The following is a 110,427-nucleotide window of genomic DNA, read 5'->3' as shown; positions in this document are numbered from 1 at the left end:
TACCAAATGAAAAAAAAGTTAATTTAACTAAAATATTTGTGAACATTCATAGAAAAAAAATAGGCAAAGTCATACACTGATAATGAGAGTAAATACTGAACTTGACTGTATTAATGTGTGTTTGCACAAGAGAGATCGTTTAGTTTAATGTAGTTTGGTTGTTCACCATTGTGCTGGAGAGTAGAGCCGGTGCTTCAGTCAATGATGAGCCACAAATTCTGATTTTCTGCTGCTTTATATAAAGACAGTAAATGTGGAGTCGCTGATACAGTGATGATCTCTGTGTTGAGTACTTCAGCACATACATGTGTAATACAGCTGACAATGAGCCGCAGTGATTTGAGTAAAAGTCATGTATTTAGTTACTTTATTACTGCACATTAAGTGTAAGAAATATTCCTTCTCAGTGGACTCAAATGAAATATGTTCATAGTACTAACATCGTAGGAATGCTAGTTTTAAAAACTCGAACTGTTTGAAGCAGTGGGAGTGGAGTTAATTTCCATGGTAGAATTTACGGTAAAATACTGTTAAAAAATAAGAGTGGTAAATTAATGGTTAAGAGCTGTAAATTAACAGTACTTTACTGGCACCCCTGCTGCCAGAAAATTACTGTTATTTAACGGCAAATTTTTTTACAGTGTATATATATATATATATATATATATATATATATATATATATATATATATATATATATATATATATATATATAAACACATAATATATTTAAATATAGTTAATATAGTAACTTGATATAGTTACCTTCTTGTGATGATATAAACAATCAGACAATTGAGATTCACTGTATATATCACTTTACACACTGTATTTCAACTTTATATAAAGTGATCAATGCAAATTAATATGCTGTCTAGTGTAATTTTACATAATGTGATTAAATACAGTTACATTTTGTTTAAACTGAATTAGTTTTCAAAAAGAAAAAGAAAAAAATTAATTCCTTTTAAGAGTAATTCCTGTCTTTCTGTACCTTTACCATTTTGTATATTTGTTTCAATATATGTTTTCTGGTGCATACTCTTTACAATCTGAAATGAATCAGTTCCTTTAAACTGCTGACTGAATTATGCTTGCAAACTTTTGTACATTAGCTTCATTCTTTATTTCGGAGGGTGAAGTAAATAGTTTCTAAGCCATATGTACTTTTATTTATTTACATACGGCACAAAGAGACCCACAAGTTTCCTTTTCTTTTTTAACTTCATCTATACAGAATCTTAGATCTATCATTTTCTGGTCTAACAAGATTCTCGTCATACTCCATTTACTCTCAGAGGACTGGCAAGCTGGGATTTGTCAAGAGCAGTGTAAACTAAAATGACAGTAATGTGTGATGTATTTACAGTATAGTTCTTTAGCTGTTGTCTAGGCTCTAAGGGACCAGACAGGGGCGCTATAAACCTGTGCTTCTTCATCAGTGTCTCGAGGATGTTTCAGATGCAGCTGGAGATCTGTGTTTGAGCTACAGACAGGGAGAAGTGAGAGGACACACTTTGGCTGGATCTCAGTACATTTGACATTTTAGAATAGCTCATATTAGGTCATATCTTTCTTCTAAACTCTTTAAAACATTTGGATGTGGATGTAAAATGCATAATAATAAACATTAATGCATTAATATCGTTGAATAAGTAGGTTGGAGATTTATATCTTCCACTAGATTCAGTAAGAATGTAATCGGTGTTGTGAAGATGGCATAAACTGTGATGGATTTACAGCAGGCTATTAAAAGTGTAAAAACTACGGGTATTTATTGTCAACCCTATACATGTTTTTCATTAATAAAAGCAATAATAATAATAATAATAATAATAATAATAATAATAATAATAATAATAAAACGTGTACTTAACATTGCATGAGATAAAATCTTTTAGTTGCTGCATTCGCTCCAACACGCTTTTTTTTTTTTTTTTTTTTTGCACCAAGTGTTTGGTTGAATAGGTCTACATTCACCACATAATGTCCTCGCAGTTCAGTGCGCGTGAGTGGGCGAGTGGGGAAGCGCGAGAGGAGGGGTGAGGGAAGGAGGGGGTTCACACACACACACACACACACACACACACACACACACACTTACACAGCCGCACTGCTCTTCTCTGCTCGCGCCGCGTCGCTGGATTTCTTTCCTCACATCACTCCGTCTCGCATCTCGCCGTGTTTCATTCTCGCGCCAAAGAACAAAAAGAGCGGGAAAAGGTGACGCTGGACCGCCGGAGACGCACAGAAAGAGAAGGAAACTCCACATCAACACCATCTCTCCAAGATGAGCGAGGTGAGTGAATGAATCACGGTGTTGTCAATGCAGCAGACGCATCGGTGACTGCAGGTAAGTCTCCTGTAGAGCTCTCCACTGCCTGTCTCTTACTGCTGTCGGGAAAATACCTCGAAAAGTGCCACGAAATGCACGATCTGCACTAAAAACAGAATGTTTAATTTAAAAAAGTCGTCTTTACCACACGATATAGCAGCTGTCTTGTACTTTCCATCCATTTGCTCCTCCCCACCCCCATCCACCGCATCTCTGAAGAGAAGTACCGCATCTGACCAGAGCGACTCTTCTTCCTTACCTGTTATTTACCGTAGTAACAGGGCCAACACTCTCTCACTTGTGTTATTATTAACATTAAAACACAAGAAACTCTCAGATTGAACATTTAGTAGGAGTTTAAGTTATTTTTCATTAGCCCATACTGGTATACCCCTAGAAATATTTTATGAGAGTAGGCATATTTATTTCTTCTTTTTAAGGTATCTTGCATTGGTTGTGCATTGGTTTTATTGCCCCAATGTGGGAATTTTATATTTTATATATAATTTGACATGGTATATTGTGTAGTTATACTGAGTCAACATTACTCTGTTAGGTTAGACCAACATACACTGTATCTAAACTCTCATTCCTTACGTATCAAACATAATTCTACTTTCCATGACTGAATTTAGAAGTATTTTGTAGAATGTGGTTTATAGACTCTGTTCATGAGATCAGTTCTCACGAAGAAAAGATGGAAATATAACAGATTGCAGTGATTACTCTTCACTTTGAAATACTGTTGGAGGCGATGTTGGTATTTTGACAACACAATCTGATCAGATCAACTAACCCTGACTCATAACCCCTTGGCGTTTCGTTTCATGAGATCCCAACATGGCCATAAGACAACAAAGCTGTAAGATGACATTCTGACACCGGCTCAGAGCTATTTCTGATGGTCAGGTCAGGCACATGTGACATTGTGTAGGTGTATATGACCCAGAATGCTTTTGTCATCTCAGGAACACATTCTCATGGATGGATGCATGTTGTAAGATACTCCATGTTATGGAAAATAAGCAGAGTGGAAAAGTAGAAGAGGACATCTAGATGACAGCGAGCACAAATCACTCCCACAGATTCACTGGTCTACAGTTTATTTGAGGTTGAACCATACAAATAATAATAATAATAAATAACTTATTTTATTGACAAATGCTAATGCTGATATCTACATGTGATACCACAGTTTACATTCTGCAATGCTAAAAGCAAGCACACAGCTGAGATTGGATATATATATATATATATATATATATATATATATATATATATATATATATATATATATATATATATATATATATGTATGTATGTATGTATGTATGTATGTATGTATGTATAGTACATTGTGCTTAATGTAAGTGTATTGTTTGCAGGAAAAGTAGGATGTCCTATGTTTACAACTTTCAATAGATCGCTATGTAATAATGTGTTTTACATTTTTCACACTCAAAACTAGCAATGTCCCGATCAGGTTTTGTTGTATGCCTGGTCCGACCCGAGTCATTGCATATTGAGTATCTGCTTATACTGAGTCCCAATCCGACACTTGTACTTTCCCAGTGCTTGGTGCATATTACAAGTGCATTAAATATATTCAAATCAATCCAATCTACTAAGGGATTTGCAGAGACTTTCACTGGGGCAGGGGCTCAAATGTAAAAAAAGGGCATCTATCATCTCTAATATCCATATACTGTATTTATCTATTATCTATTTATGCACACACTTTATAAAGACATTGTTAGACGTAAACCTTTTACAAGGATAGATATTGCGAACTAACTGTGTGGTCACAATCATTAAAACGTGACGTATTTTACATGTACAATAAGCAAATTAAATGTATCATAAAGGAAAAGTTAAGATAAGATATTGCATGAAGTTTGCAAAATGCCAATCTATTCGTCAGGTCCAAATCAAAATGCATAGCAATGCATTATAAAAATGACGTCTCGGATATAAAAGTAAATCATAAATAAATGACTGCAGAGTGATTCTTTCCACAAATTGCACATCAAAACGCTACACATGGAATGTTAAACGCGCTAGAACAGACTTTATTTTCCTTTCCTTTTAATGGCCATGGACTGTTGAAAGTGCATAACGCCACCTATTGCACAACACTGGCATGACAGCTGACAAATCAAGAGTGGATCAGGCTTAGGAGAGCTCGGGACATCCCTAGTAAAAACATATAACAATACATTTAGATCAGTTGAGTCCTATCTGAAACTGTTGTAATATATATAAATCATACAATGATTGTTGGAGAACCAAACTCTGTTCTGTGCTGTGTGGAAGTTCCTTGCACTATTTGCGCTGGAGTGGGTAGCGTCCCAAACAAGTCAAAACAGTCCTGCCAACCACCGCGGTATAAACGGTAGCCTCATACAGCACAATCTCGTAAACAGCCCACCACACGCTCAGCCCAAAGAGAGCAATTCAGAGAAAGTGCGAATGTGGCGCAGAAACGTAAAGGGCATGGAGAATGAGCCACACACACAGAAACACTCGAGTAGCGTTTGCATCAATGGCAACTTCAACTTCTGCAGGTTTCCCTGATCTCTCTCTTTCTTCCTCCCCGCTCAACCTACAGCAGCTCCCTGGGGCGGCACTTAAATGCTGCAATCTGTCTCTGTCTCACAGCCGTCTCTCTCTCTCTCGAAGGCATGCTTTCTCTCCCACTCCCTCCCTCCCTCCATCATTTTACCTGTTCTCCAACTGCAGTTCTTACAGAAGGAAACACGACAGATCTTTATTGCCGAATCAGCCAAGAGACACAGAAAGAGAATAAAGGGCAGGATGTGAAGAGATAGTCAGTGAATGGACGCGTGGCAGGGTGCGAAGGCGTTAATTGCGTGGGCTGCTTTTCCGCTCCCGTCTTTCTCTCCTGCTGTCTGTGACCTTCCTTTTCCCTTCTCCATCCCCTGAGATTTCTCCCTCCCTCTTCATTTTATTCATCTCGTCTTTCAGCCGCATTTCACCCCAAACGCAGATGTCGGTTTCCTCTCTTTCTGCCTTGTGCAGTGCAGCCACTCCATAGATGTCTCTTCCGCTGTCTTGCTTTTAAATGGGATGGGAAAAGTGCCGAATAAACCCCTACCGCTCCAGGAAGAGGATGGGGGAAAGATAGAGGAGATAAATAGAAACAAATGCATGAGAGGGCTTCACTCCTCCACTGCAAATCTTCATCCTAGGGTGAATGGCTGCAGTCACGTGATGCGACGTTGTGGCAATGTTGCTGAGACGTTGATGGGGATGAGCAACTACAACACTGACTCAGTCTCTGAGTTCTGGCTCCTTTTCTTGGCACATTTTGTTCCTGCCATGTTTTTCTTCTGCGGAATTGACAATGATGGTGTGAGAGTTCAGCTGCGCAACTAGATAATATCACCTTGAGAAATGTATTGGTACTTTTCAGCCTTTTGATGACATTTGACATCTCAATGCTTATTTTATTATTATTATTATTGTTATTATTATTATTTTGATTATTATTATTTTGAAATCAGATAAACCTAGGGTTGCTCAGTATGATATATCATTTATATATCAGAAAACTATATTCTATAGTTCTAACACTAATTCTCCAGCATAATAAAAATGTATTCTAGGCATGCTTCAATCTGACCGGCTGATGAACATTCAAAGGTGTGCAGTTATTTTCAGGGAAACTCACGGCGAACGAAGTTCCAGGCAGCTCATTACATGTCCATATCACTTCGCCAAATGATTTCAGTCATTTCAAAGGTCTTACAGCAGCACCACAATGACTCTGGCTAAACAGATAAACACAGTAAACAATAGGATAAAAATGACTGATCATTTCCATGTTTTGCCACAAAATTATGTTTTATTATGCACAGAAAGCATATACTTTATTTCTCCCGCTCTCTCCCTTACAGATGCACACACACTGGGCCCTATCACACACAGTGCTACGCGGTGCAAGGTGCGACCATAGACACATGTTAGTAGAAGTACGTCTATGCATAAAAACATGTATGTAGAGTCTGTGACGTCATCCGTAGACTCCTGAAGTGTGTTTTTGAAGCTTACAGTGTGCAGAGTGGGCCGTGCCACCTTTGCAGCACGTCAACACGTGACTATCTTGGACAATCGAAGATGGGGAAAAAGGCGGGAGCTAGTTTCTGAAGCCACGCCCACCTAGCGCGATGGCAGTGACTTCAGAGGCAAACCACCTGTCACTCAAGTGGCCACACCCTTAATTATGCAGAACTTTAAGTCTTAATATAATTTAAACGGAATAGTTATAAAAAATTTCGGTAGCACTTTATTTTACAGTCTTGTTCCTCATGTACATACTATGTACGTATTATAGAAATTACAATAACTATGTAATAACTAGGTACTAACCCTGAACCTACCCTAAACCTAACCCTACCCCACGTAGTTACCTTGTATTACCAGAACTTTCTTAGATAAATACACTGTTAAGTAAACTACAAGTACATGTAAGTACACGTACTGTAAAATAAAGTGCAATCAAAAATCCCCCCCCCCCCCTCACAGTTGTCATGAAGGGGAAAATTAGCTATACAGACCAAAGTAAGTTGCACCAGGCTGTAAACATGTTTTTTTCTGCTGTAAAGTTGAGCATTTTAACATGGGGATTCTATGGGATTGACTCCCTTCTGCAGCCAGCCTCAAGCGGCCAGTCGATGAATTACAGTTTAAGTCACTTCCTTATTAGCCTCACGAGAGAGAGCGGGAGGTTGGCGCTCGGGTGCGACGCAAGTGTTTTTTGCTAGTTTCAGCCCAACACAGTTATCATTTTCACTTCAGCAGCACACAAATATGCCAAATATATTGAAATTGAACGTATCAGAATTAGGCTACCTGGCGCACAACCAGCTGTTTCCGTTTCTGTTTCTGTCTTTGCGCTTGCAAATTTCACCGTGTAAATATTGAATCCTCCATGGCACAAGCGCAACTGCTGCTTAAAGGAAATGGGAGACGAGGTTCTGATTGGTTTATTTGACACACCCTAAGTGCACCTGTCTCTTGTGCTTTAAGACCATACACTTGGATCCTTAAAATAGGGCCCAAACAGTTGCAGAAGTGCCAATGCTGTTATTGCTATTGCAATGATTTTTTTTTCAGTAAGATAATTTAGAACAGGGGTTTTCAACCTGTGGGGCATGAGCATTTGTTATTTCAGAGACATAACCTTGTGTGCCCTGCCTTGCCCTTCCCAAAAAGGTTGAAAACCCCTGTTTAAGAAACTTGACATGACGTGTCTCACAAGCGTGGTAACAACAGCAATGTTCATGGAGAAAATGAACTTAAAGCTTGACTGTTAGTAGAGACGTTAGCTGAATACACACAGAGACACAAGCTCAGAGAGGAAATTCACACGCTCTCTCTGATAATTTAGTTTTTAGGTGCATTAGTCTGCTATCAAAAAAGCCTCCGTTACTAGGTCTAAAAATACAGTTTGGAATTAGCAACAGAGGCGTTGGATGAGATGTGGAAGAAATGAATCCAACTCACAATAGTATTTTAGGTACTGGCACAAATGCTGAAATATATCATCTGATCAGTGTCTTGAGGTGTGGAATAGTAGGACACTCTTAAAAAATAAAGGTGCTTCACGATGCCATTGAAGGACCTTGGACTGAATGGTTCCTTATGGAACCAAAACTGGTTCTTCTATGGCATCGGTTTGAAGAGCTTTCAGACAAACGTAATTTTATTTTTAATTGTATAAGCGAAATAAATGCCATATTTATTTTTATTTTTTTTAAACAATGCACACTCAGTTTGCATCATGTTCGCACCCCAGCTGTGCATTATTATTTTAATAATCCAATAGCCCATCCTCAGATATTCCTTACATAAGTCATTTTACACAACAGTATTTTTTTGTTTTTTTTTAAATATACACCATAATGTTATCCTTTATCCTTTATCCTAGCACTTGACTATTAATAAAATAATAGTTTACGGTTATCATTTACACACATTCATGTCATTCCAAATTGTGAGACTTTTTCTTCCATGAAACACAAAAGAGAACAATCCAAGTACCATACTTGTGCAAGTCTGCAGACATACTGCACACAAATGACCAGACTAGCACTGAAAAGTATTTTATTTAACACATTCCAATCACTGTGATAAATGGCTGGATGCACTGCAAATTTTATGTAAACCTTATACACACACACACACACACACACACACTTACAACTCTGGAACATGTGGACTAACCATTAACTGGAGGATATTAGAGAGGCTGCAAATAAATAATGTATATGTGGGAAAGAGTTGCACACAGTTGCTGCCCAGAATAACATAGCTGCAGTTTTAACTGTACAACAGCACTTAAGTGCAATTTGAAAACTGGCATATTTATCAGTAACTGCACTGCAGATAAGAAAACCTGCTGTAATATTGTATTTGTTCTGCATTTGAGAGTTAGACTTCATAAGTTCATTATACTGAACATTGTTTGTGAATACTGCCATAAACTGCTAATGTAGTACACCGTCATACATGTGCCACACATCCTACAGTATTAGCAGTGTGTAGTGAACTGCAGTTATATTATGGGGGAGGCAAATGACTGCACTGCAGTTACACAGCAGACGGTAGGATTTAAAAGCCTTGGAAGTACTGCAGTAACGTTTAATATCGAGCAGTGAGGCATCAGTGGACAATGCAAATCTGCACTTTTACCGTATTGATTGCATTAGGACAGCAGTACATTTTGTAAGAGGATGTTTAACGTTAACGCATATATATATAAAATACATACATACATATTTATTTCTATACATACATATATTTGTTTATAATCTATAGAGTGAAGGCAAACAGTGACCAGGGCTAGGGCTATCGTCCAACTCTTCTGAAGCAGACAATCATTTTGTGTAATAAACAGACTGAAATGTAAATGAATCCTCACGCAAAGCTATAATGTATTCTTAAATATCTGTCACATTGCCTACAGTGCAGAAGTGGTGGTGGTCGGTGGTCTTTTAAAGATATCAAGGGGGTACACGTGTTGTGTTCTGTTAATTAAGAATAGCCATAAAGTTTACCCGAAACACTACTCGTTTAGCTGGTTTATGCTGCAAAGCAATTTATTTCCCCATGAAAATGATAACGTACAAGTCAAGTCAAATAATGCTTTTCACAATACACATCGTTTCAAAGCAGAAATGCATGTTAATGTTTATAATATCTTCATGCTTTATAGTTGCATTTATTGCAGATTGTTGCTAGAGAAAAAACACACAGAAGTATTCTCAATAAAACACCAAATGTGCATCGTTTAGTTGCATTAGTGGTAAAAAAAAAAATAAGAAAGGATAGAAAAAATGTGCCTTACTCTATTGGTCAGGAGGTGAAAATAAAATATGGAAGTCTGAGTTCATTTCATTATGGACCAAATCACTTTACACATGTCATAATTATGTCAAACTCATAAGTAGAAGCCTCTCAGGAGGACTGAGCAGCATCACGCTGTCAGTGAAGCACAGCTTTATAGGACTGTGTGTTCACTAAATCCTAATAATATGCTGCTTTTTAAAGTTTGACATCCTCTAGTCACTGCATGCTTTTGTTATGGAAAGAGCAGCTTCAGTCACATGGGTTTAAAGTTACATGAGGGCGAATTAATAATGATAGAGGGTGAACTATCACTTTAAACATCCTCTGAAGGCCTGGTTTGCAATCAAGTTATTGATTTTATGTAAAAATATTTCGCAGAACCTTCAGTACTGTTGAGCAAAGGGCAACACTTGAGAGCATTGTCAGTTTTGATCTCAAACAAGCGTGTGTTGCCCAAGGCAGACAGTAAATGTCCGGCGTGTGTCTGACCTTCTCTCTCTCTGTCTCTCTGTCTCTCTGCCCTCCAGCGTGGACACACAGGGGAGGCCAACAGCAGCCAAACGTCCGCCGCAGGCAACAAAGGTCTGTCTGCCTCTCCACGTCTCTCTCATTCACAGAGAAACACTGGGACGCTGTGTCACACTCACTGTCACTGTGCATTCAGCTGTAATTACCTGCTGGTTATTAGTGCGGTTCAGAACGTATCACCATCTCCACAGCATCATTACAGACAGTTTTACATGGGCACTTGTGTTAAAATACATAATAGTGATGTTTGTGCCCTTGGGAAAAATAATCTTCCTTAACTGATCTGAATGTGCACGTCAACTATTTATAAAAAAAAAAAAAAAAATAAATACTCTACTTACAGGTAATATAAAGTTACTGTAATGGAGACATTTTCATGACTTTCTTTAAACACACGTTTAAAAAGTGCACTTTGTAATAATGTTAGATTAAAAACTTTATCTCAAATTATAAATGTTATGTTGTAATCTTTTCTTGTGTGTTAAAGAAGTAAACTAATTGTTGTGTTGAAGTATAAATGAATTTGTAGCATACGTCTAATCATATTAAGGAGTATTACATTATTAGAGTATTAGATTTAGAAATCGAATATGTTTGAAATATACTAAATTGCAACTTTCTTTATTGCAAATGTGTGATTAGAAATATATTTAAATGCAGGACAAGTTTCAACAGAAAAAGTAATTAAAGTGTTTTTAGTTGATCATAGATGCTTGTCAATACATTCAGCAGTATTTTAACCATATTTCATTGACAAATTATACAATTATGTATAAAATGTTCTTAAATGTGATTTTGATGTTTTTATAGACATAATTTTATGTTAATGGTAAGTTTATTGTTGTTTAAATGTGCATTGAACACTCTTGTGTAGAACCTCAGTACTGAATATTAGTACACAGTACTCTGAAAGTATGCTAAAGTGTACTTCTCGTTCGCAAGGGTTTTTGATGAGTGCGTTCACGCGATGGTTTGGTCCTTGTGTTGTAGAAAAGCCATCTGACTCTGCAGGAAAACCTGAGCAGGAGGAAGAGGTCGATATCGACCTGGAAGCCCCGGAGACAGAGAAAGCAGCCCTCGCCATCCAGAACCAGTTCAGACGCTTTCAAAAGAAGAAGAAGTAGACATACTTGAACAATTAGGACATCTGGCACATGCTTTAGGAAGAAAATGTGAGGAGGGGTAGAAAGCAAGCGAAAGAGAGAGAAACATAACTTAATCGAGCATGAAACGTATCTAGTCTCCCCTCTGCTGCTCCTAAAGCCACATATCTACCCCCCGAACACCCACCCCAGCCCGAAAAAATGAAACCCCTCTTTAACTTCCCCGCCTTATCTTTGTCCCACATGAGAAGCCATTCTGAGAAAACAATCTTCTTCTTTCACACATAGAGTAAGCACAGCACATGACAGTCGCTTCACGTCCTCCTCACATCTTCTCTGGTCTCTTCTTTCCATCTCTCTCTGTGGTTTTGACTGTAGCATGGGACTAAATCTCAGGTTTGGTTCGGTGTCAGTCGATGGAAACCGTGCGTCAGCCGGGACTTGACTCCTGGGGTTATGTCAAAACGGTGACAACTTACAAACATTAGCACAATTGAGTAGTCCAGACAAGCGCCTACCACCTGTCCTAGTCTAAATAACCTTTACCTAAAAGATATGCGATTTCCTTAACAACCTGAATTATTGACGCACCTGTGGTCGGCACAAGGAATCGAGAGACAACAAGAGCCAAGAGGACCTGGAAGAAAACAGGACGCACTGCTGCAAAAGTGTCCACACAGAAGGATAAATGCTGCAGCCAATGGAAGAGATGCCTCCTTGCAATCGATCCGGTTCTCCCTGTGACATCTGATCAGAGTAGTACGTAGAGTGAGTGCCTCTGGCCTCTGAAATGAAATCATCGATCAGTTAAGCCAGTCATCGGACCGGATCAGGATACGCTATCGTGTTGCAGCAGTGGTAACGTGAGTCGAGGCACATACGCGGTATTGACTGACTGCGCTTCCCAACACACAACCACAGATTTAAAGTCACTGGAGAGATCAGACAAGACGAACACATGTAAGATGTGAGGAGGAAACAAAAATGCACAAGATTGTTCACCACGAATAGTAACTCCAAATCCCCAGTGCACAACTTCCGGGCATTCACACTTTTCCTCACATTTAAATCTGCATGTGGCACACTGACCCGCTCTGAAAAGCCAGGCCTCTATCTACGCCTCAGTCTCTTGTCTCAAACTAATTAATGCTCTATTAATTATTATTGGAATGTAACCTCTTTTTCTATTTAAAGGAGTAAATCTCTTTGCTAAGACAAGCTTTGTATGAAAGTAACCTTCATAACCCAGTGGGCCAATTTACATAGTAAAAATTCTGCTGCGCCATTTTTGGTAAAAGGCAAAAAGAGTAACCCCCCCCACAACCCCTTTGGTTTTTCCTTTCATTTCTACCTCTCATTAACTCTTTGTACCCACAAGACCTCTTTCATTTGTCCCTCTTTCATTTTTTATGGCCCATTTTAAGCATGGCCTCATTCTGCTTCCCCTGAAGGCTTTTCAATCTTCAATCTCTCTTGTATGGCATGTCAACTACGCTGGGATTTCAAAGCTGTTTTAGAGTTTGATGGAATATGTGACGGAGCAGCTGTGGTCCATACTGATGTCATAGATACTATATTACAACTAGAACATAATATTATTCGACATAGAGACAAAATGAATAGGGTACTGTATATTGAAAGCATGCATCTGTATATCTAAAACACAAAATTTCCTGGTTCCATTCAATAGCCTTGATTCTATCCTGCACTTAAGTGATTGACATCAGTCTTGTTCCAATTTTTCAGCCGTCTGCTTTCTCCTTCTCACCCTTCATTGGAAGCTAATCCGGTTAAGGGCTCAGAAATGAGGCGTGATAGAATTTGGCTCACCGAGAACAGAACCTCGCCATTCATTGAGTGTGTAGTACTACAGCCACATTTCACATTTGTCTAAACTTTTCCAGCCAGCTGAGGCTTAGAGAAGGGATTGTAGGGGAGACGTTTTCTTGAAATCTGCTGGAAACTTTAGCAATAACGGCGATGCTATGAGAGACTGCAGCATCTCCATGCGCCGGAGACACTGACAGACCTCCGCATCCACTGCAGGGAATCCAGGGAAGTCAAGAATCAGCATCAAGCCTTGCTTATCTGCTAACCTCTTTAAACAAACCAGGTTGCATCATTCTCTGTCGTATGGCTTGTATTGTGCACTCACTGGGCTGAACATCAGATTGAACAAGATAGACGTCAGTCACACTGTAATCTGCCCTCATTAGTCCTGTTTGAATTCGACTGAGAATCCATCATTTTGTTCCTTTATAACTGGTTCACAGTGAGGTGCTGCAAGGGTGTAGATTGCAAATGTTGGGGTTTACAGTATGTTACTGCTTTTTCTGTGAGTCCTAGAGAAGAAATGTGGAAATGCTTGTGACAAATCATCTTTTTGAGGTGCAGAACCCTGTATTTTCTGTTTTAAACTACTGTACTCTATGTGTGGAGGAGTGGGAGATACAGCACTCTGTTCTTTTAACTCTGCACAATTAAAACTTGCTGCAACTTGCTTAAGAAAAACCTCAACCATGGTTGTTTTGTGTGATTCTTGCATGACCATTTGTCCGTTTTAACTCTACTCTTAAAATACTTGCAGCTATTGGAACTTTCCACGATCAAATGTCGTACAATAACTTTGTTGAATGCATTAAGTATCCCCTGTTAAACATGGAACAGTCCTTAAGATTGGGAAACTTTGAAAGACACCTCATTGGATCCTTTCTACAGATTAAAGACGGTCACACTTTATTTTAAGGTCCAATTCTCACTATTAACTAACCATTAACTATGACTTTTGCCTTAATTAACTCCTAATTTGCTGCTTTTTAATAGTTTATAAGGTGGTTGTTACAGTAAGTTTAGGGTATTGGGTAGGATTATGGATGTTATGCATTATATGTACTTTATAAGCACTAATAAACAGCCAATATGTTAATAATAGGCATGCTAATAAGCAGCTAGTTATTAGTGAGAATTGGACCCTATATTAAAGTGTTACCGTAAAGACAAGTTCATCTTTTTATTGCTTCTTTATCATTTCTCTAAACCGCTTGTCCAATGTAAGGTAACTTGCCCAATCAAACAAAGGGATTGTGATGAAAAAATGAGCAAACTTAAGACAAAAATCAGGGACCCACTTGTTCTGAGGCTTTGACATGGCAACCCATTGGCCCACTCCTTCCCAGTTTCCCACTTTTTACATTAAATTGTCAGCTTCCTAGTAAGGTGTATAAACAACATATTCTGAAGGTGAAACAGCTTTTGCTGACTCAATGAACAAAAATATGACTTTTGAAGACCTTGTGTAAAGTGCCAACTATGGATAATTAAGGTGGCTGTAAAAAAGTATGCAGGTCAAAAAATAATACATTTATTACCCATGGCTCTCACATGTTGGAACGCTGACCTCATTAATCCTTGTTATGATGTCCTTGTGCTAAAATGTTCCCCTCTGTGATCTCCCATCTGTGCATTTAGTTTCCTACTGATCCGAGGACAGCGCTGTGTTCCCTATATCAGTTACCTGTGCGATCCAAACAGGGGAAGCTGGTCCGAGATCAGTGTTGAAGGAAGACATCCTCCCAGTATGTGTAGTTATCCCCCGAGGAGGGTTGTTTCCGTCTCTTTGTCCCATGAGTCAGTCTGTTTGGCTTCATGGATGATGACTATAGACTTCAGCTTCATTAGCCACTGTCTCTAGAGTGCAGGAGCCCATCAGCAACCGCCTCGGGTCTCTGTGTAATCTCCCAAAAGAAGCACGTGGGAAGAGACTGAACACTGCTGGGGAACAGTATGGAAACTGATGCGCAACACCCAGGAAGCTGGGGATAAACAGAGCAGTTACACTTTCCTGGATGCTGACAGCTGTAAACACACGAAACCGGTGATTCTCCAGAATTTAAACACAATTTATTTAAAAACTAGATTTAAACCATTTGAAAACATTCTTAAGTTGATATGGGTGGAGTGCAGTATAGTAATGCACTAAAGGGAAACACATTCATTAAAAAGATGATGCAATAACATGATCCCCTCCAGACAGTCGTAACACCATATCACGCTCAGAAACATCCCCAGAGCTGCTCTCGTACAACGTGCACCGGTGGTGTGAAGAGAGAGCACGGTGTCAACAGACTGAGATAAGCTGTTTGGAAGGTAAAATATGGTAAGATTAGCACATCAATCTGTGCTGGAGGACTGCCAAGTGATCAGTGCCAGTGAGAAAAATGGAAACAGACGAATTAATAACCTTAAGCTTTTATAATAAAGCCTGAGAACAGCTTTTCCATCTCAATAGCTGGGTTTCCATCCAATGTTATCACATAAAACATTTGCGAATAAGCACTGATGCCATCCAATGTTTCATTGCATTTCAGAATGACCATAACAACATTTAAGATGCTGTGCAACAAGATCAGTCTGGTTAGTCATGTTATGCCAAGTCTTGCATAGCCAGACCCATTTCATCGTCCTGTTTCAGGGTGTGTAAATGTTGCCACAATAACAGGCTGGTGTGTAAAACACTTGGATGTATTTGAAAGATTCTATGCTGCAGCCTTTAAATATTTCAGATATTTTGTGAGGGGGCTTGGCGTCATGGTTTCTTTGTTTCTGGGCAGAACATTAAAGAACACAGCACACATGTTTCCCAGAAATCCTGTATAATTCAACCAATCTGATGATACTTTGAAACTCCTGAATTGTTTCCAGTTTGGTGTGTTGTGTGCATCAGATGTTCACCCAACGGTCCGTGAGGATGCCATCTGAGGCTGATGCTAGTTTATGCCATACGGTTGCACAAATCACACTTTTTTTTATTTTATTTTTTATTTTTTTTATGTGCATGGAGGAATCTATTTGGCAAATGGGTTCCAATCTCCAATTATTTGCACTGTTTTTCACACAGGTCAAAAACCTGAAAATGATGGGATTTTGTTTTGAAATTTGCTCTTTTCTTATGCTATACTTTAAAATGCACATACAAGCAGAGCTAGGCGATGGAGTTTCTCAGCTTGTGGGTGACATCTATACAGAGCTGGGTAGATTACTTACAAAGTGTAGTCCATTTAGTTTTCCAAACTGGGCTTAATGTAAGAACTGCGGTGGGTTCGTGAGCTGATAAAAAGCCTGAAATTAATTCAATCATGAATTTATTTACACAACCATGATGTATTGTGAATACAGACGAAGCTAAATGGAATGAAACACAGTAGGAAGTTAAGAAAATAAAAATAAGAATTAGGGAGAATAAATTAGGAATTATTTACTGCCATTGAGTTAATAATATGTAATCATGCAATCCATGGAAAAGCAGCGTGAGCATTTGTGCTTGCATAAGATCACTTGATCTGGAAAACATCTGCAGTGTTTAAACATCTGACAGATGTCTGTAAAATTTCAGTTTTACATACATCTAAATCATAAACATCTCAAAACACTTTTAATAAACCTCTATCTGACGTCTGACAGGGAATGTCCTATAGACGTATTTCAGATAAGCAGAAGACTCTAAAACATGGATGTGTAATCATTCATGTGAACGCGTGCAGATCATTCGTGCGATCAGCTGCATCTTACTGAGCGTAATGTTCACGGTTGGACTTTCATGCTTGTGCTTTTCTAAAATCAGACGTACTGTAAAATCACCATCTTGAGAAACACTTCAGTTTGCTCATAAGATTGGGTTGAAAAGAAAACTGACTGAGCCTTGAGCTTTTGCAATAAAACAGAAGACAGCTTTAGTCTGTATTATGTTAGGAATCGCTCTGCAGGTTTTCTGTACTGTTAAAAGCATCTGTGTGATTCAACGTGATGTCATGTGAAATCTGGGCAGTATGTTCTGTTCTGGGCTCATAGAGAGAGAGAGGGGGGGGGGGGGGGGAGGGAGAGAGAGAGGGAGGGGAGAGGGGGAGAGAGAGAGAGAGAGGAGGAGAAGTGAGGGGACATAATGGGTTGTGTGTGTAAGTGTACACCTAAAGAATACATCGACATAGGATCTGAGGGGAAGAAAGTGTGTGTGTGTGTGTGTGTGTGTGTGTGTGTGTGTGTGTGTGTGTGTGTGTGTGTGTGCTATAGCAGATGTGGCGTAAAGTGCTGTTACGCGGGGGTGGAGAGACAGAGGGAGAAACTAAGAGAGAGAACAGAGCTTCTAATAATAACTCTGAGAGGGAACACAGTGATTGAGGCTCTGAACACATGGACAGAAGAGAAAAAGACCGAAAATGAAACGTAGGCTGCAGCGAGAAAGACTTCAGGGGAAATGGAGATTGGAGTAAAACATGGCTGATGAGGTGAAAAGAGGCTCAGATGTGGAATAATGTGTAGGAAACATCTGTCAGACATGTATTTCAGAGCTCTTCTGATGTTCACTGTATCTTTCACTCCTGTCCATCAGCAGTGAACACGTCTGAAGACCACCTCCAGGACTCCAGATGAGGATGTGTGTGTGTGTGTGTGCGTGTGTGCACTGTCAGGTGTGTGTGTATGTGTGTGTGTGCACTGTCAGGTGTGTGTGTGCACTGTCAGGCGTGTGTGTGTGTGTGTATGTGTGCTCTGTGTGTGTGTGTCAGGTGTGTGTGTGCACTGTCAGGCGTGTGTGTGTGTGTGTGTGTGTGCTCTGTCTGTGTGTGTGTGTGTGTGTGTGTGTGTGCACTGGTCAGGTGTGTGTGTGTGTGTGTGTGTGTGTGTGTGCACGGTCAGGTGTGTGTGTGTCAGTATGTGTGTGTGTCAGTGTGTGTGTGTGTGTGTGTGTGTGTGTGTGTGTGTGTGTGCGTGCACTGTCAGGTGTGTGTGTGTGTGTGTGTGTGCTCTGTCAGGTGTGTGTGCTCTGTCAGGTGTGTGTGTGTGTGTGTGTGTGTGTGTGTGTGTGTGCTCTGTCAGGTGTGTGTGTGTGTGCTCTGTCAGGTGTGTGTGTGTGTGTGTGTGTGTGTGTGTGTCAGGAGGACTGCAGCACTGCTGTGACCCGAGCAGACACGGCCGAGTGCTGCTCTCTTCTGGTGTTATGAAGATAAATCATCCTCCTCTCCCTCTGTCAGGAACATCTGGAGAAAACACAAACTAAACCATCTCACTGTCTCTGATATACACTAAAGTAACATTCTGTACAGTACATTTACAGTACAATACTGTTCAAAAGTCTGGGCTCAAGAAATAAGTACTTTTATTCTGTGATGATGTATTAAATTGACAAAAAGTGTCAGTAAATACCTTAATAATGTTATAAAAAAATTCCATTTCAAATATATTTTATTAATTTGTATATATTTCTATACATTTCTATATAATCATGTATAAGCACAGTAACCTATGGGGTTTAACTTCAGTAATAGAGTTCTAGTGTATTTTAATAAGTGCATATGGTGATGGTGATAGTATATACTGTATATATATATATGTGTGTATAAATACAACACAATATGATGTAAAGTGATCATAGCACACTTTTAAGAAATGCAATTCTAAAACTCTTCTGGTACTTTATTTGACGACACTTTAAATCAATTTAAGTTTTAGTGCTAATTAGTGTATTTATAGTAAGTGTACTTGAGTAGCAAAGTTAGGGAAATGTACTTATAACTATTACATTGACATATTTAAAAAAAATCAATTTAATTAAAAATTGCGATAACTGTATAATAGTTTACTAACATTGAACTAATTTTTAAATAATTCAAAGCACACTTTTTCAAGAAATACATTAAAAGAAAATCTGAATATGTTTGCAGTCTCCACTAATGAGCTGATGAGCTGAATCAGGTGTGATAGATGAGAGAGACATGCTAAATGTGCCGGGCTGGGGAACTCCAGGACAGATTTGGGAACTTGATTTGGTCATCATCAACATAACTGACATGGGCCTGAAGTTACTGTACCATAGAAACTGTAGTTAAGTAATTGTAAAAAATACAACAACAAACAAATAAACAACAATCTAATGTTAGCACATCAGCATTTGTCATTTAATTAGTAAATGCCTCTGATAATTATGATTTCCACACATTCTATGAATTCATTATATTTACTTTAAAAAAAATATCCAAAAGTGGCAAGAAAACACATTTATTATCTCATTATATGAGAAATTATCTCAGTATGTTAATGGAGAAATAACAAGAGCTGTGTCATATTCATAGCTACGAATGATCAGAAGTTTATATTTCTCAGCAAACTGTACATTCTGACTCCAGAAATTGATGATCTGAAAACATTAGCATAGATTTTCTACTTTTACCGTAAAGTGACAAATCAACCGTTTGTTTGAGCACGTTTTTGAAAAATTAATAAAATCATACTAAAGTTTTTCAAGTAACATCATTTTGTAAAGTCAGGGCTTTTTCTGTGGTTTGACTGACAGTTACAGGCTTGGTGAGCAGAACAGACTTCTTTCTCCAAAATTAATAAGAGAAAAAAACCGCTCTCTCAAGAAATCCTTTTATACATTTATTCGTCCCATGTCTTACACAGCCGCGTTTCGGCCTCAGCCATCATCAGTGTGTACCAAGAAGCACAAACAGGAACATTTAAAAACAATGCATCACAGGTGAACCCCATTCCTCAAATCATTAGCACCATCAGGTGCATCAAGTTACAAACGTTATAGAAGCACACAAGAAATGACACAGATTGATTGCAACCCAAATGGTTTTACTAGAAACTATTTAAAGGAAATTCTTCATTTAAACCATTGGGGTATACTGTTTGATGTGTGTAAATCCAAAAAGCCTCTCGATGAAGAAGATAGCGCTCCCTATCACCTCCCCGTTGAAGCGGCTTGACCAACTCAATGCCTAGAAATTTCAAAGTACAAATATCATGCCCAAATTCATTCAAATGTCTGGCTACGGGTGACTTCATATCATGACTGTGGATATTTCTTTTGTAAAAACATGCCAATGTTTATTAACTATTGATTTAATCTTACCCTCAAGGGGAGAGAATGTCGTAGATGAGACGACTCGATTTTCCGAAGAGGCTGTTTTTTTTCTTAAAAGGTGATTCTCGTTCAATGCCACGTACCCTATCCAAACTCGAGTCAAGATTTATATGGTCATAACCTTTAGAAAGGAAACGGTCATACACTATTCTGACCTGGTTTTCAAATTCTTCATCGGTACAACAAATCCTCCTTATACGCAAAAACTGACTATACGGGAGGCTTTTTTTTTTAATAGATGAAGGATGGTAACTTTTAGCATGTAAAAAATTGCTCTTATCTGTGGATTTACAAAATACTGTCGTCTGTAAAATCTGTCCAGTAGGTCTAAAAACCTTAACGTCAAGAAAAGATATAGAAGACATGTTATATTCCAAGGAAAATCGTATAGAATCAAGAATTTAGAAGTTCTTCAACTGTTCCGCTAAAAATGAAAAACACATCTTCAATGTAACGAAACCAACATTTCAAACAGTGATGGAAAATGTTATATTTGGGAAATATACAAAATATGCTTCAAAATATCCATGAACAAGTTTGCATAATGAGGGGCAAATGGAGATCCCATCGTCGTACCCTTCACCTGATGAAAAAACTATTCTCAAATTTGAAATAGTTCATAGTCAGTACAGCATGTGCCAAATCCCACAAAATCTTGGTTGGAGGCTTATCAACATCTCTAGATTTCAGATAATGTTCCAGAGCACATGAACCTAAATCGTGTGGAATATTACAGGCTAGTTACATCCATAATACATAACAAATCATCATCTGATATATGGACATTCTCCAGTTTACTCAGAAAATCAGTCGTGTCCCTTAAATATGAGGGTAAAGTCCAGACGATAGGCTTGATGTAACAATCATAGTGAGAAATAGGTTCAGTTAAAGATTGGCAAGGTGTAAAATACCTGTTGTACTGGGTGAGTTTGTAACAGAAAATCAAATTCCTCTTTAGTGATAGTGCGGATTTATTCTCTTTTATTTCTGGATAACTTTATTACTCGCACCGACTAAACGACGTGCGAGTTGAGCGCGCCTTCTCTACTACAATTATATATACGACTGACCATTTAAATCAATGATTCAAGCAGTAAATGGGATTTCTGAACACTGCTGTGGTCTTATATACCACACAAACACACATGTGCGCTGGTTCTCTGGTCAGCAGGGGACTGTTTTCACACTGTTTACCACAGTATGAGTTCTGTAGGATTTCTAATTAGACATTGAAAAGAGCAGCCATGAACATATCTTTCATCCAACAGAACTGCTTTGGGTCCGAGTGGGATTCTAGTAAGGTTCAATAAAAGAGAAACATGTTGCTTTTGCTACCAGTTTACTCCTCTGTGGGCAAATACACAAACCACATGTACTCTGCATGAACTTCAGCCTTTAACAATAAAATAATATTGCATGATTACACAACACATGCTTTTATCACTATAACCACACAGGGACAATGATCAGTCATCATATAGTGACTCTGACTAGAACAGAGATAAGAATATTTTCTGTGATTATAGAGTTCAAAAGCTGACTTTATAAATCTGAATGTGTGTTTAAACCAGGCATTAATTCAGCGACACACACTGAAGCTCCGGTCACAGGTGTGTGAAGACACACCCACAGCGAACAGAGACAGGTTTATTCAGGCTTCACACACACTTCACCGGCCAGCAAACTACGAGAAGATCCTTCATCATGCAGTGTAAGTCATCTTTACTCACCCAACTCAATCTCTCTCGGTTTATCATTCTGTAATGAACGACTGAATGGGTTTCATTCTGACAAACATTAGGCAAATCCCAGCAATGATTCTGCTCTTAGTGTTTGTTTCTTACTTGCAGTCATGAAGCCACACGTACTGCCCTTGTGAAAGACTATTGAGTGTGTACTCACAGACTTATAAAAAAAATGTATTGGCAGATAATGTTTGTGAAATAAAAGGCTACTTAAGTGTACTTTGACACACTTTGCTATGAAAAAAAAAAAAAAAAAATTCCCTTTCCCATTTTGATGTTCTGACTAACATATAAAGTGCTTTATTATAATTGTAACTGTAGTGTTATGTAGTATAAAGTTAATATTCTAAATGTATTTCATTGCAACATTGTTGCACAACTTGCAATTAAATATATATATATATAAAATACATGACACAAGTTTCAACAAAAACAGCATTACATTTTAGTTTATAAAGATATAAAGCTGTACTTAAGTGCTACTTGACTGTGTCAAAAGTTTGAGTAAAGTTGTGTTTATCTGGACACCAGTACGAGAGCAGAGAGGAAGAGACGGACAGTTGTTTGGATTTGAAGAAAAGCCTGTAGAGCAGCATTCCTGCGACACACGGTGACGTCAGCGCTGTGTCTGCTCGTCCTTCACACATCTGATAAAACACTGGGACTCTGAGCTTATATAAGCTTGAGATCTGACACTCTCTGCTGCTAGTAACCACCACAACCACTGGTCATCATCCTCTTACAGTTTTGTTTATTATATAACCTTCATATAATTCTTTTTTGAATAGCTTTAATATTTAGACTCCTCAAATGTTGTATTTTCCCTTCCAATCTGGACTATAACTCTCCAGTGAACCTCCTTTGATTCAGTCTCTATTCCAACACTGCAATTTACATAAAAACTCTTCTCCCAATCTGAAGTGATTTGCTGAAGGACACTAAAGCGCCCGCGATCTGGAGTAACTCTTCAGATAATGGGCCACCTTCACCTGAAACTAAACATGTGACCTTTGTGTTAACAGCCCACGCGCTCAACGCCTCCGCTAACACTTCATTATGCTCCGATACCGCCACCTTCTCCTGGAGAGACTGTGTTCACTGTTCAGTGTTGTTTGTGTTTGTGTATGCTGTATTCTCAGTATCTGTCATTGTTTTGTCTTGGATTCTTGTTCAGTGATGGGTGTTCACCAAAGTCTTCTGAATAGCACTCTGCACAAGTAAATATTTTGTAATTTCTCTTGAACACTCTGTATGGAAACATATATTATTTTTGCCCCACAAGCTGCGTTTGGAAGGAAACATAACTGATTATTTGTGGAGATGTTGGTACGTAATGAAAAGTAGCCTGAATTTATTTTGCTTGCAAGTTTCAAAATCCAAGGCAAGGCCTGAATTTGCATATGTATGCAATCAACTACAAGTGTGCATTTCTAGTGATGGGAAAGCACACACATCTGAGAAGCTGTTAGCATACACTCAAGGAACCGTTAGGAATCAGATTATAACTCAAATAGGCTGAAAAGCTTTGTAAACACCTCATCGATTGGACAAATTAATGAAAGGGATGAGATATAGACCTGCGATAATTCAGTCAATAGGAAAAAATAAGCATGTACACACTTGAATCCTGTTATCCTCTCAATTGCAATTACATGTGCAGTGCTGTAATGCACATTTAAATACATTTTAATTAAATCTAAAAACAAAACTGAGACATCAATTATACAGTGCTTCAAAACTGGATTTAATATCATCATTCCATCTGATGAAAATGTGTGCATGCTAACAAGCCTTGTGTGTAGTAAGACAGAAGTGCACAAGCTGTTTCTTGAAACACAACCTTCCTTCTTCCCGCTCTTTTGTCTTCTTCTTTCACCTCCTCTAATCTTATCACATGTCTTCCTCTCTCAACCGTTCGCAGGCCCTCAGTCTCCGGGCCGAATCCTGTCGGAGGAGCAGTTCTCCTGCTCCATCTGTCTGGAGGTCTTCGTCGAGCCCGTCTCCACTCCCTGCGGACACACTTTCTGTAAGGCCTGTCTGCAGGGCTTCTGGAATCACAGCAAGAAGTTCCTGTGTCCCATGTGCAAGAAAACCTTCTCCAGAAAACCAGAGCTCAGCGTCAACTGTGTGCTGGCCGAGATCGCAGAGCAGTTCCAGGGTCTGTCCACGATGTCCTCGCTCGACCGCGCCAGGGTCGAGTTTACCAATGCCCCACAGAAAGAGGACGACTGGGGAGACTTCGCTAAAGCGGGAGAGGTGCCCTGCGACGCCTGCATCGGCCGGAAGATGAAGGCCATGAAGTCGTGTCTGAGCTGCCCGGGATCGTTCTGCGAAGCTCACCTCCAGCATCACAAGAAGGGGAAGGCGATGAACTCACACAAGCTGGTGGAGCCCATACACAACCTGGAGGACAAGATGTGCAAGACACACAAGCGCCTCCTGGACGCCTACTGCCGAAACGAACATGTGTGCGTGTGTAAGGAGTGCGCAGGGTCCTCGCATAAAGGCCACGAGCTTGTCTCCACCGAACGAGAGTGGAAGAAGAAAACGGTGCGTTTTAATGCTTGCATTACATTAAAAAAAATGTTTCTTTATTGTTCTGAGAATGATTGGATTCAATACAACTCTCCAAAAGTCAGACTCAGACTCTGTTTGATAGATAAAAGTGTATTAGGGTCAATCAGGTCATATAATCCTGTCGTCAGTTGATATGCTGATATTATTGTGCTAATTTATTGAATTATGTATTTATTACGTTTCATTGCCAGAAAAATGAACCAACTCCAGTATAAGGCTAAAAGCGGCCTGATGTTTTAACATGATTGAGTTTATGTTTAACATGATATCAGCTTAATGTAAACATTGTAAGCTAGTAATTATAATTTCCCTCGGTTATTCAAACAGCAGCTGCAGAAAACAAGCAGAGAACGTGTTCATTATCAAGGAACATCATCACTGAGTTTATTCACTGTAAAGAACACACCCGTGTTAATCAGTGCAGTCGTGTACACTGTGTGATGAACACACTTCTCACACTCACAGTACACAATCATCTGCAGTGTGTTGTGTTTGTGATGAGATGATTCCAGAGAGAGCTGAATTCAGTCAGTGAGCATGCACACTGAACCACAAAACACTACACTAAAGTGCATTTCCTTCCCTTTTTTTTCACAAAGTCTATATATAAATTTAGTCTTGTAGCTCAAACAGTAGAGCAAGGCACTAGCAACGCCAATGTTTTGGGTTTGATTCCCTTGCAATGCACGAAATGCTAAAAAAAAAAAAAAAGTTGCATGAATGTAAATGTAAACACCCTCGTAGCAAAGTTAAGACTTTAAGCATAAAAGTATGTCAAATTGACCCAAACATTATAATCGTAATGGATTAGGTTTGCACTTTCCACAGCAGTAAAATATCCACACCTCACAGATTTGTTCACTACCCTAAGTGAAGATAAGTCACAACATTTTAAGGAAAACATCATAGGGTCCAGACAACTAAAATACCAAAAAGGGTTCAACTAACCTGGGAACTTGGAAATGCAGTAAATGTGATTTGTAAATCTTATTGTTTGTTCACAGAGTCAGCTGGGGAAGAAAAGGTCAGAACTGAAACATCTGATCAAGGAGCGAGAAAAGAAACTAGAGGAGATCAAGCAGTCCATCAAAGTGCTCAAAGTGAGTCCATTTATACTGTGTAATGCTTCTTTTCTCTGGTCTTTAATCATCTTTCTTTGCTCAGCTCTATTAGGAATGACATGTTTTTGAATGCATTTTGTATATTACTTTTTGGTCTAAATTTCTGCCATTTGAATATATGCTAAAAAGCTACTTTTACATTTTTATAATGCTAATCAAAAGTAACTAAATGTTTTAAATCTGTAACGCATCAGCAAACCATAATGGATGATAAATTACAAACTGTAATTGCTGCTTCCAGCTATATTTATTATGCATGACAAAACAACACATACACAATGTGTCTTAAACAATTTGATAGTTATTAATAATCATAAATAATCATTATATGGCATCTAAGTGTACATAACTTAGGCAGAATCAGGGACAAACAGGTATCAAAGTGCTCTTTGTGATCTCAGTTATGTTCAAATCAGTTATAAACATATCCAGTAATAAATAACAACTGAAAAAAGTCCCAGTACAGACCCAGGGTGAACGCTGTTCACCTTTTATTTAATCACCTGACAAAACCAGTAAGAGCACTGCAAATATTTGGCCATGCTGTCACACCCCTCTTTACATGAGAACATGTCCCTTCAAATGCTGAACAACACAAGTAATGCAGGATTACAGGAAACAGAAAAACCTTTGTTTTGGACTGGACATAAATATATACGCGTAACTTGAGTTACAGGAAGTGAATCTGTCTTAAAGTGGAAAGAGGCAGAGCTGACATTTGTGACAAATATGACATTAGCACTGGCAGATACCTCCAAAAATGGATCATTTCCATCGGTGATATTTTATCCTTCCTGTGAGATCGGATTCAGGTTTGTGTCAAAGGCATGCAAGGTTTTTCCTGTTCAATAGCTGTAAATAGAGCACACGGCCATCTCGAGTCACGTTTAAAGATACAAAGAGGATCCAGTTCCATAGAGGATACAGGCAGAAATAACTCATATTAGACTCCTTAATGCTTCATGATCACAGTAATACTGTAGACAGAGATGAAGATGTCGGAGCAGGTATAGATGAGATGAGATGACCTGGAGCTAAAATGATTGAATCAGCACAGTTCTTCAGCGAGTTTAAGTGGTTCAACCGGTCTGTCCTGTCCAAACACTCGCGCTGATATTCTGCATGCTCATGTTAACATGCGATCTCATGAGTTACTCTGCATGTGTTTGTCACAACCCTCTCTGGTCTCTGTCCTGGAAATGTTCTGTGCATTTTCACAAAAAAATCTGATCCATGTTGGTCTCAAATTGTGATGATGCTGTGTGGGACGTTTAGGATCAGAGTGAACAGTTTCCCTGTGCATGTTAATTTATTTTGAGGTATATACAATCTGCATTGGGAGTAAACAAAAAATGGGAAAAAAATGTCTGTGTGCTTTGACAGTAAATGTGCGGTCAACGTGATTTTGCCAAGTAAGACATGTTCCTGGATCAACATTATTGTCCAAAGATATAGACTTGACCCAATCCCTACCCCTAAACCTATCCCTACCCATAACTCATGCCTAAAATCAAAGGGAAATGATTAACAATAGTGTAAACTCTGATAATAAGTCTAAACAGATCCTTCCTAAAAAGTTATCTCTCTATTCTGATTGGTTGATTGGAATGTTGTTCCAGGAACATTTAATACCTTTCACCAAGAAATATCAGTTTGTAAATGAGATATGTGTTTCCCAAGTGTTGGGGAAAGTTACTTTTAAAAGTAATGCATTACAATATTGTGTTTTGAGTTACTTTTTAAATCTGGGCAGGGCTTGCTTGTTTGTTTTTAATATTAAAAAAGTTCTTCTTTTACAAATGTAAAAGAGCTTTCACATGTGAAATGAATATGCGTCAGACTGAAGGAAATGTAAATCCATGTCTGTACAGTAGATATATTTAATTATTGCAGGATTGCATTGCACGTTGACATTTAATCTAGATCTACAGTAGCACAGTGCTTCTGCACTCACTCATGATTTCTCTCAACATGGCAACACCAGAGCTGTCATAACATGAGAAAACAGAGTAGCTGTTGCTTATATGAAAAAGTAACCTATGAGAGCAGCATCTCGTCAGTCGGAGGCGAGCTGTATTAGTGTCTGTGTGATCGACGGAGGAGTGTGTGAAGCCTGGCGCCCTCTCTGTGTTCAGGACAGCGGTCAGAGAGAGGTGGAGGAGAGCTGGACGGTATATGCGGAGCTGCAGCGGCTGCTGGAACAGTCTCAGGCCGAGCTGCTGGAGCTCATCTCCACGCGGCAGAAACAAGCGGAGCAGCAGGCCAAAGACCTGGCCATCAGCCTGGAGCACGAGCTCAACACCCTGAGGAAGAGGAGCAGCGAGCTGGACGCTCTCGCTCAGACACAGGACAGGGTGCTCTTTCTACAGGTCAGCATCCAACGCTTCCACTGAACTGGTGTCTGTATCTGAGCTTCATTAAACGAGTATTTCCCTGCAGTTCCTGCCATCTCTTCCTCCTCCAGCGGAGCCGTCTGATTGGTCCTCTGTGTCCGTGAACACGGATCTGTATCTCAGCACCATCAGGAAGTCCGTCTGCTCTCTGGTCGACAAGTTCCAACACGAGGTCAAACGGCTTTATGGGAAAGGTGAAGAACCGTGCCCACCCTTTCCCTAATCTTTCCTTAAATCAAGCTGCTGATTTACACGTTCTCTTCTTTTCCTTTCAGAACTCAGGAAGCTGCAAAACTATGCAAGTAAGTGCTATTGATATAAGCATTAGTGATTAACACAGCCATCTGAACACTGCCACGGAGCATTATAATGTTTCCATCTTTTCCAGCTGAAGGAATATTTGATCATATTGATGAAGATATGGGAGGCACAAAGTTATTTTAAGTCAGTCTGTTCCTCTAGAGTTCACTGCCGCTGCATTATCAAGTATTACACTGATTTATGACAAAAGCATTAACTGTAGGAACTGTAGTGATTAAGGGATTGTACTTGATTTCTACACTTCACTGTTATTTTGAGGAACACTGAGCCATACCTACAAACCAGAATATCAAACTAGGAGACAGCAGACAGCAACAAAAACACCCCAATAACTACAAAATAATATCAAAACCCCTTATCAACCACATAACAACATGACAGGAACCACGCATTAACAAGCAGGTCTCACAATATCTTTACAAAATGGCCAACATATTTTGTTTTATTTTTTGAGTTCACCAATGAGGAACATAACTGATTTGGGCGTCCTCTCTAGGTGAGGTGATCTTGGATCCTGCCACAGCTCAGCGTGATCTCTGTCTGTCCGAGGACGGCCGGCAGGTACGCTATGATGAGCAGCGGAAGAGCTCCACACACTCAGACACGCCGCGCCGCTTCAGCCCAGCGCTGTTTGTCCTGGCGCGAGAGGGTCTTTCCTCCGGCAGACACTACTGGGAGGTGGACGTGGGACACAAGACCGCTTGGACAGTAGGAGTGGCCCGGGGGTCAGCGCGACGCAAAGGAGAGATCCGCCTCAGTCCAGAAGGAGGCTTCTGGTGTTTATGGCTGAAGAGTGGAGAAGTGAAAGCTCTCAGTGGTAACAGAGTTCCTCTGCATCTCGCCACACTGCCTCAGAAGCTGGGCATCTTCCTGGACTACGAAGCTGGACAGGTGTCCTTCTACGACGTGAAGACACGCTCTCATCTCTACACGTTCACAGATGCCTTCACTGAGAGCGTCTATCCCATCTTCAGCCCTTGCATCAATCAAGACGGAAGGAACCCCGGAGCGCTGGTCATCACCGCCGTCAAACACAGCTGAGACGCCAAACTCACACCAGTGCTGAAAACTGAAGACTTAAATTGTATAATGAGATCACGTGACACTGAAGACTGGAGGAATGATGCTGAAAATACAGCTTTGAGCACAGGAATATATGACATTTTACAGTATATTAACACAGAAAACAGATATTTGAAATTAATTTCATTATATTACTGTATTAGCCTTTACTGTATTTTTTATCAAATAAATGCAGTGAGCATATAAACGTATTGACAACTACTTTTTGATCTGATTTTTCTGCTGATGTCCTTCCCTCTATTTGTTCCTTTTATATTTGCATTTTACATTTTGTTATTGTTTTGAAATGCAATGAAAACTTTATTGGCACCAAACTTTTGAACAGTTGTGCACTTTGGTTCACTTTAGCTCTGTTACTGTTAGCATGATGCTAAATTACAGTTCCACAATAATGTTTAACTTGTGAATTAAAGTATAGAATTGAAACATTTGCTAAAAGCCACACTGTAACTCAATCAGTCATTTAATTGTGTTTGACCCATTGAAGAAATGTATGATGTGAGCTGAATGTTTATGTGTGATATGCCAATATGTATAAACAAAAAGGATAATTAATGAACTGTATACTGTAGATCAGTCTCCTATATATTTTCTGTATTCATTTTTATTATCATAAATACATGTCATATTATCATTATAATATTTGGATAAAGGTTTCTCATAAGTTTCTTTTCAGACCTTTTTAATAAAATTCATAATATTAACTTGTCATTCATGCCTTGAATCGATATATAATAGTTGAGCATAACTGCTAAAGAAAAGCAACTTGAGTGAGTGAACGGTTAATATATCCTGAGACTAAAAGAGCCTGTATGTAGTCAGGGGTGTAAAAGTGAAACCAGGCTATGGGGGAGGGCTGAGGGGGGATATTTCAGGCTAACGGGGGGGCATCAGCTGTCCCGCATGTCACTGCTGTCCAGACCAGGACGGTCATTGTGGTCAGTGGCTTTCGACTACAACAGACTGCTGGTGAGTCTTCTTGTAAAACACTGTAACTCAGTCAAAAATGTTAGGTTCAGTGAAGATGTTTGAAGAAACTGCATGTTCTGAATGTCATTTCAGCAAATACATAGCTAAGATGTGTGTAAAATGACGTATGTGCTAATTTAAGCATGCTCAAAACATCTTGAAGGTCTTCTGTTGCCAAATATAATTAATGAATAATTATTGCCAAGTCAGCAAACATGTGTTTAATAACCAGCATTTAAAAACGTATAGACTAAATGGTGCTATGGATCCAAAAAGGAGCAGGAGTCTGGGAGGCCTTGTATTTTTGGACTGATGTTAATCTTTGGTCCTATGAATAGCCAGGCTTTACATATTCCTGAAGTCTTTCTGTTTCAAAGACTGCTGCATGTTGCTAAGAGCACAAGGCCCTGAGCCAGCAGGATTGCTAATTAAATCCAAATGACTTTGTATATTTAGCACACTGCAAAGCTGGCAATAATGCCACCATGTATGCTTGAAAAGGACTGGATAATTCATCTGTTGTTGTTTTCTAGGATTTTGTTCTAGTTTTGTTCTAGTTTTGTTCTAGTGTTATGGGATAAAGTCAACATGAGTTTAAAACTTTATACTTTCTTAAAACACATTCCTGGTCTTAATGTGCACCATTTATCACCCATACTACTCCATTTTAATGTTCTGAAAGGACCCTAATTTATAGGGTACTGCTATAGCTAAATCTTAGCAAATAATGAATTGTAATAAACTAAATGTGCAATGTGTCGATCATCTAGAGTGTGAACACTGTATTTAAGCCCTGCTCCATTCTAACATCCTCCCATTATAACCAATTACTGATGGATAATCTCAAATACCACCCTACTTGATTCCATTTTTGTCATAACATCAATATGTTTTGCTCTTAGATACAACGCATTATGGAAGTAAAATTGGCTGTGAATGCAGGTTTGTGTTGACTTCTATAATCTATAAGTGTATATCATCCCTGTTGTTTATAAACCAAATCTCTCCACATTTCATTTTGGTTTTTATTTGATCTTTTGTGATAAATGAACACTACTGGCCCCCCTCTATGTCTGTCTGCAGGGTTTACAACTATTAAACTAATGAAATGTATTAAACAGGTTGTGAGTAAACTTCATAATTGTACTGGATCCTCAAACTGCAAAACATTACAGTAGCACCCCACATCAATCTTAAATGCAATGAATGGGTAAAAAAAGATTCCACTGAAGAAACACTATGTCCATTTAGGTTAATGCTTTATCTTGGGACATGCTTGAGTAAGACACTCTTCTATCTATAGACTTTATAGATTAAAATAGCCTGTGCATAGCACTTCATCTTTTATAACATGAGATTATGACCATTAAATGAAAGTCAATTGACAGGATATATTATATTTATATAGTTGGAAGTCTACATCTATTTGCAGGGCACATGTTTGTCCCTCTGTTTCTACAGGAATGGCATCTCCCACCAGAATGTTAGCAGAGGAGCAGGTGCACTGTTCCATCTGTCTGGATGTGTTTACAAACCCTGTCTCGATCCCTTGTGGACATAACTTCTGCATGGCCTGCATTGGCAGCTACTGGAAGTCCAGTGCCCTCTTCATGTGTCCGATGTGCAAAAAGACTTTCTTCAAACAGCCAGACATCAGCATCAACACAGTGCTGAGGGAAATCGCTGAGAAGTTTAAGGAAATGAAAACCAACCCAGTTGCAAACATTCAGAGGACAACACAACCGGACCCAAGACAGAGCCCTGTGGAACTCCCCACAGAAATTCCTGAACTGATTCCTCCTAATGGACCATGGGTTCAGGTGGTGTCCTGTGATGTGTGCACTGGCCCTCAGCGACAGGCAGTAAAGTCCTGCTTGGTGTGTTTGACATCTTACTGTGACGAGCACTTAAAGACCCACACTTCCCGCTTCACCAAACACAAGCTGATCGAACCTGTGCAGAACCTGGAGGACCGTATGTGTAAGAAACATGAGAGGTTACTGGAGCTGTTCTGTAAGAAGGATCAAACCATAGTGTGTGTGCTGTGCACAGAGATGGACCACAGGGCTCATTACACTGTTCCTGTTGAACGAGAGTGGACCGAGAAAAAGGTAAATGTACCACCTATTATGACAACAGCTGTTTTTATGGTGGCCAATTGTCTTCTTTTGTCCACTATATATAATGACCAAATTGATGACACTGAAGTGCTTGGATTTATTGCAAATCTCAGGGTGGGCTGTCTGCCACTAATAAGCATAACACAAAAAGTATGCAATTCCTATAATGCTCACATATCAGTTCACAATTGTGCCCCTATTTCTCTCAATAATAGCAAGACTGAGGTTTTAAAGTAAATTATAAACAAATAAAGTAACAAAATGTAACAGGCTACTTATTAAAAAAAAAAATTGCATTACTTACTACTTGAAATTTGTTAAAAAGTTCCATTATTCAGTTATTGTCAAAAATTAAATTAAAACAAACAAACAAACAAACAAATAAATAAAATATATTGATTTAAAAGGACTAAATGGCTAAAGGCATATACCCCTTTCCCCTCCACTGAGTATTGTGCATCACTGTGGAGCACAACAGCCAAGTTCCAGATCGCATAATGGCATTTAACCTTAGAAAATGTAAGAACATTAAAATCATGGCAATTTCAGCTAATATGTACATTTTCAGATGGTGTATAAAATACATAATTTTTTAATTTGCTACTCACACAAATTAATTCAGTTGTTGTAAATAAAGTTTGTTATTCTAGATGATATTTTCATTGTTTAAACAATACATTGTGATTGACAGGCCTTGTTGAGGAAAACTGAAGCTGAAGTTCAGCAGATGATCCAGGAGCGACTGAAGAAAGTGGATGATATCAAACACTCCATAGATTTGAACAAGGTATGTTTAATGTTTTATGTATGTCTATGAAAAAACATTAAGATTATATATATATATATAATTTTTTTTTTTTTTTTTGACTGCATTGATAAGTGTGCATCTCTTCCTGATCACAGAGCAGTGCTCAGAGAGAGATCGAGGACAGCATGCAGGTGTTCTCAGACCTGATCCGAGCGGTCCAGAAGGCCCAGGCCGAACTGGTGCTGGACATTGAGGAGAAACAGAGGAAGACCGAGAGCTGGGCCAACGGACAAATACAAGAACTAGAGCAAGAAATAGACGTTCTGAAACTGAGGAACACAGAGTTAGAGTATCTCTCACAAACTGAAGACCACATTCATTTCCTGCAGGTGGAGTATTTTTACCTCATGCTTGTTATGTTGAACAATTGACACAATCATTTTAAGAGTTATGTTCAGGCGTAAATGTATCAATGATGATACATCGATCAATAAGAGCCACCACATTCAGGGGATGTTTTATAGAATGTTTTATTCAAGGTCTGCCAATATGCTATTTTAATGTCCATTGTCTTCTCCTGCAGAACTTCCCATCGTTGGTGTCTCATCCACACACTAAAGACTGGTCTGAGACCTGTGTGTACGCGGATCCATGTGTGGGCTCCACCAGGAGAGCTGTGCTCAAACTAGTGGAGACTCTTACTGAAGAAGTAGAAAAACTTGCAGAAATAGGTACGAACTTTCACATCATTCTATTTCTGCACAGATACTTTCTGTTCACCACAGCATGAGGCACAGTTATAGGTCAGGTTGGTTGTAACCATGAAGAATTATGAAAAGAATAAGTGTGCTTATTTGCTATGAATGTGCACTTGTTGTGTCTTTAATATCTTAAAAGTATATACAAAATATAAAATTAAATAAATAAAAAAAAAACACTGTAATTGCAGATAATGTCATATGAATGTAATAAAAGGCCTTTTAAATACACTTAAATAGAGACACTTTCATAACTTTCTTAACACTTAAGTACACTTTTAAAGTGCCCCTTTGTAACATAAAATGAAATGTTTTAATTTAAAGTACAGTTTATATAATGTTGTGCTTAAAAAAATAATAATATATATGGTTATTTTATTGATTTATCCATTTATTTTGTCATCATAAACAGAGCTGAAGAGGGTTCAGAAGTACTCAGGTAATGTTTTCTTCTATGTTTGATCTGTCATACATCACTAGTCCAGTGTGTTTATCTAGTCCTGGTCTGTTTGGTTTTTTGTTCACGTGTCTGCTGTGTGTTCCCTATGAAGTGGACATCACCTTTGACCCGGACACAGCGAACCCCTGGCTGCAGCTGTCCGAGGACGGCCATCAGATGCGTCACCTGGGTGCATGGCAGGACCTGGCCGACACACCTGAGCGCTTCGATACGGTGGTGATCGCTCTCGGCCGTGAGGGACTGTCCTCGGGACGCTGGTACTGGGAGGTCCAGGTGGGCGAGAAGGACGACTGGTACATTGGTGTGGCCCGGGCATCTGTCAACAGAAAAGGACGGATTTCGGTGAGCACGGCTCAAGGCTACTGGGCTCTAGCCATGAAGAAAGGCCAGGAATATCGCATTTCTTCCTCTCCACCTCTCTTGCTCTCCATCGAGCCCAAGCTGAAGAGAGTGGGAGTCTATGTGGACTACGAAGAAGGACAGGTATCGTTCTACGATGTACAAAACAAAAGTCACATCTACACCTTTATGGACTCATTCAAGGAGAAACTGTTCCCGTTTTTCTACCTCTACTGCAGCGATAAGTCCTCAGACACCATGATGATCTGTCCTGTGCAGGAGCACACTAAACAGTGCTGAACAGTGACTCTATACCGTTATTAAATGTGCTTGAGAACTGCTTTCTTTAACTTTTTTCCTACTTACTAGGTGTGACCCTGGGGTACAAAAGCAGTCACTGGGGTATACATGTAGCAATAGCTAAAAATACATTGTAAGGGTCAAAATTATAGATTTTTCTTTAATGCCAAAAATCATTAGCAAAATTCATGTTCCATGAAGATATTTTGTTAATTTCCTACCATGAATATATCCAAACTTCATTTTTGATTATTAATATTCATTGCTAAGAACTTTTTTCTAACTTTTTTTTGCACCCTCAGATTCCCGTTTTTCAAATAGTTGCACCTTGGGCAAAAATTGTCTTCCTAACAAGCTATACATCAATGGAAATCTGATTTAATCAGCTTTCAGGATTATATATACATCTCAATTAAAAAAATATATATATTATTAATAATTGACCCTTAGGATTGTTTTTGGGGTCCTGGGTCCCATATGGATATTTCTACAAAGCAAATGTAGTCAGTTTTTTTGCATGACCACATGAGAGGAATACAGTGAAATTTCTCCAAAATAATTTAAATAAATAAATAAATAAATGTATGTATGTTGTATTGCAAAGCCATGTAAGCAATTATGACAAGCAAACAGAGCATACAAAACAAATTAATTAGTATAATCCATGTTTACACATTTGTACTTGATTGTGAATAACTGAAATGGAAATAAACACGTCAGTGCTAGCATTTTATTTATACGATTTTTCGTACCCTACACCGTACCCTGACACGCACCTCCTCAAAAATTTTACTACGCATCGCGACGATGCGGACCGCAAGATCTGTGATTTGTCGGCTTGGTAGTATCACATTTCCTCCTACGCATTTCCGGAATGATCTTCTGCACTCTGGACCGCCCGCCCGCCATTTTTAAATTCTGAAATTCAGTGAAGAGCCAACATGGAAATGGACCAAGTGACCGAGCGATTAATTGAAGAAGTGAGGAAATACAGCCATCTGTATGACTCCTCTTTGGGAGATTACAAAGACTGCCAGATGGCAGTGAATTCGAGGAGGGAGATTTCCTCCAACGTCGGTTTAGATGTAGCGGAGTGCATGAAGATGGAAGGACTCTCGAGACAGGTATGTTCGTCTCCGTAAAAAAAGAGCGGGAGTCCAGGAGGAAAAAACATCCCAGCGGTTTATTTATTTCTATCTTGGCTTGCACCTCATGTCAAACATCGGCTTACGGAGTCAAACTTTGACGATAAGGTAAATAATGCACGTCCTTTTATGTACCTCTATTGTGTTTCGGTTAGCTAACATAACTAGCAATGCTATTGATTTTTTGCAAAAATAATATACCTGTGAGTCAAAAAGCGTGTGTAATAGGTTGTAATTAAATGTAATGGGTTGTATTTACATAATATAATAGATTGTAATTTTATTTGGCTTACAGAAAATACAAATGCAACAATTTAGCATTTGCAATGTATTAATATACAGTTATTATAGCTCTATCTATCTATGAATTAACAATGAACGCATCATCTTTTATATATAACTTATACTATTTGCTATTTCTTTCATAATCACAGGATGGAACTGATACCAGCTCAAACTCCACTGGTTTATCGGATGTGAGACCTCGAGCCAACAGCGATGATGACCAATTACCAAGTGGTAGCCCCCATCACCAGCCATCTCTTCCGTCCCCCAGTCCAAGAATGGCACAAAAAAGGAAGAGAAAAGAAAAAGATGACTGGGTCCAAGTGCAGGTTGCTCGGTTGGAGGCTTAGTTGGAGGAATGGTGGATGGAGCTTCAACAGAGACTGTGTCAAGGCAATGATGAGAGCGACCGGTTAGGACAAACTGTTGCAGATATGCTACATATCATGCTATATGCAGACTCTTTCTGTCTCAACTGGTTCACGAGTCGCATGTACCATCTCCTCCGACACCATCTCTTGTTTCTGCCTTTTAGTTTTAGTAACTTAACAAAAATTAACAGTTTTTGGACCTCGATAAGCTGTAGCTCCAACATGATCCGCTCTCTGTCAGTCACCATTGGTCGTAGAAGCCCGCGAGGATCGAGGAATGTAAACACAGTGGAACCCACTTGCGTCAAGTAGCGTTTCGGCAGTTTAGAACAGACATATGCAGAAGTATAAATGCTCATGACGGCGTCACCTACGTGCGTAGCCTACGGCGTACACTCGACACAGAAGTATAAATCGGCCTTTAGCCATCTTCAAGAATCGGCTTAAAACACATCTCTTCCATCTTTATTTGACCCTCTAACTTTATCACTCACTATTCTAATTCTATGATTAAAAAAATCTACCTTTCTAATCTTTTTGTATTCTATCTATTTTCTTTTTATTTATTATATTATTTAAAAGCCCTTGCTATGAATAATGCTAACTGAGACTTGTTATAGCACTTATATATCATTGCTGTTGACATTGTTGATTTTGATTGCTTCCATTGTCCTCATTTGTAAGTCGCTTTAGATAAAACCGTCTGCTAAATGGCTAAATGTAAATGTAAATAGGCACTGGGAGAATGTCATTCATTTCTTCATCTGAAGCTTGCATCCGAAGCATGGCAGGAAAGCTAGGGGACGCAGTGTCTTGGTCCTTACTCAGGGAACCATGATTACATTCTTAACCTGAGTCACTCCCTTTCAAGGGAACTTCAAACTGCGTCCTCTAGTGGTCACTTTGGGGAATAGTATACCCACCCCACCATGCTGAGGGGAGTGCAGGCCAGAACCCTGGCAAGCACTAAGTACCAACTCTACAATTTCCATGGGAGTTGCCCCTGGGACATTAGACGGCTATCTGTGACATTATCCCTTACGGCCAAATGCCTAGGCTACATACCCAAACTTACCTGTTAGGGCCAGTTTCCTGGTCCCGGTGTAGAGCTCAAGGCTTATGTGCATGACCAAGAGCGTGAAAGTCATGACATTTGCCAAGTATGGTAACCCATACTTGCTCAAGGGCACTTCAGCCATGGGTGTTGAGGATGGAAGATAGCTCTGTTCATTAACTCCCCCCACCAACAACTCCTACCAGCACCAAGACTCGAACCTGCAACTTTTGTGTTTCTAGTCCCACTCTCTAGCCATTAGTCATTTTGTGGTCGACCTACAGCCTGATCATGAAAATCAGAAGGGTATGCATACTGCAAACTAGCCAAAGCCCAGCACATCAGATAAGTGAAGGTTATAAATCACCAGATGCTGCTGGTTGCCAGGTGCTCTGGGGAAAAACAGAGAACTCAATTCTCACATGAGAGAACTCTGAATTCAGGAGGAGAGTAGCACGCTCATTGTATAACCTACCACGAGAACAGCCCATGGAGTGAAGAATTCCACTCCTCAGAAGGAGAGAAAACTCGGGCGCTTAAGGGGAAGTAACATGCTCACAATAGCCCTGCATCTTAAGGGAAGTGATGCTTGAAGTGTATTAATAAAGACACACTGGTTGAGTGGACCCCAAAGAACCAAGGTTTAACCAATTTGAAGAAAGGGAACAAAGATGACCCTTACCGTACAGGATTTCAGAAAGTGTGCAAAGTCTTTTGTTCATCACACAATACCATTTTCAGAAATGCCTCCTACACTTCCTGATCAATGCCTCAGCAAGAAGGGATATCCAGGTGACCAGGAAGCCGCTAAGAGAAACCTAACCAGACATCCAAGAAATTATTGCAGTGCCATGTCGGGGGCCTGATGATCAAGAATGATCCCACAGAAGCAACAGAATAATAGTACTCACCCACCCTGGTTCCTGCACTGGAGCCCCACTCAAGGGGCGACTCCCTAACCTCGGTCAGATAAAAATAAACAGCTCAATAATGGTCACAATGGGTATTGGATAAGATACCAATGTAATATAGTTATTTAATATAAATAGATGATACATTATAATTTATCTCAATATTTGGCCGCAGCGGTTGTGCAACGTGATCTCATGAGAATACGTGTGTATTTTTATGTTAAATGTGGTTCTACCACACGTACATTTACTTACGTTTTCATGCACATAAAAACGTACAACTAGGACGTATTTATAGCAGTAAAACGTACAAATACTTACGTGTTAGCAGCTAAAAAAAAATTAAATAATCTAAAGTAAAGTGTGAATGTAAATGAATTCCCATGTATTAATATAAAAATCGTGGCTTTAATGATTTAAATCTGTTGTATTTAATGGTCAAATCAATACATGTTTTTATTGAATTTATTGAAAGCATTTTACTCATCTACTTAATAGGAAATAACATTTCTGTACATGCTGCAAACTCGTTTCGGGGGATTACATAATGTTAAACGAGACTACACTTTGAAACCTTAAAATTAATACAGTTTATGTAATTGTTTAACCATTTTGTTATATTTTGCTGTGTGATTGTCTCCTATCAAATAACTGACAATACAACCATAGATACACAAAAGCACAGCATAAAATTACAAATCACATCCATTTTATTTGTTTGCTGTACTCCATATCTATAGAATCCAGATGTTTGCAAGGAACATATCCAAATTCAGCCCTTTATCAATCGATCTTCATCTTCATTCTCAGCAACAGCGACCGTCACAGTCAAAGCCTACGCTCGTTATGTTTCGAATTTGAAAATAGCGCCAGTGTGCCACACTCGAGAAATGTTACGACATTGTTTACGGCACTGATATCGAACGCTCATTGGTTCTCACCTAATTAACATTCTGTATAAAATGGTTCGGTTTAGGTTCGGGTAGGGTTTTGGGATCTTACATTCATCAAAAAAGTATATAAAAAGGGAAAATATACATAAAAAAAAAAAAAAAAAAAATCAGATATGCATTGAAAAGCAGCTTCATGAGCATATTTCTATGGATAACTGACTGTTCAGAGAACACGTTCTATCTGTACGTATTTGAGGTTGTTTTTACGTAAATTTTGATACGTATCAAACCTGTAATTACGTCCAGATAATACATAAACAGCACTGTAAATATGTAAAGGCACATACATATTGGACAGTTTTAATGTGTGTCTAAATATGTATGCTTTGATTGTGAGATCAGGCTGGGCTGTGAGACTAATGCAATAAAATAAGAGCATGATGCGCATGAAATTGCATTTGTTTCTATATAAGTCTATGCTTGACAATGTTGTAAAGAAAATTTAAATTGTCATTTATCAACTGCATTACAGATAATTATATGTAACAATAATTGTCTTGTCATGCTATATAAATTAAAACAATAGTGATACATCCTCTTCATTTCCTTTCTCATACTCTGATGATATGAAATAATCAAATTCATAATTCATTCTTCTGAAGACCTGATCCTCCCACTGTGGATAATCAACCCAATTCATTTATTAAATGTTGTGGGTTGTTCGTCTGTTAGCCTAAAGATCAGCTTAATTTAGCAAAGCAATCATTTCAGGGACATGGCGAGTTACAGGCTAATGTTTTTTTTTTTTTCTTGTGTGCATTATAATAAAGTCTTTTTTAAAACTGCACAGCATCTTTAGCTCTTTAAACAACATACTCCTTCCTACACCATTCCCTATCACGTACGTCTATGAGAGATGATCGAACCAATCAGAGTAGGATCTGAAGCCAGGTGCTTCTCTTGACACCTGCCATCTTTAGGCTCAATACACCATATATTGAAACAAAATACAGCATTATCATCATACTTAGCTCTTGTGTTTATATTTATGATACATTTTCTATTTATCAAACTACTGTGTTTGATATTTTTACCAGTAGATGGTGTTGTCATCAAACCTATCAAGTTGTTTCTGTGATTCAGACTCTTTTCTTGCTCTGCCTTGACAAATGCAACTTCATTTGTTCTTCATTTTTAAAAACACATTGTTTCAGAAGAACTTGATCATTAATCCTTGAACACAAGCAGAAAATATTTTGCATTCATTTTGTGAGATACAACTGGGATGGAAATGAAAAAGCAAATAACGTTTTTCACTGTTAAAAGGGAGTCTGCACCAGGCTTATACTTTCAGCTAATTTGAATTGTAATTAATTTTTAGCAACACAACATACTGCCAGCATCTGATTGGGAATAATCCTCACTGGTGACATACTTAGGCATTTGTTTTTCATTAAAGCAGTGTTAACAGCTCAACACAGTTCAGTTGAAGAGCAAAGGAAAGCCGTCAACGATAGATACTCAATGGGTTCATTACAAAAGCAGATGAATATATACAGTATATGTGTGTGTTTGTGTGTGTGTGTGTGTGTGTGTGTGTGTGTGTATTCTGTGTGAAGTGATTTTAGTAATAGTTTATGCTTACTTCTGAGGTGACAGAAGGTTTCTTTGATAACACTGTTGTTCCAGGATCAACAAAACACATTGGTCTGTGAACTTTCAGCTGAACTGACAAAGTGAATGTAATATTTTTTTATCATGATGTTGCAAGATCAAACCTGACCTGACCCTGAGGCAGGTTTACCCAGAATCCATCATTCCTTTCCTGCGGCTGCCACACAATAACTGTGTGAGGAGTGTCAAGGCCTGGCTGACTCATCTTTCTCTTGAACTCTTTAATTACACTCAAATGCTGACATTTCAAATGCCTTCGTCTTATGAACAACTGTCTTTTTTTTCTCAGTTTTATCAAACCTCTCCCCATTCAGATATTAAACTCAAGCCCACATTTCAGAAAGTGACTAATGCAGGCAGTTATAAATAAAAGTCATTGTTTTTCTGAGAGCGCTCAGCACTGTTTTCTCTTGAACGAGCAAACTCTTCGCTGTGGATTTGCGTGTGTAAGTCACTCATCTGTCCTGCTCTCGGAGAGACTATAAGTTCAATCAGACAACTGAATTAGTAAAATTTAAGCCATAGGCGACTGTCTACAATTGTAATTTGCAAATCATACAATTTAAATACAATTTAGTTATTTACTTTTATATTTTATTAAAGTTCTATTTTGACCCATATAGCAGGTGATTTATTTATTTATTTACTTCCATAATAATTTGGGGAGGGGGCAGAACAATATAATTCTGCTCAGGACACCTTCAGCCCAGAGACCCTCTCACGGGACACTGCACTGCGCTCACAAAAGCACATGTTTGCATTTGCTTTAAAGCCCTACTGGTTCTTTACATGTTTTATTTGTGTGCTGTTCTGATGTGACGTCACACTCAAAGCATGCGCACAAAAACCCTTCAAACTGTGCCTGATTCCTGAACTAAGATATGTTTTGTCAAAAACACAAGGTTTATGTACAGCATCAGTTGGTTATGTTTAATATGAAAGTAAACAACTGAAAGAAACAGATGCATGTCTGTATATCAGGTGTGTGTAGGTCTTAAAGGGACAGTACTGCACATGCTGCCGACTGTAATTAAAGGGACAGTTCAATACTCTTGACTGAAAAACTTTAAAACAGTTGCTTTAGTAGGATCAACGTATATTGTGTTTTATCTTTAGTTGTTCACTCAACTTTTTGAATGCTTCTGCTAAATACTATTGTACCTGAAAATAAAACACAGTTTATTTTTATTTGTGTATTATGTGTATTTGTAATGTGTATCTTTGTTCTATTTTTTTTTAATACCAAAAATAAAATAATGACAAAAAAAATATTTATCTTCTCCCACTTAGGCCTAAATATCCGCCATACTTTTTAATTTTTTCATATTTTGTTACCTTAATATAACAAGCTTTGTCTCTATAGGGATATTCGTTTGGCTGTAATGCTCAAACACTAACATGACAATCAATCATGATAAAATCATGAGATTTAAAAAATAAATAAATAAAGAATAGACATTTTTGCAGTATCGCCCAGCCGTTTCATGTCATGGGACCTTTACAGTATATCACAGTAGAATACAGATTTTAATTTGTAATACTATTTCCCAATATGACTATTTATTTTTTGTCTTATCAAAAAACACAATCCATTTTTTCCCTGTACTTTATTAAATAATTGCATAAATGCTACATTTCACATTCATATACAATTGCCTAGTTTAATAATTGCATTGCCGTTTCACAGATAGATAGATAGATAGATAGATAGATAGATAGATAGATAGATAGATAGATAGATAGATAGATAGATAGATAGATAGATAGATAGAACGTTTAATAAAATAGAAACATCATATTATTATAAAAATAAAAATAAATGCATTTAGAAGGACAGCACCCTGTTCATTAAAATATTCTTAAAAAAATACAAATTCTAAATACCACACTAAAGAAGAAAACAAAGACAGAAACAAAAGGGAATCATGTCGTTCTCACTGAACGCTAACATCCTCACACCTCATGAGCTCTTGAGATTTCGGTTTGACTGAGAGGAGAAATGACCAACGGGCTCGAGTTGGTTCCGTCAGCGTTGGGATGAGGATTGAAGTACGGACGGATGGCTCCGTCAAACTTGCAGTGTTTGAACGAGTAAATGTGTGACTTAGCCTCAATATCATAGAAGGAGACCAGAGCCTCCTCACAGTCCACAAACACTCCCAGCTTCCGGGGTTTGGAGGAGAGCTGAAACTGGATCGGAGGGTCTTCAAAAGCTCCGTACATGCTTTGAGCACAGAGCATGATGGCCCAGTAACCCTCGCTGGGTTTGTAGGACACTTTACCTCTCCGGTTCGCTGTATCGCTCACAACCCCCAGCTCCCAGCCCACTTTATTCCCCACCTCCACCACCCAGAAAGCTCTTCCCGAAGTGATGAGAGGTTTCCCCAGGACTCCTCCGACCAGGTCGAACCGCTGCGGGCCGCCCGGGATGTCGTGCCTTGCTCCGCTGTCACGCACCGCTTTGCCGTCTTCAGACACCTCTAAGTGCGGATGCGCCGTTTCAGCGTCCAGAGTCACGTTTACTGCACAAAGACCAGAGATTCTCAGTTACTGCATGTGTGAGATTCTGCAAAGAACGAGAGATCTGTAAACATGCAACGACAAGAACTAGCTCAAAAACTGTTTCACACATACCTGAGAAGCTGTGAATCCTTCTAATTTCTGTAAAAATAAATAAATAGTGAACAAATTTATAAATTTAATTTACAGTTATGAGACCATAATACACCTTGACACTGTTCACTTAATTGTTTTGAATTTGCACTTTAAAAGTATATTTTAAAACTGTACTTGCAGATAATATGATATTAATAGATTAAAATGCTACTTAAGTGACTTAAAAAGAACTTGAAAAACACTCATGTACACTTTTAAAAAGTTACCTTTGTAAAAATGTCACATTAAAATGTTTTACTTTAAAATGCATTTTAAAATGTCAAAATAAATTGCATTAAAGTATATTTTAGTGTATTATAAATGCTTCAGGACATTCAGCGGTACTTATTTCAAAGACAGTAAATGTAATTATGAGATTACATATGAAGATTTAAACTCTGTAAGTTCAACAAAATTGCATTAAATGTATACTGCAATGCATTTTAATTTAATCACATTTAAAATGCAGTAAAGCATCTGAAAACAGCACTGAAAAAAGTAAAAATAAAAAATAATCGGCTCAAATTTTTATATTGACTGATCCCATCTAATTTTCAATTGGCCAAAGTGTGTAACCAGTCACAAACAAAATGAAGAGTTAGACAGGAGTTAAAAAACTAATTTTTATTTTTACATCGAGTGTAGTATGAGTTTGGATAAGTCTATACAAATGCTATTTCTGAGCGATTGCATCACCACGTTCAGATATAATCTCTCACCAGCAGTGCAGAGTTTCTTTAGATGTGTGTCGATCTCATCCATTAACTCTGCATTTATGTTGCTCATTGTGCCAAAGTTTAAATCGGTGTCAATGGAAAGCGTCCAGTCATCTGAGAACTCAGCTGGCACGGCCGGATAGGACTGAGAAAGCCCAAAACACACATTAAACATTTAGTAAATATACTATAAGTTTTACGTCAGTTGTTAGTCAAGTTTGACTAACCTGGATGAAGAGGATGTCATCTTCCTCATTCTTGGTGCGATTCAGAGTCTCGATGGATTCCTTGTACTTAAGAATGTCTTTTTGTATTTGTTGTGTCTTCTCGTCCATCTCTTTCTTCAAGCACCTCCTTCCTTCCTCCAGAGGAGCGAGCAGCTTCTTCTCTGTGCTCCTCAGCGCCTCCATCAGTGCAGCAAACACCTGCTGTATCTCCTGCTGCTCCTCCTCTAGCAGAGCCTGTCAAGAGTGAACGCATGGTGGACACAATTACATGCATTTTCTAGGTCTGGAAAACTCTAATAGGATTGACTGGCTTTACATCATTTCGCTGAGTCTGGATCAGTGTTGTTATTAAATCTAAATCTGAAGAAAAAATTATCTTTGAAAATTAGGTCAAGCCAAATGATATGAAAAAAATAATATGAAAAAAATCTAAAATGTAATATATAATTCATTTATATGTACATACATTTTAATATACACTATGATTACATAAATGTGTCAGGCTGTGTTGTTTGCTGAATGTGCCAGGGTTTGCATTGTAAATCAGCTCATTGTCTTTTCCTTGTCTTTTTTGGAAAGCTAGTTCCCTTTCAAGGGAACTTTGAACTGCATCCTCTAGGGGTCGCTATGGGGAACACCTCGTCGTGACCCGTGTCTGAAGCATACATTGAAAAAACAGCTACAGCCTCTGACGTCACTCCCGCCGTGACTATAAACAGGCACCGGGAGAACACGTCATCCTCTTATTCGTCTTCACTGACTGTTCTGTTTGAAGCGTGCATCTGAAAGAACTGGTAAAAGCGATCTTTCTCTCTATATCATGGCGACTACTAGCAAGCGTTTAGACAATGTGTGCATTAATGTCGGCGTTAGTCAGAAAAAAAGGCAGCCATCTGCTTCCCGCGGTTCAGGACCTGTCCCTGCTCAGGCATGGAGGAGAATGAGCTCGTGAGAATACAGGTGGATCTGTCTGAATGGTTTAAAGAGGGATTTTCCCTTTCGCACCATAATGGCGGTTCTGGTAAATGGTAAATGGTAAAGTTCTCCTGTCCTGTGTATGTAGAGCTGTTAGAGGTTATGGATCGCGCCACGGCAAAGTTGGACTTGCCATGAAAATGCGCTAACAAGGTGACGATGTAAGGACATTAAAAAAGAAAATATGAGACTGAGTTCTCTGTTTTTTTCTTCCCCAGAGTGCTTCAGTATTGTTTCCACTGATCGAGCAGATGACTCTCAAACATATTGTTTTGAGATGCACCATTCCATCTATGAGCTGCTCTGTCAGAGTGCCACGAGACGCCCTCCTTAGAACAGTATTTGGAAATCCATGCTATGGTAAGTGTGCACGTGAAGTCTTTGCCCACTTTCTGTAATCTACACTATGGTTAGTTTGCACGCTAGTTGTCTGCGTTCTTTCTAAAATCCTATAAGGTGAGGGCTTGGCGCGATTGCTTCGTGCCCTTTCTTGAGTTGGTAAAAGCCCCGTTCATCTTGGGCACCACTCCACCTATGTATCCTCGGATACCTATCTAAACAGGTTGTTGCTTCTAGAGAACTGTTGAGACAACTCTTTCAGCAGGATTTTGCTTAAGCTAGCGGTAACTCCTGTGTGACAGGAAAGACAGGGTTCTTAGCCGTATCCCTTTAAAGGAAGCTTTCCTGATTCTAAGCCTTCAGCTCTACCCCGGGCCGAGGCCCTAACAATTAAGTTTGGTATGTAGCTTAGGTCTTTGGCCGTAAGGGGTAAACTTCCCAGGGATAACTGCCGTGGAAATGGTACAGTAGGTACTTAGTGCTCCCTTCGAAGGGAATGTCTCAGGTTACGAATGTAACCATAGTTCCCTTTGTAGGGAAGGAGACACTGTGTCCTCTAGCTCCCTGCCATGCTTCGGACGCAAGCTTCAGACGAAGAAGTGAATGACGTGTTCTCCCGGTGCCTGTTTATAGTCACGCTGGTAGTCACATCAGAGGCTGTCGTCGGCCAACTCGTTGATGTTTTTTCAAAGTATGCTTCAGACACGGGTCACGATGAGGTGTTCCCCATAGCACCCCCTAGAGGACGCAGTGTCTCGTTCCATACTCAGGGAACCATAGTTATATTCGTAACCTGATATGATTTTTCTTATCACTTCATATTCATGCATTTTCCAAACTGCTTGTCTAATTTTAATACATATTTGCATATTTTGTTCCGTATGTACCTGGTGTTTTGCAGCTGATTCCTTAAGCTCCTCAAGTTTGTCTTCCCTCTGATTGATCATCCTTTCCATCACTTCAATAGTGTTTTGCTGTATGGCCTGTACAAACACACACACCAAGCTTTCTGAGTACACAATTCATTTAAAATCAGAAGGTTACAGAATTTATATTTTAAATCAGTGTTATTAAAGTATTATGGATATAGCATTATAGTTTTTGCAAAAAAAAAAAAAAGTACTATATCATTGTTATTTTCTTTTTTTATTCTTTGGATAAAAGCATCTGACTAATTTAAATGCTGATGTTTTTTTCACACTTAATAGAATTTGTATTTGTTCTTTTTTAAGGAACGTTTGGAACACCCGCTCAGGTGAGAAAACTGATCTGTGTTGTTTCCTGACAGCTGTGTGTTCTCACCTGTCTCCTGCCTCGCTCGGCCTCCACAGGTATCACGTCTCCATCCGTCTTCACACACAAGGTGCAGATGCAGCGCTCCTCACATCTGCTGTAGAGCTCCAGAGGTCTGCCGTGTGTATTGCATGCTCTCTGATCCAGCTTCTCTACAGGCTTCACCAGCTTGTGGCCCTTGAACCTCGGCATAGACTGGTGAGGCTTCAGGTGCTCGTCGCAGAAGGAGAGTGAACAGATCAGACAGGACTTCACGGCTTTAAACGTGAGGTGTTCGTCACAGACGTCACATGGAATCGCATCTCTTTCTCCACAGAAGAGGTCTAGGTTGGGGAGCTGAGTCTGGTGAAACTCTTGCAGCAGGGCTTCGATCGCTTCGTTCACGGAGGGTTTGGTGGTCACCAGCTCCTGGCAGAGAGGGCACTGTGCGTCGGACCTGCTGATGTGCTTGTCCAGACAGCCCTTGCAGAAGGTGTGTCCACAGCTGGTTGAGACCGGATCTGTCAGCAGGTTCTTGCAGATGGGGCACTGAAGATGGCGAGAGATGTCCACGGGTGTAATCATTGTGGTTGTGTTGACTGGTAAACTCAAGGATAGACCGAAGAGCTGCAGCAACATCAACAACAATAACAATAACTACAGCTGAAACAGCAATTATGGGCCAAGCACAAAAGAAGCGAAGTGAAAAGCTAATCAAACATGATCGAGAGCATCAGAACATGGTCCTGATTTGATATATCATGTGTCAGTGCAATAGAAGTGTTACCAAGATGCTGCATGAAACACTGCAGCTCCATTATAGAACAGTTGTCTATGAGTTACAGTAAAACAAATGATCACAAACACTCTAGGAGTATGTTTTTATTTTATTTTTTTGAGCTGATTCGAGATGACAGACAGCAAAATGTACAACTTTTAAAAAAATGTTTACTGCTGGATTCTGTAAGATCCAATGAAATCAGATTTATTGGACAAACAGATTTATTGGCTGCAAGCCAGCAGTGTTGGGGTTTACAAATAATGTGAGTTATGTAATCAGATTACTCTTTTTTTAACTACTAAAGTAACTCATTATTTTTAATTGACAAGAAAATACCTGAGTTACTTTTTTTTTAATACGTAACACGAGTTACTTTGTACTTTGGGTTGAGTAAATCTCCACATTCATTTACTCATCATACTTGCACAAACACAGATTCAGCATTCCTCAAAATGAATAAAAACTGTGAAAAGCAAATTCAGAATATGACACAAACCTGCAATAATTCAATATGTTAAATAGCACAGATATCTTATATGTATTTAATCCCATTTTATTAACCAGTGCCTTTGCTGCTGACCTTTGATGATCTAATTCAACCATAGTAATAAGCAAAAATTACTTTAAATAAACATAAGATGTGTGTGTGTGTGTGTGTGTGTGTGTGTGTGTGTGTGTGTGTGTGTGTGTATATATATATATATATATATTTTATTTTATTTTTATTTTTTTTAACCCATCACCTTCAGTCTGAGGAAATTAAAGGGTTTTTACATTTTCCAAAAATATAACTTATATAACCCTGGCCCAAATGAGTAAAAGTAATGAAAAATAACATAACACATTGTTGGATAAAAACTAAGCAATGCAATAAGTTATTTTTAGAGAGTTATGCAACAATGTAATGCATTACTTCTAAAAGTAACTTTCCCCGAAACTGCGAACCAGGATCCCCCCTCCCTTGTCTATGATATTCTGGTCTGTAGATCCCGTCGCTCGAGTGATTTATGTCGATTATTGTCTGACAGGTAGGCTACATGAAAAAAAAAGAAAAAAGAAAAATAATTTCTTACCGCAGCACCCATGGCACGAGAGACTGAAAAAACAGCAAGACGAATCATAAAGATGCGTCTCAAAGACATTTGAAGCACACAAAACAACTAGTACTTAACCCTTAAACCTCTGGTGGCATTAGTTCTGCTTTTTGACAATCAAATGAAACACAATATCATGTCAGAATAACATTTCCTTTTCATTTTGAGGAAGTAGAGGTTTTCCAAAAATAAACCTGACAGATGAATAATGGGTGTTCCATAATTTTCTAGCTTTAAATAAAAAAAAAAATAAAAAAAATAAAACTTTTATGATTTTGTAGTAATAATATATTTATTTCCCTTGTGTTATCCAACAGTCTTATCTTGCTGATTGCTTGTGTGATGGATTAGAAAAGTCCGATTGGACGAATCATGTTCATCACTGAAGTTTGATACTTTTTAATACAATAGTACACACAATAGCATGAGCAACAGTAAGAGTGACCCTAGGCTTTGCAAACACCAGTAATGATCAGGAGAGTCAGACTTACCTTGACGGGGTATCAGCTATGGATTCTCTTTAATTTCTGCTTCTCTCTCCTCCTATTTATGTACAGTACAGTTTCGTTTCTTCACAATCTCTCTCCATTGGCATCAACTGTAATTCCAGGAAAAAGAAACCCCTCCTAGAAGTTACAACACTCCAGTTTTACATTAATTTGCATAATTTGCTCAGGGTGTGTGCATCACAGCTTTTCATATACATGCATTTAGTAAATCAGAAGCATCACATAACCAGCATCCAACATATTTTTGACATTCTTGTTTGTCATCAACCTGACACTCCGCAAGTCCTCGTTCACTTTTTTTTTTATTTCACTCTTCTCTTTATTTTATAAAAGCACACATTTACGTTGTTATTATTTGTGTATACAAATAAAAGTAGACAATTTACAGATTCGATTGATGTATTGTTCTTATCTGTATAATTAAAACTGACGGAGTAATTTAAGCTCCTTTGCTTTGGACAACATTATAAAGGCTGAGAACAACACAAGTGCTACAGCTGTGGTGTCAAACTAGACATGTTGCAACCTTTTAACAATCCATGACGTTTCAAAGCAGTTTTCCAGGACATTAACAATGTAAATGCAAGTGAAAGTGAAACCTATGAGCATTTCACCATGAAATGAAAGCTTCTGGGGAAATAAAACTAATATGCAGAATGTGAAACTGATGAGTGATGAAAATATATGTGTGAGCCTTGACCACAAAACCAGTCTTAAGGGTCTTTTTTATTGAAATTTATACATCATCTGAAAGGTTTAAGGTTATGATCTGACAATATTTGGCTGAAGTACAACTATTTAATAAATCTGGAATCTGAGGGTGCAAAAACAAATCTAAATATTGAGAAAATCACCTTTTAAGTTCTTAGCAATGAGCCAGAGCAATGCCATCTGTCACACTGGTTATAATAGATCGGACTACATAGGAATAATAATCACATTTTCACCAAACACTCAAATCAGTGTAATGTTAAATACTGCCTGAGCTCTAGTAAAGACTGGGATGGAGGTGTCCCCTTAGTTTTATTTGGCCTCCGTGAGACTGTTCATGGGTTTAGTCCGGCAGATTTAGTGTCTGCTCAACATTTTAAAAGAAGGAATGCGGAGTGAAGATGAGTCACCAAAAGAAAACACACTAGATTATGTGAGCCATTTTAGGGAGCAGTTACACAGTCCCAGACAGTTACCCCCTGCATAGGATGGAGGGGTATATAGACAATTTAGGTTTTGCTAAATTTGTAACCAAGTTAGACTTACTGCAGGTAACTGGATAGGGTAACAGCGGATGATTTTGTCCAATATAAGGTCATGGCATTCGGATTACGAAACGCTCCGGAGTACCGAACTGTAATGCTTACCTTCCTGATCCAGTGCCTTATTCCTCTGGTTGGCAAGAACATCTGGCCCTGCTTAGGCCAGTGTTTGAATGATTAGCCAATGCCTCTTTACTGATTAATCTTGCAAAATGTGAGTTTGGAAAGGCCACCCTAACATACCTGGGCAAGAGAGTCGGTCAGGGTCAAGTCCGGCCTGTCAGTCCAAAAGTCTCCATTATTGTTGAGTTTACAGTGCTCATGACTTTTTAGCGTAATTTTTGCCTACATTGTTCAACCATTGTACATACTCTTACTAGTCTGTTGAGTCCTGCCATAGATTTTGGCCCAATCCCAAATCTACTCCTTAGCCCTTCCCCTTTCCCCTCCGTTTCGCGCGTTCACGTGAAGGGGTAGGGGTGTCTCGATTCTCTTTTGGTTGGAGGGGTAGGGGTAAGGGGAAGGGCCAGATAGCCCTTAAAACTAAGACTTTTCGGGACCACACTTCAAACGAAGGGGTATGAATTATCTCGGCAACATGGCTGCTACAGCGAACAAAAAGACACATAAATGTAAGCTTTGTTGGCATAAATATAGATTTTAACGAAAAGTAATCATTTGTTTTATGTTACATTCAATTGTGAGTTCATATTAATGGTCATGTTACTCAAAGAAATGTTTGCAAAAAATCGCTAATATTCGTCATATCATTAAAGACTGCATGATAGTGCAACAGCATATGTCTGATCGGGGTGATAACTTCCGTAGACACTGATGGGGGCTAATCCCCCAATAATCAGAAATCGCTAAACCGTTTTCTCAAATATTGCCCATTCGAGAGAGAGAGAGAGAGAGAGAGAGAGAGAGAGAGAGAGATGGAGGTTGTGTGTATTGGCGTCTGTGTGTTTATCTTTTTAGAGTGAGTTTACTCAAAAACAGCGATTGTATCCTCTCGTCGCTGGAAAATATAATGTAGCAATTCAGTATTTAAACTGTATTTAATAAAAGTCATGGGGCAGCGTTGACAAGTTTATATTCTCCTGGATGTGTGAGCTGCGCGATTTCCGATATGTGTGTGTGTGTGTGTCAGTAAGCAGCTCATTAATACAGAACGATAATTAAAGGCTCTAATGCACAATAGCACACCAGTATATGTGTGCATTATAAGAGCTAGACGACGAATGATGGCGTGTGACGTCATGGTAGTGGTGTCACAATCCTTAGGGGAATATTTTCTCCCCTACCCTTGACACTCTGGGGAAGGGGAAGGGGTATAAATAGAATTGGGATCGTGCCTTTGTGTGTCTTGACAGCAAGCTTTTGACAATGTGAATAATTTACAGAACCTGTACTCAAAGAGCTGAATTTTTCGATATTTTTCACGGAAACTCAACAAACATCAGATCAATTACTCAACCATTGAAAAAGAAACTGTAGGACTTCTTTTAGTGTTACAATGTTTGTAAGTTTATGCTGGCTCGCCTCCGTTACCCATGACTGTATTTACAGATCACAACCCATTGGTTTTCCTGTCAAGAATGTGATGGTCCTTGACTGTTCAACATTATAACTTAAATATAAAATGTTAAAAAGGTTCTGCAAATGTTGTTGCAGACACATCGTCTAGAGCTTAAATCTGTGTGATTCTTCTTTGCTCATGATTTATAGTTAAGTCTTTAGGAGGGGAGTGTTACGTGTGTAAGTTGTGTAATGTTTGTGTGTAGTTTGTGTGTATGTGCTCCGTCGGTCTGTCAGTCATCGTTCTGGAGGATGACACTCTGCTCCATGTTGTCCAGTCATCAGTTTAAAGGTCTGATACTGTCCCGCGTGTCTCAGCTTCTGCTCACTTTGCTTGTACACTCACTGTTGTGTTGTCTTTCATCTTAATTGTGAAAGTTTTATGTTATGTGTGTGAATACTTCTGGAAAGTGCTTTGCTGAATACAGTGTGTAGAGTGTACAGGTTATGTTGACCGTTCAGTCTTCACCAGATCTGATGTGTGTGAAACGGTGTGAAGGTCACGTGACACACACTGACCTCATGTGGGGTCATTCTGATGAATCACACACACTCAGGAGAGATGGCCACCCGCTGTACGGGTTTGGTTTTGTCTTAATGTAGTTAGTGAAGTTTAGGGCATTATTTTTCGTTCTGTAATTTTCTTTTGGTAGTTATTTTACAAAAAGCTAGCTGTTTGTTTTATTAATTTCTTTTATTTGGCAGCTCTCGTTCTCTCCCATCCTACCGTTATTTTAGTTTTGTCATTGTTATGTTATTTTCCCGTAAATATTGTAAATACTTTCACCTCACTTTCACAGCAGTGCAGTTAATAGCTCGAGAATAATTTCTGGAAATATCTTTCTCTTTATTTTGCCGGCCAGCATTCTTGTAGATGTACTGTATACACACATATATGATATTTTCCCATTCTCCCCCAGATACACATAGCTCAAGCAAAGAAAAATACAATAATAATAATAATAATACAACTAAATAAATAAAAGCTGTCCTTGAATAAGCCTGAATTCTGCCTCTGTCTCCATCTGCTGGTAATACATATGATGATCAACTGGAAAAAGATCTCAAAACTGATCTGAAACTGTGCCCCCAAATCATGCATCAAAGACTAGCTTTGTTTATTTTATACATGCATTGTATGTGTGTGTGTGTGTGTGTGTGTGTGTGTGTTTATTTCTGTATTTACAACTTTGATTTGAAGAAGATGTATATTATGAAATTTATGTATATATTGAAGAAATGTACAGTATATTAAAGTTTGAGAACCCACTCAACCCAGTTAGTTATGATTGTTAAAGCAAAAAGTGGTACAGCACTCCCAAATCTCGAAATCTGAGCTGTGAGGAAAATATGAATTTAAACATATTTCTTAAGTAATTTAAGGCTTTATAAAAATGCTAGTGCTGAAATCTGCGGTGTCAGTCTCTGTCTCCATCTGCTGGTCTGAAATCAGATAATCAAGCAGAGATGGATGTGTACAGTCATGTCTGCTGTTTCAGACTCACACAAGGCCACGAGTCCGTCTGGACAAAGAGGATGGGGAACTGGAAATGTGGCCTAATTTACACATTTCTATGATCTATCTATGGAGTTTCAAACACATAATTCAAGGGCAAATATGAAAGAAGAACACAAGAGTTACACAAGAGGAACATATAAACTGTGTCAATGAACTGCATCACAGGGTTATTGCCGCCCACATTTTCTATTCGGTTTTTGGTGATTTCTGCCTGGAAAAATTGAGATGGGATTTTTAACATTGTATAATTTTTGGAGCTTTTTGTTAAGTTCTGCTTTTGTTAAAGTCTTCACTTTGCCTTTCTCGTCCGGTCCATAGTAGCCCAACCCTGTGTACTGACCATCCTTCAGACAGCAGGTGGCTCTCCAGAAATACTTTGACACATAGACTCTATTCTTCAGTTTAGGGACGTCCATGTCAGGAACTACACCAGTCACCACATACGCCTCCTTATCACAGGAGTTCAGGTCCGTCATTACAGCTTCCTCATGTCTCAGCCATGTGTTACGATTGAAAGTCAACTTCTGTGGAGCTGCGTTGGTCGGTGTGGCAGATGATTGTTGGTGTGGAGCACAGGATAGAGATGACCTCTGTCATACTTAGATTTATGATAGTCGCTGTTCGGAGCCTGATTAGTGCCAATATTGTTACCATTACCTTGGGACAACATACATTTATCATTGATAGAAGGTACATCCAGCTAAAGGGATTGAGGAAAAATAATGTTAAATAAAACTGACTTTTTAATACATCAAACACTTAAATACACCAGTTGTAATATCTCAAAATGACAAACTTCACCTTTAATCTTACTCTGGTAATATAGATGTGGACAGCATTTACCTGAGGTTCAATGTACCAGGCGTCACATCTCCCAATGGTTCTGCTGCGGTTATACACATTCGCCGAGAAGACGGGGATCTTCAGACTCGTGCTGTACAAAGTTGCATAAAGATAAATTGGCTGAGATTTGTCATCCAGAAGACACTGACAGATGGGTTTGAGAGAGACGTCCTCTGGTGTGAAGACAGGAGCGGTATTGTCCAAGAAAAACTGTTTGCATTTGTCAAATTTATCTACAACTTCACTCATAGTGAAGAAACATACAGAAGAAAGTAACAGAAGAAGAATGAAATGTCTCATGGTGAATCTCTGAAATTGTCTGTTTGCCTGAAAACAGAAGAGAGTCTACAGAAAGGTCCTTTATATAGTCGAAGGGAAGGGACGGGAATCACATGATCATATGATTATATTATGTGTACATTTTGTGAATGCAAAGTTCAAATTCATATTTTCCTGAAATTCTAATATTTAAGGTTCAAGAAAAGAAATGCAAGCCAGACCTTTGCTTGCTTTGCTCCAATTAAAGGATGGATTAAATGAAAAGATAAAATGAATAATAGTAATACTTATAATAAAATAAAGGGACAATCATTCTTTTTAAATTATTTATGCTTTTATTTTACTTAATTTTTCATAATTTCATAATTAAAAACTATTATTAAAATAATAAGAGTCAATTAATGAAATAAATAATAATAATGATAGTAATGATAAAGTCAAAGTAGTCAAAATATTGAAAATCATGAAACCAAGAATAATGTAATATTGGATTTGTGGAAATGATTATTAATCTGACTGAGAACTGTTTAAAGTATTTCATACACAAAGACGAGACAAAGCTTCTTTAGATGGATCATTTGGCTAAACACACAGAAACCATCTGTATCAACACACCTCAAATGTATATTTGAACAGGATGCAGTAATTATTCTCTTTATTTCATACTACAGGGAAATGAAGTCCAAACAGAGGCGTATACTGATGCTCATCATGTGACCGGGGACCAGAGCCCATCTGCAGCTTATTTTAATCTAAGAGTTTCATTATATAAGGTGATAAACTATTATCACATACAAACACTATCTGGATATCTGAAGATCTGAGTTCACAACATTTATTAAACACCCATAATAACGTGCAACACACTGTATGGTATGTCTTTAATAAACCTACACTGTTAGGAATTGATGTAATTTTTACAATAAATGTTACAACAATGCACTGTATTCATGTTTTTGTTGTAAATTCAAATGCATGATGGGAAATTAACGAACAGTCCTGTAATATTATTGTAACTACACTGTAGAAGCATTTTTTTACAGCCACCGCATAGCATTGTGGGATCGCTGCTGTTTGACTTTTGAAATTACGCGGCCAACGGACGGTAGCAGAAGTATTTTAACATTTTTGGAGGAAAGAACATGTCTCAGGTATGTAACATAAAATCTGTTTTATAAGTCTTTATATATTAATACTGGTGATCTGAGTGAGTGCTGATTGTTTAGTTTGGTATAATTCAGTGGAATAGGGTGAAGTTAGTTAAAATCGCATCTTCATACTCTATCCAAATTTCCATCGCAAGAACTTTACCCAGAAACTATGGACTTTGGGCTGGTACTCGGTGTGCTTCCACCGCAGCTACCATGATCTAAATAAAGTTATGGGTAAATAAAATGTCCCTCAGAAAGTCCCTGCTCGCGAGGTACTTGTTCAAAGGTAACGTTACTGAGCTTTCGGGAGTGGCAATGCAGCAATGTAATTTCAACCGCCATTTCTTTTGATAATTTTTGAAATATTACTGTCATCGTGTCATAAAAGGTATAGTGTTTTAACTATTTCAGGCGAGAATGTAGTTGTTTAAAACTCAAATATGCGGTTTATTTATAAAGACTGCGTCTATTAAAAAATGTGTTTCGCTGATGTCGGAGACGGTGAGCTCCATGCGATCAGCTGGGTCTCTTTAGTGGTTAAGAATACAATATATTTTGTTTTGGGTAAACCTAACAGGTAATCTTTGGTCTTTATTCAGTTAATCTATTAATATGTTAAAATGAAAAAAAAAAAAGACAATAGGCTACTGTTTGATTAATATTTCGTTTTATAGAATGTAGGCTTACACATTTCCCTGAACTTCATTTCTGCGGCTATTAATATGTTTAACGAATGAAAATGAAAATGAAAGGAGGCAGTGGTGTTTGATATCATATTTCATCTTATTAAATGTCTTTGGAAGGGACAACTGTGATCCGGCCCCACAACAGCCTTCTGAATGAAGACCTTCGCTGTCTACGTGTCTAACTAACAGTATCCTAAAGAGGCCTCAAGCACTAAAGGTTAAACGGTTTAAACACTTAGAAAGAAAATAGATCATTCTCATATCACAACATCCCATGAATCACTTTCTTTTTGTTCAGTATTGTTAGGATCTATGATACTCTATGCATTGATGTCAAAAGACAGGTTTCCATCCAATTCCTTTGCACCTTTTAAGCGCATTCGTAGAAATTTGGCAAATAAACCCTATCAAACAGCTCTGTTATGTAAATCAGAAATGGACAGGAGAGTAGTCATGAAACGCTGTGGGATCAAAACTTTAGGGACAACTTAAAACAGCTGATAGAGTTGCAACAAATGTGCATTTATGTTGCATTTATTAGCGAGTCAATCCACGTAAAAAGTTTTATTCACATTAGAATATTTTATGTGAATTTGAACCGTTTCCATTCAGGATTTTTGTTTTGCTTTCAAAAGGTTAAAATGTGCATTAAAAAGCTGGATGGAGACAAAGCTATTGCTATTTAGTGTCTAACACAGAGTTGGTATTGCCCTGCAAGACATTTATGTAAACACAGAGAAGTCTGACAGACAGCAGTTTAACATTACAATTTTCATTAATTAAGTCAATTTTTGGGTTAAAGGGGTCATATGATGCAATTTTAATTTTTCCTTTCTCTTTGGAGTGTTACAAGCTCTTGGTGAATGAAGAAGATCTGTACAGGGAGGACATATGTGCCGTTCATACGGGACACGTCCCCACTAGGATTTTAATATTGCCTAAAACATCCAGGTCGATCGATGTGTGAAATTCATGAGATCTAAAGAGAGCAGAACAGACAGCTCCTTAAGCTTTTGAAATCGCTCTCATGTGTTTGTTCGTTCGTTTGAATTGAAGCGTTTCTTTCTCTAAAAAGGGAAACGACTTTGTTTGGCCTTCCAAAAGAGAACAGGACTAGAAATCATGTTTATATCACGTTTATAATGGGTTTTGACATTATAATAAAATAAACATTATAATTAAATAATTATGTCTCGTCGCTTCGGCCGGACAGTATGTTAAGGGGCATAACATTTCAGTCACACGATAGATAGATAGATAGATAGATAGATAGATAGATAGATAGATAGATAGATAGATAGATAGATAGATAGATAGATAGATAGATAGATAGATTGCAGTATTTTATTATATTTTGAAATAACAATATAACAATATAACAATATAACAATATATATATATATATATATATATATATATATATATATATATATATATATATATATATATATATATATATTATTTTTTTATTTTATTTTTATTACAATATTCAACTGTAATTGTCTCCTGTGAAATTACAGGGAATTCCTGGCAACTGAGTTGCAGTAAATATACAGTAAAATAAAATAAATCACAGCATTTTACTGTAATAATGCTACTATAATCACAGTAGCACTGCTGTATAAATATATTACTATATTGTATTTAAAAAACATATATATATGTATATATGTATATTACCTGTATATTACTTGCTGTAAATTCACGGCAATTAGTTCCCAGGAATTTCCTGTAAAATTACAATAAATGTTTAACAGTGTTAATATTTATTATCAATTATTGTCCGGTTGTTCATTACTGCACAATAATTATTTTGTTATTTAAATTAGAATATAGTTATTTCAGATGTCATAATTTAATAAATATATTCATTTGAAATTTTAATGAATACAAATTAATATGCACGTTTTTTAGAGAGTTATACAGTATATAGTCAAGTGATTTTTTCTGTATAGACTTGGAAACAATATGTTATTATATTAAATATTGTGTAAGATTAATCTGTTTATGTTGTGGAGCTCAGCACTTATGAATCACGCAGCGTTTCAGTGTTTGCTTTACGTGCCGAGGAACTGCTGATTACCATCTACAAGAAAATGAAACTGTGCACGCAATCTTGAGAAAACACACACACATACACTCACACACGCACGCACACACAAATATTACAGCAATGAAGATACTTAATAGATGACTACTTTTTTATCCTTAACTTCTTGTTGCATCTATGTTGGAACAAAAAAGAAAACTTAAAAAAAAAAGATTTTTTTTGTTTACTTTTAACTTTTATTTAAGACCTTCCAGTGCGCATCATTTACTCTGCTGTAAAAGTCAATACAAATATCAAAATGTTCTCAGTAGATGTATTTCATTGGCAGAGAAACAGGTGAAGAGAAATTATGTTTATTTTCGTGAAGAATGAGAGGTGAAGAGCTAAACCACGAGACGAGACACAATCACAGGACCGCTCAGATTGTGAGGATGTGAACTCTGAGATCATTTATTCATCCTCCTCATCCTCATCATTATCATCCTGATCGTCATCATCATCATCGTTGTAGTCGTCATCACCCTCATCATCTTCGTCATCCTCCTCTTCATCATCATCATGGTGGTAGTCAGTTTCGTCTCCAGGGTTGATTCTTCCAGACATCACGTCTTCGATCCAGGTGTCGAGCTCGTCTGCGGTCGGCATGTTCTCTTCATCATCCATCTCCATCCACACACTGTCAGCCTGAGAATCACACATACACACACACACACACACACACACACACACACACAAGATTTCACTAATTCATATCAATCTACCGCGAGATTGTGCTGGACACACGCTTAATAATCACAAACATCCAACACCTCCGTCCAGCAGAAAAGAAGCTGTGCTTATGAAGTACATGACACATGACTGAGTCGCTTTACTGAAGAGAATGACTCGATTTGAACTGCATGAGTTAACAATTACTTTATAACAACTATAATTCAATTATGATTAAATCGATCAACACAAGTAGATAAAATGCATGCGCTCACTGGTCAGAGTTTCATTCCTGTTTTGTATATGTGTATAACATATATTTAAAAAATATTTCCAGAATATCAACACGATTGCACATGAATATACTGATTCTATACAATAATAAGTTAATACATTTATATTTTAGATGTAATATTGCCTTTTTTTGCTCTGAATCCGAAAAAGTTGGGACACTGTACAAATAGTGAATAAGAGCAGAATGCAATGATGTGGAAGTTTCACATTTCAGTATTTCATTCAGAATACAACATAGATGAGATATCAAGTGTTTACAGGTTTTTGGATTAGTTACACACTAAAATTAAAAGTAGTACAGCAAAACCCTTATACTCAAGTAGCTAAACATCAGCCCATGTTTGCACAACTATAAGCACACTGTCAACCTCACATTTGTTGCAAAACTCTACACACTTAACATACATTACACACAAAAATCTATCATGTAGTCACTTCCTTGCAATACCAAAGCACTGACTGTTAAATTACCGCTGGTTCAACTGGGTTAACACAGTCATCAGGTGTGGAAACACTGGTTTGCTTAATTGTAGACACACCAATCAGGTGTATAAGCAAATAAACAGTAGTTCTGAGGCACTCACAATGAATACATGTTTAAAAAGCCTTTATTTAAACTTTTGGCATGTTTCAGCCTCTGTGGCCTTCTTCAGGGCAAATTCTACATGGCAGTCTCTAGACTGCGTGCTATACATCTGTATGTGGTCACATGACCTGGAAGCACAGGTGTTCATCCGCACAGGTATCACCTGACAAGAAGCAATTACAACTAGTTACTTTGGATAAGACAAGTCAAACAGTCAATATTTAACCAGTTCCCACATCAAGCTAATTTAAAATAATCAATATAAATAGATACATCTAGAAGAGGTTGCTTTGTATAAGACAATTCACAGAAAGAAGTTACATTGTGAAAAAGATATAATCTCATTTTATGCTCTAATAAATATGTGCTTTAATATAATGTGTTTAATATCTATGTTTTACCACTTTCCATATCTAGATACAATTTGAAATGTCAATGTAGATAGATACATATAGCAAAAACATTGACATGTGCATATAGTCAGATACAAAACAGGAGAAAAATCCAATTCCAAGTTTAGACCAGGGTATTGATCAGCTTTTAAAGTATACATTTTTACGTCTATCTCGCCCTCTTGGTGATAATTTAACATGTTCTATCCGAAAAACATTTTTTGGAGTATCACTACTTCCATTGATTCGCCTCTTTATGATGTACAGCAATAGGATATTGATGGTTACTTGTTCTTATAGCATATTTGTGCTCTGCTAATCTTTCTTGGTTCTTCCAATATAAAAACAGACACAAGGACATTCTAGTCTATAGACAACAAATGAGGTATTACAGTTAATAAATGAGTATATGCTGTATTCACGATTTGATGTCACATCTATAAAAGTATTGGACTTGACGTATTGTTACAGTGATTACAGTTTCCACACTTACGGTTACCTCTTTTTGTGCTTAACCAAGTTTTATTCTGTACAGGAGGCATGTAGCTTTTCACAAGACTATCTTTTAAAGTCGTAGCTCGTTTAAAGGTGATAGTAGGTACTTCCGGCAGTGCATCTCTTAAGATGGTATCACCTTTTATTATGTCCCAATTCTTCTTGATTATATGCTTTATCTTATTGGCTTAACTACTGTATTGTGTAGCAAAATAAACTTGGTTTGGCTCTTGTTGTCGCCTCTGTTTCTGAACCAAAAGCTGTTCTCTACTAATTTCTTTAGCTTTTCTAAGGTCTTGTGTTTATATCCTCTTTTCTTAAACCTTTGAATCATTTCTTGAGCATTTTTATCAAAAAGGTCTTCAGAGTCACAAATGCGTTTAATCCTTTGAAATCGGCCAAAAGTGATATTCTCTATTAACCGAGGTGGCTTTCTGCCCTCAGTATAGTATACCGATCAGTGGGTTTTCTAAACACGGACGTGTGCAATTCACCTGTCATCTTTTGATATCTCCAGATCTAAGGAATGGATATTTGTTAGGGAGAACTCTAGACTCGGCTTCAAATTAGAATTTGTGTTATTAAGATATGCATGAAACTTTAAAAAGCAGCAGGTGAGTTCATCGGTCTTCAAGCTCAATGGAAAGAGTCAGAGAAAGAGTAAGACGAGGAGGAGGAGGAGGAAGAGGAGTCAACAGAGGAAGAGATGGAGGCCATGCTGGAGGAAGAGGAAGACAAGAAGGTGCTCAAAGAGGACCGAATCTGACAAATGAGATCCGCACAAAGGTCAGGACAAGGGGAAGGCCTCCAATGTTCACAGAACAGCAAGAGAGAGATAGTAAACATGGTTTTGGCCAACAATGCTATAACACTCAATCAGCTCCAAGCTAACACCGTCAATAACCACGCCAGTTTCAACAATATCCATCAGGTCTCAACATCAACACTGGCATGTTTCCTAAAAAAAAAAACATATTCAAATGAAGCAAATTTATTGAGTGCCTTTTGAGTGCAATTCTGAAAGGGTGAAATGACTGCGGCATGATTACACAGAGGTATGTACTCACTTTAGCAGTGTGATCTTGCAGACTGTCTCATAATCTCTACTGTACTGTAATATGTATACTAGATCTACACTGAACTACACGATTCTGCCTGACACTGTTCTTCAGAGAGTTTTACGAATGGATGGAGAGGAGATCCAGCATGAGTTCATTTACTTAGATGAGGCTGGGTTCCACCTGACGAGAAAACTAAGGAGGGGAAGAAACATCATTGGGCACAGGGTATAGTCAATGTCCCAGGGCAACGAGGGGGTAATATAAGACTAGATAGGGTCCTCCACCACCATGGCCCTATGGGCACTCATACTTACATTCTTGGACCAACTGCACAACATAACCGCAGCAAATCAAATCGATCATATGCAATACATTGTTGTCTGGGACAATGTGTCTTTCCACCGCTCTGCTCTGGTTCAGAACTGGTTTCAGCAACATCCACACTTCACCATCCTATATCTTCCACCATACTCTCCATTCCTCAACCCTATTTTCTTGGCATGGCGGTGGAAGGTATATGATCTCTGTCTCCAGGCTGAGGTTCCCCTCATCCAAGCCATGGAGGAGGCCGGGGACCAGATGGAGGTAGCAGCCAATGCAAGGATGGATTCGTCGTTGTGTAAGCTGGCCATGCCACACACACTCATGCAACCCCATACCATCAGAGATGCAGCTTCTGAACTGAGCGCTGATAATAACTTGGGTTGTCCTTGTCCTCTTTAGTCCGGATGACATGGCGTCTCAGTTTTCCAAAATGAACTTCAAATTTTGATTCTTCTGAGCACAGAACAGTTTTCCACTTTGCCACAATCCATTTTAAATGAGCCTTGGCCCAGAGAAAACACCTGCGCTTCTGGATCATGTTTAGATATGGCTTCTTCATGACTTATAGAGTTTTAGCCAGCAACGGCGAATGGCACGGTGGATTGTGTTCACCGACAATGTTTTCTGGAAGTATTCCTGAGCCCGTGTTGTGATTTCCATTACAGTATAATTCCTGTATGTGATGCAGTGCTGTCTAAGAGCTGAAGATCACAGGCATCCAGTATGGTGGTTCCACTTTATATTAGGTGGCCTTAACTACTATGTACTTACATAAAAAAAATAAGTACAATGTACTTGTTGTGTTCATATTGTATTGTAAAACACTTTTGCTGCTATTGAGGTGGGATAGGGTAAGGTTAGGGAGAGGGTTGGAGGTATGGGTAAGTTTAAGGGTGGGTTAAGGTGTAAAGTATGGGTCAACAGTGTAATTATAAATGTAATTACAGAAATTAAATACAGATGTAATTACATGTTGTTTTTTTTAATATAAGGACAATGTAAAAACATGTATGTACACAATAAGTACATTGTACTAAATTATTAATTAAAATGCAAGTACATAGTAGTTAAGGCCACTTAATATAAAGTGGGTCCAGTATGGTTTTCTGGCCTTGACCCTTATACAAAGAGATTGTTCCAGATTCTCTGAATCTTTGGATGATATAATGCACTGTAGATGATGATAACTTCAAACTCTTTGCAATTATTCTCTGAGAAACTCCTTTCTGATACTGCTCCACTATATTTCGCTGTTGCATTGGGGGAATTGGTGATCCTCTGCCCATCTTGACTTCTGAGAGACACTGTCACTCTGAGAGGCTCTTTTTATACCCAATCATGTTCCCAATTGAAGTAATAAGTTGCAAATTGGTCCTCCAGCTGTCCAGCTGTATATGTACATTTATCTTTTCCGGTCTCTTATTGCTACCTGTACCAACTTTTTTGGAATGTGTAGCTCTCATGAAATCCAAAATGAGCCAATAGGTGACTTGACATTTCAAAATATATCACTTTCTACATTTGATATGTTATCTATATTCTATTATGAAATAAATATAAGTTTATGAGATTGGTAATTATTACATTTTTTTACTCACAATTTGTACAGTGTCTCAACATTTTTGGAATCAGGTTTGTTGTTCCAGACAAAGCAAAAATTTTGCATCTTGCAGCAATACATAGCAGTGTTAGGTTTCTAAGAGTTTGAACGAATCAGTTCAGAGATTCAGCATCCTTTTTCACAATCACAGTCAGTTGCTTTGTTCCTGAATGAATCACTGGTTTGAACAAATCACTTGAATTAAAGAATCAGTGACACTGATTTGCCAACAAGTATTCAACCTTAATGCTAAAGATATCTGGATTTAAGAACTGTTCTTGGATCTTTGGGGAACCAGAAAGAGTTCTTCTATGACACTGCTGTGAAACCCCCTGGAGATGGATGTGTGGTCAGTGGCATGAAAGATAAATGATGTGCTTACGTCCTCGACGTCCACCACACCGATCTGAGGAGACGAGAGATCGATGCCGAAGGTCTTCTCCCAGTACGGCACCATCTGAGGGGTCAAAGGTCAAACTGAGGTTCACATACATGTAAGTGATGCATTGTGAGAAGCTGCATTTGTAAATGAGAATCCACTCAAACAAACAAAAAAATAATAATCCTTCGAGGCTTTTAGAGCCGATGTGCCCCACATACTCATTAAACTCATTCAGTGGTCAATTATCTCCAGTAGAGGGCAGCAGAATCAAACAGACATGATCATTATGTTGATTGTAGGTATTATGAAAATATGTAACCACTTTATCAACAACAGCTTAATGGCAAATGTAAAAATGACATTGATCATCTATAAAGACACAATGCTATAGATGCATTGTTCAAAAACATGTTCTTGGAGAAATCAAAGGTGTATTTAATGTATACATTATTCTAGAGGTTCGTCATACCAGAGGAAAGTCGTCAGGATCGATCCAGATGATGCTTAAGTCTGGGTTCTCTGTGTTTTCTTGAGCCACTTCCTTCAGGATCTCCAGGAACTCATAACCGTCTGGTAAAAGTCAACATTCAGTCATTTGGAGTCACACACAAACCCCTCAGAGACTCTCAATCTGTGTTTACCAGGGTCAGACTCCTCAGCGAAGGCCACGATGTGCTGTCCATTAATATCATCTTCCTGAAACAGACACAAATCATCAAGTCACGACAACTGCTCAATATTCCTGTTTCTCTAGTTTTAGATACTGGACAGCGTTTGTTTGTACCCAGATCTCATACATGCTGTGGGGCTCCAGCTTTCTTAGAGTTGGCCTAAAATGAGAAAAGATGTTACACAAGCATCCTTCTGAGAGGACTTCTGAGGAAAGGTTGTGATGTTGTATTGCTCTCCAGCTGTTGAGCAGAGGTCAGAGTTCACCTGTCGTGCTCCTCGATGAAGCTGACGATCTCGTCCTCCGTGTAGGGTTTCCCAGGGATGGTGACAGGTTTGATCATGAAGGGCTCGTAGAAATCCACTTCATTCATCTTCAGGTTTAATTTCTTAGCGATCTGGAAACATTCAGACATAAGCAAGACCAGACACAATGAGTACAGAGATCATTAAAGGATTATAGTCATTACAAAGTATACAATAAACCTATTTTTCTACCTAACTGTACATTTTATGTGTAGAGAGACAGAGTGTCTTTTTACATTTACATTTATCAGACACTTTTATACAAAGTGACTTACAGTCCATTCAGACTAAACAATTCATTTTTATTGATTGTTTACCAGTATGTGTTCCCTGGGAATCGAACCCACAACCTTGTGCGGCTGCAAAGCCTCTACCACTGAGCCACAGGACCATCTCACTGTATTTTGTTCTTGCTTTAAAAGGCTATTTTCAACATCATTCAGTAACCACATATCCATTTGTGAATGAATGAATGAATCTACCTTTGGCTCAAATGTGGCAAAGAACTTGATGAAGGGATGAAACTCTTCAGCTGCGTCATCGTACTCAATGAAGTCTGAGAAATAACAATGTCGTTATTATGGAAGCTGCTTTTTACAAGTTTATGATTAATCAGAATTAGGTTCATGTGTAACGGCATGCTAACGTGAAGATTTGTGGCTCTTGAAGTAGCCCATGAGTTTGATGTCCTCCTGGATGTGATGGAAGCCCTTGAGCTCTCGGTCATTACTGATGATCTCCACAGGCTCCTCGATCACCTGACAGAAGAAGAAGCGCTCAGTCAGGAATCAATGAGCTTTAGATGATGATGATCACTCACGTCATAGAGGAACTCCAGCAGCGTGTCGGCCGCCAGCTCTCCGTCGTACTCGATGATCTCCTCATCTGCAAAGATGTAGATGCTCTCCAGCTCCAGCAGACCTGACAAAAACACACCATTCAGAGTGGATCAGGAGATTGAAGACAGATACTATATCAACATGGTTTACACAAGAACAACAGTTTTATCAGCCAATCATAATCCCAACTCTTAACTTCAAAAGACAACGCTTTGATAATAATAATGTTGTTCTAGTATCAAAAAATACAGATCAAGAACACGTCTTATTTATGCAAACGACATAAAACAACAGATCAAGAGCACAATCATTTGCTTATTCATGACGTCAACCTCTTAAAGATCAGTCTGCTCCTCAAACCACAAATATAGTTGTCAAGATATAAATAAAGATGATTTGAATACTGTTTATTTGTTATCATTTGTGAAATTTACCACCAGTTTCTAAGTAAAAATCATTTCAAAGTAGATCAGTTAATGAATTAACTAACACCATGAGCAATACATGTGTTAAAGTGTTTATTTATATTTGTTAAATTTAAGCCCATGTTTAAATTTAAGCATATTCAAATACGATGTTCAAGAAAATAAAATAAAACCTGGGGAAAATAAATGCAGACCATGTTCACACAGGACACTATTAACATGACTATATGCATGAAACCATTCAGAAAAAATGGGCACAAATGGGTTAACAGTAGTCAATAAAATTAAAGCTATTCATATCTAGTTCATAGTTATATTGTCCTTTTAATGCTTTTTTAGAGCTGGTCTTTCATTGTATGGAAAAGAGCAGCATGGATATTCTACTGAATACTGATAGTTTTGTGTGTGTGTGTGTGTGTGTGTGTGTGTGTGTGTGTGTGTGTGTGTGTGTGTGTGTGTGTGTGTGTGTGTGTGTGTGTGTGTGTGTGCGTGTGTGTGTGTGTGTTCCATGGAAGAAATAAAATGATTTAGGTTTGGAACAAATGAATAAATTGAGGAATAAATGATGACTGAAAGAGTGATTATTGTAGTAAGCTTGAGGCTAATACATTATAAGTTGCCTGTGTTCATCTTTCTTTCTTTTTTTTTTTTTTTGCACATTCTAATAATAAATAAAGACTATTGCTGTTTTACTTTCACATTTTCTCATTTAATTCAATGTGTCACTTGTTTGTTTGTGAATATTTCTGATTGACTACAATTAGAGCAGAAGTCAGACAACAGAAGATAACGGTTCATATTACCCAGCTTCTTAGCGACAGCTCGGTCTTTCTTTGAGTCCACCAGACCGAATCCAATGTCCTCGTCATCGAGATCATCGAGCACCTGCGCAGCAAGCTGCAGGAATCAGAAAGAGTTAATGTACTGTATACAAGTGTAAATCAGAGTCTGTCAGAGCTGAACAAACAGTGCATCAATGCAGAGCACTCAGTCATTTACTAGCAGTGTTCAGTAAAACAGCCATAATGCAGCCATTAAACACACGACCCAATGAGGTGAAGACACCCCTCTCTCAGACTCCGTACTCGAAGCCACACGAGACTCAAGGATGTCACAGCTAACAGCAGAAGTGCTGCCTCTGCACTTTCTAAATCAGTGTGAAACCGGAGCTGAAGAGAGACAAGGGATCTGACCACGGGCTCGTCAAAGACTGGACGTATGGACACAGGTGTGATGTGTGGTTACTGTCCTGTGTGCTGTCGCTTGGGTCAAACACACACATAAACACACACATGTGACCGATCTGCAGTTTCTCTCGTATACACACACGCTTGAACTATCAGAATATATAACATAACAGACACATTCAACACATTAAAAACATGAGGAATATCATACATCTCTCATTTACCTTCAAGAGTCAAATGTACTGCAGCTTCCTTTAAATTCCACCTTAACAAACTCATTTGACCCTTTATAGGACTCCTCTTTGACTTGTTTTTGACTTCACATATCACAAAACCATTGCAACCCATTACATATCACAAAATCTAAATCGATTTACTCACAATCATGACATGCATAACCCATATTACATTTGAGTGAAATAAAAGAATAACAGAGTGAGAAAGACGTGTGCTTAACTGTATTTTATGTGCACATCAAATTTGTATATATATATATAATATATATATAAAACCTGTACTTCCAGATTATATAATATTTAATATTTAAAAGGCTACTTCAGTGACTTAAAGAGTGACACTTTCATGAGTGAACACTTAACACACTTAAGTGAACTTTGAAATAGTTTTACTTTAAATCCTTGTTTCACATACACATTTCAATGTGCTGACTCATGCGTTATTCAATATTACATTATATATATACAGCTAATATATTTTAAATGCACTACATTGCAATTTCATTGGAAATGTATTTAAACACAAGATATACTCATTTCAACTGAAATGTCATTAAAGTGTAATCATCTTAAACTACATTAAGAAATTACACTTTAACCATATTTCAAAGATGATATATGTAATGCTGAAATGATAAAGACGTACTTAAGTTGTACTTAAAATCTACTTAAGTTGGTCAAAAACAGTCTAAAGTACATATAATTGCATTTTTATAATTGAAATAATATTCATGCATTTTCAATTAATTGTAGTAAACGTGCAGTTAAGAGTGTGAAAACATTACATTCAGAACATATTTATATATTATTAAACTATGATACTCGTTTTAAAATGATGCTAAAGTGTGCTTCTTTCTGACAGAAGGGACAGTGTGTGATCGATGTGGTGTGACTCAAGTCTTCTCTAGTCACACGATAACAAGCTGAAATCCTCACATCATGCACATATTTCAACTTGATGCTTGAAAATAATGTTATCAATGCTGACAGATGTCGCTGGCTTCGACTAGCATGAGGGTGAGTGTATGGTGAACGTTTTCATGATCAGAGCGTTTTCATCCCTGACTGTAATAAATCAGCACACAAGCGTCAAACACACCACATTCACAACCAGACACTTCAGCTTCATTCCTCCACTCCTCCGTCAGAGTTTGTCCCCATCTATCTGAGCGCTGTAGACGCCGGGACAAGCTCTGCTCCTCTCCGGGTGAGCGTCACATTCACAGTAAGCGGACAGATGTGTTAATGGCGGCTGGTCACTCGTTGTCTCGGCCTCACAGGAAGTGCTATCCTGTGGAAACTCACTGTGACAGCTCTCACAGGCCACATCCAACACGTCTGAAGGAGCATCATTCATTCTCTCCATGGGTCTTACAGACCGCTCATAAAGGGCTTTAGGGTGGACAGCCCTAGCGAGGGGGAAGGATGCTGTTCAGATATTTTGGATGAAGCTTTAGTGACAAGCCAGACTTGAGAAACACAGAAGAAGAACAGATGAAAACACAAGTCACCTGAGGACCTAAACATACCTGGTACGTCAGGGCCGCGGGACTCGTTAGCAGCTGCAGAGAAAGGTCAGGGGACTTTAGAGAGGAGCATGAAATTACAATTACTCTGCTTGCTGCTATCACAGTTATGTCAAATAGTGAAGCACAATAAAGCCCAAACTGCTGGTGATCTGAAAACTAATTTTGTTTGAAATGTTGTGAAATTGCTTTGTGCATGCTCCTGCAATAAAGGTGCAGGAGTTACTTTATAACAATTGCTAGTGACTAAATAATTACACTCAAAAAGGGTAATAAACATTTAATTAACTATGACATTATTAATCAGAAAGAATGAAATAGTATTTTCTTGCAAAATGTATTAATTTCTCTATAATTGCAACTTCCAAAAGTAATTTATTTACAGTGTAATACCATCAACTCTGTTCATGTTTCACACAAAGCATGATTACAGTGGCAGATTGTCAATTAATAATGTTTATTTTTGGGCAGATCCTTGCACATTACTATGTGATGAGCTGAAAACACTTTTACTATAGTGCATGATCTGTAACCGAACACATGTAGATGTTTGCAGCACATAAACTTGCTCAGGAGCGCACCCGGTGTAGCATTGCTCCTGTGATGTGAAGGGCTTGAGAATCACAGGAAGTTAAACACGAAGTTAAAACCACACGGTCTTCAGCATTTATCTGATGCTTGCTACCATTCAGGATTTGGATTGGGTTTAGTGTGGATGGGACATTATTTTTAAACATGTAGATTCACTTCCAAACTGCATGCAATAACTAAAAAACCTTGCCAGTTTGACCTGTATCTCTTTTAGATAAAACTGTGAAAAAGACCAAACTGTTCACTATTCACAATTAATATAACCCCCACCACCCCAATCCTTCAAAGGTGTCTAGACAATTAAATAATAAAACCATTTACACATTTTTGTTAGATTCGGAGATTATTATTATTATTATTATTGTAAAATAAGCATCGCTCTGAAGTATGCTGAAGTATGTCTATCTGTGAGAAGCTGACAGCTGAAATGATGTGTTCAGACAGAGAGAGAGAAGCGTAGAAACCGAGAAAAAGGGGCATTTCTTTAAACATCTGAATCATTTTTGACACAGTCGTGGATGTTTTGTGTCGAAGGACTGAAAGGTCGAATTCAAACGACTGTGCTTTAGATGGTAAAGAGAAACTGAATTGCCCAGTGGACACATTTCCCATCAAAATGTTTTATTCCTTTTATTCTGTGATGTTGAACATGACCGGAGAGGTCTGACCTTCACTTCAGAAGTTAATGGGTTCCGGAGAAAAATATAAAAATCTTTAAATATCTAAATATGTACCAGAGAAGGTCAGCTCCATCTAACCTTAGAGACATTTTCAGTTCGGCAGCTCAATGTTAATGTGTTCTTCTGTCTCTCGCTCTCTCGGTGTGTAAGGACTTTAAACATTCAAGGTTTCTGAAACATCTTCAAAACTTCCAAACAAGACTTCACCAATCCAACACTGAAAAATAGCTAAAGGTATGCACATTTCTTTGAATTCCAGTTAAATCCTTACATTCTCACTTGAATTGCAGTGTTGCATCTTCAATTTAAATTCAGTTCAATTTCAAGAACTGCAGAGAGAGGACGCTGTAAAGCAGCTCAACACGAACACAGAGTGATGACAGACGCCAAAGAGCCAACCAGAAAGAAGGATGCTTTTAATCTGATGAACCAAAATTTAGGATCAACACTTCAGTGAACATTTGCCGTATGAGTCCACTTGGGAAATATGAAACGGCTAGGACCACAGAGCAAGACATATTAAAATCATAACTACTTCCTGAAGGCACTGAGATGATATCTACTGAAGCTGGAAACATTCAGCGCTCAATCACTTTCACATTCACTTTATTCTCCTCTGCCGGTCAGCAATGCCCTTGTTTTACATGATTATTATATTATCATATACCTGATGATCATATTCATGTGTTTCCTGCCAGGGATTCACTGTTTTAAATTCAGTTCTGGTTCATGTGTGAAGAAGGCTAGGGAAGACGAGGCTATTCTGCACACTTCACACACAGTGGAAATACAAGAAGCTTCAATAAATGCACGAAAGACTTCATAGTTAATATACAAATATACAAGTTATTTTATTATGGAAACAAGACTAAAATTGCAATTAAATGTGTAAATTAAAATTAGTTTCTGCATCAAATTGAGTATGAAGGACATTACAAGACATAAAAAATGAAGGCAATTAAAAAAGAATATCAGAGCAACATGATTGGTTAGAAAAACTACAATTCTGACATTTTTTCTAATGATTGTGAATTTATATTTCACAATTTGGACTTTATTACTAAAAATTGTGATATTATGTCTTTAATGCAGACTGTTTTCCCATCTCAGAAGTTTATATATGCAGTCGATAGCTCACCATTGTGAGACATAAATCCAACGTGCAAAATCGTTTGAGACACTTTGTAAATGAGACTTTGCTTTCAGTCAGTTCTTGTTTTATTAAACTGCATCTGTTTTCTCTTATACTGTGCCTCCAGCTGTCACACGTGATGTCGTCGCGTCGTACTTTAAAGCCCTGACAGCAGTGGATCTCGGGTTTCTGTGCGGCCTGAGATCCTCGCAGTCGATGCTGGAGAGATGCAAGTGCTCTTCAGAGAGTGATTCAGCTGAATATGAAGTCATGAAGAGCACACTCTCCACAGCAGTGATGGAAACACACAGAGAAAGATAATGAAGCGTCTGATTACTCCTTCATGAAGCCTCGACGGAGGCCAGATGCACCCTGTCCGTCGGGTTTACAGCTGTATGAAGACTCACGTGCAGATGTGAACGTGATTATACCGACGGGTTAACAGAAAACCTGTCACATCATTGACAGGGGAATTATGAAACTGTGTAAAAACATACTCTTAAAGTGTGTCTATAATGAAATCTATCATTTAGATCGTATTGTAGATTATTTATTTATATTTTACTTCTGGCATTAAACTTCTTTCATGTCATGACTGCATCTGACTGAAAACAATCATCCTTTGAAGCTGTTTCAGAGTCCTTCATTAATATCAAGATGAAGGCCTATATTTAATATCACTAAAAGATAACAATCCTGTTATCGACGCATGGATCTGCTTGTGCCAGAACAAACTGAACAAAGCAGCCGTGACTGTGTGATAATAACGGTGAAAGGCAGTATTTGTGTCGGGGAAACAGCTTGTGTCTCCTGCATTAATAACTCATATGTGCCCTGAAGCACTCAGAGATCATCACGTAAGTCTCCACCATGAAAGATGCACACGGCTGATCTGTATGTGAAGAGAACAACACGACGGGTCCAGACCGTGAAGGATGGAGGATTTATATGGAGCCAGAAGAGTCTCAATAAAGATAAATGCACACACATCCTGTGTGGCATATGTGAATGTAGTGTGTGCATTTATCCTTATTGAGACTCTTCTGGCTCCATAGATTTATCACGTTCAAGGAAAACGTATAGTACAACCTGGATTGATCTGATCTGATCTAAACCAAGTTAAACAAAGGCAGCTTAACCAAAGAGGTCTAACATGGAAATGATGAGATGTTCTCTGTCTTTACTGGCCACCTTACAGTGATGCCAGAAGAACCACAGCAAGAGTGTTTTATTTGAGCTGTAAAGTTACTTATCTTGACAAGTGCCTTTTCAGTTTCTCAAAAACTATGACATGAAGATGTGTAGTGGGTTTTTACCTTCTCATAGAAATCTAAGATATATTAAAATCATGGCGGAGAGCAAAGCACTCTGGGAACTTTGAAGGTTAGTATGTTTCTTCAAGAGAATTCAGTTTTGTGAAGGAAGTGCAGGAGGTAGAAAACAGGTCTGATAGCTTTCGATTACAAAAACTGAGCTTGTTTCCCAAAACTAACTGAGAATTGACTTTTTCCATCAGAATGAATGCTTGTTTATAAGCATCCTCTGCTTGTTCTGAACTCAACCTGATGAAGCGTATAATGTCCATAAAGATTAGTCTCTGTGTATCAGAAGGAATACATTTGTGCTTCTAGCAGATGCTTCTAGTGACTTAGAAAAGAGCAAGGAGCAACTCTTACTGTACATGACCAGCTGATAATGTCCAGAATTTGTGCTGATTTATGGCTGAACTGGCGATGATGGTTTGTAATGTGAGACACTGAAACGACTGAAATAATGATTCGACTGTGGTTTGGCTGAACTTCTCTGCATTAACTCAGACCAGTCACTGAATCTTTAAATTCACTAAATGTGAAAGTCATTTTCTGACATGAATAAGAGATATGAATACATCCCAGCATTATTCATCATTAATAATAAAAGTCACACACTGAGGCCAATCAAAACAATGAGAAAGTTTATTGGTTTTCTTCCATAAAAGAGTAGTTTTTGTGTTGTAACTTCATGATATGCGAGTGTTGCCATGCTGTGCTGAATATTTCAGATGCTCTTAATCTGCCGCACCATTTTGCTGATTATGTAACAAGAACAACAAGTTTTGTTATTGGCAGACTCAAATAAAGTCTGTCTAACATGAGAAATGATGCATTTGTGAATCAGCTCACAGTGCTGCTCTTGGCTACAAACGGAGAAAAGAAACCACAGTGCACTTACAGCTCTCTTCCACAGCTCGATTTGAGAAACGAACACTGTGTAGTTCACAGTGAGATTGAGACGAGGTGTTGGTTTATTGTTTCCAGCAGCTCTATCAATGGCCAGATCCACTAGATGGCACACTTTCAGCTTAAACTCAAACAAAGTTTGTCTTGGATTGACAGCATATGGACAAAGACAAGGAAAATGAAGCAGAAACTTGGTAAGTGAGGACTAGAAGAAACAATCCAGAACTTGCAAGAGCAGAACGAGCAACAGAAGGACAGAGCGCCTCAATGTGAGGACATTGGTCATACACGCTAAAATTAGCCGCTAGCAGACAGAGCCCAAGATAGCAGCAGTTATTCTGGTGGTGGCTTAAGAAGATCTGGATGTCACGGATTCATCTCAGTTTCTTCATTGCCAAAGCCACCCATGTGTTGCACTAGGGTTTGGTAGGGTGCTAACCAGATATTGTCATATTCCATCACCGCAACACTTCTTACTATTTACATGAAGAGCATGAACATATGCTGAAAGCAGCAGCTTGGACTCATATACTGTAGGAGTTTATTCTCCATGGCATCTGTGAGTTGGGGATTTTAAAGATGCAGATGCGGTCCAGTCAGAATGGACCGAGCATCATGTTGAGACTCTCTAGAAACCTAGTATAGCTTGATTTAGAACAGGACAGAAAACATCCCCGCTTTACCCTCTTTTCCCCCACTTTTAAATGTGTCTGAGAGTCAGATGAGGAACGCACTCGCCCTTACAGTCGTCTCCTGATGTGGCAGCTCATAGGAAACATCCAGAAATCACCACACCACACCAGCTGCGCTAGTTTAAGAGATTAAACACACGGTGTCTTCAAACACTGCATTCTGATGAAGACGAACACCAGGAATAACACACAGCCAAGCTCAATGAACGGGAATAAGACGCTGTACAATGAGTGCCGTAATGTACAACTTTATAAGAACTAAGGACAGAAATTTGAGGTAAATTCTCAAAAAAGCATTAAATATATCTTTAATTTCTCAGTCTAAATGGCGAGTCCATGTCAAATACTTCAACTAATAGACCGTACTCAACTCTTTTGGATCTGAGTCGTCACATTTTCACTCACAATATGTTTAATTCGATCATGAGTAGCATGCACTCAAGCTAAAGTCAATGACTGATGATTATGCACATAAGCAAGCAGCATATTTGTTTATTGCTAATTGTAATCCAAATTTATGATTCATCATATCTTCATATCAAGAAACGTCTCCCAGGAAAATCTGTAGCTAATATAAGCTCAGTTTATGATCTATGTGGGAACCTAGCACAACTATTACTAGCATTTGCTGTGAAAATCACATCTGCATCATTAGTGACGTGGCACTCATCTGAACACAGAGACTTCAGTACTTGATACACAGAGACTGTGACGGTCTCGTTTTTAGTATGAATGTGTCACTTCAAGTAGAAAATTAACTCAGATATAAAATAAAATAAATAAATAAATACATTTGAAAGATACTAAACCTAACAACAAAAGCAGTGGGAAAACGCTGGAAAAATACAGCTGGAAAAATCATCCTTATTAATTACACAAGCCCCAACGCACAACGAGAACAGTGTCAGGACAGTTGAGTAGGGTTTACTTCATTTTATATTTACACTTTAACTCCAACAAATTGAAGTGAGTACCAGTTTAGAATTGACTTCTTTGTTTGCCTGAACTAATTTTGGTAACACTTTAGAATAAGGATCCATTAGTTAATGTTAGTTAACTACTTTCGTTAACATGAACTAAGCAAGAACAATCCTTCTACAGCTTTTATAAGTCTTAGTTCATGTTAATTTCAACATTTACTAATGCATTATTTAAATCAAAAGTTGTGCTTGTTAACATTAGTTAATGCACTGTGAATAAGCATGAACTAACAATGAATAACTGTATTTTCATTAACTAACATTAACGAAGATGAATAAATACAGTAATAAATGTATTATTCATTGTTTGTTCATGTTAATTAATACATTAACTAACATTATTTAATGGAACCTTATTCTAAAGTGTTACCCTAATTTTTAATGTAGAATTGTTTTATGAGTTTGGGATTGAGAATGTCTTAAATAACCAATGCTGCATTATGGCTTTACCTTTGGGGATTTAACTTGATTTGTTAGTTTTGTTGCTTCAATCACTGTAAGTTTACTTTTGTAAATCACTTTGGATAAAAACATCAGCTAGATGCCTTGTCATGTTGAAACCTATTGGTTTTCTTAGCTTTCTTGAGGTAGATTAGAGAAGTAATATGGATATACTGTATCAACATATTTTGTTGCATTAACAGCCTCAGCTTCTGGTTTCATAATGTTTGACCTCTATCACAACTGTAAAGGACATGTGAAAGCCAGTGTAAGAGAGCCTGAATCCTGACAGAGAGAGTGGGATGAGAGACCTTGAAGATCTGTGGCCTGAAAACTGCTGATGGTGAAATAACAGACAGAAAGAGAGTCAGAAAGCACTGGAGACTTGCTAGATTGGTGACTCTGAGAGAGACTGACAGCAGCTCAGCTGACCTGAAAGAGGACACTGCAGCACGCTGAAAACACCAGCCCCTGCACGCTTAAAAATACAGATCTTTACTGACCTCTGTGGTGCACTGAACCTTTCACACGCATGGAGACTTTCAGTGCATAAACGCTTCTTTGTAGATGAAAAGCATTGTTAAAATCTTCTGCACACAAAGAAAGAAATGTTTCTTTTGTGGCTCCTCAATGGGATCACATCAAGGGAGCCTTGACTAGTGTACAACAGCTGCGACTTTATTTGGAAAACTACTTGTGCACGGTGCACATTTCTTAATATGAAGCCTAAAAGGTGTTTTAATGTCACTTTTGATGAGGATTGTATCCGGTCTTTCCGTGCAAGATGACACTGAAGTACACTTGCATTAGTTCCACTTCAGCTTAATACGTTATACTTCATTATATCTGTAGTTGGACTACTTTCACACAATTCAAGTGCATTAAGTGCAGCTGTTCCAATTCATCATGCTTGAAGTATAAGTATATCAAGACTGGACTGAAATTCAAGCCCATCATCTAAAGCCCAGTCCATGCATCCACCCGGACGTCCCACTCATTCTCTCTCACGCTTTCCACGCACCTCCAGAGCTAGCTCCTCCACTTCAAACTGCTTCCTGGACATGCGGTCCTCTCCCACAGGCTTGTGAAGGTAGATGACCATGACATCGTATCTCTTCATCACAGACTTGTAGTTCTTGATGGTCAGCTGATGGACGCGGTCCTTGCCGTCATATTCGGGGAACTCCAGGCCCTTCTCGCTCCAGCACAGATAGCCAAACGTTAGCAGAACCCCCAGCAGCACCCAGCCCCACTTCATGACACTGTTCTGAGTCAGTTGAAAGGTTTACAATTGACTTGATCTTTACTTTGTTCCTAACTAAAGCCAAACTATTAGGAACAAGGTCCAATTCGTGCGTGCACCACCCTCTCTTGCTCCCTTTTAAAAAGACACATGTGCAGATTGACTGGTGTATGCCTCTCGGGGGTCGGAGGTTTGGGATGACGCCAGTCCAACAAGAGACATGCTGACCGTGGGAGGAGCCGTGACCGTTTCACCTGCTGGGAGCAACAGGATCAAACCGAGCGACATGTGCACTGAAGACAGGTACTGGGCTGGAGACCGGATTCCAGTGCAGTATTGAGTTTAGCTTTGACCCTTGCTAAAAATAAGTTCCTGTTTGGAGGCTGAGAAGAAGATGGCGGCTCTGTGTACTGTGTGTTGTGTCGCTGCGCGGTCGAGCTGGCACAGATGAAGTGTCCAGTTTCACTCTGATTCTGCTGGCCAAAGCAAACACACCCAAAGCATTGTGCTCCGCTGGGATTTATCAAGAGAGGAGTGATCTCACAATGCCAGTCATTGCTAATTATGATTTCAGAACAGTGCATTCTCAGTTCAGGGTCATATGCTGGATTTACAGGGAATAATGCATACTGAACAATACAAGTAATGAGGTATCCATGAGCCGTAATCATGCATGTTTGAGTTTTGTGCATAGATGCATTCATGAGAAGCAGCAGGACATGAAGCAGCGAAACAGTCCCTCAAATATTCGTTTACAGAGTCATAGCATTGAGCTGGGATATTAATAAAGTTTGACACCTGACCCCAGCTCTTATATTTCATGTGCTGCAGGCTGAAACTCTTGAGTTATGTGTGGGCTGCTGAAGTGGATGCATGGACTGGAACAATATATTCATATATATTTCTGTTCTTAGGCACATGTCCTTTGACACTAACAGAACATTAATAGAAATATGAAATCTGTGCCAGTGATGATGTCATTATGCATTTATAGCTTAACAACAGCAAGATTAGTGCATGTGTGTGTGTGTGTTTGTGTGTGTGGGTGTGTGTTTGTGTGTGTGTGTGTGTGCGTGCGTGCGTGTGTGTGTCCGTGTGCGTGTGTGTGTGCGTGTGTGTGTGTGCGTGCGTGCGTGTGTGCGCGTGCGTGTGTGTGTGCGTGCGTGCGTGCGTGCGTGTGTTTGTGTGTGTGTGTGAGAGAGTAACAGTAGAAAGTACAGTGATACCTCACACATCCAAATGTTTTGACAGTGCCCTCTTGTGGCAGGGTCTTTAATAAGCATCAGTGGATTATTTTACATTTATGCATTGTCTGTCAACTTTATCTAAATCCTCTTGGATTGCATTCACATACTTTGAATCACTTGAAACACATTAAGAGCACATTTTTTATTTGATTTGGACCACAATGACTGCATCATATATTATTGTATTATAATATATTATAATTAAATATCGGGAAACTGATTGTGTGCCACCAGAAATAAGGAGCCAGAAACAGCACTGTGAATATTAATACAGAATATATTTAATATACTTCAGCTTCTGCCTGTGTGCATATGCTCTCAGAAGAGCACTCATCTTTCTCAGCAGTGACAAAGTGTTTATCACGTAATGCATCGCATGCAAACACAACATTTGCCCAAGACTACACTACTGACACAGTGTCAGGAACATATGCAGACATTATACATAAGAAAACCTGACGTGTTTACTGATGGTCAGACAGTCGATGGGTTAGACACAGATGTCCGTCTGCTGCAGGTCAGTGACAGTAAGATACACCGGTCACTAATGTGCACAAAGACACAAAAGGGCTGCAATGCTCTGTTCATATTCTCTCAGAAATCTTTTAGTGGTGAACCTCGTTGCTTGGAGACTGCAAGCGTGACGGACTGCTCGCTGAAGCTGGAGTGTGCTGATGGTTATTGGTTTGAGTCTCTCTGGCTGTTTGAGGTGAGGGTCATCTGAAGCACCAGAGGCAGTAGTTTGACAACTGACCATCTAAAGACCCGGTTGACCCTCTATGCATTTATAGAAAAATGTAAAAAGCAAAGCAATGAAACACAACTAATACCAGTCCTAAACCACGCTCACTTTATACTGGAGCAGACATCTGCGCTCACATTAGCAGCTGCTTGCTCCCGAGTCTCTGACGAGGAACGGTTAAACTGTGGCTCGGCTCTAGTCTAATTGGGAGGGTAATTATGGTTTGACACGAGCAGAGAGCCGAGTTAATTAACCACAGTCATGCAAACGACATTGAGAGCATACTGGGAATAACACCGCCTTCAAGTCTGATCGCATTATAAGAGGCAATAAACATCATTTCACTGGGACACTCTGGAATTACAACTTTCTGAGCTTGGTTTTGATCGTAATAAATAAAGCTGTCATTTTGAATGTTTATTTATAATAATGATTTTTTTATTATGATTTTATTTTACATTTAATTTAATTAAATTGTGTATGGTTGTCCAGTTACATGAAAAGTCAAAAAAAAACAAAAAAAAAAAAAACAAAGTAAACTCTACTAAAGAAGAACAAAACAGTTTTTCAGATTACTGTATTTTTTGGACTATAAGTCGCACCTGAGTATAAGTCGCATCAGTCCAAAAATATGTCATGATGAGGAAAAAAAAAACATATATAAGTAGCACTGGACTATAAATCACATTTATTTAGAACCATGAACTAAGAGAAAACATTACCGTCTCCAGCCACGAGAGGGCGCTCTGTGTCCTCAGTGTAGACTACAGGAGAACTGAGCAGCACAGAGCGCCCTCCGGCGGCTGGAGACGGTAATGTTTTCTCTTGGTTCATTTCTCTTGGTTCATGTCAAATTAATTTTGATAAATAAGTCGAACCTGACTATAAGTCGCAGGACCAGCCAAACTATGAAAAAAAATTGTGACTTATAGTCCGGAAAATCCGGTATATTCCATTTCATTACAGAATATTTATTAAGACGGATTTACATCGTCAAGCAAATCGTGGACAAAACTGAGCATTAAGCAAATGCTTGACACATTCATTTTTTTCCAAACAACATCATCTACATCAATATACACACACAGAAGGAATATTGTCTGTGCACTGAAGAAATAAAAGGGTTTTCACTTCACAAATAACTACAAAAATGACAAGAATTAAATGTGTGTTTTTAAGAGTAGAAAGACTGAAATAAGGCATTCTTGTAAAATTCACACACATATTTGTTTTATTTAAATCTTAAATCCTTTCAACATATTTTTTACAGTACAAAATTGCATTCAATTGTGTGAACTAAAGTTTTCAACAGAGTTTGCTAAAGTAAAAGATTGGCTGTGAATCCTATATTGTTTTGTGTCTGTGGTCAGTTTTCAGCTCAAATCTAATTCAGCGAGCACAGATCCAGCTGCTGTTTTATTAAAAGAAGAAGCGAGAGTGCAATAGCGAGAGAGGTACGCTGTTAAATGACTCTGCATTTTCTTTGTTTCTCTGTTGACTCACCCCCATTCACACACACACTCACACACACACACACACACACACACACACAGTGACATCACAGGATGAATCCAGCGGAACAGATCTTTCCAGAACATCAGATGACACACGAGCATGTGCTCTCTCTGTCTGTGAATGGCACTTTCCACAAATAGAGCACAACATAGGGTCTAAAACTCTTTAGAAGAGAGGAAGATGTTTTCTACATCGTTACAGGGATGTGGATTTAGAAACTCTATTATTAGTGTGAAACTGTGTATAGAAATACATTTCATTGACACTGCATGAAAACAGTGTAACATGATTCAAGTAAAATACAGATTTTTGAATGAGCTACTTTTCATTCTAAGGTTCATTTATGTTACATAACAAGAATATCTAATGAGATGCGTTTCTGAGAAGAGTCCAGAAAGTGTTGTTTCCCTCTCGGCCTTCCTCAGGATGTTTTCTGAAGTCTCTTTCTTCTCTGTTCGGTCTTGTGATGGGGAGAGAGCACTTCCCCATCAGTGTTTCCTGAGGCGCTGCTTTCATCTGGCAGGGTCTCGCTCTCGTTTGCATGGACCTGTGGTCTTCTCTTGCTGTTTGCATGTGTTTGTGCATGCTCACACGAGCCCGAGGCGAGCTGAGCACACATGCATATACGCCCTGTGGCTGTGATAATTAATTAATCAGCACATGAGGAGTATATGACAGGACACCTATCATACGAGGATCAGACTATCAGACAGACTCGCTCAGTATCAGACGCACGCGTGTAAACTGGGTCACGGCTGCACGGGTCTGCCACCGTCAGCACCGCGGCTAAATCCTCTTCACTGCGCACACGAATCCCTCTCAAAGAGCAGATGAAAAACCTTGCTGTTGACTTCACTCTCACAGGAGACAATTTGCATTTCCATGACATTTCCATAAAACTCAAATGTAATATGCAAATGTTACGATACGAATGGCCTGATTAAGTGTCTCTCATGCAATCACTTTACTAAAGCCTGCAATGCTTTCACACGCTCTGCTCTTTGGATTTGTGATGTATTAATCATTCATGAACGTACAGTCGATATGGGCTCTTTTGTGTTAGGTTTATAGTCTCGAGAGAACCATGCAGTTTAATCTGTCTATAAAACATCACGAGATCCGGTTAACATGTGGAGGAAAACATCAATAAACAGACAAGATAGATAGATAGATAGATAGATAGATAGATAGATAGACAGACAGACAGACAGACAGACAGACAGACAGACAGACAGACAGACAGACAGACAGACAGACAGATAGATAGATAGATAGATAGATAGACAGACAGACAGACAGACAGACAGACAGACAGACAGACAGACAGACAGACAGACAGACAGACAGACAGACAGACAGACAGACAGACAGACAGACAGACAGACAGACAGACAGACAGATAGATAGATAGATAGATAGATAGATAGATAGATTTGCTGCCCCCTGTGGTCAGATGCAGAACTGCACGACACTCTCCTCCCAAAAGTAAACCAATGGAATTCTCTTTAAATGATCTCGAAAATTCCTGTCATAATATAACTATTTATTTTAAAGATCGACGGTGATTGTGTGTGTGTGTGTGTGTGTGTGTGAGAGAGAGATAGAGAGAGAGAGAGAGAGGATGAGGATGTGGGATTGTGTGGAATAAAGGAGGAGGGATTATCTGACCGGATAGCAAAGTGACATCAGGCCCCAAAAATGTGTGTGTGTGTGTGTGTGTGTGTGAGGCTGCAGATTCAGAGAGAGAGAGAGAGAGAGGGAGAGAGGGAGAGAGAGAGAGGGAGGAGGGGGTTAAAGGGAGGAAAGGCGTGTCCATTCTCAGACCGGCGAGACGCTCAGAGGCGCGCGAGCACGAGCACGAGCACGAGCCGGAGAAGAGACGCGCAAAGTTTCCTCGCCTTCGCGCAGAATAACCCCGACTTCTGCGAAGATATTCACGCTCTTTGATGCTGAAGTGTGTGTGCTGAACTGGACTTTGTATCAGATCCGATCTATCACCGCCGGGAACATCTTCATCATCTTCATCTTCATCATCGCCGGATCACCGGGCGCGCGCAGTAAGTCACATCTGTCCGTGAAATCTCTGCTTCATCGAAGGAGCTTAGAGCACCACTAACATTCATACAATAATATCTATCTATCTATCTATCTATCTATCTATCTATCTATCTATCTATCTATCTATCTATCTATCTATCTATCTATCTATCTATCTATCTATCTATCTGTCTGTCTGTCTGTCTGTCTATCTATCTATCTATCTATCTATCTATCTATCTATCTATCTATCTATCTATCTATCTATCTATCCGGCGGAATGTGCGCTTTATTAAATGATAACTGAATTATAGTTGTGTCTCAACCACACCGGAACAGATATTTGTTCTGTGATATATGACACTATGTTTCATTATTTTCAGCAGCTGTAGAATAATAACTGCTGGAGTCAGATTCCTGATTTTAACTATCGTCATGATCTGTAGTTCCGTTTTGTGTGTGTGTGTGTGTGTGTGTGTGTGTGTTCTAGCTGAACCTAGTTCTTGCACAATGCGGGGTGAATGATGATGATGCGTGGAGTGAATTCCTCTACACTGTCTGCTTTCACATCCAACCCTTTTTATTTTCACCAATAAAGTCTGGCACCCATCGGTCCTTCTGTGTTTATCAGCTACAGGAGCTCATCCTCATCCTCATCCTCACGAGTCACGACTCAAACCTGTAGAGATCCCCTCTTCCTCTCACAGACGCTCCTCGTCCAGAACCAAGCAAAACAGATCCCAGAGAGGAATGAGCAGACGCAGGTGTGTGTGTGTGTGTGTGTGTGTGCACCTGGCCGGTCTCTCTCATACACTGATTGGTGTTTTGTGGTAAGGGCTCAGAGGAAACACACCTCCCTCTTTGTCCTGGTGTGTAAGAGTGTTTCAGGCTGGCATTGTTTGCTGGAGCTGGAAGCTCAGTTTAACAGAAACTTTAGACCATTAACAGCCAAACCCTGAGCACACTGTTTTCTCCCAGAAGACTCATCAGATTACAAGCAAACATTAACAGACACATCATCTAAAGCAGCTTGACTGTGATTCAAACATGAGTTGCATGTCTGTTCTGGAAGAAAATACCAAATGCACATAGTACAATCCAACTAACCGTGCGATCTTCACACACCAGGATCTTTATCAGGATACAAAACACTGAAGCAAGATGCCTTCTGCACCTTACACTTTTTCTTTCTTTTTCTTGATGCACATTCGTTTGTTTTTCTGGTTAAATCTGACCAAACTAAGCAGGTTTCTCTGGTACGATGACTGATTTGAGGAGCATGTCTCTAAAGCACGTTCACTTCTGCAGGTGTTTCTGCAGTTCTTCTGAGGTTTGTTATCTTCTCTGGTTGTTTTCTGCTCGTCTGTGGTATCTAACAGGAGTTCCTGAGGCGTCTGTGCTCGTCTGCTCTTTTAAAAGTCTGTCACTGCTGCTGTTGTCCCGGAGGTTTAGGATGTGTGTTATATTCCGGCCTAATGCTGAACGACACGCTGCAAACAGAAGAGTTTGATGAGGAGTGCTGTAGCTCCTAGAGTCTCTTACATAAAGTCCATCTGGGGTTTCAGGTTTGCTGTGTGTGTGTGTGTGTGTGTGTGTGTGTGTGGTCCTCTCTTTTCAATCTTCCTCGTGCTGTTCAGTCATCTCCGGAGTAATATAATGACCAAGCAGTTTTCTCTCTCACAAGGAGGAGCTGAATCTGTGTTCAGACAGAGGTTCACATCATCTCTGGTCTGTAATGCTTCTGAAACCTGATGAAAACAAGCCTTCTTGTACTTGTTCTGAATAGTGTTCATTCCTGTTTGGATGGGGTTCGTTTCGTGAGGTGCTGGGGTAATGCAGTAATTACCAAAACCCTGTCTATGATTTTAATCCCAATTCAGTCGGCCATGACAGTAATTTGACCGGCTTTTTCACAGACTGGACATTCCTACAGATCACAGCATCCTTTAACTGTAAATGTCCTGAAGAAATAACCATGACACTCTCTATATAGCTTTTGATCGGTTGATCTGGACTTCATCAGACACATCTTAATGGTCTAATTATCGAGCTCGATTGTAAAAATGAACTGTGAAGCTTGATTTCCAAACAGGAAATGCCATATAACTTCCTCAGTTCACGATTAGTCTCGAATGCACAGCAGAAAATGAAAATCTGCACTTCATAACTTCTCAGAGGGTCAATACTGGCTGTTGCATAATTAAGTTTTATGAGTTTTAGTATATATTGCTAAATACAATATTTAAAGTGAATCAGTATTATTATTAAGTGTGAGACATTTGTTACTCACGTCGAAGAGAAATCATGAATTTTCCGCTCTGGCTATGTGTGTGTGTGTGTGTGTGTGTGTGTGTGTGTATGTGTGTGTATGTGTGTGTATGTGTGTGTGTGTGTGTGTGTGTGTGTGTGTGTGTGTGTATGTGTGTGTATGTGTGTGTATGTGTGTGTGTGTGTGTGTGTGTGTGTGTGTGTAATTTGTGGACCAACGGCTGCTGAGTGGTCAAGCAAGCTGCCCTCTGCAGTTTCTCTCACATACACATACTAAGACACTCACAGGTACTCTCTCTCTCACACACACATACACACACACACACACAGCACCTCTCATAATTCACTCCCATCTTCAGCCAAATGAAATGTCTCGCTGAGAATAATTGGATTTGATAAGACCTGATTCACTTCAGACTTCTGCTCTCAAATTGTGGTGTTACTGAGAGCATCTGTGGCGAAGCGACGTGTGTGTGTGTGTGTGTGTGTGTGATGGTGGGTGTTGCAGTGGGAGTTATTAAGTAAAGGCTACATGATGCACCGTCCTCTGTTTTATTTGGAAACAAGGGTCTGTTTATCAGTTTAAAGAAGAGTGTGCGCTGATCGCTCTGTTGATTTGTTTACAGCACAATCTTTCCTTTTGGTTCTTTACAGAATACCGTGAAGTGATCTTTCACTTGTCTGTTTATGAAATACGGTGCTGGGATGTTACCGTTGGCCTGTGGAAGCGTGTTCTGGTGTTTGTGTCTGCTGGTTCTGTTGTAGTTATTCTAGATGAGAGTAACATCGAAGCATGAGAGCTTCAGCTCACTAAACCCGTTCATCGCTCAGCTTCAGCTAATTCTCTTCTCGAGCTGATACTGGAAAATTTTACAGGACTATTATAGCTAACAAAAATATTTTAAGAAGTACTTAAAATAAGATAAAGGTTATGTGAAATAAGCCCACACTCGCTGTAAAGCAGCATGACATCTCACCCGCTGATATCTCAGCTTGAACCCTGAGGTGTGTGAAACCATCAGCCTACAGACCATCTGAGCAGCACACCACTCCCACATGAACTACATTACCCACAATCCCCCAGTGTGGAGCTGAGTCACAGAGAGCCATCAGGACACGCAGTCGTGTGCTCCACGGGATCTGGCCTGCGCTCATTCAGATATAAACAGTTAGAGACGCATCAGGCACGTTAGGATTTATTATTTATTCCTTTAGAATAGAGTGTTTTCTGTCCTGTTTTAGACCCCCTCATCAGAACGCTCTGTTTGAAGAGGAGTGGAGGATTGAAGACTCAGAAGTAAACACCCACCAACACATAAACAACTCAATACATATCAAAATACTCTATACAGATCTGTAAGAAGAGACAAAGCAATAGTGACCACATGATAACAGCTAACACTTGTGCTGTGACATAACTGTCGGCACAGCATCGTCTTTTAGTTTCTTATTTTAATTATTGAATTATGCATTGTTTGTAAACAAATCTGCAGTAAAATAAAGTGAACAAAAATCGGAGTTACTTACTGAAACATTTTGGATCTCCTTTTAAAACAAAGTCAATTCACTCTTTCCTAACAATGGTCTCTGCTTAGACCTGCTTAGACCTCTTTCGTAAAAGCTACATGCACGAATCAGTGGGCGGGGCTAAACAGGCAGTGATCGACTAGGTGGGGGTGGCTAAACAGGCAGTGATATAGAATAGGTGGGCGTGGCTAAAGAGGCAGTGATGTTGAGTAGGTGGGAGGGGCTAAACAGTCAGTGATATAGAATATGTGGGCGTGGCTAAAGAGGCAGTGATGTTGAGTAGGTGGGAGGGGCTAAACAGTCAGTGATATAGAATAGGTGGGCGTGGCTAAAGAGGCAGTGATGTTGAGTAGGTGGGAGGGGCTAAACAGGCAGTGAAGTAGAAGCAGGCGTTGATTATCTTCTGCAGAGTCAGGGTTTATCCACAAGATGTCATTACGGCAGACTGGCTTCAATATACGCTGTTTTTAGACTAATGCGAAAGTTCTTAGTTTTGAAACAGGATGTTTTTTTATAGTACAATGAGATCTTATTTATCAAAAGATAAAAGGGATTTTGGTTTCTATGTTCATGACCCCTTTTAATAATAATAATAATAATAATAATAATAATAATAATAGTCTGAGACAAGAATAAATTAATAAAAAAAAAATAAAAAAAAATAAAGACTTTTTAACAATGTGATAAGACATGGTAAATCATGCTAGTGACATGCTAAAAAGTGATAGAAACAATAAAATCATTCTAACATTGTGCTAAAACTATTTCAATTTCTTTTAATTTCTAGCAATGTCCTAAGACCGGCTAACAATGTCTGCCATAAACATGTTAAAACATGGTAGCTACATACTAGTGATGTGATAAAACATGTTAAAAAGTGCTGACAATGTTCTCAAACATGCTAGTAACATGTTTAGTAACAGCAGCTTGCTAAAAAGTGCAAGAACAAGCTGGTGATGTGTACAAGCATGCTAACATGCTAACAACAAGTTAAATAATACTGGCCACATGCTTGAACTAAACAAGCAAAAACACAGAAGCAGTAAATTGCCGTCAGACAGTGATGCAAGGCTTTATATCTGTACATGATATTAAATACATAGGAATTGATAATTCTGTTTCTGATTCTAAATGTGATTTATTTTAAGCTTATCGAAACTAAATTAATTTCTCAGTCATACAAACAAGCTGATTTAAGTCTCACGAGTCCTTAGCAGATATTGTTGTGTGCAGCCAGGGTTTGGCACAATTATGGACTTGATGAATTGCTTGCAGTGCCTTACATCACTGTTTGCGGTCTGTGTGCTGCTGTGAGTGTAGCTCAGTGTGATTGGCTGCAGATACCATTGGGACCGTCAGATGAAGTGAAGCAGCATCCTAATGAGGGAAAAAATCAATCGGAAAATTGACTTCTGTATGTGTGCAGGTGTGTGTGGGAGTGTTTATGTGTGTGTGTAAGGATGCAGTGAAACACCGAAACCATCTCCAAAATATCTGCTGCCAGTGTGGAGGAGGGACAGAGAGAAGGAGATTGAGAAATGAACAGAAGATGAAGGACAAGACTGAAGAAACAGTTGCAAATTCCTTTGAAGTTTCAACCATTATGGCTGTTTTGAAATACTAAGCTAGTATTAAACTCCAAACAGAGCTAGCGTATTAAGACATTTGACCTCTGACCTCATTGAGTCATGACTGGCTGATCGTGGACAGTGTTTTAACCTGAAATCAGAGTTTGAAGTGAAACCTAATGTTCAGCTCTGACACAGCTCGGTCTGCAGTATTTGTGTCGCTCATTAACACCTGTGTCAAAACACATCTGGATCACACTTACTAGTGTCAATTCAGGAGTGTGTTTTCATCTTCCAGACATTCAGAGCGTTTCCCAACATCTGCACTCCATCACAAAAATATACCCGTTGAATGTTACACAAAATAACATTTGTCAATTTTGATTCAGATGCATATATTTGGACACTTTATTGCACGGTAATTGCAAATATGTATAAATGTATCATTTAATTTAGAATAGAGTTACTTCTTGACCCACTTAAGTCTATTGTGTTTGAAATATGGTTAAGTTCAATCATTAATGGTAAATTAAAGTATACTTTAATGTTATTTCTATTGACACTTGTATGCCATGTATTTAAATACATTTTTAAAGATGAAGGTGCGATTCAGAACATTTAGAATATATTAACTGTATTTTAACAAACATATCTACATAATATTGAATAACAGTTTAAATGATAATCAACATGCTTTAGTACCGTATTTTCCGGACTATAAGTCACACTTTTTTTCATAGTTTGGCTGGTCCTGTGACTTATAGTCAGGTGCGATTTATTTATCAAAATTAATTTGATATGAACCAAGAGAAATGAACCAAGAGAAAACATTACCGTCTGCAGCCACGAGAGGGCGGAGTTCTAAATAAATGCGACTTATAGTCCAGTGCGACTTATACATGTTTTCTTCCTCATCATGACGTATTTTTGGACTGATGCGACTTATACTCAGGTGCGACTTATAGACAGAAAAATACGGTATGTCAGTCAGCGCATCAAAATAAGTTTATTTCTGTAAATCATGGCAACAGATTATTACAACATCATGCACTTTAAAGTAAAACATTTAAGTTTAATTAAAACTTTGAATTCCAAAGGTTACATTTTAAAAGTGTACTTAAGTGTGTTCAGAAATAGACTCTGTTTGAGTCACTTAAGTGGCATTTTATTATATGCAAGTATTTTTTGCATACTTTTAAGATTTAAAGTACACTAGAAGTGCACATTCACTATAGTTAAGCACACTTAAGTCACAAGGTTTGTTCACAATGACTTGTCTGTTTTAGGGAAGCCATGCTCCATTTCTTCCAGACTCAGATCTCTGACACTGTTTCTTGTTAACAAACAAATTTTGCAGACAGGAGCAGACGAGCAAGACGGATGTGATGAGTTCTTCACACTCACCTGAGGTGTGCGATCTTCACACACACACACACACCTTCACTCACTCTCGTTTCTTTCTTTGTCTTTGATCTCTCTCTCTCTCTCTCCCTCTCTCTTTCTCTCTCTCTCTCTCACACACACACACACACACTGAGCGCGAGTGCTTGTCTCATTCTCCCTGAGGCGCTGTGATATTTTGAGCGTTAATGAAGTAAAAGCTTTCTTCTCGAATATGCCGTATCGCTCTCTGTGTCACATGGACAGAAATAACTCGATGAATTCAAGCCATTTATACTTTACAAAATATCACAAAACATCGGTAATGACATCCGTAAAACAGCCACAGCTAGGGATAATACGGTAACTTTATTTAATTCATCTTACCTTATAAACCCAGATGGCACAATTCCCATTTCTGGAGAATGATGTTCTGTTCGGTGAGTCATCAGAAGCAGAGGTCAGATGTTGTGCTGGAGATGTCTGTGGTCTTTCTGAAGGCAACACCTCCCATGTTTGCTCTACCAAACCTCACCAGGACAATGTTAGGCTTCACCAGACCGGTCTCGTTTCTTAATTTATATAATGTGCACTTGTAGTGTACTTCAAATCTTAAAAAGAAAGACTTATATTCAGATAATATACTATCCTTTGAAATAAAAGTTCACTTAAGTGACTCAAAGAGAGACACTTTTTAATTTCTAAACACACTTAAGTACACTTTTAAAAAGTTACCTTTGAAATAATGTAAAATTAAAAGATTTACTTCAGAGTTCATTTTAAATCATCATGTTTTGTTGTGTTTTAAAGAAGTACACTTATTCTGATGTACAAATGCATCCAATATTACACTTGAAGTTAATTTCTTTTAAATATTAAATGTAAAACTTCATCATTAAATATAGATATATATATATATAGGTATGTACTGTTTTGTCCCACAGAGCATTTGCTTCACATACAGTCTGTACGGCTCAACACCGGTTCTCTCGCTGTGTAGTGCTGCTTCTTCTGGCTGTAGATGTGCAAACTAAGCAGAGAGATGTATACACGCTTCTTCTGGAGATGGGGCGGGAATATGAAGCTCGTTTGCATTTAAAGTGATACACACCAAAACTGCTCTTTTTTTAGACTCACCCCAAAAATGCTGAAACTTCACAGACATATTCTGGGGACACCCAAGACCAATATCACATCCAAAAAAAAAAAAAAAGAAAAATCCTAATTTTTATTTATTCTGTGATTCATGTCCACAATTGTACTCGGTGACGTTTCCACCCATAGTTTGAAATGAGTTTTGTTTCCATGGCAGCGATCAGAATTCTAAAATAGATTCATGTGCATCTTGCTGAAGAAACAAAACAAGCAGATAAAACCTAAATCAGCTGGTTTAAAGTCAAAAGGGTTGTTTAGCAGCACGGACTCAACAACTCTCATCTGACATCACATACAATTCTGAATATTTACAAATTTGACAAAGACATGAATGTTTTTTCTGCAAGTTGAAAACTCAGCAGTGACGTGGACATCATTCTGACCTGATAAAACCAGCAAGTCATTGCTGTGTCTTTTGTCTGAGACACACACACACACACACACACACACACACACACACACACACACACACACACTGCCCTCTTAGAACAGCCTGTCACTGCCATCTCTCTCTCTCTCTCAGACACACAGCCTGCTTTTGTCTGCTGTTCTTTATATGTGTGTGTGTGTGTGTGTGTGTGTGAAACAGAGGCAGTCTATTAGTTGAGTGTGAGGATCCCATGTGTGTCTGGCCAGGTTCTTCACATTGTGTGTGTGTGTGTGTGTGTGAGTGTGTTTTGTCTCCTTTTCCCATGACTAAACTCTTAACACCCCTCCCCCTCCACAGGGCCCCAATCCCCTCTCTCTCTCTCTCTCACACACACACACACACACACTTGCAGCACATGCCATTGACTCCTATGGTGTTTATGCAACACTAAATGTTGGACACTAAATAAGTCAAACTTGACACATTCCCACAGTCTCGATTGTCATGGCAACTGCACCTTCACACAGTGATGATGTGTTCCCCAAGGACAGAGTGTGTGTGTGTGTGTGTGTGTGTGTGTGTGTGTGTGTGTGTGTGTGTGTGTGTGTGTGTGTGCGTGTGTGTGTGTGCCAGCATCCAAACTTCATTCACCCTGCACATGGCTGATGTCTCCATAACAACGCTTGCCTTTCAACCTGGAGACTGTAACCTAGCAACAGGCAGGAGTGTGTGTGTGTGTGTGTGTGTGTGTGTGTGTGTGTGAACTCAGGCTGATGGTGTGAGAGAGGTGCTCCACCAATCAGAGCGCTTCCTCTGTGACCCCAGCAGGACTGAATGGAGTGTTTCTCAGAGGTTTCTCTCACATGCAGAGCTTCAGAGGACGATGAAGGAAGAGTGTCTGCTTGTTAGGATTTGTTTTACTGTCAGATTCTAGCACTTACTTTATAATTACCATTGACGTGAAATTATATATATTTCTTTCAGTGTCATCAGTGGTAGTGAATTATTCCACAAAGGTTACTGTCTTTGAAAGATCATAAAAAGCAGTTAATTTCAGTATTATTGAGAATATGTTCTTCTTTTGGAGTTTGAAATCAATAGTAAATTAAAGGGTTATATGATGTCGCTAAAATAACATTGTTTTGTGTATTTGGTGTAATGCAATGTGTTTACGCAAGTGAAAAAAACAAACAAACAAACAACAAAAACATTATTTTCCACAAACTGTACATTATTGTTGCTCCTCTATGCCCCGCCTTTCGATAGCGTGTTGATTTTTACAAAGCTCATCGTTCTGAAAAGCGAGGTGTGCTCTGATTGGCCAGCTGTCCAGTGCGTTGTGATTGGCTGAATACCTCAAGCGTGTGACAGAAATGATGCACCCCTTACCATATTTGGAAACACACTGTGTCTCCATGACAACGATACTACAGCGAGAATAAAAGTTACGCCTTCTTTCTTTGCATAAACATTTGGGCGGAGTTATGCAAGCCTTCCCACACAATGACGGGGGCATGTTTGAATTAAGTGTTTCAGGAAGGAGAGGAGTCTTCACTTTTAGAAATAAAAACAATATATATATATATATATATATATATATATATATATATCTCTTTGGGTTTGAGACTTTCAACTTTATTAATCTTATATACTGTAGGCGCGAACAGCTTGTAACATGAAATCACATCATGTGACCCCTTTATCATCACTATATGATGTACACTACCATTAAAGTAGGAAAGAAATTAATACTGTCATCCAGGAAGGATGCCCCCAGACGTTTGAACGGAAGAGTATTTCAGCAGTGTTTAGTGAACAAGACCTCGTCTAACTGAGCTAGCAGTCTCTTTAAAACAGAAGCAGATTCTCCTCTTCGGATGTATTTGCATGGTGCACAATCCCAGAAGATCTGCTCATCTTCTCCCACCACATCATCAGATCTACAGGCTTTCAGAAGCACTGGTGACGCGTCTCTAGATGCAGCTTTTACATGAGGGTTTATACAGGCAAATGAACAAATGCATTCTTTCTCACATGATTCTGGATCAATCCACTGATTTATAATCAGAATGTTAAATGAATGCGAGTACAAAAGTGGTTCAGTGCAGAGCAGTGAGGTGTGCAACACTGTCAAAACAGAACTAGTATTTATATCACAGAAGCCTTTCAAAGAGGAAACAAGAATACGCTTATGACACACTCATCTCACAAGAATCATAACACACTAAAAACAACTTAAGTTGTAAATAAATATACTTTTTAAGTACGTTTAGAAAAAAATATGAAAAATATATATATATATATATAATAATTAAATGTTTTATTTTTAGTTTATAATTTTTTTGTGTGTGAATTTTTCTAGTGATTTTTTTTATTTTTGTTAAAATTATTTCAAGATAAATCCTGATACCCCCCCCCCCCCCCAGCAATTTATGAGCGTCACATCTGTGAATCCAGACCCTCCTCTGACACGGTTCGAAGTGAATGGCTGTAGAAGCGTTGTTTTGAGCGTCTGAGGACAGGAGTGATGTGTGTGGAACAGAACACTGCTGAAGTTGTGCTTGTGTTGTTTAATAAGGAAACTGGTTTGTGGATGAATGGAGTTAGAAGGTGACCATAGCAACCCAGTGACCATGGTAACCTAGTGACTGATCAGAATTTAGGAGATCTTCTATGTAGCACACACACACACACACACACACACACACTCACACACACTAGTGAATGCACACAACTCTGATTATTAAATAAATGCACTCATGCAAATCACACTTGCTTCTATTTTTGCATGTCTTCTGCTGTTACACACATGCGTTCACAGATGCACACATACACTCACACACACACACACACACACACACACACACACACACACATGCGTTCACAGATGCACACATACACTCACACACACTCACACACACACACACACACCCACACCCACACACACACACACACACACACACACACACACATGCATTCACAGATGCACACATACATTATTACACACACACATGTATTAATTTAATCATTTACATTACATTTAATCATTTAGTAGATGCTTTTATCCAAAGCAACTTACAAATGAGAACAACAGAAGCAGTCAGGTCAACAAGAGAACAACAACAGTATACAAGTGCCATGACAAGTCTCAGTTAGTCTAGTACAGAACACATAGCCAGGTTTTTTTAATTTATTATTATTTTTTTTATATAAATGAAAAGACAAGAAAAAAAGGAAAAGTGCTAATATTAGTTGGTTAAGTGCTGTCGAAAAAAAGATGAGTCTTTAGATGTTTCTTGAAAATGAGTAAAGACTCAGCTGTACGAATTGAGATTGGGAGGTCATTCCACCAGCAGGGCACAGTCCAGGAGAAGATCCGTGAGAGTGATTTTGAATTTCTTTGGGATGGCACCACAAGGCGTTGTTCACTTGCAGAGCGCAAGCTTCTGGAGGGCACATAAGATTTAACCAGTGAGTTTAGGTAAGTTGGTGCCGTGCCAGTGGTCGTCTTGTAGGCAAGCATCAGTACCTTGAATTTGATGCGAGCAGCTACTGGTAGCCAGTGTAACCTGATGAGGAGAGGAGTAACGTGAGCTTTTTTTGGCTCATTGAAGACAACCCTCGCTGCTGCATTCTGGATCAGTTACAGAGGTTTGATAGTACATGCAGGAAGAGCCAGGAGAGCATTACAATAGTCCAGTCTGGAGAGAACAAGAGCTTGCACAAGAAGATGGGTTGCTTGCTCTGACAGGAAGGGTCTAATCTTCCTAATGTTGTATAAGGCAAATCTGCAGGACCGGGTCGTTGTAGCAATGTGGTCAGTGAAGCTTAAAGGAAAACTCCGACTTTTTGGTTAGCTTAGTTAGTTATTCACAGTATCCCCCAGAGTTAGATAAGTCCATACATACCTTTTTCATTTCTGTGCAAAAGTGTTATTTGACGCACCCACCGTTAGCCTAGCTTAGCACAAAGACTGGATGTAAATGGATAATGGTAGCATAGTAATCCCAATAAGTGACAAAATAATGCAAACATTTTCCTATTTACATGTTGTGATCTGTATAGTCACAAATAACAAGGCTATATGAGACAGAGACCATTTTTAATCGTATAAATACTGGGAACTATATTCTCACTAGACGTAGGAGCACAGCTAACGTTACTTGGGCGGAGTGGCTACACCTTTTTCATTTCTGCGTTCTGTAAGTATGTATGGACTTATCTAACTCTGGGGGATACTGTGAATAAGCTAAAGTCCTAAAAAGTCGGAGTGTTCCTTTAACTGATTATCCATCACAACTCCTAGGTTTCTGGCTGTCCTCGAAGGAGTTATGGTTGATGAACCCAGCTGTATAGAGAAGTTGTGAAACCATGGGTTAGCTGCCACTCAGACAGGCTGAAATGCAAGCAGCTACCGTCGGGTCATCTGTTTGGAATGAGAAGTAGACTTGGGTGTCATCAGCATAGCAGTGATAAGAAAAGTAATGCTTCTGAATGACAGATCCTAATGACGTCATGTTGATGGAGAAGAGAAGTGGTCCAAGTACTGAGCCTTGAGGAACCCCAGTAGCAAGGTGTTGTGACTTAGACACATCACTCCTCCAAGACACACTGAAGGATCTGTCAGAGAGGTAGGACTTAACCCACAGGAGAGCAGTTCCAGAGATGGCCATCTTTCTGAGGGTGGACGGCAGAAATGTGGTGTTTAACGGTGTCAAAAGCAGCAGACAGGTTCAGTAATATGTCCCTGTGTTTTCCACATTGCAGAAATGACAGGCTTGTTCCAAAATATCTGTGCAGGGTTTGTTTCTTACTGTTTGTAATCAGAAATCTTGAATCATGTTCCAAACACTCAGACCCTCACTCTGTATGTGTGTGTGTGTGTGTGTGTGTGTGTCTGTCTATATGTGTGTGTGTGTGTGTGTGTATGTGTTTGTGTGTGTCGCAGTAATGTGCTTCACATCTGGTATTCGTGGTATTCCAGCACTCTGTGTCGGAGCGAGGCCAGACTGTAGGATGAGATGAATGCTTTGACTCTTTGCTGAAGGCGCACATGCAGGACAAACGCATTGCTCCAGAGGTCAGAGGTCAAGCGTGTCAAACGAGTGCTGCAGAAGGAGAATGAGGCGGATTTCCTCCACTCTTGGGAAAACTCTGGTTGCCATGGAGACCCAGCTGTGAGTGGCCAGCCGGCCTCACTTCCTGCCGTTACCGTGGTTTCACTTCCTCTGTGGGTGGGGTAAAAAAACAGCAGCAAGACGTAAATGACTCTTCCTCTCTTTCCTCTGCTGACTATCACTGTTCCTTCTGTGTATAGTGTTGTTAATTTATATTTGTTCAGCACTTAGTATTTACATATTAAATGCTGAATAAATATAAATTAACAACATGTAATATATGGGTTTGGTTTAGGGGTAGTTGTCATGCAATTTAGCATAATTTACTTTTTCCTTTTTTTTTTACTATAAGTGCATTCATGTAACATAATAGTGACACTGGAAAATAAAGTGTTACAAAACAAATACAAATAAGTATTATTATTATTTTTAATTTTAAGTTTCATTGTAATACATAGCTAAGATAAATAAAAATCAAAGCAATTAAAAGTAAATAAATAACTGACACCCATGTGTGTAAATCAAATGTATTTCCTTTTAAAACAATAAAACACAGAATTAAACAGAAGTTAGAATGAATGCTCCTTGGCTTGTGGTGGAAATCTCCCCATAGCGCTGCCTTCAGCACTAATACCAGTAATACAAGTTTTATTTTTGGGTGAATTATCGCTTCTAGACATGTAAGATATTCCTGTGTGAGTGTGCGGGTCTGAATATGCCAGATGTTAGGGATACCGAAATCTGTAAATACTGAACATCTGCTGGAGGCTGCAGGAACAGCTGATGGATGATGGGTGGAGAAGAACACAATTAAAATCATGCCTAGATTCTTGAGAGGCAAAGACCTTCCTCTCGTCTTCCTTTCCATCTCTCTGTTTAACTCGTCCTTCTTCAGCTTGATGGAGCTGTTTCTGGGAAAACATCACGCTCACTTATAAACAGGTACACACACACACACACACACTGACCAAAGCCTCTCACTGAACACATGCTGACAAACACTTTCTAAAAGCTGATAAACAGCACAATTTCTCTGCAGTCGTTCTGACTGAGTTTCTGTCTCAGTGATGATCTGCTGGATTTATCTAATTAATACTCAGCATACTGAACAGTTGTTGGTTTTCTGTAGTGTGCTCGAAATGAAACCTGCTTTTCTAGTAGCTGATATTGTTTAATACTGATCTCTCTCTCTCTAGAAGACAGAGACTGGTGTGGTTATTATGGCTCTCGGAGTGTGTATGTGAAGCGAGCGTCTGTCTGTTGAAAGCAGTGACTGTGTCTGAGCGTAACTGAGCGTAACACAGTGCTTTAACTGCATTAGTTTCCACTATCATTAAACATCACACTTTCAACCTTCCCACGATACAGACGAGCCACTAATGTCAGAGAAACAGCAGACGTGAGTTCATATCCAACAGTCTAACAGTGACAGCACACAGCAACACATTCCCTTACTCAACTTCAGCTGCGCTAAAGATCATTACAGCACGCAACTGAAGAGAAATAAATCCTTTGAGGATGTTTTTCAAAAAAATAATAATTCAATATCAACAGCACTAATTGGAAAGCGTTTTGTTTCACTCCCTCAAAAAATTGTTTGATAGTGAATCCAGGCAACTGTCTCCATGGCAACTATACAAGGGTTAATTTCATGCAGTGTTAAATAATAACACAGAAAGTGTAGAATAAGTCAAGTGAGCAAATATATACACCAATCACAACATGATGCTCCGTATGATATAAAATAATTTACTGATCAAATCTGCAAATCATGGTCAGACAGACACACACACAGACAGACAGATAGATATAAAGACAGACAGACACACACACACACACACACACAGACAGCCAGGCAGACAAGCAGACAGACAGACAGACACACAGACAGACAGAGACAGACAGATGACAGACAGACAGACAGAGACAGACAGATAGACAACAGTGTGTTTGTGGGCTGTAGCTCTCAGCCGCTCAGTCTGTGTATTTCAGACGTTTGGAGCGTGTGTGATTGTGTGAGAGCTGTCCAGTAATAGATGTTCGTCCGGAGGCTGATTGTTTTAGGGAAGGCAGATGAAGTGATATCTCTGGACCTGAGCTGCTGAGAGGCTCGTCTCGTGGCAGTGCGATGATTTCTGTTAAAAGCAGGAGATTATTCAGATGCGCCTCCAGAAATGACTCGTTTATCTGTGTGTTTAATGAAGTCAGAGATGCTCTCTATTGCTGTATACCTGCCATTACTAGTTACGCAAAGTGGCATTGTTTAAAACGGCTTGAGCTGTTATTAAGAAAAACCTCTTGAAGTTTGGTAACCATTATACAGTATAATAGTGGAATAATTGACTCGTCAGATTAAAAACGAGCACACGGCTCAGCTGTAACTCCTAGGGGTGTCCATTCAGTTTCAACAATTCAGCAGTCAAACATCAATTATTCCTCGTGTAAAGAATCTTGATTTGGTCAATGACTTTAATTACTGCTCTCTATGAAATAGCTTTTTTCTTTTCAGTTGAATTGTTTTTATCCTGCTTAACATACAGACTCCTTTTATACTTGGATTTATGTGAGTATTTAGGATTTGTTTTCATGTTAAAATGGTGAAAGTCTCTAATTGACTCAGCTTTTAAAATGTAACTCACAGTCAATATTTCCATTCTATCTGTAGTGTTATTTTAATAAACCACTGACATATTGTTAAAGGTTTTACAAATATTTTGATTTATTTTTTATATTTTTCTCTTTTCATGTTTTAGTTCAAATTTGACTAATTGTGTATTTTTTGTGTGTGTGTGTGTTTATAGGATAATCATTATTATTATTATTTAACTCCTTTTTACTTCAGTTTTGGTTTTAATTTAATTCAGTTTTATTTAGGGGGGTTAGTTTGAGTTAACTATACATAATAACCCTGTTTCAGCCTTTCTTACCACGTGTCTTTCTTGTGTTTATAGTATTGCTATAGCTCAAAAACCTCTGTGCTACATTGGAAATTTGTCAGCCTTCTTTCATATTTCCTTCAGAATCTGCACATCTAATTTAGACCGTTCCAGCTGTGCGTGTGAGACAGTAAATGTGTCAAACTTTGTGCATCATTGTTCAGTGTCTCCTGATGTGTGTGTCTCTCCTGCTGGAGGCTGGATTGAGGTCAGCAGCAGATCAGAGCGCTTTACAGACAGCAGCAGATAAACAGCAGCGTGTCAGAACTCTCTGCACGGATATGAAATCTGTGTAAGCGTGTGTGTGTGTGTGTGTGTCTAAGGGATGCCTTTGTATGTTTCCCGGTCTTTCTATTTCTTCCATCAGTGGAGTGGTATTGAGGTTGATGAATGTGGAATGTTTGCTCTGTTAAACCGGCTGCCACAGCACAAATAATGCATTGTAAGATCACAGAGGCGTCCATCTTGGCTCTGGATCCCGCACAGTTTCCTCAGACCTCTGTCCTCGTGTGGGCTGGGAGCTGCAGAAGCGTTTGGATTGATTTGTTTGCCATCACAGTGAATGTGTCCGCGGTGTCTCGTTCCACGTCTCTGTATTTTGACAACATGATGATAATACTGCTGGTCGTGAGGGAGAAATGTCTGAGGAAGTGGGAAGATCCTGTGCTGGTTAGCTGTGATGTTCGTGAGCTCCACTAGAGGGAGACAGAGAGCAACAACACCACGACCTTTGACCTTAGATTCTCAGAGTCTGTCCCAGTACACACACTTGGCCACTTGAGAGTGTGCGAGACTGGTCTGATGAATGTCAAATGTCACTGCCCTTCATAAACACTAAATACACACTTACAGGGCTTCGGAGCAATATTTGAGGTTGAATATATCCCATCATTCATGTTTAGAAACAGACACGAGCTCACAGGGTTTCTGCAGCTCTTAAAACGGCTTAAATTGCACTTCCACAAATGAAGATGTTCTTACATCAGATGAGAGTGTCTTCATTTCATAAAGTGCACTGCAAAACCTGTTTCCCTTTGACTAATCATAAACACTTTATTTTGACCCTTTTCTTATATAACAAGACTTCCAAGACTTCTGTCATTTTGCTTCTCTAGTAACATTTGCACTGGAAAACAAGGCTTTTTTGGAAATTTAATAAATTAATCAAATTCTTGGAAATTGTATTTTCAAACGTGTTGTTACTAAAGGACATTTTCATCCACAGACCGCACCGATGGATTGTGTCCCATTGTTATTATTTAGCTTTTCTTTATTTGGTCTGGAAGAGTCATACATTTCCCTTCATGAACTTGTGCGCTGATCCGTTCCTTCTGTTGTCTTTCCCAGAGGATGTCTGAATACAGCTCGCTGTTGAGTGATCTGTCTGAGAACATCACTAATGAAGACCTGGAGCAGCTGAAGTCGGCCTGTAAAGACGACATCCCTGAAGACCAGAGCAATGCCATCACCTGCTCCAAAGACTGGTTCAGTTACCTGGAGAAGAATGACAAACTGGCACAAGGTGAGGAAGACGCCGGCCTCTCAAGACTCAGTCAGTGAAGTGAACTTTGCATTTCCTCTCCCTCAGACAGTGTGGATGAGTCAAGCTGAGATTACACTGACAATATTCCTCTCAAATATCATTTGGTTTTATTTTCAAAGTATTAAAGCATCCTGCGATTGATCATGAGAAAACATGAACCGATGATGTTTGACACAACCACCTTTGTGAACTCTAGCAAACTATTAAAAATATAATATAATATACTTTTAAAGAATACACTTAAGTGTGAACTTGTTTGCTTTTCTGCTATAATTGTAAATAAAATATAGTATATGATTAAAATTAAATAAAAAATAAAAAAGTTTGAATTTACATTAAATGCAATTAACTTTTGAGTGTTTTTGACCAACTTATAGGATTTTTGTACATACTGTTGAATGCATTTATAATCAACTAAAATATTATTTAATGTAATTTAAACTGAAACTTGTATTGGCATGTATTTAAATATATGTGTAAAGATGAAGTTGCTGTTTAGTACAGATTAAGCATTTACAGTCTATTAACTTTAAATGTGATATTGGCTAACACGTTTAAACAAACTACTTAAAACAGTCATTTAAATGTACTTTAAAGTAACTTAAGTGTGTTTACAAACAGTCTTGAAAGTTACTCTAAGTCACTTAAGTGGCCTTTGATTTAACTATTATATTGTCTGCAAGTAAGCTTGGTTACTTTATTTCAATCTGCTGATCCGTTGTAGTTTTTACATGTACTTAGTATACGTTTAGGGTTTGGCTTAGGGTTACTTGCATGAAATTATACATAATTAATTGTTATTATAATTGAACATTAAACGTGTGTTATAAGGAAACCTTAAAATAAATAGTTACTGTGCAGTGTTTTGAAATATACTTAAAAGATTTTATGTGCACATTGAATACAATTAAGCACACTTCTGTTTCACAAGGGAGGCACCACATTTAAATATTGTGAAATATTTTATATTCCAAAAAAGGAAACAAGTTTTAATGTGTTTGGAGCAGCATGTTTATTGCACAGGCATGTGCTGATAGTTTGATAAGACGTCTCTGTGTTTGTCTTGCACAGATAACCTGTCCTACATAGAGCACATCTTTGAGATCTCACGGCGGCCGGACCTCTTGACCCGAGTCATCGAGTACCGCACGACCGTGCTGAAGATCTCCGAAGACGAAGAGATCGACACCAAACTCACACGCATCCCCTCGGCCAAGAAATACAAGGGTACTCCACACTCCTCTTCAACACTCTCTGTGTCCTCTTCTTACTCTTGGTCTGTAACTGAGCGTTTCTCCTCTTTATCATTCCTAGATATCATTCGCCAACCGTCAGAGGATGAGATCATCAAACTGGCCCCTCCTCCCAAAAAAGCATGAGGTCATACTGCTCCTACTCCCTGGCACTTCATCTTGCCCATCATCATCACCAAACCACGCCCACTGCCCCGCCCACTCCACCGAATAGAAGCCAAGTAGCCAATCAGATCGCCAAGATGCTTTCCAGCCACGCCCATGCCACGGAGGCTCAGAAAACTGAACGAAAGACAAAGAAATGGACCAAAAGTCTTGAGAAGTGAACAGGTCATAGGTCAGGTTGTGTGTGGGAATGAAAAACAATCATTCTGTGTCCGCTGACGCTCGTGTGGAATAGTGTATGTGTGAGAGAGAGTTCATTCACACCCTCGACAGCGTTGAGTGCGATCGTCACGTCGGTCAGACCAACGCTGTTCATGTCTTAATGTGGAGAAACTGGTTTAGCCACTGATCGTTGTTCCTTTAGACACATTTATTCCTGGTTCGTATCGTGGGTAGACTCCAGGTCGGTACATTCCCTTTAATACACGACTCACATCAACATTTAAAAGTGTTACAGAGAATCTGTCTCTGAATTTGTGTGATTGCCACTTAGAAAGCCAATATTTGCCTTCTTTAGAAATGAAATGCATTATTGCAGGGTATGCAGTTACCTAGTAGAGAATTAATATTGCTTTTAATATGTCTGTATGTCATACTTCTAGGAAATATAGTTTATTAAAGGATCAGTTATAGAATAATCACCGTTTTGTATGAAACGACAGAATGCTTATATATCAAGTTTGTTAAAATTAATGGCAGAAAAAGTTAGACGTCTATCTTCTATTATTAAATCTATAACGGGCATAAAAACACAATCAGAACATGCTAGAACACAAAATAAAAATCAATGTGTTTGGTAAAGTTTTAGCTCCGTCTCCAGTATTTGCATCAGGAGATAGAAGGCATATTTTTTTTTTTTGTTAAAACTTTAAATTGCTTAATTTGACTACTTCTACTGTGATGTATTTATTCAGATGCCTCAGTATGCGTCATGTGAAACATTAGGATGACATCACATATATTTCCTGTTGATCATTTATATACTAATAGAGCCTAAGAAACAGCTGCAACTATTTAAATCACATATGTGGTTAAAAAAAAATGTATTAATGGATAATAAACTGCAGCACTCAATATGTTGCCAAAAGTCTGTATGGATCACATCATGTATCCTACAGCACATCGTTTAGCAGTTTTCATCTATTTTTCATCCTAGCACAGTATATTAAGATGTGCTGTGTTGACAAATATTGATATCATGGTTATGATTGTGATATTCCTTCGCCTTTTACTCGCACCATCTGCTGAAAGACTGTTTAACACGACTCTAAATGCGCTCGATCACTGTGTCATGGCTCAGCTCCCGCAGACTGTTGTTTTCCTGCGATGAAGCCGAAGCGGTTATCGAGGACACGCCATTCGTGTTTTATGCATCTGTATTTCTGCCCACGCATGAGGCCTGCAAATCTTTCTTATTTTGAAAAGCTGGATAGTGACTGTTCCTGAACAAAATGACAGTTCTGATTTATTTACCCACCCTGCATAGTCGAAAGTCCTGAATGATCTTTTCCATACAATAAAAGTCAATGAGGACTACACATACACACACACACGCTCGCGCACACACACACTCAGATCTATAGATGCTTGTTTCTGCCATGAATAAAATAATAAATATATAGATACACAAATTAAAAAGGTAATTGTGACTCTGTATCTAAAAATCACTGAATTCTGGATTTTTATTATACAATTCTGACTTAAAAAATAAATAAAAAGTGATGATTTTAATATATATTGTACATTCGCAATTCTGAGAAGAAAAGTTAGAATTGTGAGATGAAAAGTAGCGTTAATAAACCGTAAATAACAACATAACAAAAAGTTTTTATTATTGTGTGGCTGAAAAACTAAATAAAACTGAATTGTAACCTCAGTTACACTTTTATAACTTGCGATATAAAAACTTGCGATTCTGAGGAAGAGGCCAAACTTGAAGTGTTTAATTTTTTTTTAAAATGTTAAACTCAAAATTCCAAGCTATTAACTTGCAATTATGAGCTATAAACTTTCAATAAAAAAAATTGTGAGATAAAAAGTTGGAATTACTTTTATATATATATATATATATATATATATATTTATGCGGTAGCAGAAACAAACTGTGATACGAATCTCATTTGCACTTCTGCGTATTTTTACATGGTGCATCGCATTCATTCAGCAGACAAGAACCTAAAGCATTTAGTATCAATAACGTCAAACCTGGCTATATTTCAAATTTACATACATTTAAATATAAATGAGTTTATATATTTTTACTGTATTTTGGTCTTTCTGACACAACACTATCGTTTGACGTCAGAACTAGAAATTCATGATTTCTTCTCGGTCTCTTATTCCTCTTTCATTGTATGCAAAAGTTTTTTCAGTCCAATAGATACTTAAACAAAAGAGAGGATGAGTAAATGACAGAATGTGATAAGATCAGCGCGTAAAATCCCACGTCACAAACGATCCCTTCGGAAAACAGATTGTACATTACTCTATTTATTGTAGTTTTGCTGTATTGATGTTGTTTCTGATTGTGCACAGATGTCATCTTGTGATTTTGCGGCGTGTGACGTTGTGACTGTGGTGATGTTCCCTGTCTAGTGTCTCTCCGGACACACGGCCAAACGCTCGTCAGACACACCGTGATCGCTTTTGAACAGATTTGTTTCTCTATTAGTTTAATGATTACAGTTGGTTGAGTTTGTTTGCATCCTCAGTCCTGACTGACTTCTCTGTGATCTACCAACCAAACGTCCCCAGACCAGCAACCAAGGGCTTCAGATGTGCTCACGTCATCCATCGCACACTCGATTAGATGTGGTCCTGTCGATCTTGTGTTGTGTGCATGTCTGTGATCGGCAGATTCGTCTCGATCAAGAGCCTCTGTTCAGCACTGTGCTTTGCGCTCGAGATCAGTTTACCAGGTGTGTTTCTAAAACACAGCGCCTCCACTGGAGAACATCGGAAAAGCCATATTATTATTGCTTGTGCTTTTCCATGTTTCTTCTTTTTTGAACAATAGAGGCATATTCGGATGAATTTCCAGTTCCAGCAGATTGATGGAATATGGTTTATTTTCCTCACAGTGTCTTTCTTTAGTTTAACACCACTTCTTTTCCTCTATGCAGAGATTATTGGGCAGTGTGCACAAGCGTCTCCTCTTCGCGACGTCGGTAATAACCACTACATGCAAGATTGGCCAAATGAAACCGCTGAAGCCATAGACGCATAATCATGTCTTTTGATTGTCAAATTGGATGTCAGAGTATTAAAACATATCAGCCTTGATAATGCTGCAAAAGCTCCGTAATGCTGAAGATTTGTCGCTATTGGCGTAACAGAAACACGACTCGAGGTGTTTTATCCTGCGTCTAAAACAAGTTCTACTGAAACTAACTAAAAAATTACCACAAATCTTGTTTAATCCTATCCACTTCTGAATATGCATTTTTTTTTTTTAAATGCATAAAGAAAATTAAGCTTATGTTTTTGAACCACACAGTTTTTGATATTGACATTTGCTTTCGTCATAAACATTAAAATGCAAAAACCTAAAAAAAAAAAAATGGCTTCATTTTCTTTTGCGCAATATACATTTCTTTCTTTTTTTTTTTTTTTTAGTTCTGACTAATGTTTGGTTCTTAAGTTGTACATACAAATATGTTGTGGATTTATGAAAGTGTTGTATTATTATTAATTTATTTAATGCTCTGTATCTTGTTCTGGTTTGTGTACTAACTGGTCAAGCGGGAGGTGTTCATTCATCAGCTCAGATCTGTTCTGTTGGGTTTATCAGAGTGATCAAGATCCTTTTCTATACTTTCTGTTTTGATAACTTTACATTATAATTTATGTGTTTTTTCATCATATCATTCTTTTGTATTGTAGTGTTGTTCCTAATGCTTGTTCTCTTTATTAGTAATGCTTCTCAGCATAAAATGAGTGTGTAGTAACCATGTCTTTGTCACGTTGTGAACCGTTCGTATGAGAGGCCACTGGCTGTAAATGCAAGAAAAGCATCTGTCATTTAACACACGTTTGAAGTTCCCCGTCAGAGTGTGAGACGTGTGATCAGTTTGTGTAGAGACTGAAACACTCATCGTCGGTCGATGATGACTGAGATGATCAAAAATGGTGTAGATAAGAGAGTGGATTGTAGGGCTATAGTGTGTACTTTGATCACAGGAATTATGAAAGTAAATATGATCAGATAACTTCTGCAGGGTGAATCTCACGAAGACCTTAGAAGGCCATTTAACCCCCCAAACATGTAAGTATTATTTTGTATGAAGAACAGGATTTTGTTTTTTGGACTATAATATTTATTTGACATTCCTAGCTAATAAGGAATGATCTCTGATGTTAGTTAATGTTCTAGTAAAATTCTTTCAAAGTTATGAACAAAGACGTTCTTCTAAAGGGGAAGTTCAGCCAAAATGACAATTCTGTCATCATTCACTCATACAGGTGTGGAACAACTCGAGGATGAGTTTTTTTTCTCCCGTTGAACACAAAATATATTTTGAAGAATATTGATAACCAAAAATTTGACGGTATGGAAAACAAAATACAAGGGAAGTCATTAGTTGCCATCAACTATTCGATTACCAATATTCTTCAAATTCTGGGGTGAGCTATCCCTTTGATGTTCACCAAAATAAATAAATAACACTCTCACCCACACAGTTTTTTTTTCTACTTGTTTAAAAACCGTTAAGACAATATTTGAAAGTAATGTTCCATAATGTTTGCTAAATGTTCAAATGGAGTGTTCCCCTAATCTGTGAAAGCCTGCCTTGACTTATTTTCTAAATTTGAGTGAATAATAATAATATATATTTTTGGCCCAGATATATTTCTTGAGTGTTTTCGTGAGATTCCCACGCTTCATCAAGTGTTATTGGTTTTAGCATAGAGACATTGTGACTTTATTTCTCTGTTTCTTGACTTCACATTCCTACATCTTTGAGGTGGAAGCGTAGACTTTGTAGAGGTTTGAGCTGAAGAACTGATGATAGACATGTTAGACGAGTTTATGCTACTGTAGAAATGGAAAGGTGAATAGAGAGACATATCATAGATGGATAATATAATGCACATTTGTAGCAAGAAAAACAAATATGAACACATGTGAAATGATTGTGCAGATGAGAGCTGTTAGAGCTTACACTGAGGACTAATGCTCTGGTGTCAGCGTGATCTGTGTTTGTCCAGAAACAGCCTGTAATCTGAGTTTCTGTGGCTCTGGGGGCTGTGCTGTGCTGTGCTGTGTGAACTGAAGTGGATCATAGAGCTGCTTGACATGGAAACAGATATTGTGATAACTCTGGTTGGTCTTAGACTCTTGCTGAAGGACTTCTTTGTTTTGGCATGTTTCGGTCATTGCATATTTATTTATTGATGTGATGCTCTTTTTATTTCTTTTCAAAGTCGCTTCATAAGACACTTTGGCTTGAAACCGCTTTGCAGATCGCTGATGTTCTCGCTGATTGGACTGATGTCTAATTTTTCTCTTCTGACATTAAACCTCCTCGAGCGGAGTGCTGTTAGCATTTCTTCAGTGATTCTGTTTGCTTTCTATCTTTTGTCTTACGTTACAGCAAACACAGTCATGGACACTCAGTATGGAAATCTGTTTGTGAACTATATCTAGAAATGTGGCTTCTCTCTCGGAGTAAATTAGGCTGAACCGAAACGATGCCGTTTTGTCATTGTGCTTAAATGAATACATAAATATTAAATTCTATATTAAAATATATTTGCTAACCTAGAGATGTGTGTGGGCCAGTTCTTTTCCTCAATCTCAGTTAAAGTTCACAACAAAATGTGGTGATATAAAAAGCACAACAGCACAAATGGATATATGTTTAGAATTAATAGAGATATTACACTTCTTTGGGCTTGAAAAAAATAAGTAGCATGAAGGAAAAAAAAAAGGTTTTAATAAATGTTTTCTCTGTAGATATATATAATTTAAATATTTTGTATGCATGTTGTGAAGTGTAAACTAATGTATGCCTTCCACAGCTTCTGGTTTATACTGCCTCATGTGGACAGAAAAAGATGAGCTTTCAGAGAACTTCCATGAGCCTTCGAACCCTTGAAGACTGAAGACACAACAGCAGTGTTGCACCTGAGGACTTCTCCTTCTGCTTGTGCTGCATGTTCAGATCTAGTTTCCACTGATGACGAAACGTGGAGGGATATCGAGAAGCATCCTGGGTGTTTGGACAAGGCAAACCTCTCATGTCTCGCGCTTCCAGGAGTCATGTCTCAGTCAATCTAGCGGGTGGGAACTGTAATAGCCAGGCCATTAAAAGAGGCCACAGATTGTCTCGATTTCATCAGCAGACTACACAGAGCCCGTCCAATCTAGAGCTAAATCATGGCTTCTTATAGACCATGACATGAAACGACACTTATATCTTTGTAGATATTATTGACTCTGTGAAGAAGATGGGACATCAACATCTCAGTGAATCAGATTTGACTATGAGCGATACTGAACATGTCAAAGAAATGAAACCAAACACCTTGTAAACGCTGTTGACTTCGCTTACGTGATGGAATCTCATACATCTCACAATTCATTTAACCCAAAAACGACATGTAACCAAACCCACAGTTATTTTGGGCTGAAGTGGGTTACACATCACAATGTAGCAGGTCTGTACTTCATAGTGATGGGAAGCCCGGATAATTTCACCAACTCGGACCTTTGAGTCTCGTTCAGCAAAACGAACAAATCTTTTTTTCGAGTAATTTCGTTCATTTCGTTCATTTTATCAAATGTAATTCAAATGTTACGTGTTACTTCCCTAACGTCTTCTAACGTTAGTACTTACACAAACGTTGGTCACACCACAAACAATACAAAACTATAATGCTATAAGAAACAGAAAAGATGAATTCATTGTTTAATTGGGTCTTCAGTCACACGCTCTTATCTGACAAGTCTTCGTGTTTTAGTTAACCTCTGCAGTCTGAGCCGGAAACAGTATTGATTCGTTCATCTCATGTCTTTCGGGTTCGAGTCGTTCCTTCATCACGTGGCAGACTCATATGAGTTAACCTGGCAAAATAAAATCTGTGTGCATACTATTACTACTATTATTATTTTATCTTTATGATTTTAAGTGTACTGCCTT

General features: G+C 38.6%; 6 protein-coding genes and 1 long non-coding RNA gene across 12 annotated transcripts; 4 read left to right on the top strand and 3 right to left on the bottom strand.

Annotated features, from left to right (window-relative positions):
* The first annotated feature begins 2,039 nt into the window (after positions 1 to 2,039).
* Positions 2,040 to 13,854, top strand: LOC113106575 (uncharacterized). Its single transcript, XR_003292506.1, has 3 exons — positions 2,040 to 2,299; positions 10,234 to 10,288; positions 11,225 to 13,854. It is a non-coding gene; the product is annotated as an uncharacterized LOC113106575 (long non-coding RNA).
* Positions 13,855 to 21,767: 7,913 nt separating this feature from the next.
* On the top strand, positions 21,768 to 30,210 carry LOC113106574 (E3 ubiquitin-protein ligase TRIM39-like). Its single transcript, XM_026268655.1, has 7 exons — positions 21,768 to 21,971; positions 23,927 to 24,555; positions 25,587 to 25,682; positions 27,839 to 28,072; positions 28,143 to 28,290; positions 28,372 to 28,398; positions 28,914 to 30,210. The coding sequence occupies exons 1-7, from the start codon at positions 21,965 to 21,967 to the stop codon at positions 29,456 to 29,458; spliced, it is 1,686 nt and encodes a 561-aa protein (XP_026124440.1). The 5' UTR covers positions 21,768 to 21,964; the 3' UTR covers positions 29,459 to 30,210.
* Positions 30,211 to 30,397: 187 nt separating this feature from the next.
* Positions 30,398 to 35,615, top strand: LOC113106573 (E3 ubiquitin-protein ligase TRIM58). 2 transcript variants are annotated; one of them, XM_026268652.1, is made up of 8 exons: positions 30,405 to 30,469; positions 31,372 to 31,411; positions 31,931 to 32,580; positions 33,281 to 33,376; positions 33,493 to 33,726; positions 33,921 to 34,068; positions 34,508 to 34,534; positions 34,647 to 35,615. In XM_026268652.1, the coding sequence occupies exons 2-8, from the start codon at positions 31,384 to 31,386 to the stop codon at positions 35,192 to 35,194; spliced, it is 1,731 nt and encodes a 576-aa protein (XP_026124437.1). In that variant the 5' UTR covers positions 30,405 to 30,469; positions 31,372 to 31,383; the 3' UTR covers positions 35,195 to 35,615. The 2 variants fall into 2 exon arrangements, with proteins under 2 accessions (XP_026124438.1, XP_026124437.1); XM_026268653.1 differs by lacking the exon at positions 31,372 to 31,411 and having other exon boundaries at positions 30,398 to 30,469.
* A 7,489-nt stretch (positions 35,616 to 43,104) lies between these two features.
* On the bottom strand, positions 43,105 to 51,447 carry LOC113106572 (E3 ubiquitin-protein ligase TRIM21-like). Of its 2 annotated transcripts, XM_026268650.1 has the most exons (9): positions 51,353 to 51,447; positions 50,078 to 50,184; positions 49,566 to 49,588; positions 47,742 to 48,338; positions 47,327 to 47,422; positions 45,126 to 45,359; positions 44,902 to 45,043; positions 44,162 to 44,188; positions 43,105 to 44,049 (listed from the first exon to the last, which is right to left on the bottom strand). In XM_026268650.1, exons 3-9 carry the CDS (start codon positions 49,575 to 49,577, stop codon positions 43,481 to 43,483), a joined length of 1,677 nt encoding a protein of 558 aa, XP_026124435.1. In that variant the 5' UTR covers positions 49,578 to 49,588; positions 50,078 to 50,184; positions 51,353 to 51,447; the 3' UTR covers positions 43,105 to 43,480. The 2 variants fall into 2 exon arrangements, with proteins under 2 accessions (XP_026124435.1, XP_026124436.1); XM_026268651.1 differs by lacking the exons at positions 49,566 to 49,588; positions 51,353 to 51,447.
* Positions 51,448 to 53,762: 2,315 nt separating this feature from the next.
* On the bottom strand, positions 53,763 to 55,709 carry LOC113105336 (endonuclease domain-containing 1 protein-like). The gene is made up of 2 exons (XM_026266378.1): positions 55,289 to 55,709; positions 53,763 to 55,145 (listed from the first exon to the last, which is right to left on the bottom strand). The coding sequence occupies exons 1-2, from the start codon at positions 55,586 to 55,588 to the stop codon at positions 54,963 to 54,965; spliced, it is 483 nt and encodes a 160-aa protein (XP_026122163.1). The 5' UTR covers positions 55,589 to 55,709; the 3' UTR covers positions 53,763 to 54,962.
* Positions 55,710 to 59,679: 3,970 nt separating this feature from the next.
* casq1b (calsequestrin 1b) lies at positions 59,680 to 78,759 on the bottom strand. 3 transcript variants are annotated; one of them, XM_026268647.1, is made up of 12 exons: positions 78,241 to 78,759; positions 70,488 to 70,520; positions 68,339 to 68,432; positions 67,092 to 67,192; positions 66,918 to 67,029; positions 66,754 to 66,827; positions 66,233 to 66,363; positions 66,081 to 66,126; positions 65,938 to 65,992; positions 65,766 to 65,866; positions 65,297 to 65,371; positions 59,680 to 60,138 (listed from the first exon to the last, which is right to left on the bottom strand). In XM_026268647.1, exons 1-12 carry the CDS (start codon positions 78,475 to 78,477, stop codon positions 59,905 to 59,907), a joined length of 1,293 nt encoding a protein of 430 aa, XP_026124432.1. In that variant the 5' UTR covers positions 78,478 to 78,759; the 3' UTR covers positions 59,680 to 59,904. The 3 variants fall into 3 exon arrangements, with proteins under 3 accessions (XP_026124432.1, XP_026124433.1, XP_026124434.1); XM_026268648.1 differs by lacking the exon at positions 70,488 to 70,520; XM_026268649.1 differs by lacking the exons at positions 70,488 to 70,520; positions 78,241 to 78,759 and adding an exon at positions 70,264 to 70,323.
* Positions 78,760 to 83,772: 5,013 nt separating this feature from the next.
* pea15 (proliferation and apoptosis adaptor protein 15) lies at positions 83,773 to 109,049 on the top strand. 2 transcript variants are annotated; one of them, XM_026268646.1, is made up of 5 exons: positions 83,773 to 84,023; positions 84,635 to 84,767; positions 101,672 to 101,846; positions 102,939 to 103,094; positions 103,182 to 109,049. In XM_026268646.1, the coding sequence occupies exons 3-5, from the start codon at positions 101,675 to 101,677 to the stop codon at positions 103,244 to 103,246; spliced, it is 393 nt and encodes a 130-aa protein (XP_026124431.1). In that variant the 5' UTR covers positions 83,773 to 84,023; positions 84,635 to 84,767; positions 101,672 to 101,674; the 3' UTR covers positions 103,247 to 109,049. The 2 variants fall into 2 exon arrangements, with proteins under 2 accessions (XP_026124431.1, XP_026124429.1); XM_026268644.1 differs by lacking the exon at positions 84,635 to 84,767 and having other exon boundaries at positions 83,775 to 84,023.
* Positions 109,050 to 110,427: the final 1,378 nt, after the last annotated feature.

This window comes from Carassius auratus, chromosome 7, assembly GCF_003368295.1.
Source record: "Carassius auratus strain Wakin chromosome 7, ASM336829v1, whole genome shotgun sequence".
NCBI classification, from domain to species: Eukaryota; Metazoa; Chordata; class Actinopteri; order Cypriniformes; family Cyprinidae; genus Carassius; species Carassius auratus.
The sequence above is the reverse complement of the archived record's forward strand: the minus strand, read 5'-3'. Positions and strand labels throughout refer to the sequence as shown.

Bases quoted from the DNA above. Each gene is read 5' to 3' on its own strand.
- LOC113106574 (XM_026268655.1), top strand. The intron at 28,073-28,142 runs GTCAGCATCCAA...ATTTCCCTGCAG, and splicing joins ACAGGGTGCTCTTTCTACAG to TTCCTGCCATCTCTTCCTCC. The intron at 28,291-28,371 runs GTGAAGAACCGT...TTTTCCTTTCAG, and splicing joins CAAACGGCTTTATGGGAAAG to AACTCAGGAAGCTGCAAAAC.
- LOC113105336 (XM_026266378.1), bottom strand. From the start codon at position 55,588: ATGAGACATTTCATTCTTCTTCTGTTACTTTCTTCTGTATGTTTCTTC. The intron at 55,146-55,288 runs GTAAATGCTGTC...CAATCCCTTTAG, and splicing joins CCTGGTACATTGAACCTCAG to CTGGATGTACCTTCTATCAA.
- LOC113106573 (XM_026268652.1), top strand. From the start codon at position 31,384: ATGGAAGTAAAATTGGCTGTGAATGCAG. The intron at 31,412-31,930 runs GTTTGTGTTGAC...CTGTTTCTACAG, and splicing joins AAAATTGGCTGTGAATGCAG to GAATGGCATCTCCCACCAGA. The intron at 34,069-34,507 runs GTACGAACTTTC...CATCATAAACAG, and splicing joins AGAAAAACTTGCAGAAATAG to AGCTGAAGAGGGTTCAGAAG.
- LOC113106572 (XM_026268650.1), bottom strand. The intron at 45,360-47,326 runs GTACATACGGAA...CACTCTTGACAG, and splicing joins AATCAGCTGCAAAACACCAG to GCTCTGCTAGAGGAGGAGCA. The intron at 45,044-45,125 runs GTTAGTCAAACT...GGGCTTTCTCAG, and splicing joins ATGACATCCTCTTCATCCAG to TCCTATCCGGCCGTGCCAGC.
- pea15 (XM_026268646.1), top strand. From the start codon at position 101,675: ATGTCTGAATACAGCTCGCTGTTGAGTGATCTGTCTGAGAACATCACT. The intron at 101,847-102,938 runs GTGAGGAAGACG...TGTCTTGCACAG, and splicing joins GAATGACAAACTGGCACAAG to ATAACCTGTCCTACATAGAG. The intron at 103,095-103,181 runs GTACTCCACACT...TATCATTCCTAG, and splicing joins CTCGGCCAAGAAATACAAGG to ATATCATTCGCCAACCGTCA.
- casq1b (XM_026268647.1), bottom strand. From the start codon at position 78,477: ATGAAGTGGGGCTGGGTGCTGCTGGGGGTTCTGCTAACGTTTGGCTAT. The intron at 66,828-66,917 runs GTTAGCATGCCG...GTTATTTCTCAG, and splicing joins CAAGAGCCACAAATCTTCAC to ACTTCATTGAGTACGATGAC. The intron at 65,993-66,080 runs GTACAAACAAAC...TGTCTGTTTCAG, and splicing joins ACAGCATGTATGAGATCTGG to GAAGATGATATTAATGGACA.